Here is a 103,575-nt window from a genome sequence, read left to right on the forward strand (position 1 = left end):
TCTTTTAGGCTTAATATTTGGATAGTCAGCTTTATATTTGAGAACAGGATTCTTGTAAATAGTAATATTCTGTTTGCTTTGAAGAATGGAGAAAGCTGGCAAAATGGAGGAATAATGCAGTTTGTGTATTCGTGTACCCATGACTGGAAATAATTGTTATTGTTGGGCTGCTCAGCTGAGAAGCTTTGTTTTCTTTTGTTTTCCAGTTTTGTTTTAAAACGCTGATAAATTTCTTAGGAATAAGAATATTTAGCACATATGTAGGACTTTATATGTTCAAATATTTTATAAAGAATAACTAAATGGAACAGTAGGGGATTAAGAAAACAATAACAGTGGGCCAAGTTTCCTGTGACTTCAACTCAACCTATAGCTTTGTGGATGAATAGGGTTACCATCTTTGGTTATACAAATTCCTCGAGGTTTCATCACATGACATTATCTTTAATTAAAGATAGGTTTCAGAGTAGCAGCCATGTTAGTCTGTATCCGCAAAAAGAACAGGAGTGCCTGCCATCTTGATTATCACTACAAAAGTTTTTTTCTCCTGCAGATAATAGCTCATCTTAATTAATTAGCCTCTTACAGTTTGTATGGCAACTTCCACCTTCCTGTATGTATATATGTATATCTTCTCACTATATGTTCCATTCTATGCATCCAATGAAGTGGGCTGTAGCCCATGAAAGCTTATGCTCTAATAAATTTGTTAGTCTCTAAGGTGCCACAAGTACTTCTGTTCTTTTTTTAAATTAAAGATTAATTTTTAATTCCTGGAGACTCCAGGACAATCCTGGAGGGTTGGCAACCCTATGTATGCAGCATTGCATGCACCAAAGTTCCTGTGTGCAGAATATGGAGATGTAAAACTCCCATTACCCAGAGTGATGAATGCTCAGAAGAAATAAGTGGAAGCTTTGGTTGGGTAAGGTGAGTATTCCAGCAGAGGATAGGTCCATCAATGGCTATTAGCCAGGATGGGCACGGATGGTGTCCCTAATCTCTGTTTGCCAGAAGCTGGGAATGGGCGACAGGGGATGGATCACTTGATGATTCCATTCTGTTCATTCCCTCTGGGGAACCTGGCATTGGCCACTGTCAGAATGCGGGATACTGGGCTAGATTGACCTTTGGTCTGACCCAGTGTGATGTTGCACTCCATATGCTTTATGAAAATATGTTTATGAATGTCAATATAATGCAACTGGAATATGCTTTATGCAAAAGGTCTCTTGTAAGGTATCATTACAAAGCTTATGATCTACTGAGTGTGTTCATCCTATTTGTTTGCACGTATTATTTCTATGTCTGGAGTTAGGAGAATAAGATATAAACTTTTATTACTGATGTAAACGTATTAAGTGGAAGCCATTAAGGGTGCTTCAAAATCAATGAACAGTGAATGGCTCTTTTCAGAGTAACAGCCGTGTTAGTCTGTATTCGCAAAAAGAAAGGGAGTACTTGTGGCACCTTAGAGACTAACCAATTTATCTGGGCATAAACGTCCGTGAGCTACAGCTCACTTCATCAGATGCATACTGTGGAAAATACAGAAGATATTTTTATACACACAGACCATGAAAAAATGGGTGTTTTTTACTACAAAAGGTTTTCTCTCCCCCCACCCCACTCTCCTGCTGGTAATAGCTTATCTAAAGTGATCACTCTCCTTACAATGTGTATGATAATCAAGGTGGGCCATTTCCAGCACAAATCCAGGGTTAAACAAGAACGTCTGAGGAACGGGGGTGAGGGGGAGGAATAAACAAGGGGAAATAGGCTTGAATAGAGATTGGGAATGGTTGATTCATTATAAAAAGTAACCTAAGTTAATTGTATCCAATTTGCAAATTAATTCCAATTCAGCAATCTCTCTTTGGAGTCTGTTTCTGAAGTTTTTCTGTTGTAATATCACAAGTTTCATGTCTGTAATCGCGTGACCAGGGAGATTGAAGTGTTCGGTGCTGGAAATGGCCCACCTTGATTATCATACACATTGTAAGGAGAGTGATCACTTTAGATAAGCTATTACCAGCAGGAGAGTGGGGTGGGAGGAGAGAAAACCTTTTGTAGTGATAAACACCCATTTTTTCATGGTCTGTGTGTATAAAAATATCTTCTGTATTTTCTACAGTATGCATCTGATGAAGTGAGCTGTAGCTCACGGAAGCTTATGTTCAAATAAATTGGTTAGTCTCTAAGGTGCCACAAGTACTCCTTTTCTTTTTAGTGAATGGCTCTGTTTATGTGCAAACCTTCCTGTGTATGTGTGGGCCAACCCAGGAAGAATGGAGGCTGGGGTCCCACAGGACATGTGACCATGTCACATGATACTGGAATCCATCTTAAATCTGATACTTTTCCATTTTGGAGGGGTGGGGACCCAGGAAGACAAAAGATTCCTGCCTGGTGCTAAAGCTATAAAAGAGGGTGGAACAGGACAAAAGGAGGCCAGTCATGAGAAAGCCCCTGCTTACCATCTAAGATGTCTGCTGGAACTAACAAGGACTGTACCAGGGGAAACGATTGGGTTCAGACTAGGAAGGAGTCTAGTCTATGAAAGTAGCTTATTGGAACATCTCTGAGGGTGAGATATTACCTGTAATCAGTTTCTTAATGTGTTAGGCTTAGACTTGCATGTTTTTTTTTATTTTGTTTGATGACTTACTTTGTTCTGTCTGTTATTACTTGAAACCACTTAAATCCTAGGTTTTATACTTAATACAATCACTTTTGCTATTTAATAAACCCAGAGTAAGTGATTAATACCCAGGGGAGCAAACAGCTGTGCCTATCTCTCTGTCAGCGTTGTAGAGGGTGGACAATTTATGAATTTACCTGTATAAGCTTTATACAGAGTAAAATGGATTTATTTGGGGTTTGGATCCCATTGGGAGCTGGGTGTCTGGGGGCTGGAGGCAGGTAACCTGCTAAACTGTTTTCATTTAAAGCCTGCAGCTTTGGGGGCCCTGGTCCAGACCCTTGGTCTGTGTTTGTAGCAGGCTGGCTGTGTCTGGCTCCAGGAGAAAGGGCTCTGAAGTCCCAAGCTGGCAGGGAAAACAGGATCAGAGGTCATTTTCAGCAGGTCAGGTGACAGTCCCAAGGGGCTCTCTGTGAGGGAACCCTACACACCCAGTGTGGTCATAATTATGTTCCTAACAGGGCCACAAAGAAATTAGAGGCAGTGTAAATTTGTACTCCTTTGGCAGGGAAGGGATGCTGTCAAACTCCAGGTCATGACTGAAGACACAGCGTGACTTAGAGTCTTTAAGTTCTTGAAGGACTCGTGCTGTGACTCCTCAACTAGGAGCAGAAAGGCTCCGTGGTCAGAGCCCTGGGAGCCTGACTTGTCTGGTCGAATCGTTTGCTTTCCCAGCTTGAATGTAGGATGGATGGTTTGAAGTACGGGGCAGGCTTCTGTCCCCTCTACATTCTGCATTCTCCCCGCCAAGCGACACCCCCCGCCCCCGCCCCCCAACTCCGCGGCCCTCGCTCATCCCTCCCTGGTCGTCCCCCGCCCCCAGCTGAGCGACAGCTCCCGCGCCGCTGCCACCCAGTGGTGCTGCCCGCGGCTGCGAGACTCCGGCGCCGGCTGGGTGCCGCTCGCGGGCTGCGCTGCAGGTGGCGGCGGGAGAAGCAGGAAGCGGGCCGGGCCGGGGAGCAGGATGGCGGCCGGGGACTCCGAGAACATCCGCTACTGTGCGCGCTTCTCCTACCTCTGCCTCAAGTTCACCCTCATCACCTACTCCACGCTCTTCTGGGTGAGCGCGGGCTGCGCGGGGGGCGGCCGAGGAGAGACCCCGATCCCCGCTGTGAGCCGGCTGCGCGGGGGGGCTACGGTCACCGCCCTGCCCGGGGGCCGGGGAACAGCGCCCGCCTGGAGATGCTGCGCTGAGGCGAGCTGGCGCCGCGGTCGGTGCGGTCCTGGAGCCCAGCGCCCCCGGGCCGGGTGTGTGCGTGTGTGTGCTGGGGGGAGAGGCACCGCTTCTCCAGCCCTGGCAGTGCGCCCGTGTGTCACACCAGCAACGAACCAGCATATACCCCCCTCAAGGGCGAGAGCTGCCCGCGCGCTCCGCGGGGCAGAGTTGTTGGGTTGGGGTTTTTTGGGGCCGGGGGTGGGGGCGGACTCTCGAGTCCTCCTCAGCGTGGATGTGGGTTCCCGGCCGGGCGCACCCGGTGAAGTGCGTGAGAAGGCCAGGAACGTTCCCCCTTGGGCAGGGCTCAGTGGATGGGCACATGGAAGAATTCTGTCCCTGAATGAGATCTCTGGCGTCAATGCACCGCGTGCCCTAGAAGGAAGCCTCTGGGGTGCAGTTTTGTGGTTGTCACTGCGTGATAATCAACTGGTTTTGGCACTTAGCGACTTCCAGAGGTGGAAGGGTGTGGCAGGTAGCATGAAAATCAGTTGTGTACGCTAACAACAAAACATTGCTTTATCACACTCAGATGGGAGTGAGAAAGCTAAGAGGGGGAAAGGCTTCAGCCACTAGAGAACTAGTTGTTTTGTGTCTGATTAATGTAGGATGATTTCAATTTTAAGCTTGTGGGCTGTTCAGTGATATTTCACCTGCTCTGTTCTGTGCTTTTAAAAGAGGAACGTGCAATGTTGTTTGATGTCTTTTACTGATTTTCATAGGAAAGATAGTACAAACTCTCCGCTGTGTGGTATTTATACTATTGTGCAAAGCAGCAGACCAGCTCTCATAGTGCTGAAGAAAATTGTTCAGGCTTGTTAGGTGAAGAGAAAGTAGTCTAATAGAAAGAAAAGGAGGACTTGTGGCACCTTAGAGACTAACAAATTTATCTGAGCATAAGCTTTCATGAGCTACAGCTCACTTCATGGGATGCATGCAGTGGATCCGATGAAGTGAGCTGTAACTCAGGAAAGCTTATGCTCAAATAAATTTGTTAGTCTCGAAGGTGCCACAAGTACTCCTTTTCTTTTTGCGGATATAGACTAACACAGCTGCTACTCTGAAACTAGTCTAATAGAGTTTCTGTTGAAAGAGACATCATCCAGGGTGTTACAGCCCAAATCTGACTTACATGTCTGTCCTTCTCAAAAATGGCAACTTCACCTTTGGTATGCATCCTGAGTTTGAAAACAATGACCAGTGGTGACACTCATTTAGCAAAAAAAAAAAAAAAAAAAAAAAAAAAATTAGCAAATTTCCATTTTCAGGGTATGAAGTTCTGTATTTACAGTAGAATCTGACAGACCGTTTTCTGTGCTGGGAACTGTCACATATGTTGACATTTCAGATTCCTAGATGAGATTTGTTTCTGTCTTTGTCTTCAAAAAGCTCCAAATTCAAGACTACTGCATTTCTTGTTTTGAAGATCTGATAATTTTTCCCTAGTAGGGATAGATGTTTAAAGTAAGGCTTTTTGTTTTTAAAGCGTGAGTTGGGAGAACATGTTACCTTGGGTTTCTGAGTCTTAATAGTATAGTATCCTTTTAGGTTTTGTTTTGAAGAAAACCTACAATTTGACGAATGACTGAAAATCAGAACATAAAGCACATTGCCTTTAGTTCAGACTTTTTTGGGTATTAGGTATCTTTTTAGCCTTTTTCATTTTATTATTTTTTCTGTTTTTAATAGAAAATTAACCTTTTCTCCTCCTTGGGCTCCTAGTTTCACTCCAGCAACCATTCCATAAGTAGAACCTTCTGCAAAAAAAGGTCAGGGCAGCAATAATTATAGCCTTTCCACATTAGGATACTTGTCCTAATAATAACATTTTACTGATTTTGTTCTGTGTTAAAGGGTTTCTAATAAATTGATTTATACACAGGTATGCCTTCTATTCTTAAACACCACATTATCTTTTTTTCTGTAAGCAAGCACACTTGTACCTCATTTACTTGTCTGCTCTTTCATTTGGCATGGTAAGCTTGTTCTGGTGTGGCATAACACACCACTTAGTAACAGAAAAGTCAACTCTGATATCACTGAGTACCTGTCCAGACCATAGTAGCTTTCAAACACCTTAAGAAACTTAGTCTTTATTTGTAATTCTTCCCTCCCTCCCCCCTGGATTTTCAACTAGGAAAATATGCTAAACTTGTTCCTCCTATCATATATCAAAATACATAAGGTGCAGTCTAACACCATGGAATAGTTGTTAAAAGGAAATTAGATAGAATGTTTTGGTAATTAGAAATGTTAGTTCATAATAATGTTCGGGTAAACTAAGATTAGCTTATGTGAATGGAGTTTGCAAACATATAGTTTTCAAATCAATCCTGAAGAGATGGAATTTAAATTTGTATGTTAATGGAGAAAAGTTTATACACACTGTATCTTCCTTTAAATAACTCCTTGTCACCTCAGCACAGAGTCCAGGAAGGTTTTACCATGCCACCCCACCCTCAACAAAATGACTGTAAATGTTGCAAAAATGAAAAGAAGAAAAAACGATAAATAACAGACCTGCACATATAGAATTCCCAAGGCATCTATATTTTAGTGGTCCTTTCATTTTATTTATTTTAACCTTATTTATATCTAAATTCTTAACTCATTAATATATTAAGAAGGCAGTTTGCAACTTGAAAGTGGGACAGAGGCCACAATGAAAGAGCTGTTGGAGGAGGAAAGGATGGGGGCTGATGGCATTTATTCTTGCAGAGGGCTTCCTTTGTTAGTATAATTGTCTTCTTTCACAGCTTTAACATATGATGTATTGTTTGAAATATGTCGCAGGCTTGTTTTCCCTCTAAATTCTGCATTCTCCCAGTCAAGTGAAACAGATCTCCTTACTTGTCCAAATGTGTAATAAGTACCTAAGGCTGAATTCTTTTTTCTGTTATGCTGACACAATCCCACTGACTTCGGCGAGAGTAGAGTTTTGTTCTATATAGTGAACAACCGTTTTAACTTGTGAAGGAATTTCAGTATGTTATACTCACTTGCTTAAACCTTTATTCACTGTACTTAACTGCTCTATACTTTCCCTTTTGTTAGGGTTATATTTTGTTTTGTGCTTAGCACATTCACCTCCCATTTACTTCCATTAGTTTCTGTGGTACCCTCTTAAGTACACTTGCAAAGCAACCAGAAAGCTGGCCTACTGGGGCAACTGGAAATTCCTCTGGTGTCAGAGTTTTGCTAACCTGCAATAGGGGTCAAATCACCTGCTGGAAGTCTCAGCATAGAATTGAGGCAAAGGTTATATAAAGCTATCTTTACCCCTTCTTTCTCCTGGTAATTGCCAGAATTACTGTTCTCGTAATATTTTTTAACTCTTAACATTAATGATTTTTTGCAATAATGGGTCAGGGCTGGAGCATTTAATTAAAGAGTAAGTATAAAATTTGTAAAGTGTAAGACTTTTTTTTCTTAATTTGTGGGTTTGATCAAGCAAATGGGTCTCTCAAAATCTAATCGTGTTGCTTGCGACATGTGCATTTTACAGATATTCTGAGACACATCTGTTTGATTAAACTAATTTTTGCTCCTGTCAACATTATTGAAGATGCACAAAGAAGAATAAAAATAGTCTGAAAAAACTTGTTTAGACTGTCAAAATGAATAAATTTGTTGCAAGGTCCTGTCACTGCTATGGTTTCAACTGTGCATCTAGAACTCTCTTCAAAAACTGCTGACTTTTCTAGACAATTGATTTCCAACACTTCCAGCTAATCAGGTAGTAGCATAATTTATCTCTCCAATGTGAAGAGGTATTTATGTTATGCTAGCCATAATAACATTATCAATTCTCTTCTCCCCCAAGGCCTGATCCTAGGTTGGCCTGTAGTAAGGTTTGTAACAATAGTGGGTGTGATGAGAACATAAAGCATTTTACAACACTGTTAGACTGTAATTGAGTTTTGAAATTCGTGTCAAACACCAATACAACCTTAATGCAGACAAGATCTTAGTCACTGATACAGTTTCAAAAAGCTGTTTTTCCAGAGGTTCTAACCATAATTATGTTTTAAGATAAAACCCATTTCCCCCTCCAAGGTTTCAAGATGAAAATAACTAGTGCTGATAGTCACAGAATTACTTGACACACTTAAACTTTTATATGTGAATTAAATAGTAAATTTAGTGCTGGGAATAGTAGTTAAAAAACTACTTTTTCTTCCACTTGGGAAAGTGACTCCACTCTTTCCCATACACAGAAAAATACAGAGGATGTCCCTATCCTTTGGTGATACATATCCAGTTAATACAAACAAGGCCAAATCACTTCTGGTGTGAATAAAATATGATTTGCCAAATTTAAATTCAGTTGTGAAGGGACAGGATGCAAAATATACATAAGTCTATTTTATCTACAGCCTTGTCTACACCACCAAGTTTTGTTGCCAAAACTGCCCTTTGTCGACCAAAACAGTGAGTGCGTACACACTGCGAGGTGACTTTTGTCGGGAAAAATGCCCAGATTTGGTGACAAAATTCATCCATCCTCATGAGAGAGTTATGTCTTTTTCCTCTACATTTTTGTCGACAAAGTGCCAGTGTAGACACCAGGCTTGATTTCATCACTTTAATTGGCCGCCAGGAGGTGTCCCACAAAGCCCATCCTGACCGCTGTGGTCAGCAGTTTGAACTCCACTGCCCTGCAGCCAGGAAAACAACCATCCTCCCACCCCTCTTAGAAGCCCCGAGAATTTTTGAAATTCCATTTCCTGCTGGCTCGGTATGGAGAAGTCTCATCACATCTTCCCAGGTGACCTTCGCGAGTTATCGCACCAAACGCTCTCCTGCTTGGACCACTGTGGAGCTGTTGGATCTGCTCAGTATATGGGGAGAGGAGGTTGTGCAGTCCCAGCTGTGCTTGAGCCGTAGGAATTGGGATACCTATGGGAAGATTTCTTGAGGCTTGTGCAAAAAGAGCTATGATCGGGACATGCTGCAGTGCAGAGTGAAGATAAAGGAGTTGAGGTAGGTATAACATAAGGCGAGGGAGGTAAACCGTCGCTCAGATGTTTCACCTAAGACCTGCCTCTTCTATAAGGAGCTGGATGCTATCCTCAGTGGCAACCTCACCTCCATTGCTAAGAGCCCCATGGATACTTTGGCAGGCCTGTAGGCAGCGGAAAGAGGACCTAACCTGGAGGACGAAGTTATTGATGAAGAGGTGGAGTTAGACGAGGATGTGCAGGTCCTGGCAGGGTCGCCCGGTGGGGCAGGCAGCCAGGAACTGTTCTCCTCTCCAGTGGTGTCTAGCCAGTCTCAGCGGTCGCTCTCCAGGGAGCAAGAAGCAGAAGATGAGACACCTGGTAAGTGGCTGTGGCTTGTGTAATCCGGAAGTGGGTTCAGGATATAGTAATGTGGGAGGCTGGCTGTGTTTCTGTGAGCTGGACATTTCCTTGTGTAGCTAATCGGTATAGTGGAACCAGGTGTTGATGCACGCTGAGATCTCACGAGAATCCTCCAGAGAGATCTCCAGGAAAGTTTCCTGGAGGTAGTCGGTAATCCTCTGCTGAAGGTTCCTTGGCAGAGCTGCTTTGTTCCTTCCTCCATTGTAGGAAACTTTCCTGCGCCATTCGGCAACCACTTTTGCAGGGACCAAAGCGGCAGACAGGCGAGTAGCATAGGGAGCAGGGCAAAAGCCATGAGCATGGAGTAGATGTACCCTCATTTCCCTGCTTACCCTTGGTGACATGTCTGCTAGAATGATCCCCGCCTGTGAAAAGTGTGGGAGAATTTTAGAATTTGTCCCTAGAATGCTGCACCATGAACCTTGCAAAGAGTGTGTGCTCTTTTCCCCATGTGGAGCACTCCCGCCCACCCCAGCCAACACTCACCATACTTTGGCTGTTCGCAGAGATGTGTGCCTGGCTAGGGTCAGTAAAAAAGTGATGGCAATGTTGCAAAAGGTGTATTTAACCAAAATGTTTCAATGCTGTGTGTGAATTTAACAATCCCGCTTTTATGCATTGTCTCCTGTGCTTCGCCAGATGTGGCCTTTAGGAATACCCCATGCACCCCAGCCGAGCATCTCCACCAGGCAAGAAAGTGCCCAAGATGCAGCAAAGAAGACATGTTCTGGGAGGTCCGGCAGTGCTCCAATGCAGAAAAAAGGGAACACAAGGAGTACTGGGAAGCCGAACGGCAGGACAGAAAAGAGAATCACCCATTTGTTAAGGACAGAACTGAGCGGATGATTAAAGTAATGGAGGAGCAAATGCAGATGCTGAAGTCCTTAATAATGCTGCAGACTGAGCAGACCAGTGCTCCACCTCCACTGCAGAACATTCAGAACTATTTTCCATGCCTCCCCAAACTCCGCCCACACAATCTTTTCCACTCTCTGGGACTTCTCAATTTTCCCTTCACTCCACCCCCTTCGACAACTTTCACAATGATAGCTGGACCTACACATAGTTGTGAAAGTGTGTCCTTCTCTGGTTCCTCCTTTCCCACCAAGCATCTATGGGTTTGTGTGTGCTGATTCTTGTGCAATAAAAGCAAAGTTTTATAATGGTAAATCATCTTTATTTGTTTCCTACAAATTGAGATAGCAGGCTCTACCAATACATGAACTGGCAGTTTAATCACTTCCTTTCTTGAATATAAGGCACCAAATGTCACCGTTGCCCCCTAGAAAACTACATGTAATGTAACATTGAAGCACCTCTGACAGAGATGTGTTACTGGTGTGCATTGTCAAAGTGCTGCCTCAAAGCCTCCCTGATTCAAATAACCCCCCTCTGGGCTCCTCTGACAGCCCTGGTATCTGGCTGCTCAAAATCAAGCAGCCAAGCAGTCTGCCTCAACCCTCTACCCCTGAGCAAACCTTTCACCCTTAGCTTCACAGAGATTATGCAACATACAGCACATGGCTATGACCATGAGAATATTATCCTCAGTGAGGTCTAATCTGCCATAAAGGCATCACCAGTGTGCCTTTAATCTGCCACAGACACAATCAGCTGTCATCTGGCACCTACTAAGCCTGTTGAACCGATCCTTACTGCTGTCCAGGTGTCCCATGTAAGGTTTTATGAGCCATGGCTGTAAGGGATATGCAGGATCCCCCAGGATCTCTATGGGCATTTCAGCATCCCCCACTGTAATCTTCTGGTTTGGAAAGAAAGTGCCCGCTTGAAGCTTTCTGTACAGGCCAGTGTTCCTGAAGATGCAAGCGTCATGCACCGTTCCAGAGCACCCTGCATTAATGTCAATGAAACACCCACAAGTGCTTGCAACACCATGGAGAAGTACCCCTTCCTATTAACATATTCCGTCGCAAGGTGGTCTGGTGCCAAAATGGGAATATGTGTGCCATCTATCACCGCTCCACCCTTAGGGAAACCCATTTCTGCAAAGCCACCCGCTATTTCATGCACATTTCCAAGAGTCACAGTCCAGGACGCGATTTATTGCCCTGCACACTTGCATTAATGCAGCGCCAACCATCGACTTCCCCACTCCAAACTGATTCTCAACTGACCAGAAGCAGTATGAAGTCACCAGCTTCCACACAGTGATTGCCACATGCTTCTCTACCGAGAGGGCAGCTTTCATTCTGGTGTCCTTGTGCCGCAGATCTGGAGTGAGCTCTGCACACAGTTCCAGGAAGGTGGCTTTCTGCATCCGAAAGTTCTGTAGTCATTGCTCCTCATCCCGTATCTGCATGACAATATGATCCCACCATTCAGTGCTTGCTTCCCGAGCCCAGAAGCGACGATCTACCCTATGCACTTGCTCAATCTAAAGTTGCTCCTATCCATATCACGCAGAATGTCGGGTGCCTGCAAGTCTTCCTCAGTTAAGAACTTCACGATGAACTCCGCTGCCATCCGCGAAGTCTTCATGACAGTTAACAGAGCATAGGCGAGCAGGGCAAGATCCATCCCTTCTCACAAAGATGTCAGGATGCACAGCAAAGAAGGGCCGTTTCAAAAATGCTGCAAAAAAAAGCCAGAAGACCCTGGAGTGCTGGGACAGAAAGCAACGCATCATGGGACATTTAGCCCTGTCCCAAAATGCGCTGTGATCCGCTGTGATTTGCTGGTTATGATTTTGCCATTTGTATGCATGTATCATTTTTGTATTTGAAGTTATAAGTACTGGCTCTATACCTGGATTTCAAAGGTTTGCTCCTCGGGGAACATCCACAAGGTAGTTAGCCAGCACATCTTGGAGGTACTATTCAAAATGAGTGGCCCATCAAAAGAACATTTAACTGACAATGAACCATGGGAGATGCCTATTACACTTAGTGGAATTTCCTGCAATGACTAGGTGAAATGCATGGACATGTGACTTGTCCATGTGACTCCAACCACCATCTTCTTACTGTACTTTTCCACAGTAAGAACTATGGGATTCTCTCCACATGGCAGAAGATATCAAAGGCTCTGGAAACACCTCCGTTTTGCCTCTTTTCTGCTCCAGCCTCTGGACTCTGAACTTACATTAATGGAAGCATTCTAACCAAGGAATTGAGGACCTTCCAATGATCTGGAAGCAGCCAGAGACTTGACGTAAGCCAGCAGTTTATTCCATCACTGCTACGAGCCTGAACCAAGAACTTTGCAATTATTGTATGTATTTGATTCCTTTAATTACTTTTAACTCTCACCTTTCTTTCTTTCTTTTTATGAATTAACCTTTAGATTTTAGATACTAAAGGATTGGCAACAGCATGATTTTTGGGTAAGATCTGGGCTATATAGTGACCTGGGTGTGTGGCTGGTCCTTTGGGATCAGGAGAACCTTTTATTTGATGAGACTGGTTGTAAAGAACCACTCACCTTTAAATCCAGTGTTTTTAGTGGTGATATAAGAACTGGAATGTCTAAGGAAATGCTTTTATGACTTCTTGTTAGCCAGTTTGGTGAAACAGAAGTTTACTTTCGTTTCTAGTTTGGTATATCCTATGGGGGATTAGCCATCAGTCTTGGGGTGTGTCTACCCTATTTCTCATCAGTTTTTCCTGAATTTGGCATCCTCAGTTGTGGCCCAGTGCTCACACTGTCGATGATGGTGCCCCCACTGTGGACGCGATCTGCTGACAGAGGGAGCAAGTGTGAACATGAAATTGCGATTTTTATTATGTCGACTTTTGGGTGTCATTTTGTTGACACAAATTGGTAGTGTAGACATGGTCTATGTGTGGTTTGGATTTCTGCAGCATCTGGAAGGAGGAGAAGAATCAACACTGGCCGAAAAGGGTAAGTTGGGAGGGATTAAAGTTCTTTCCCAAACTGTTGCCTCTTGGTTGAGGCAAAGCAATGATGCTGGGTTTTTTAGCCATCTAGGCTGTGAGTTTTTGTTTTTTAATGGTTTGCCAATAGAAATAATGAGTACAGTAATAAAGCTGGTTTATTATGCACATTTTACAAAAAATTATTCCAACTGTGTGTAAGAGAAGTGCACACGAGGACAAGTTTATTCAAGTAATGGTATTGCTGGGCAGAGGGGTAACTATATTGTCAACTTCATACTTTTTAATCTAGGATTTAAAAAAATTTCATGTTTTAAAAATGTACAAGTAAATATAAACATAACCCACATGCACAAGGATTATAATAAAGTATCTATTCTTTCTTTAGGAATTCCCTCTGCTAAAAGAAAGCCTTTATACAGTATGGAATATGTGTGTATTGCATGATGGTATAGTATAAATGTTTTATTAGCATGATTGTGGGAAGGTTGCATTACTCCTGAATGGCAAAGCTACAAATGAGTGCCAATAAATGCTTTATACCTCCCACATTTCTATATGTATTGTTTTGTAGAATAACTATTTTAGAAATATTCTAGTGAATTTTTATAAATTTTATTGGCACCAAGTTTTGTAACTGTCTACCTGTCAAGTGCCACTATTTTGAAGTGCAAAATGTTGGAGCCTTCCAGAAGTAGAAGTTCTTGCTGCATGTCCTGTTGGGAAGCTCGGACTATCCCTATAGTTTGCATTTCAAGTCTTGATGAGTCATGAGATATCACATCTTAAACCTGTCATTTTTCCAACACTGAATAGTGTCCGTTCTGCTTCTCAGGCAGGCCAGTGTAATCTTTTGGGGAATGGGAAGAAAGGAGACATAGTTGTGGTATGTTGATTTAATAGAGGAAAATAACTGAAACTGCTCCTAAATTTGGAATATCTAAAGTAGTCTTGGAGGAGATGGATGGGCAGAGTGCAGGATTAAGTGGACAAAAGTGCATTTTGTCATATGGCCCTGCAGTTTATTAGTTAGGTATCATCACCAGATATGCAAAATTTGTGTGTGGAGCATATGTTCCTACTTCCAGACAAAAGTCTTTAAGAAGATGTGGTTAGGTTTGCAAATATGGATCAATAACTCAAGGGAAAAATCTTTCAACAGAATTTTTTAGTGTTAAAATAACAAACTTCTGAAAACCTGGGAATTCAAATGTAAGTTTCCACAAAGAAACTTAACTCTGACTTTATATCCCCACCACCATGCATGCCCTCTGTATAAGATATATACTTGCTGGACAAGTATTTCAGCTACTAGACAAATCAAATCCTCAAATCTTGATGGTTTGGCTACAAATGCTGACAGTTGAGGACATCTTAAACACCGTATATTGTACTTTAGTGTCTTGAGTACAGTTGCTTACCGTAGTGCGCAGTAAGTTCTACCAACTGTACCTTTCCTAGCAGAGTACACTTGGTGTAACTGCAAGTCTATAGTAGGTTTAAATTATCTGCAGTAGTAGGGAGCTTGAACAGTGTATAGTAAAGGGTTGTAACGTTTACAATTTCTAAGCTACCAGAGTGCAAACATACACCTGAAACTTGTTTTTCAGCTCTTACAATGTATACATTTCAAGAGATTATTGTGGACAGATTTCTTATTTTCTTTTTAAACAAATTAATTCCAAACAAGAAACATTGTATACCAGATTTCACTCTGGAGTAGATTTTATTGTTGAGATTTAAGTTCCTGAAAGTTGGAGTTTGTAATGGAAAAACTGACACAGTCCTAACTGTGGTGGCTGTAAGAGGCTTTGATATAGCAGAGTGTAAAGCAGGCATTTGAAATCATGGCAGATCTGAAGGTGCTGATTTAATCAAATTCAGATTTAGATCTGTACAAGAGCAGCAGCGTGTAACAGAAAAAGTGGTTCTGTTTCTGGGCAGTAACACTAGGAACTTTATTGGCTTAATAGTGAGTGTATCTATTCTTAAAAGGGCACGTTTTTAACTTTTTATTGCAAATCATTTCACTGCATATTTATTTTTACGGTCTTGGATAGGAAGATCTAACACACAAATTAATATAAAACTTTAAGCCAAGTAAGGAATATAGGGCTGTAAGGCTAGCCAAACCCAGATGTATATATTTTATCACAAAAAGGTATTCTCTAGACATTTATCAGTTATATTAATATACATGCTGTAATAGCCGAAAAGCCTGCAATTTATCCATTAAGTTGGTACTCAAGATTTTTGATAAAACAAACTGTTTAAGGAGTGAACTTGAAAAATCATATACAATAGTATTCCACTGATGAGAGACAGATTTTAAATAAGCACAGGACTAATCCATTTGTGTGTTCTGTTATTGGCTTTTAGCAAACTATTTTCCCCATCTCAGAGTTCTTTGTAAACTGCAAAGCATTATTCAGTATCAACATTTTTAGAATAAGATTAAAATGCTACATTACATAATAATTCTTTTAAAATTAGTGGACTTTACAAATCTACTATTACACAATTGCTATTATAAGGTTTATTGAAGATTCTTTGGGTTGTTTGCCAATGTTCCTAAGTTTCATACCAGCTAGAGAAATATGAATTGTTATGATAAATAATATAATTTATAACTGATAATTCAAAACATTTTGCTTTTTAAAAGCTAAACTAACATTAGAGATCAGCCTTTTAAAGATGTAAAACCAGTTAAAAATAGGTACAGTAGAAAAGGGCTTGTAATGTAAATAGTAAAGTTGAATAAGCGCTGTCTGTCTTTTCTCTTCTGTGATTCATAATCTCCCTTATACAAAAGGCACTCTGAATTGAGGGAAGGGTGTTAGCCTGAATTCAGTCTTATTTAGTTATTTAATGGTTGAATTCAACAAGACAGCGATTAGTGTTAATGCACAAAGAGAAAAAGACACTAATATCAAGTACACCATCTATAGAAGTGTTGTGTGGGTGAAATTTGCTATGGCAGCAAAAGGATCAAGAACTTGCAAAGCTTTTGGAAGTTGCATAGTATTACTGGCTATGTCTACACTACAGACTTTACCGCGAGCACAGAAGCTGCACCGCGGTAAGGTCTCCTGCATAGCCGCTCTTTGCCAGTTAGAGAGAGCTCTCCCGTTGGCATAATTAAACCACCCCCAATGTCTGGCAGTAGCTATGTTGGAGGAAGATCGCCTCCCTCCGACATAGCGCTGTCCACAAAAGGCACTTATGTCTGTCAGGGGAGTGGTTTTTCACACCCCTGGCTGACAAAAGTTTTACTGACAAAAGTGCTAGTGTAGACATAGCCTAACAAGAATAATAGAAGCTGTGACCACATACATGTGTCCATAGCTAATATGAGTCCAAATGCAATCATCTTGTGGACTGAATTGTAGAGAATTTGAATTGGCAGGTTGAAATAGCCATACAAGAGCAGAATAACAAGTCTAATATTTTTTTCCTGAAAGCTTTCATTTATGATGGAAAATTGCTCATCTTGGCAAAATTGAATTATTAGAGTAACAGTCATGCCTGTAGTTTAAAGATACTTAGGTTTGACTCTTTCCAACTATAATAAAACTTTCTCCTGTTTTTGACTATCTAATCCCAAATTTTATTTTGGGATAGCTAAGAAAATCCACTATATTAAATGTGCCAGGGAAAATGTTTGAAAGAAATGTGAAGTCCTCTAGAACTGTTGTTCATCCTCTGTTTAACATGAAGTAATATATAGACTTCTTTTGCAATACTGACATAGAAGCAGGAAGATCTGGTCTACCAGGAACATAAAATTCTCTCTTCAAATTCTGTTGGAGGAGGGAAGGAAAAAAGGCAGGTTGGTAAAACTTGAACATGGACTAAGCCCTTGTACATCTTATGCAGAGTTTTGCTAAGTGGAAAAGTGCCTATGTGACTGTTCTTGTCAAAATGTGGAGCTATGAGACTGGCTCCCAAAACAGTATTGTTTGTCAGAGGTGGCCAAGATTTATCCGATTAAGTGGAAAATGAGAAGTAGCCTTTGCACTGAAAGATAATTGAAACTGGATGATGCTTAACCAAATATTAGTCCTGTCTGTCCTAGAAAATCCTTCTTTGTATTGAGCCTAAGCATGCACTGTAGAAGTCAGTGGGAGTTTGGTTACTGATGTCAGTGGAGTATCTATAGGTCCAGTATCTATAGTAAACTTTTTTAATCAACTTTTCTTAAAAATTTTTTTGGCATGAAGTGGTGTGCAAATGATTAACTATGTACAGGGTCACTTTGAACTTATTTGCTTGCCGTGTACTTTAATGTTGGGGTCTGTACAAAGAGAACATTATACAAGTTAAATTTAGAAGCCAGTACTTTTAATTTTTTTCCTTAACCTAGTGCTTGGTAATTGTAGAAGTAAACGATTTGTAATTCATTCCAAAGCAATTAGTGACAATATTTGTATATGACAAGAAGTGACAAAAACAAATTTAATACAATTCATCAAATAACATCTCTGTATTTAAGGTAAATATTATTTGAAAAAACAATAACACCTGTTTTTCTTTTTTTCATTGCAGTTGATAGGAGCACTTGTTCTTGCTGTTGGAATTTATGCAGAAGTTGAAAGACAGAAGTATAAAACCCTTGAAAGTGCCTTTCTAGCCCCAGCAATTATTTTAATACTCTTGGGCATTGTAATGTTTCTTGTATCATTTGTGGGTGTATTGGCTTCTTTAAGGGACAATATATGCCTTCTTCAAGCAGTAAGTACTCTAATTTTTTACTGTCTTTTATAGTTTTTGTATTTTTTGATATTACTTGAGCTCAACCTCCCTAATCATTGCGTCATCTATCTTTAATGGAAAAACACAGTATTTTTTCCTCTCCTTCAATTAAATAATAGAAAGAAACTATGTAAAGCAAGGCTGGTACACACAACTTTAGAAGCAATACAATCAAATCACTTTTCTTACTTTTAATTAAATATTATAAAATCCTTTATGTTGATCTGATCTTACAAATATTTCATTGCACAGGTATCTTTGTAATGAATCATCTGGATTATTATTTAATATGTACAAGTGGGATTTTCACAAGTGCTCAGCATTGGCCCAGCTCTGCTCCCACTGAGATCATTATTGACTTCTGTGGGACCAGAGTTCAGCCAGTGCTGAGCACGTCTGAAAATCTCATCTGATGTGTGCATAGCGCCATAAGTGAACAAATGATGAATAAATAAAAATGTCAAATATTGAGAGGTTAGATTGTTTACTTATAAGTAGAATTAATATTATAAATACTTGTAATATTTTCTAATTAGTAGTAAGGTAATAAGATTCACATTATCATAGTATCTGATCTCACTTTATATGCCTTGAGATTAGAAATGTACCAAACTGCATCTTCTAAAAACAAAGAGCTTATTCTTTGCAGCCCTTTGTAGCAAAAAACCGAGCTTCTCTCAAGGGATCTATGTCAGTTGAAAGTTGTAAATAAACAGTTTTAAGAGATTCCAAGGCTTACAGCTAAAGAAAAGCTAAATAAAGGGATACCGTGTATCTCACTTTAAAAGCCAGTGAATGCCCAGTGATATCTAATTCTAGAGGGTTCACCACTATGAATGCCCTACCTCAAACTTGTGTGAACTTCACCCTTGAAAGATTTCAGAGTAACAGCCGTGTTAGTCTGTATTCGCAAAAAGAAAAGGAGTACTTGTGGCACCTTAGAGACTAACCAATTTATTTGAGCATGAGCTTTCGTGAGCTACAGCTCACTTCATCGGATGCATACCGTATGCATCCGATGAAGTGAGCTGTAGCTCACGAAAGCTCATGCTCAAATAAATTGGTTAGTCTCTAAGGTGCCACAAGTACTCCTTTTCTTTTTACCCTTGAAAGAGATAGCTGAAGCATTCTTTCTATGTGTTGTTGATATAACAGCACCTAGGAGGAGAGTCAGTCTTTGATGAGATAACTGGGACCTAGAGAAGTAAGGGCTTTATAGATAATAACCCCAATCATGAATAGGCAGTCAAAATGGATTGCACTGACTGAAGCATACAAATACCCTTCAAAGTTAGCCCCAGGTACACTGTGTGTGGCATTTGTGTAGCCTAACGATAACAAAGGCATGTATTGTGGTGAGGACTGCATTTGAGAGGAAATGGCACAATCTCTCGGCCATTTGAAAATGAAAGAAAAAATATCTGGCCACTGCTACTATTTGAGAACAGAGAAGAGTAGAACCTTGAAACTGTGAACCACTTTGATAGATGGAGTTTGCAGCAGTTCTCAAATTGTGGGTTGGGACCCCAAAGTGGGTTGCAACTCTGTTGTAATGGGGTCGCTAGGGCTGGCTTAGACTTGCTGGGGCCTGGGGCCAAAGCCCAAGGGCTTCAGCCCTGGGTGGCGGGGCTCAGGTTACAGGCCCCCTGCCTGGGGCTGAAGCCCTTGGGCTTCAGCTTTGGCCTCTCCGCACAGGGCGGTAGGACGCGGGCTTTAGTCCCCCACCTGGGGTGGCGGGGCTCAGGCGAGCTCAGGCTTCTATCCCCCCTCCTGGGGTCATGTAGTAATTTTTGTTATCAGAAGGGGGTCACGGTGCAATTAAGTTTGAGAGCTGCTGGGTTAAGGCATCAAACTGAGAGGGTTGTTGTCAAAAGAAGCATTTTGAGGAGATGGCAGACTCAGACTGAATCTAAACAAGTTGGTTCTCATCCAAATCTCTGTCTACCATTCACTGGGGAAAGCAGGGGGCATGGTTCTGTGGGGTACATTGAAAAGGAGATGTACAACTGCGTATTCAGAATATTGATGGCATTGTAGCACATAGCTCCTCAAAGCTGAGACCCCTGAGGAGGAAACAGCAGTAACCTAGCACTTCTCTGCTATTTCTGTGAAAGAATGAGTGTAGCTATTTGAGGGCAATTCCATTCATCCCTGCAGAGTTCTGTGGTCTCAAACTTAAGTTATAAACATAAATTACAATAAGGAAAACATATAAACATAATTTTTATTCACCTGCCAAATTTTATTTAAGGAATAGTTAAATGTGATACATAATGTAGACTAAAATCATGGGTGGTTACGATTTTAAAAAGTACACTGGAAATTGACAGATACCGTACAGATACAGATAAAACTGCTGAGAATCTGAGGTTGAATGATTATAGTCTCTAATTGCACACAGTATTGCTTACCGTTCTATGGCAGGAAAGTTTACCATTCTTGCTGCTGTTCATGGTGCTTCTTTCTTAGACTAATTCTGTCTCCAGCAGAGGAAAGGACTTTAATGTGCAGTAGTTCCAGGTCGTTCAGAACATTCTGAATAAGCTCAGTTTATTAATGTGGGCAGTCTGCAGTGTTTACTTCTGGGCCTTGTTTACCCTTGGTATGTGTTTGTGTTCACAAGTGACAAACTGTATCTTCCTGGTTGGGGGTTGGGAGAGGAAGGAGTAGGTCAGTAGCAGGAAGTACAAACATTTCCAGTGCTCTATCAACATAGTACAGCACTAGTGTTTGCCCCCATGTTTTTGAAAAAGGGAAGTGTGGTGGTAGTTAACATCTGACCCTCTTAAAGTGCTCTCACTTTGCTATCAAATGTACTAAGTCCCAGATTTGACTGACTTTGAATACTACTGATCTTTTCGGGAAGCACAAAACCATAATGTTCCGTGTTTTTTTAGCAATTCATTAATATGCTATTCCAAGAGCTATGATGCTGATATAAAGAGAGGGGAAGAGGTGTTTTGGCATGATAAATGCAATGCAAGTCTTAAAAAAGCTTTTAAATTTCAATTCAGTTGAAAAATTTTCAGTGTTGCCAAATGAAAAAAGGTACAATTAGCAATGTGGGGAAAAGGATCTCTCAAACCACAAACAGTTTATATATATATATATATATATATATATATATATATATATATATATATATATATATATATATTTTAACCTTGATTTTTCCTGTTGTCTTTCAAAAGTACATTGAGATTTAGAAAATTGTTCAGTATGTTGGAGGTTAAAGATTCCTGACTTAAAGCAGAATAATTGAAGGAATAACTGAGGAAATTTGAGCCTAAGCTTATTTAGGATATTTTTTTGCAATTACATTTTGCAGTTTATGTACATCCTTGGCATTTGTCTCTTCATTGAACTGGTCGGTGGAGTTGTGGCACTGATCTTCAGAAATCAGGTGAGCAAAAATTAGTTAACATTACTAAGGAGTAAAAATGTAATGTGCAATATGCAAATGTGTGGCTACACTGTTCAGAGGGTAAAAGTATTTAAATTGTCATCTGAACACTAAAAAGTGAGGGACTAAAGAAAGGTACTGGTTTAAAAGTTTTTTTCAAATTAGTAGAAAAAAAGGAATTGTCATAACTTGTGCAACTGATTTTGAGACTGAAGAATAAGGGAAAAGGTTATCTGTGTAACCCATTAGTAAGGATCTGCAATATGTGCAGAACTGGTTTGCAAAAGCTTTCTGTGTTGTGAAATGCTTTTCTTCATTTTACTTCCCATGTCCTACCCTTTGCTGCTCTCTGAAAATTTCAGCTGCCTAGGGAGACTTGGGCACTTTTGGGTGAACAATCTGTTTTGCATTTTCACCTTATTCATGTATATTAGTACAGTAGTGCTTACATTATCTCAGTTCTGTTACTAGGTTGGAGTATGTTTCCTTCAATAACCAAACTACTTTGCTCGGACAGACTAGATCAACCAAACACTTTGCATATTGATTAAATTAAAAAATGGACTGATTAATCTACATGTGTGTGGGTTTTTGGCAGATAGGTCATAGATGACTCTTTTCTGTTAAAGCTTTAGGACATAAATGTATATGCCATGTTAAGTAGCAGAAGCCTACACACATTTATTTTTATTTTTTCTATTTTTCTATTGGCAAAATCAGTAAGAACATTCAAAAGGAACAAAGGAGCAAAAAATAAATGGCCACCCCCCCAGTGTCCTACATCTGTCTCTTCTAAAGAAAGTGTTCTTATGGATAGCTTTAAAACACATAATTTTTAAATGATAAATCTTGCCATTTTACTTCTCACCGTTGTATTGAAACAAGCTTTCCCTTTCCCATCACTGCTCTTTCCACTTGATGCTACAGCGAAGTTCTGAAATTGAATGGTAACATCAAGAGATGGGTTATCTTCACTTTTAAATATTATATTTAACAGTGACCGTAACATATACTTAACATTGTGCAAATTATTCTTCTAAATTTCACTTAAAGTGAGAAACTAGACATCAGAATGGAACCCATCAAACGTGTTTACACTGTATTAGAATCAAAATGAATGGACATTATAGTAAATAGAAGATTTGGTTCATGGTAAATAAAATATCTGGAATTCAATTTTCTGTTTTTTGAGTGTGGGGGAAGGGTTACTATTGATTTTCATAAAGAAAAGGTTCCAAATGATCATTCCTCTAACTCTCCCCTCACAACTTTATTTCTATTGGATTAATTGGCTGTCTCAGCAAGGAGATTAATAACTGAAGGGATCTGGGGGCTGTACTACCCTCTTTTAGAGTTGGCGGAGAGCTTGGTGCTAATGGTTTATGGGTAAGGAAATGATCTGTATTCAGTGATGCACTGAATAAAAATGCTGGTGTTTTGCATAAGCCACTTCCCTCTGAAAGCTGAAAAGTTAAGTTGCTTTTCTTTGAGTCATACTTACTGTAAGAAATATCTTATTATGGCATTTGTTTACCATCTTTTATCTTTAATAACAGAGAAAGTATCAGTTATGTATTTATTTTTCATGCAGTTATTGTGTACAACCTGTCCCCATTATTCTAGTGTCTAGGTGATGTTTGAAATTGTTATAACAATTTCATTTTTATGGGGCCATTTGTGTATTCTCTAGGGGATTCTGGTTGTTCATTGAGATTTGGCATCTTTTTTTTTTCATGTTCATTTTACAGTTTAATTGTGGTTTGAAAAATATCATGTAACACTGAAATGTACATCCTTCTTTTTTAAAACAGAGGTTATGTATTGTCCTTGAGCTTCTGACATAAAGGATGATTCCATGGAGTACTGACTTGCTTCTTCAGCTCAGTGTTCTTTCTTGTTCTTGAACAAGTATATTTTATACTTCCTGAAAGTAACAAGTACATTTTATATTTATTGCTACTGATTCTCTAGATGGCAGCATCAAACTGCACCAGACTTCATTAGCTCTGAGTTTCCCATGGGATAGCCAAAATTGAGAATTTGACTAAGCACAAGTAGCATCCTTTCTGGTATCTAATTAGCCAGACTATTGCTTCAATTTGATCAAGAAAGAAAACCATCATGAATATGGAAATATGAAAGTTTGGTGGTGTGTAGATGTAAGATATACATCTCTTCTAGAAAAGCATCTTCTTCTCTTCTCTTCCTACTTCTATTTGCCTGTGGAAGGTTGTTTTATTATTTCCTTTTGTGCAGCAGAAATGAATTCATTAGGGCAGCAGCACAATGGCTCTTGCATGCAAGTCTCAGCCATTAAGATACACCAGTTGGATCTCAACCTTCTGAAACATTATCAAATATAACTAAGATGGAGAATCTTTATTCCCTCCCTCCCTTAGCAAATATCTGCAGACTTTTACAGATGTCAAATGAGCCCTCTCCTTTGCCTTTCTAGCCAAGGGTTGAGCAATTACATTTAACTAGAAGAGAAATAGATGAGGGCTTCAGAAGGGAAAATGAGATTCCCAGAATGACAGAGGTAAGATGACCACTGGATCATCCTTTGGGGAATAAGGCATGGTCTGTATTACAAAGGTAGATTGACATAAGATGTCTTGCGTTGATCTAATTGTGCATGTGTCTACACTTAAATTTGTCTTCCTCTGATCTATGCACCCTGTTATGGCTATGCAGTAACACCACCTCCCCAAGCAGTGCTGAGTCTTGTTCGATGTACTGGGGTCGACACAGCATGTGTGTAGATGCTGTGTTACTTATGTTGACCCTAACTGTCCTCCAGCAACTGTCCCACAATGCCCAGCGCTGACTGCTCTCGTCACATTTGTGAACTCCACTGCCCAAGGGACATGGAGACCAGAAGACCTCTCCACCCGTAAAACCCCACAAATTTTTGAAATGCCTTTTCCTGATTGTTCAGCTTGGCGAGCACACATGTTGGCTCTACATTGTTGGGTGCAAGTGCCCAGCTGTCCATGCCGGCTACATATTCCAGGCATACTCTGGCCTGGAGTAGACTGGAGATATTGGATCTCTTGGGACTGTGGGGAGAAGAGGCTGTGCAGGCACAGGTATGGACCAGCCACAGAAATGTCGATATCTGCAAGCAGATTGCATGGAAGATCAGCAACAGTACTGTGTGAAAGTGAAGTACCTGCGGCAGGCATACCAGAAGGCCAGGGAGGCCAACAGTCTATCTGATGCTGAGCCACAGACCTGCCCTTTATACAATGAGCTGCATGCCATACTTGGTGGAGACCTCACCACAGCTCTGCAGACCACTGTGGATACCTGTGAACAGCAAGGATGATGATGATAAGGATGGGGGAAATGCAACCAGGGGGTCCAGCTATGCCGTGAGCCAGGATCTTTTTGAGATTCCACTTGCAGTCCAGTCAGTCGTGGCAGCTGAGCCCAGGTCAACGGGAAGGAAACTGAAGTATGTTTATAAATGTATTTCTCCTTTCAATGATGTACTGATGACACCCCCAACTTAGCAGGACACAGCCAGTGATTTACTGATGCTGGAAGAAGCATTGGTACAACAAACAGTGATAGCGTTGTTATCTGCTTTTCATCCCCCTATAGAGTTATGTGGTGGGGGCCATACAGAGCACTTTGTGTGTGTACACAGGAATTTCCCTTGAATCCTCCTGAGAGAGATCGCTGAAACTTTCATTGAGGTACTCTGCAATCCTCTCCTGAAGGTTTCTGTGAATGGCAGCCTTATTTCTTCCTCTGCGGTACGATGCTTTCCCACGCCAGTCGGCGATAACTTTGGCATGCACCATTGCAGTAAATAGGCTAGTGGTTTATGGACCCATGCAGGACGCCGGCTGCAGCTGTGTTCTCTGTGCTTTTGTTACCCTCAGGGGGGAGATATCAGTTAAAATGACCACCGCCTGTGAAAATGGTGCCAGTTTTCAGTGCCATTGCTCTTTACTTATAGTCTCATGCAATCAAGCAATTTCCTTCTCATTTCCCTCACCCCGGTGGCCGATACTCACCATGGCTGGTGTTATGAGCAGTGCTGTGCACAAGCACTCTGAAGCAGAAGTGTCAGTAAGCATGTTTTGTTTAAAACTTTAGGGGAGTGTGATGGGGTATACAAACCCCACACTGGGCAACAAGGGGTTAAGGGACTGCTTTAGGTTCAGCCAGCCCTGCCCCTCCACACCTGTAGGAAATGCACCAATTGGTAGAGGAGTTAAAAGGCAGGGGATCAGCTCATTTGGTGGCAGAGCAGGGAAGAGACCAGACTACAACCAGCAGCCCCAGCAGAAGAGAGTGGAAGGAAAGGCAGAACCTTTCCCCATGACAACTGAAGGAAGGGAGGACCTGCTACAGAGACAGCCTGAGAAGGAAGCATTCCCCTCTTCCTCTCATACGGACTCCCAGTTCTATTAATTTCCCTTTGTTTTTTTTGGACTACCCCAGCAGGGGAAAGCCCTAGGATTGATCTGGCCCAGATGGGTGGGCTATACTGAAGAAGGAGGCAGTTGCCACACGAGAGAGAAAGAGAGCTACCACACTACATGCAGTTGCCAGAAGGTGGCACAAAAGGCACAAAAATCATGGGATATGGATGAAATGATGGGATGGAGAAAGTTGCATGCTGGGAAGTTGATCCGTTGCTCCCAGTCACCCCTGCACAATTCATTACTGCCCCAACATGCATTGCCAAAACTTCGCAAAAGAGTGTGCTGGATGGTGGTGAGTTGCACATTGGGTTACCTGCCCATCGTGCACCACACAGTGCATCGATTCAAGCAATCCTGGTGAGTATGTGCAGCTCTGACTCAAGGAGCCAAGTATTCATGTGAATGAGTGATATACTACTTGGGGCATGTTTATACTGATATGTTGCAGTCAAAGTTTGTAGTGTAGACATGTAGTATAGTGTAGCCTTTGTCATGATGAGGAACAAGCCATGCTGACAAGCTCATGGGGCCTTCCTTGTTGCTGTAATGAACATCCTCTGTTTCTGTTTCTTGAAGTCTGAAGAAAGGTGCTCTCATGAAGGCTTTCTCTGAGGAGCTGACAGCTGAAGAAAATGAGTCCATCTTCTTGCATAGATATGTGTTGGCTATAATGTTAAACTACAACTAATGTTAAGCTACCAGAGCTATGGGGAAAGAACTAGTGTGGCCTCAGTTAGCTTCTTCCTTGGCTGTCAGAACTGAACAAAAATGTCAAGAAAGAAGTTGAGGGCTTGGAGAGAGAGAAATTGGGAAGATAAGAGACCAAATATGTGATTAATGTGTGCAGAACTAGGTATACAGATGTATTATACAACTTTAGCTTGCTTTATGTGTGCTCCCTCGCTATTGCTTTCAACTAGGTATAAAGAAATACAGGTTTATAGACTCAAACTCTAAACTATTTATTTAACTTTCAGTTTTTCATAGTTTAATTTGGATATTGGAAGACAAATTTGGTTTTCTTATTGATATATTCTTGACTTTTACAGTGTTGTTCTCTTCTTTTGGGATGCTCTTATATAAGTGTACAAAAACTAGAAATTAAAAGACCCATCAGTTGAGTCCACCCACTTGCAGGATTTTGACTCTTGGATGAAGGATGTATTTGATATTGGCAAAAAGATGAAGATTAGATTTCTTACATAATCAATTGTTTTCTGTAGAAGTTTGTTTTATTGGGATTTAAGAAACCTAATGTTAACAGAATAGAAGAAGTGAGCACAATACTTTATTATTTCTACAGACTTTATTTATTGTGAGGCATTCTCTACATATGAAGGAAACTACTGTACCTATTTCTGACCAGAAGTCTAGTCTTGATAAATTTCTTAATTATGAAAATTTTATTTGTAAGGAAGATGGAGGTGTTCTGAAGACTGCCCATTTCAGGAAGGCTATGACTGTATTGGATACTTAAAAGAGAAAAGTTCCAGACATTTTTTCTTACCTCTTAGGCTCATTTATGTAATTCCCAGTACATTGAGCTCAGGAGACATCGCTTCTTATATCTACATCTTCTTTTCTTGATGACTTTTATATGTGCTCAATGCCATGATTGTAAAGTATGCAAATATTCATTTCTTCCCTCTCCTTTCTAGTCCATCGAAACTGAAGCTCTTTGTTTCACTAATGATCTTTAGCACAATTATTTATTTTCATGTTAGACCATAAACTATTTGTATGTTTGATGAGAGATTATTCAGCTTTGTATCATTGGGAATGACAGGGGAACAGTGAGGATAGAGACAGGAATTAAAATATTTTGGCTAAGTAACTAGGGTTGCCAACTTTCTAATCCCAAAAAACCAAACACCCTTGCTCTGCCCCGTCCCTTCCCTGAGGCCCCGCCCCTGCATTGTGCCTTCTCCGAAGCCTCACGCCCGCTCACTCCATCCCCCTCCCTCTGTTGCTCACTCTCCCCCACCCTCGCTCACTCGTTCATTTTCACTGGTCTGGGGCAGGGGTTTGGGGTGCGGGAGGGGCTGATGGCTCTGGCTAAGGGTGCAGGCTCTGGGGTGGTGCTGGGGATGAGGGATTTGGGATGCAGGAGGTGGCTCCGGGCTGCGGGGTGGGGCCAAGGGGTTTGGAGTGTGGGAGGGAGCTCTGGGCTGAGGCAGGAGGTTGAGGTGTGGGAGGGGGTATGGAGTCTGGGCTCCAGGGGGGAATTTGGGTGTGGGAGGGGTCTCAGGGCTGGGACAGAGGGTTGGGGCGCAGGAGGGGGTTCAGGGTGACAGCTCCGGGTGGCGCTGACTGGGAAGTGGCCGGCATGTACCTCCGGCTCCTAGGTGGAGGTGCAGCCAGGAGGCTCTGTGTGCTGCCCCTGCCTGGAGGCGCTGCCCCGCAGCTCCTGTTGGCCGGGCGGAGCCAGTGCTCGGGGCTGGGGCAGTGCGTGGAACCCCTGTGGCCACCCCTATGCCTAGGAGCTGGAGGGACATGCCAGCTGCTTCCCAAGAGCTGTGTGGAGCCTGGTAGGGAGCCCGTCAGCCCCGTACCAACCGGACTTTTAACGGTCCAGTCAGCGGCCACGGTCCCTTTTCGACCAGGTGGTCCAGTCTAAAACCAGACACCTGGCAACCTTACAAGTGACAGGAACTGTACTAAACCTTCAACTTAAACAAAGTGTTTTCTAAAGGCAGTTTTCCTGGCAGCAGTGAAAAGGAGGGAAGACCACTTTCCAGTGCTCAAAGACAGAGCATCCTAACATATTCTGGCCCAAAGGGAGCCCATGTTACTCTAAGATAGTGGTTCTCAACTCTGGTCCACCGCTTGTTCAGGGAAAGCCCCTGGCGCACTGGGCTGGTTTGTTTACTTGCCGCGTCTGCAGGCTCAGCCGATTGTGGCTCCCACTAGCCACGGTTCACTGCTCCAGGCCAATGGGGGCTGCGGGAAGGGCAGCCAGCACATCCCTCGGCCCGCCGCTTTCTGCAGCACCCGTTGGCCTGGAGCAGTGAACCGCGGCCAGTGGGAGCCGTGACTGGCCGAACCTGTGGACGTGGCAGGTAAACAAACTGCCCCGGCCCGCCAGGGGCTTTCCCTGAACAAGCAGTGGACGAGAGTTGAGAACCACTGCTCTAAGACCTACCAAGTCCTGCAGCTGTTCTAAGGTGATCAAGGCCTCAGTCTTGTGCAAGCTACTTCATGAGGCCTTACATAACAACCAGGCCTTACATAAGCAGTATTGCCAACTCAAGCATACAAAAATTGTGAGGCAGACCTCATAAAATGTGGCTTTTTAAAATAAAAACCAGATCCACTTATTGCCCATCTGGTTTTACAGCCTTTAGGATTCATGTTTTCAATCTTTTCTCCGCAACCTTGAGGGTTAGAAACTTTTTAAAACATGGAAGATGAGAGTCTTACATAATCACATGGTTCCATGAGCTTGGGATTTAAGAAGAATAACCAAATATTGCAAGGCTTGGGTAAAATTATGAGAGTGAACAACATTTTCTAAGTGCCTGCATGCATCTTCAGGCTCTTTCTTTAGGAGAATTGGACTGATACCCAATGTACTAGTAAGGGGCATTACTCTAACTCCTGACCACTGTGGGGTTGAGAGCACCAGTCACGTCTCTTTTTTAATTTTATCACCTGAAGGGGAATCTAACCCATTCTGCCAGGGCAAACCAGTCAAAGTTGTGATTTTGCAAATCAAAGACAAATTAATTCTACCATGTGTACCCATGAAATCTCTTCCAACCCAGGGGACCCCACAGCATGTTGTCCTAACCCACTGCGTCTAAATAACTCAGAACAGATAGAACAACAAGAAACAAATACCTCATGCAAGGAATAACCCTGAAGGAAGGAGGGCAACAGAGGATGGGATGTGCAGCAGCAAGGAAAGTAGAGCAGGAAGAAGCCTGGTTCCACTTTGTGCCTCCCTTTAGGGAGTGTGCCTGGGTCCATCCAGTTAATCCTGCCAGTTGTAGGCATAGATCTTGCTGGGCATGAGTAAACTTGCATATAGCTTGATTTGAGTGCAAGGTTACACTGTAAACAAGGGTGTGAGAGATTGTGTGCTGGAGACTGGTTGCGATAAGCGGGAACACCCTGAACTGATAAGCTTGTAATATTAAGGTGAGGACATAAGCAATATGGGTTTACATGATCTGCAAAGTGATTGGTCCTGACATGATCGATACAATGTAGATTCAAGAAGTATAGATATTGGTAGCTTGAAAAAAAGTCTATATACTGTGTAGTGTGTGACTTGCTATGTAATTATGGTTCCACTCTGTACTTAACCCCTCCGTGTCTGGGCCTGGCCAGGATGGGCATAGAGCTGTTACATGCCTAATAAAGTAACCCGAATGAGTAGCTGGAGTTGAACTGAGTTTTTGGATCCCAGAGAACTGGATGAAGTGTTTTCCCAGAACTGGACCAGGTGTTCTGGGTAAGCAGAGTGGAAAAGTTCTTGGCAAGCATTCCAGAAATGATATATTGTGAATTTACCATTTGTAGCTCCTCTAACCCAGGAGGGCTGCCTTTGGCAGGCCGTTGCCCTCGAACTGACAGGGATCTGGACCATTCCCCAATCCCACAATCTGAGCTGGCTTGTTAAGGGTCAGGTTGCCCTGGACTTAGTCTCAGATGACCTGTGCAGTTTCCTGTCTCTACCACTAGCCTGCTGGGTGACTCTGGGCAAATCACTTCATTTCTCCATCCCTCAGTTTCCTTATCTGTAAAATGGGGATAATGATACTTGCCTCCTTTGTAAAGTGCTTTGTGTTCTAGAGATGAAAAGTGCTATGTAAGAGCTAGGTAATGTTAATTATTTATACTATCATAAAAAGTGACATCTAAGACACTGATTATCCAAAAACGTATGTATGTGCTTAAACTTTAATCAGTGATGTCAATGGGACTACTTATGTGCTGAAAATTAAGCAAGTGAATAAGTCTTTACATGATCAGGGCTTAATTTAGTTACTACCCGCATCTATAATGACAGAATATCTGTTTGTGCTAGTTTTATGCCCATTAGTTACCCTATCAGTAAGTGCTGAGTCTTAAATATTGTTGTAGAATATGTAAGTGATGCATCTTATTTTGCTTTTGTCCCCTAGACAATTGACTTTTTAAATGATAATATCAGAAGAGGAATTAAGAATTATTATGATGATCTGGACTTCAAAAACATAATGGATTTTGTTCAAAAGCAGGTTTGTTTTTCTGGGAGTATTTAATTAAAACTAATTCTAGAAGGGAACGTGGTAAACCCCTGAATGTCACTCTTGATAATAAATATTACGGAGAATATTCTTCCTTGGTGTGTTAATCTAACTCCCATTAATGGGGGGAATAGACTCCCTTGTGTGAGCTGGAAAATCTCTTGTAGACTTTCTGCTGGCAGGGATTTTATGGAGTTCTAGTTGGCTTTTAAAGCCCCCTTTGCCTCCCAGGTGTGAGGAGTGCAAACTGCAACCCCTACACCTCTGAATGTGAATCTGGGACTAAGGGCACGATCCAAATCCTGCTGAAGACAATGCAAAGATTTCCTTTGAAATCCACTGTAATGGGCATTGGACTGGGTTTCACTTACAAAAGCTATGAATTACTGTATTTTGCTTAAACAAATTCTTCAGATTTCTTCTTGAAATGCTTACTGAAGGAAATATATCTGTTACTAAAATTCAGAAATGATGTTGAGCGCAGCTGAACAGTATTTAATAGCATACGTAGTTGACTCATCACCTTTATTAAAGCTGCTGTGTTAAAATATTTATTGGATTATTTAAGAATTCTGACATATACTTTTGAGACTATAGAAGAAACAGAAAGTGTTCAGATGTGTATATAGGGAGCCATACAATGTATAGATTTGTTAAAAACTTTTTCTTAAGTGGCTTAGATGCTGCACAAATTTTGTAACATCATTATGGAAACACCACGGTACTTTCAAAAACAAAGTAAACATGGAAAAAGTTTTCAAAAGCAAACCATCTAAGCTATCTTGTCATTTTAGTTCATACCCTTCTAAGAGTTTCCATGTTCTACAAATAGTTATATATATGGACAGTGATTATAAGTACCAGTGATAGATAAACTCACGCTTTTTCCTCATTTTGAAAAAAGAAATAGCGGGGGGCTTTTTTAATTAACTGGACTACTGTAAATTAACTAGATTTGTTTTGTTTGCAGGATCACAGTCCTATTCTGTTAATTAAATCACTTTGAAAACGTTCTGCTGTTTTTTATAATTTGCAAGAACATCCCTAGATAAAATATCTTTTTTGTGTTTAAAATCTTTTTCATTTTTTACAGGAACCTGGTCAAAATTGACCAGCTCAAAATTCAACTAAAAAAGAAATATGTTTTGTGTTATTCAGATCCAAACCAAAATCTATCATCTTTCAAAAATAGAGCTGGGACTGAGTATCAGTTACTTTTACTGTCAAATATAGAGTAATGGCTTAATGAATGATGGAGGGACACGACATGTATCCATAATGCTGCTAGTCATTTTGAATAGACAGCATATTGAAATTGGATCCTGCTCTTCAGGAGCCCGATTCTTTAGATGTCTTAATATTCTTTCTATTTTGAGGGGCAATGCAATGTATGTATGTACACGCATGCGCGCGCTCATGCACACACACACCTGCTAATCAAAGCAAAGTTGATAGTCCCATTATAACCCCAGCTTCAACACTACCCATTAATGGCATATGTACACTAACAGCAAACTGGATCTTTCAATTTAGCTTTTCCCTCCTTGTCAGTCAGATAGAAACTTTCCTGTGGATACAATTTTATATAAAATAAAGTATTTAACCATCGCTACAAACATGATGAGAGCTTTTCCTCTTTCATTTTGCCTCTAATCATGTGATTTTACTGGTTTCTTCTATAAATGATGCTTGGGCTTTTTACCTGAAACGTTGACTCTGATCCAATGCATTTTAAATCTGATTTTCCCTTATCCTGCATATTTTATTTGTGACTTTGACTACAATTTTGGGACATGCTGTGCTATAACTTTTGCTAATGAGTCAATGGTATGACAAGCAGATGTTTTGCTGCCTCTTTTCTCTCTGATACTTGAGCTTTCTTAAAATTACCAGTAATTCATTTTTATATTTGATTCATTCTTCAATTATTAGAAACATTTTTATTAAGACAGACTTTTTTTCTTTTTTTTAAGTTTAAGTGTTGTGGTGGGGAAGATTTTAAAGACTGGTCAAAGAATCCGTATCATGAGTGTTCTGCACCAGGGCCATTAGCCTGTGGAGTGCCCTATACTTGTTGTATTAGAAATAAGGTATGTATACTGTATTTGTTCTTATTATTTTAGCTGGTTTCTGTTAAATCTCAGTGATTAACAGAAAAATAACTATCCTAAATTACTTATTCTCTTAAAGAATAACTTTTCATCAATTAAGAATCTTGGGAAGTATGTCTGTTAGTTAAGCAGAAAGGAACAGATTTTCATAGTTGCTAGGTTTTTATGCTAAGCATAGTCTCCACAAGGTTGTTATGGGGCCAATATAGTATATAGTGGGGTGGAGCTTGAAGTGGGAGCTTGTGATCTGTGACTCTGAGGAACTTAAAAAGGGGAAAGTAATTCTGATTTGGCTGCATACTAAATGCTTCTCTTATCCTTGCTAATTTGCACGTCACCTCTAAGTTCTTATGACTGTTCATGCTTTCCCTTTAGCATTGTATGCATTCTCATAAGTTGCATTCACATGTGTACGTACACACATACTCTTAACTAGCAGTTCATCCCCAATGATCTGAGAAACGTGAATACATACAATGAGAAACTAACCTCTCCTTTTCTCAAATGGCATGACACACAGCAGGAAAATTGGTCTGAATAGCTTGAAAATACCCCTGCTCTATCTGCTGCGTGCTCAAAAGCAGTGAATGTCAGCTTGCTGTCAGAGAGAGAGGCAGAAGCTAACTTTTCTTTTTTTCATCTGAACCCTTCCAAAAGTCCTGGTTTGGTTAGAGATTTGGAACAGTTTTTAAATCTATCAGACCCATCACGAGCATTCTGTAACCAGTGCTCTTACTTTGAAGGCTAAATGTAACATTAAGTTTGATAAGGAAATGATCCACAATTAAAAAAAATACTGGAAATGCCTTTCCCACTTTGTTTCAGTCTTTGGAAGTGAGGTCTGTGTACAAGACAGAAAAATAAGGTACTTGTGTAGTTCCTCAACTTTGTTCATTGTGCAGTTCTATGTTTTCCTGATCCTGACCAAATTAGTTTTGAAATAAGGGCATTTGGCATTGACATCTGTACTTGCTGCATACATCTTTCTGCATGTGCCCAGGTACTTCTAGTTCTCCAACTTGGATAAAAGGCTACCCGATTGTCTTTTATACTGTATTTGTCATGCCAAATCTAAATGTTTGCCTTCTGCACAGATCCAGTCAAAGATCTACTGGTAGATAACTTATTTTCACCTGATATAAATAACCCTTTTTATGTACTTCTTTAAGTTAGTGCTCCTATAAAGAATTTTTTGTTAAAATGGTTTGCAATAATTGGCTCAGAAGTCTTGCTGTATGCTGTTTATACTGTGCATATATTATATAAAAGTGTGCATGTTTATTTTCCTTCTTTTATGCCTATGTTGTTTTTGAGAACTGAAAGGAAAATATTTAAATATGTATCACAGCTTGGATAGACTCATTCAGAATTCAAAACTAAGCAATTAATATTTTAAGTCTTATCTGTTTGAGAGTAATAAATTCAATTGTGTGAAAATCGTTTAGGTTCAGTAATTAGCTGCACTGAGGTAACATGGCCATTGCAAGGACCAGGAACTAACCCTTTAAATTGAGGATGCAGAGGGATGGTGGTGACCAATAAAGAACAATCTAGATTCTTGTTAATTCACAATAGTAATTTCATTTCTAGTATACAGGTCTAAAGTGCAACCCCACTTTTAAAATTGGTTACTTCAAATTTGTGCGAGAACAGTAGTAGAAACTACACAATACTGGCTACTTTCATTAAAAAGCTTCCATAATTATCCACTTAGATTTATTAATTCATTTTTGGTCAACTTATACTCCTTATGTTCAATTTTTGCTAATATTTGAGTGATGGACTTTTTTTCTGGCATGATTATTGCAGAACAGTACTTTGAGAGTTGCATGCCAGGGTATTTCCACAAAAAATATTTTCTTCTCATCTATTCAGGGAACTGAAACAATATCATGTGACTTTCCTGACCCATCACAAATAAAAAATACAGCATGGGTTCGAAATGTAAACAATCAGTCCATAGAGTATTAAAAAAGAAAAGAAAACTAAAACTTTGTTACATTAAAATACAGAATGTAGCCCATAGATATTTTATGAGCAGGAAGAGGCTGAATTCACAGAATAAATGTAGTCTTTGAATTATTTACTCAGCTCTGTTTATCAAAGAGCAAGGTCAAACACCAAAACAAAATACAATCTTTTGATTTAAGGATAGACTACTAGATTGGATATTGTAGTATGTTTTACATTTTTTTAAAACTTTTCTGTTATGAAATAGAAGAACCTTGAGTCATGAATGTGCCACTGTACGATCTGTGGAATCTTGCAGCACTGACTCTTTGATCTAATTTGTATAGAAGACCTTACCACCATGTCCATAAAGCAGAAGTCTTTTAAAAAAAAAAATCAAAACATTAATCAAACTTACATGTTTGACAAATGTTTCCAAATACAGCTTGGTTTCTGTATGGACGTCTACAGGTATGATTTATAAATACTCATTCACTCTGTGGTCATGGAAAACTTCTGTTAACGTGTGATGGCCAAATTCGGATCTGATGTAAATCTGAAGGAACTCAGTTGGAGTCAAAGTAGTCACCCAAACCATAGCATTTATCTGATGCATTTATCTTACACTGCTTTGTTTTAGCCAATGTTACATCTAAAATTAAATGGTGTAATGATGTTCTGTGTTTTGAAGCATTGTGTTAAAGTCTGTGTTTATGCATTTGGCTAAAATGTTTTGAAAAGTATTAAATCACTTGCAGCAGAAGTTTCATCACATTTATGGGCCTAGTCTTGAATACCTTTACTTATTGGGAGTATTGTCAGAACACTTGAGCTACTCCTGTTGACCTAGGTAGGATACTTCTCTGAGCAAGGATTTTCAGAATTGGCCTAAAGACAGTTCGGACAAAATAAATTTTAATGACTCTAATTTTGTGCCCACAATTGGTGCTGCCAGTTTACTTGCAAGCTCAAAATTGGAGGCCAGGTTTTTATGCCTTAAAAAAACGGCCTGACTCTTTGATTTCTGCAGTTTTATTGAGGATTGTCAGCATAAGATACTTACTGCATGAGACATCTTGAGGCTTCAAAATAGATCCAAGGTTGTTGAAAAATATAGAATAAGTATTTCAAACAAAAACCTAGAAATTGTGCATCCAAATGTAAGCTGTGTGAAAGAGGCTCTGCATCTCATTTATTAAAGTAATATATTATCGTAACAAAATCTCTGAATATATGACTTCATTAGGTCTCTGGACCCCTATTACAAAATCAATGTTGTCCACTTTGCCAGAGGTAAAGTATGTCTAGACAGATGTAAAACAAAGGAGCAAAAAGGACTGAGTTGTATTAACCTTAGTCTGAAGGGTGTCTACACTGAGACACTACTAGTATTTAGGAATCATAGAATCATGGAAATGCAGGTCTGGAAGGAACCTCGAAAGGCCCACAACCCACACTGAGGCAGGATCAAGTATACCTAGACTGGCTGGTGTTTACCTAACCTGTTCTTTAAAACCTCCAGTGATGGAGATTCCACAGCCTCCCTCAGTTAACCTGTTTCAGTTCTTAAATATCCTTATGTGAGAAAGTTTTCCCTACTATCTCATATAAATCTCCCTTGCTGGAGATTAAGCCCATTACTACTTTTCCTACCTTCAGGGGACATGGATAACAACTGATCACCTTCTTTTCTGTAACAGCCCTTAACATATTTGAAGACTGTTATCAGACTCCCACTCAGTCTTCTTTTCTCAAGACTAAACATGTCCATGTTTTTTAAAACCTTTCCTCATAGGTCAGGTTTTCTAAACCTTTTATCATTTTTGTTCCTCTCCTCTGGACTCTCTCCAGTTTATCCATTTCTTTCTTCAAGTGTGGCATCCAAACCTGGACACAGTATTCCAGCTGAGGCCTCACCAGTGCGGTATAGAGCAGAACAGTCACCTCCCATGTCTTGCATACGATATTCCTGACAATACATCCCCAAATGACATTAGTGTTTTGTGCAACTGCATCACGTTGTTGACTCGTATTCAATTTATGATCCACTATAACCCCCAGATCCTTTCCAGCGGTACTATTGCTTAGCCAGTTATTCTCTAGTGTGTTTTTGTGCATTTGATTTTTCCTACCTAAGGACAGCACTTCACAGATGTCTATGTTGAATTTTATCTTGTGAGTCCAGTTCTCCAATTTATCAAGGTCCTATTGAATTCTAATCCTGTCCTTCAAAGTGCTTGCAACCTTTCCCAGCTTGGTGTCATCTTCAGATGTTATAAGCCTACTCTCCCCTCCATTATGCAAATCATTAATGAATATATTGAATAGTACTGGACCCAGGGCAGACCCCTGCAATACCCCACTAGATAAATCCTCCCAGTTTGACAGCGAACAATTAATAACTACTCTGGGTATGATTTTTCAACAAGTTTTGCACCCACTTTATAGTAATTACATCTAGGCGACATTTCTATAGTTTGCTTATGAGACTGTCATGTGGGACTGTGTCAAAAGCCTTACTAAAATCAATATATATTTCGTCTACTGCTTCTCCCGTATCCACTAGGCCTGTAATCATGTCAAAGTTTGGTTTGGCATGATTTGTTATTGACAAATCCATGTTGGCTGTTTTTTACCACCCTATTATTCTCTAGGTGTTTACAAACTGATTGTTTTGTAATTTGTTCCAGTATTTTTTCAGGTATAAAAGTTAGTCTGACTGGTCTATAATTCCCCAGGTCCTCTTTGTTCCCCCCTCTAAAGATAGATTCTATGTTTGCTCTTCTCCAATCATCTGGGACCTCACCCATCTTCCAGGAGTTCTCAAATATGATAATCCCTAGTGGTGCTGAGATTGCTTCAGCTAGGTCCTTCTGTACCTTAGGTGAATATCATCAGGCCCTGCCAACTTGAATACATCTAACTTATCTAAATATTCTTTAACTTGTTCTTTCCCTATTCTGGCTTTTGTTCCTTCCCCCTCATTGTTAAAATTAGTTGTATTAAGCATCTGGTCACAATTTATCTTTTAAATGAAGACTGAAGCAAAACAGATACAAAACACCTCAGCCTTCTTGGTGTCTTCCATTATTAGCTCTCCTTCCCTGTTAAGTAGTGGACCCACACTTTCCTTCAATCTGGTCTACACTACAAAGTTAGGTCAACATAAGTCACTTTATGTCAACCTATTTGGGCATGTGTCTATGCTCAAATTTATATCCAGACGAAGTAACTGCCCCATTACAGTGATGCAGTAAAACCACCTCCTTGAGTGGCGTGAAGCCATGGTCAACCTACTGTGACTGACACAGTGTAAGTGTAGACACTTTGTGACTTGTGTCTACCCTAACTGTCCTCCAATAGCTGTCTCACAATAATCCAATCTTTGTGACAGGGACTGCTCTAGTCACCATAAATTCTACTGGCCAGGTGTTACAGACACCGGAAGCCACCCCCTCTTTAAATACCTTGTATTTTTGAATGCCTTTTCCTGACTGCCCACCTTGGCAAGCACACCTAGCAGCTCACCCTAGTGTGCAACTGCCTAACCAACCATGCCGGCTCCATGCACAAGACATGATCCTACCTGGACAAGGAGGGCCTGTGAGGAGAAGAGGCTGTGTAGGCACAGCTATGGCTTCACTGCAAGTTTTGAAGTTGCTTTTACATAAGTGAAAAGTAAAAATAAATTTGCTTTTGTGATTATTTTTTCCAATTTTTGACACTTATTTTTTCTTTTCAGACAGACATTATGAACACTATGTGTGGATATAAAATGATTGACAGAGAGGTAATTTAATTGTAAAGTCTCTTAATTGTAAAGTGTTTCATATTTCTTCTTTCTGGATTTTGTTAAGGTTAAGTAAATTATTAATATAATGCTTACATTATTTAACTTTTTTTTGCCAATTTTTGAAATATAAAGATATCAAAGATTAACCTGATTTATCTAGAGTAATCCGTGAGGAAACATATGGCTTGCCTGTGAAATGCTCTCTTTCTTCCACCTTTAGGTTTGCTGGTTTGACTCAGATGAGAAATACAGACCAACTTCTAATGCTGCATATTTAGTATACAACAGACCATTTCAGTAATGCTAATGCCATGACTAAAACCAGGAAATTATTTTTTAGGAAAGCCAAGGCTTCTCACTAAATAAAAACACATCTTTGTAAAGTTTACTTTTAGTTCTTACAGTATCTTATATACCATAATAGTTGGTATAAAATATAGAAAACTTCACAAAATAATGTAACAGTGGAGAGGAAGTAGGACGCTCTGTATTTTTGGTAGGCAGGCTTTTAATGCTTTTTAAGTATAGTTGTGACATATGGCCTAGTCCTGTAGATCTCACTCATGGGACTAGTCCATTGACTTCAGTGTTGTGGGCTTTGTTGGGACTAGCCACATGAGAAAGGGCTGCAGGCTCAGGCCCATAGTACAGTAGTGGAGTTCATACTGAACAGAAGCCAATAACTTGATCTGCCACAGGTCTGTACTTCATAGGCTTGTAGAACAAGAATTACTGTTGGATTAAATATCTCTCTCATAAGGCATTTAGCATAAAATGCCAATTTCAATTGTTAATTTTTGTAGATTGGCTGTCACCTTTAAATATGATCTTTCCCTTCATTTAGGCTCATTGACTGGGTGCTTTATCCTGCCAGCTGCTAAGCATTCCAGTCTGGCCCTGATCCAGCAAAGTGTTTAAACATGTGCTTAATTTTAACCATGTGAGCAGTTCCATTCATTTCAGTGGGACTACTCATGGGCTTAAATGTCTTGTCGGCTCAGGTCTAGAGTGCTCAAAATCTTGTAGGATTGAGCCTTATATTCTTTTGTCTCCAGCCTACTTGGAGCCTATTGCACTTTGGCTATGGTTTTGTATTTTTAGTATTCCAGCAGAAGCAGCTTGGAAAGTAGGAATGAAAGGGTGGATAGATACCTCTGTATTCCATATGGTCTAAAATTAGGATCAGGTATATTTTTTTCAGCAAATGGACTGTAAAAAGCACTTGTTTAGCCTTGAAAAACTTCAGAATGCATTATCTGAGAGTTGGTGATAAGCCCTCTGTGCCAAATTCAGAGGGTTTGCGTGGATGTGAATGAAACAGAATTTGACCCTTTATATTCCAAAAATATATCTCTGTTCTCTTCTAAGTAAACCGTTGTTTGAAGGTATATTTCATTATTTTACAGCGCCTGAGTGTTCAAGACATTATATATATCCGAGGATGCACAAATGCAGTACTCATTTGGTTCTTAGACAACTACAGCATCATGGCTGGTGTCATGCTTGGCATATTGTTACCCCAGGTAAGGCTAGGCCATTACATTGCCCGTTAAAGGGAATATTTGGTTCATTGCTTTGGTAAACAAAATGGGATTTGATTTTATAGTTAATAAAATACATTTTTTACTTAAAGTTTATGTATTCTGTAAACTTATGTGGCTGGACCTTTGTGCCTGTACAGAGCCCCACTGATTTAGTGACAGCAATGTCATATTTTGCATTTTTTCATGACCCTAATCACCTCACCTGAACTCTGCCCACTAATCTGTCTCCACTAAGACTTATTCTAACATTCCATACCCCAGAGTGGTTTCAAACAGCCACTGTTGTCTTTTTTTTAAATCAGCTGGTCATTAATACATGTCCTTCATTCCCCCAAATGTGGATTTTCCCTTCCCCAAGATTGCACTGGCTTGGTGCCCCAAATTTTATATATGAAAATGTAGAGTGAGAGGTGTTGGATAAGCAGTACTTTGTCTCCTATTTATATTTGCTGTTTTATTTTACAGTTCCTTGGAGTGTTGTTATCTTTACTTTACATAACTCGCGTAGAAGATATCATTGCTGAATACAAACATAATGAGGGTCTTTTACAAGAAACACAGCAGAAATCAGAAACTGAATTTGCAGGCACAGGTTGCTGTATGTGTTATCCTGAGTAACGTAGCTGCCATGCAAGACCTCAAGTGCTGTTTAAAAAAACAAATCTTGTGTTGTGGCTTGTATGTATTTCTGCAGCTCTTAAAGATCTTGAGCTAATTAATCTGTAAACCTTTCTGATTTTTTAAAAAAACGTGTACTTCAAAAACAGAACCTTAACTCTCTCACCATGTGTTCTTAACTGCTTTTCCTGTGTATTTCAATTTTGAGTATGCTTTGAATTTTCACAGGATTTCTCAAGCTGTGCACTCTGGGGCATTTCATACCCTGGAGAGTGCTAAATCTCATGCTAATTGAAACGTGGGCCAGGTAATCCAGTGTGTTCAAACATTTATTTTAGAGCTTTCCCCAACTCTGCTGCCCAGGTGGCTGTTTGCCTCTAACACAGGCCCTCTGTTTCCCATCCTGTCCTCATTTATATCTCTAAGGCAGCAAATGGCCTCCAAGGCTGACACAGGCTAGCTGTGGATGGTTAACTGCAGTGTAGACCTACCCTCAAAGCACAAGCCCAGGGGCCTACCCTGCTTGACAGTGGTTGTCTGAACTTTTTCTAATGATTACTGAAAGATCTGTGGTGAGGAATGCTTTATGTTGGGAAAACTCAGAGCTAAACTTTTTTGAAAGAGCTTTTGTATTCTAGTTTGACATATTTAAATGTTTGTATTTTCGTATTGATTCCTAATCAGAAGGGAGACTTGTGTGTCTTTCTATATTGAGCTAAATTGTAACATCAAATACATGTTTAATAACTTTTTCATGCTGGTCCTGACTAGGGCTGCCAATTTTGGTTGGACATATTCCTGGAGGTTTCATCGCATGACATAAACTTTAATAAAAGATTAATCTTTAAGTCCTGGAAACTCAGCAACCCTAGTGACTGATTTAATGATGTAATATAACTGCATGTAATGCAGCACACTTTCATAAATGAATCTTTTGTGCCTTTTAATAATGTAGGTATACGCTAGTGTTTGAGTCAGTCAGGTAACGCTTTGACAAACTTTTTAATGCAGTTTATTACTGTACAGATTTTGTATGAGAGTTATTGAATGTTTGGCTAATTTAAATTTTGTAAATTTTGTATTTTCCCCTCTAAGTAAATTAACTAGATTGCCTATTGATTTTTGGAGTTGTTCTGTTATGTGCAGATATTTCATTTTTAAATTGGATTGTTCTCATAAACAATAAATTTTATGATTTGTTTTAAAAAACAAACACTTTATTTCAGGGATGGGCAAACTTTTTGGCCTGAGGGCCACATCTGGGAATAGAAACTGTATGAAAGGCCATGAATGCTCACAAAATTGGGGTTGTGGTGCAGGAGGGGTTGAGGGCTCTGCTTAGGGGTACGGACTCCAGGGTGGGGCCAGAAATGAGGAGTTCAGGGTGCGGGAGGGAGCTCTGAGCTGGAGTGGGGGATGGGGACGGGGTGAGGGCTCTGGGGTGGGGCTGGGGATGAGGAGTTTGGGGTGTAGGAGGGTGCTCTGGGCTGGGATGGAGGGGTTCAGAGGGCAGGAGGGGGATCAGGGCTGGGGCAGGGGTTGGGGCATGGGGAGAGGCTCAGGGATGCAGGCTCCCAGTGGCGCTTACCTCAAGCGGCTCCCGGAAGCAGTGGCACGTCCCTTCTCTGGCTCCTACGTGGAGGCGTGGCCAGGCGCCTCTGCACGCTGCCCTGTCCGCAGGTACTGCCACTGCAGCCCCCATTGGAGCGCCGGAGGGGGCCACTGGAACAAGTAGGAGCTGGAGCGGGACGTGGAGTGGCCCCTGACTCTGCTCCCCGTCTGGAGCGACAGAGCAGGGCCATGCCGCTGCTTCCAGGAGCCATGTGGCGCGGCCCCTGATCCTGCGCCCTGCCTGGAGCTGGGCCATGCCGCTGCTTCTGGGAGCCATGTGGAGCGGCTGAAGACCCTGCTCCCTGGCTGGAGCGGGACAAGCCCCAGACCCCACTCCCCAGTGGGAGCTTGCGGGCCGGCTTAAAACAGCTTGCGGTCTGGATCCGGCCTGCGGGCCGTAGTTGGCCCACTCCTGACTTATTTAAATCTGATTTCGATTATAGTTTTAAAGGGGATCTGTTTGATCATTAACTTTACTAGATTTGAGATACTGACAAGAAAAATCTCTCTCTAGTCTATTTTTCATGAACTCTCAGGCAAGTGCAGAGAAGTTCAGTTGTTATGCAGCTGTAGGAGTAGGGGCTATATTGTGGTGTTATATTCAACTACCTGAAGTAATAAGATTTTTAAACAGCAACAGAACCCGTTTTTTCTTGAGAATTTTGAAGATTTGGATGTCAATAGTCTGCATAGTATCTTGGCCTTTTTTGACTGAGGAAAAATATCCAATTTTTGTCTGAGTGCCTTCTCTGTAGTATTTCCAACCCCTGTCATACTCACAGGCAAAAGGTGAAGATATAATTGGGTTCTGCAAATAAATAAAAGTCAAGTGTTAGGCCAAGAAATCTTTTTCTGGTGTTTTGTTTTTACCTTCATGAACCCTTCCCTTTTTTCTGTGAGTGTGGTGTTGTTGATACTCTAAGTGGCATGGCAAAAATCCAGCATCACCTTTTTTCTCCTTATTTCTTCTCCCATTCCTGTTTATTTCCTTTCCATTCACTTCTCTTGTTCTCTCTGCCCTCCTCCTGCATTTTCCCACTAATTTCTTCTTAGCTTTTCTCATTTACCAGGGGTATCTAATATAGAAAGCTCCATATTTCTTCAAGGGTCCAGAAATTTGTGCCAGAAATGTCCAACTTGATTTTAAGCTACTATCATAGGAATTAGAGAGGGGAAACTCCTACTGGATCGTCCAGTCTACTCTGTGTCAGTAGGATCATTCCTACAGTACATTTTCTAGAGTTCTGTTCAGACCAGTGTTAAATATTTCTGATTATTTCAGTTTTATAGATCTTAGTGCCATTAAGTTTTTCCTGATATTTATTGAGTTGCACACATCTGTCTCTGATGGGTCATCTTTGATAAGTTTAAGGGGAAAGGTGTGTTTTAAAGAAGGATTTGAATAAAGAGACAGAAGGAATTGTAAATGAAAGGGGCATCTTGAAAAGAGGAATCAAGATGAGTACTGGTGAAGGATAAAAAGGGACATTTTGGAGGGGTTTAAACAAAATCAGGAAGCAGAAAACAATGAAGGAAGGAAGGTAGGGGCATGGTATTGAACATCAGGACATACATCTTGAACTTATTATGGAAAGCGAGAGGAAGCCAATGTCAGATTGACCAGCAGAGTACCAACCTCAGGGCAGACTTAAGAGCTAGTCGACAAACCCCAATTTAGCTGTGACTTCCATACTTAGATTTCACCAACCAATTATCAAGTACAAACTCATCAGGCACTATAAGAGTCACAGACAGCTCTCTTGGGTACTCCAATCTACCTTGTCACTTAGGTAAGCTTGCCTTTGTGATAAATGGTCCCTTATACCACGAATCAGCAATATTTAGGTTACTTCCACTCCTAAAAGACCAGTCACTTACCCCAGGTCATTTGCACCTTACATCTCACACCAAAGAGAATGCTTGTAGCTAATCCAATAATAAAATCTACACAGATTTATTATATAGGAAAAGGAAATTAAAGAGTTATTTACAAGGTTAAAGCAGATAAACATATACAGACAAATGAGTTCCAATCTTAAATTTCAAAACATAATAGACACTTTTGTAATAAGCAAGCTCTTTGTCCTTTAGGGCTAACTCAGGCTTAGCAGCTGAGGATTCCTTGCTTATGCCTATAAACCTTGCCACTAGAGTCCAAGGAGCAATGAGATACAGTTCCTCCTTGTTAGGGCTTTTATTCCTGTTCCCCCTTCTGCTTTGAGCTGTAAATTTAGCTGATGGGAGGAATTCACTTGCAAGATTCATCTTCATGGGTGGAAGGAGAGTAAACAACAAAATTCTTTTGTCCTTTTTAATGTTCTACTCAATCTGTCTGGTGTTGATGGGCCTTCCTTGTTGGGCAGGACATAACACCTTCCGTTGGAGACTAGCATTTCACACTAGTTAATGTCTCTCTCCTATCTCATGATTTACGCAGTTATAGAGGCTTACAGTGCAAATGCTCAAATATTACCTTATAATATGGGATACAGATGTTTTAAGTGAGATTAATGCATGCAGCAACTCACAAGCATTCTATAAAGTCTAAACACATTCTTATAATTCTAATCTGTATTTTTCACAATATAAACACACAGGTGAGCCAGACTGATTTCAACTATGTATTTGTCAGTATTCAATTGAGGCATGGGGACCTTGGTGTTTGCTGACCCCTGGTCTGCCAGCATCACAAAGTTATAAAGAGGTAAAGTGATATAAGGATGATTGGGGTATTTTGCATAGTTAGTGATGAGCTGAGATGTGGGATGGCCAGAAAAGTTGGGGTAGTCATAGCAAATGATGACCAAAGCATAATCAAGAATTTGTGTAGTAAGGATGAAAATTCAAGAATAATTATTGGTAGCTAGAGACAATTCTCCTTTAGCTAAGGGGTTTGTGGCTTGTCCTATGTTTTAGCAGAAAACTATCTTGTGTTCTGTTAACCACACTTGTGTGAGGTTAGCTGATTATTATGGGCCATGGATTGTTATAAGTGTATCTGACCATTTTCTACATTAAAAGGTAAAATACATTTGTATTTAATGAATGTTTTTACACATATGTTGACACTTTCCAATCTGTCAGTCTTGGTCAAATTAACTTTGCATTTACAGCCTTCTGGTGACTGAAGGGAAGAACTGCACAAATCAGGAGGTATCTGAAATCAAGACTATACTGATAGCAGGGGCCAAGGTGAACTCTGCATGACTGCTGCCCTGGTGGAATGTAGCTGGAAATTGCCCATTTTACTTCCAGCGATTCACTCTTAACAGCTGGATGTAGGCAAAGAACAGGAACGCAAGTGACAAGCACAGGAGAGCAACCTCATTCTCCCACAAGCCCCAGGTGCTGTAGTTGATGCCTTGCTGCTGCAAGTACACCTCTCCAGGGACCCTGCAACAAACAGACACGGGTGTTCGGCACTGTTCAAACAAATAAAACACAATTGGTTTTATGTGAAATGTTATGAAGATAAGTTTTAGTGGTGATAAGTGCGAACGTATTAATTAGAACCAGGTGTAGCAAAGGAGGGCACTGTGCAAGTCTCTCCTTCTGTTCCTTTCCCACAGCTTTGCTAATGCAACTAGGTCCTGACCTGCAAGGTTGTCACTTCAAGTTATTCCAGTCTGAGCCGTGGCTCTGTCAATGCACTGTGATCCTGCCCTGAACCTCTCCTGGACAAAGGCTGCTCCCTGGAGGCTATCTGGAGAATACCAAACTCACTAGCTCTTTTAATTTGTGTAATTAGTCACAATAGCTACTAATTAGTGAAAAATGGAGTGCGTTAACTTTCTGCAACATCTAGCTCTATGATAACCTCTGTAGTGAAGTACTGCAGTGCTTCATTCAGAGAGTGCCATCTTCTCTTTACAGTTGCTTGGAAGCAACTGTGGGGAAGCCTTCTGCTTGTGGGCTGCAGTAGATAAGGCATGTTATGGAAGTGATGCATTTGCTCTTGTGGACAACTGCCAGCCTTGACCCACCCACCTGGATGCTCCCTGAATGAAGAGATGTAGTCCATGTTCAGATGCCTAGAAGACCCTTGACAAATGAACCTGGTTTTTCTAAATAAATGAGCTGTCCTTGTTAATGGGACATTGTACTGGTTTTTAATGGGCCTATTGTATGTCTCTGTGTATTCTGTAATTCTACAGTAGCTGTTGATGTTTTATCAAGGTATATAACTCCTGTAAGGGTGTATTATGTGTCCTGCCTAGTGAGTTCCTATAATGAGCCCTTCTAAGTACTGATGATCTGACTATGTGAGTTCCCAGGTGAGCCATTAAGTGTTTGTAAGTACTTTAACCATAATACATATGCTCCTGTAACATCCCGCTATGAACTTCCTGTGGGCCCACTCTGCGTGAACCTCTGTGGTGTCCCATATGTGGCCTGTCAATCCCTAAGTTCCATAAATGCTTAATATGATCTTGTTGTTCGCTTGCTATATGCCTCCTGTGTTGCCTAAAAATGCCATGTAAAATGCCGCCATGTATTTCTCTGGTCTGAAAATGCTTTGTACTTCCAGATAGGTGACTTCTGTGATATCCATGTTCTTTGTTTCCTGAAAGTGCCTATGTCTTGCATCTGTCCTGACAAATTTTGGTGTGGAGGTACAGGTTATCTGCATGAGGAACAGCCAGAACCAAATTCTAACCTAATAATTACAGTGACTCTTTTATTACCATGCCTGCTGATTTACAATAGAGAAATCTAGTGACATTTACAGATTCATCTTCCCTTGTGTGAGGGAAGAAAGAGATAACTGGAGACACTGCACTGACTATCACACTTCAGAAGGGGAAAAAATATTGTACACAAGGAATAAAAAAACCACTACTAGTTAGAGACATCTACCTATGCATTTTAAATAATTTTAGATTATACATATTGGGTGAGATTCAGAAAAGTACTCAAGTTTCTTGAGCACTTCTGAAAATCTTACCTGTGGTGCGGTTTATATTTAGTAAAGCATTTAAGGTTATATGTACTAGTATGTGAAGAAATGTTACTAAAGCATTTTGTACCCTTTATGCAAGACACATTGTGTTAAAAGAACATTTTAAAAATGGTGAAGTTAGAGATTTTGGAAGAATATTGTTATATATTGGAATGACTAACAGCTCCCTCTAATGTGTAGTATTTATTACAGGATATTCCTGTGTACCGTTCTTCCTGTTTATAAGTTAGTTAAACATTGGCTCACTGAATATGTATTGACACTGCAGCCTCTCCTTCAACAGATATGACATCATGGCCTCCTCTATTTATACTCCATTGGGTACCTGTGTGGTATGTCAGACTCCTGTATATCCAAAAATACTCTATAAATTGAATGCTTGTATGCACCCCTGTGGTGAAGTATGTCCGATATGACAGCCTCTACCTTCCCTTGGCTCTTTTGGGTTGTTTTTGGTGGTTGGTGAACAGAGTGAGTACTTACATGGAAGAGTTCAAATGGAAAACTGCTCCTGTGAGCTCATTGATGGTCAGGGCCTAAAACAGGAAACATATGTTTAAAAAAATCTCATCTGTTAGGAAATGGCAGATGAATAAACTATATAGCAAGAACAGAATTTCCTTCCCAGAGACATGGAATGTTCCATTTTGGTTGTGGTCCCTTTCCAACCTTTGAATAGAGGGTGGTCCCAGTATGGAAGAGATTTGGGAAATGCAGCATGACCGTGATGCCCTGACACAATTTTAGCAATTGGGGGATGAAGTTCACTTTACTTTTGAACCTGCTGTTTTGTACTTTGCCACATCTCCCCTGTGAGGGCTGTGACTCACATTCATTCCGTAATGGAAGATGCTGATCCATTTGATCCAGGACAGCCAACTCAGCATGGAGTTCAGGTTTACAAGGAACCCACCAAAGACCTGTAGGAGACAGTGCAAAAAAAAATGTAGAACATATTATTAACTATATGCTTGCCTTTTGTCCCCCAAAGTGCTTGGGAGTTGTTCCTCAGTACCAGACATCTTGAGCCAAATAGTAGCCCTCATTCATGAAAGGAAGAATAGGGAAATTATTTTTTATCAAATATATGGTGTTCCTATCCACTATCTTCTGAGTAGGAAAACAACAATGCTACGGATGTTTACCCAATTTCTGCGTTGTTTAAAAAAAAATCTAGTTTAAGATTACTAGTATATTTATTAGCTAAAAATTGTTTTGTAAAATATTTTTTCAGACTATTTGTCCCTAAAGTTTACTAGGACTTCCTAATACTAGTAGCTTTCATTTAAAATGATTAGCTTAGAACAGTAGCTAATGTGTGTGTGTTCAGAAACTACTTTTTCCATAAGAAATGTCTTTAGTTGTTTTAGAATATAGCGTTTTAGGCATCTCCAGTTGTTTGTATTGTGCAATGTATTACAATAAAAAATACAAAGGCCATTAAAGCATGGACTGAAGCCTCTTCTAATCGTACATCCTAGTGGGGAGAATAATATACCATTAGACTGTTACGAAGGACATGGAATACAAACATGCATATTTTTCGTACAATATGTGTGAGAAGTTAAAAAGTCTGTAATGTTTTCCATTTTTAAACTGCTTTACAGATATTTAACAAACATCTCAAATCACCCATTTGAAATAGGTAAGGATTACCTCATTTACAAGTGGAAAAACTGAGTCAGAGACTTTGCGACTTACTTAAGATCACAGGTATGGTAATGGAACCGTAAACTGTATTATACTGTTCAGTCACTAGGTGCTGCTGCATGAAAATACCTTATTTAAGCTAAACTCAGCCATACCTGGCAGAGCCTTAAAAGATCTTATGATTAACTTATCTGGGGTGTATAATAAGCAAGCTCTGAAGCCAGTCTATATCTGGTACAGGAATGTGACATGGTATATGGAGTAAACTAAGAACAGAAACAGAGGGAAAATAGCAACAAAGGTTGCAGGATCTCACCAACATGCCACTCTTTAATGCCCCAGAGAACTTCAGCTTTGACAGACTGGAAACAATATTCTGCAAGATTTCATATTGCTATCTAGCTGCACAAAGAAACTGGAAATATACAGGTATCAAATCACCTTTATGCTATGGGGAAACAGGTAGAACATATCTTTAAATCTTTTTACTTTACTGAAGACAGTCACAAAGATGACTCTGAAAGGGTTCTGGCTATGTTTGGTGCATGCTTTATACCTCAGAGAAATGTGGTTTATGAAAGAGCAAGTTTTCACCTGAGAATTCAAGAACCAGGGAAAATGTTAAGAGCTCTGCATACATTGGATTTGAGGAATGCAAAACAAAAAATACCAGAGACAGGATGGTTTGGTTATTGGGTTAACCGAAAAAAACCTTTCACAGCAGCTATAGTTGAAGAGAGATTTAACCCTAGCCACAGCTACTGAAATAGCAAAACAGTCTAAAATGGTGACACAGTAAAACAGAGAAATTTGTTTTCAGTTTCTAAGCTAGTTTCAGATTTTTCAAGTTTTTCAGACACTTGAGTGTTAAAAGTCCTTACCATAAAACCCCTGAAGCAAAGAGCAAGAACTCCCAGGCTATGAGGGACAAATTACCGAGAGATGATGCATGTCCAGACAGATGCACACAGTGTAATACATACAGGAAATATGCACATGTTGCAGGTGTTTCATCACACCAAAGCAGTCTGGAAATTGACTCATATTACAGACAAACAAGAGCCATTGTTTCTTGGATATATCACTTGTGATGACAGAGCCTGCATGCAGAGTGAATTTAATATTCAGGACAAGACTGTTGACTTTAAAACTATCTCAGGAGCCAATGACATCATCTCAGAAGGGACTTACAATCACCTTTAACCTCTTGTAGAGATGACGGGACACAATTCTGACTAGCCCTGGAGGTATTCTGAACTGCATGGTCCAATTCACCACAGAAACAACCTACACAGTGTGGCAAAGTACCTTGTTCTCCTCAGCAGACTCAGTCCTTGTTAGCCTTGGAGACACCTGCTTGGGCAAGGCAAATCCTTACAGATAGCACAGGATCCAGTTATTCCTTTCCCTGATCAGTCCCTTGTGTTTGTTTTCATTCCCTTCTGGGGAGGGAGTGCAGCCTCCCTTCCTGGAAGGGTTCGGTGTCTTGCTGCCCTTAGCCTACTGGCAGCATCCCTGCTTTTCTCACTCCTGCCCCCCTCCTTCCAGGATGCGGAAGGTTTAAAAAGGACTCCAGCAGTTGGAGCCAGTTGAACCTAATTAGCTCCCTAGCAACCCCTTTTCCAGCTGAACCTTATTTCCCCCTGGTTATCTCCTCAGGGGACAAGGAAAGGCCTTTTAATCCCCTGGGACTAATTACTACCCCTCCCTTTTTTGTAGCTGTTTGTCCTCGGTTTACCACACTGTTTGTCCTGGATTTACCACAATAGACAAAAGCTATGCATTCAGAGTGCACGTGACTAAAGGATCAAAGACTAACAAACTTTGCAGCTGCAGTGTGGCAGCCATGATGGGCCTAGTGAAAAATATGGAAGAACCTGATGGAGGATTTGATGATATTGTACTGTTGAAAGGACATCTAGTACAAATCAACTTGAGGTAATACTGAACCATACAGTGTACAAACACTACTAGCAGAGAAACCTTGAAAGAAACTAGCTGCAGGATTTATGCAAATTTAGAGGACATCATTACCTGGTTGTAGTGGGCTATTTTTCCAGATATATAAAAATAATGTACTTGAAAGATATAACATGTCGCAGTATTATCGAGAAATTCAAATGCACTTTTGCTCACTTCAGTATTCCAGTACAGCTAGTGACAGACAATGGACCACAGTTCACTGCAACAGAATTTAACTGAATCCAAATGAAATATGTTTTTGACCATATTACTAGCGGTCCATGTTACCCACAAGCGAATGGAACGGGTGAGAGAGCTATACGGATAGCCAAGAAAATCCTACAGCTGGAAGGTCCGTTTCTTGTTCTTCTGAGTTACAGATAAACACCAATAGTGGTTACTGGATATAGTCCAGTACAACTCCTGATGGTAAGATACCTCAGAATGATTCTAGATAGTCTTTTCCAAAACCGGAACAAAGTGCCCAGACATGAAGAGAGTAGCCAAGTCAGATAAAAAGGCTAAAAGAGTTTATGAACACTTTTACAACAGACATCGTTCAGTTAGAGGACTGCCAGGTCTACAACTTGGTGACTGTGTTCATGTCAAATTGGACGGAGAAAAAGGATGAACAGCTCCAGCTCTTGTAAAGAAAAAGAATCCAGCACACAGATTATATGTGATTGAGACTGACAACAGAGAGTTCAGCAGAGACCATCAACATCTACAGTTTCTTTCCTCAGAAAGAAAAATCAACAGAGCAAACTGTACACATGGCAGATGCAGAACAACAAGAGAATACTCAAGGATTCCAAACCAACTACAGCCTGTCATTGAAACTAACAGACAGCTAGATGACCAAATTGTTACACATTTGGGTCATATAATTAGAAAACCAGTATGATACAGACACACTTAGCAGACTGATATGTACTGAATTTCAAAGACAATGCGACAGTGTAAATATTGTAAATGGTAAGAATATAGAACTTAAAGGGGGCGATGTAATGGAATTCTAAACTGTACTATGCTGTTCAGCCACTAGATGGCGCTGTGTACAAAATACAGTAGAACCCTGTTTATCCGACCCTCCATTATCCGGCTCTCCATATTAACCCAACAACCAGCGCACACAGGTCCAGAAGCAGGCAATCTCTCCTGTGGCCCTAGATGGTGCTGCAGCCTCACAATTTCCCATTCTCCGAATTATCCAAATTTTTGATTAGCCAATCTGGCTCTGGTCCCAATTAGATCAGATAAACGGGGTTCTGCTGTACCTTATTTACACTAACCTCAGCCATACCTGGCAGAGTGGTAAAGGATCTTATGATGATCACATCTGTGTGCATGAGTAAGCTCTAGTAGCCAGTCCACGTCTGGTACAGGAACATGACAGGTGCAGAGGCAGAATTAGAACTCAGGCATTGCTGACTGCCTGTCTTGTGCTCAGACCAGACCTCTCCGCTTAGACTAGCTGTACTAATAACATATTGTTTATAGCTACAGTTGCTCTGTATCTTGCTTTCTTCAGATCTGAGCACCCCTGGAATATGGGATATTTGAAATCTGGATCTGAACTGAATGTTGAGATTTCGGCCCATCTCTGACTCCAGTAGGCGCTGTACATCCTGCAAGGCTGCCCTTGAGTGGATAAAAAGTTCTCACCATCATGAAGACGAAAGGCAGTGCGATTAAGACATTAGCGATGGCGAAGGTGCTGACGCTGGCGCTCACCAGGAAGGCCATGCTCACGGCTGCCAGATTTGTCAGACTGAGGGAAAGAACATACAGGAAGAAAGATCCTGCATCCTGTTTCAGACCTGTGTATGGGGACAGAGAGAAAGTGACTCAGTACTGTGGAAAGGTCTGGATCCATAACTGGCATTGCCATGGAATTGCTACGGGCTAAGGTGGTTCCCACTACAGGACTCCAACTTGGCATTTTCTGGAATTAAAGGCTTCATAACAAGCACTGCAGTGGGGATGCTTTCAGTGCTGGATCCATAGCATATCCCTCCAGGACAATGTTGTGAGAAATCTCCCATTACTAAATTTTGGTTTGTATTTTGGGCATGGTTATGACAAAGCTCAGTGGATCCATGAGGAGTTTGCAGGGTGGGGCTGTGAGTGCCAGATTTACCACTAAAGAGCAGCTAGAGAGTGCATCCCTCAACATGTTTCTATTTACTAGAAATCTGGGCCTGTTTTCATCCTAGTGTATATAATCATGCTAAAATTAGCAGTTTGGCTGCGTGGGTTTGTTTAACTCTTCACGTGTCTCAAATATTGAGATCATTTGACTGATTTTCCTGCACTGTTTGCTAAGCTCTGGGGGAAACTTAGAAGGCCACACTGCTGGAGGCCTGTCGGGATCTGATAGAGCACTGCTTTGTGAAAACGCAACCAACTGGAGTCAGAGCTAGTGGTATACTAGAAATAAGATGATTTTGTGTGTGGGTGTCTTATTATTGGAGTGGGGGGGGAAAGAAAAAATAATGAATACAGGAATCCTAGGAAGTTCTATACAAAGATTGTACATAAAAAGAGAATTTTTTACCTCTGATTATGAGCAATGTGACCTAACGGCAAAAATTAATAACAAAGCACAATCACCACAAAAATCTGTGCAATATGACATTTCAGACTTGCCAGAGTTTGATATTACCCCCAAAGTTTTTGTGGCATTTTCCCATGGTGATTTTTGTCCTGAATCACTTCCTCAAAGAGGTGCTGAGCTAAAGGAAATTCAGTACTTACCCATCATGAAGTACGATATGGCAGAGAACATCAACAAGGGGATGATACGATTGGGAATCAAATCAGCAAACACCTTGGCCAGAAAATATGCTGAGGTCCTGTAGTATCCCCTGGAGCTCTCATGTCTGGAAAAATGTATGCAATAAATAAAAACATTGAAAATCAAAGAGCTACTTCATACATTTAGGAGATATAACTCTATAACCACTTTAGTATTTCAGTCCTTTCCTTACTTCTCTCTCCCTCAATTTCATCAACTTCTGTCTCCATCAGAACTTTCTTCATCTCCAAACAGATATGCCATTAAATAATTAGTAAGCACAACATCCTGAAGAAAAACTATTGCCTTCATCTTCATCTTTGATACACCTCTCTCATTTACCCTTACTTTCATAAACATATGCATTCAGCTTTATCTTCTACTATTTCTGCCTCCTGTTTCTTCCTAGTCTATAAATCTTCCTATCACATCTAAAACATCACCACATATGATTCTATCCTGACTTCTCCTCTGATGAAACTCTCCTCCATGCTTCTATCTCCTTTTGTCTTACTGCTTGTAATTTCCTCCTTCCTTCAGTGGTCTTCCTCTGACCCAAATTTCAATTTGTCCAAAATGTGGTGGCCAGTCTCTTCATCCATATCTAGAAATGTGAAAACATCAGAAATCTTCTCCAGCTTCAAGCTTCTTGTCTGCTTCAGAATCCAGTAATACAATTTCTCCTATTCAAGGCAGGGCTCTATCTTACTTTCATTGATTGCAAATTATGTAGGATTATACCTTAAGTTCTTAGATGAACATGCCCCAAATACACACACACAAATACACACACTCTCTTTTTTTCTTCAAAGTAATCTTTCCCTTTTCTGTCACCCCGTCCTCGCTCTCCTCAAATATCCAATTCCTTTCTTTCCCGCCATCGTGGTTTCTCCAGAGTAGAATGTAGAAACTGCACCTTTCCTGTATTTAGTCTTTTCTTTCTGAAATGTGTCCATTCACTTCTCTCTGCTGTTATTCTGCCATGTCTGTAGATGCTACTTGCATGCTATACTGTGATTGACCGAACAGAGTGTCCTTATATTTGCATGTATAGATTTCAATTGGCTATGATTGTATTTGTTTTGAAATAATACTGAGCATTTTAAAGTTGGGAGCTGAGCCAGACTTTCTCAGCTTCATGATCTTCTGGCCATTTCTAAGGTCCAGCTGGACCTAAATTCTGTGACATCCTTATTTCTGAGGTGTTCTGGTGTTGAAATCTGGAAATTCTGTGGTGAGGTTTAGAAAAAGTGCACAATTTTTTTAAATGAGTGAAACCTGAAAATGAATAATACAATCTATTCATTATTCCTGTGTCTTTTTTATTTTGATGTCAAAATCAAGACATTTCACGCTGCCACAGATTTTTAGTTTTTAAGGTGCTGCTGATTTTGGTGTTGAAAATGCATAACTATTGTAAAAGCTGTTGGGGGATGGTGAAGATTTCGGTAACAGGACAAGGAACAGATGGGGCGTTTGGCATCTTGGGAAGGCATTAGAAATAGTTTGGGATCTGACATCTACAAGGCATCTGAGGCTTTTGGCATTAGGAGTGGTGATTCATTGTCTCTTTCCCTTCCTTTTTTAGACAGATGTGGACATGATTTGAAATTTTGGGAGGGCTTAATTATTGGAGCACAATTCTGTGGTGGTGGGTAGATCTGCAGCAAACTCTGCAGCCACAGCCTGTTTATGCCTGTTTCCAGCATTTTGATTTGAAGGAGTTTTAGAGTCACTCACATGAAGAGTTTTCTCTCATTGATGAAGAGCTCCACTGCAGACAGATTCCCAAAGACTTGATTGATGACCAGGAAGAAGAAAGCTCCTAACCTGCAGAGAAGGGAAGAAAAGGAAAAGAGATTTATTTGGAGTTCTCTGCTGGACTTGTACACAAAGGGCAGAGAGTTCTCTCATGCTTTTTACGGCTCTCACATTATACTGCCTTGGAAGTTAGGTTTGGGAATCAGGTCCTCACCAAGGTAAGTGTTCAATTACAGGTGGAAAATTTTTGAGTCTGTCACTGTCCTCCCTACTGGGAATATTCCCTGATGTCTTCAGCAGATTTTGGTTCCATATCAGGTTCCCTCTCCTAACTCCTTGGGTGCCCCAGGATATTATGCTCACTTGGGCTACTTGAAAGGAACTTGTCTGCATCTCTTCATTCATTCTGGAAGTGAGCCACTCCTTTCATCTATCCATCCATCCTCCCTCAGACTACCAGCTGGAGGAAGGGACTAAAGATTCTGTTCTTTCTCTCACCTGTTCTGAAAGGCTTCAGGCAGAGTGGCTGGTACTTGGTAGAAAATGAGCCCCACCAATATGGAGAAGAAAGTGCCCAAAAGGAGCTGACCAATGGATGTCTGAGGATTCCTCAGGATGTTCTTCACATTGCGATTGCTCACAACATACAGCTAAGGGAACATACATGAGTGCATAATTTATACATACATACATTAAATCTCCTCCTTGAAATATCCCAGGCCAGTCCATTGGACTTTATTTTTTATTGAGGATTCTTTACAACCCTGATGTTTGAATCCTGATGTTCTCTTTGTTTTCTCCCCTGCTTTCTCCATGCTCAAAACTGCATGTTGAAGCTACCATCCATCCTAGCAAAGGAAACTAGCTGCAAGTTCCTTTCAACTGCACTCTTCACAGGGATTTCTCTTGAGTGAAATGATGCTCAATCTCCCACCCCAGACACTGAGCAAGACTGAGCCCTCCCAAGATGTGCCTGCTCTAATTGATTGGAACTATGACCCATCCCCACACACCATGCATGGCAGGTGCATAGCAATATCCACAAGGCAACAGCCTCAGATTGGTGCGATATGAATTCTTTGAAACCAAGTACTTGGGATTTCCCAAGCTCCCATTGACTATTATGTGCAAGCTGTAGCTAGGGACCCTGCCTCTAGTGGAGAATATAATCTGGAAAGTTTCGCATCAATCTCACTTTCATAAAGATGGCTTCTAAACCAGACACAGGCAAATGTCAGAGAAACAGTCTCTCCATTGTCTGCAGCAATTGTCCATTCACCTTTACTCTGGAACAATGCCAAGCCACTCAACACCTGAGAGGAGTGTTTCCCAAACTTGGGAGGCCGCTTGTTCAGGGAAAGCCCCTGGTGGGATGGGCCAGTTTGTTTACCTGCCGCCGCAGGTTCGGCCAAATGCGGCTCCCACTGGCCGCGGTTCTCTGCTCCAGGCCAATGGAGGCTGTGGGAAGCGGTGGCTGGTAGGTCCCTCAGCCTGTGCTCCTTCCCGCAGCCCCCATTGGCTTGCAGTGGCGAACTGCAGCCAGTGGGAGCCACGATCGGCCGAACCTGTGGACACGGCAGGTAAACAAACCGGCGCGGCCCGCCAGGGGCTTTTTCTGCACAAGTGGCATCCCAAGTTTGGGAACCACTGCCCTAGAGCATACATGTTTTACTTATGTATCTCCACATAGCTATTCTTATTTAAAAATACTTCAGTCATCTTCAGTAGTAGTTCAGTGCACTATAGCAATGGTAAACTGCAGTATTCTGGATAATTACTGTAGAATGCGGTAAGGTGTTTTTTGTAAGGTATCTGACTTCTAATACATAATTTTCTGGTACTTAGTTAGGCTTTTAAACTGCCCTCCTTTCCCGTAGATATGTTATTTTGGTGTGATGATATGTGTAAAGGTTAGGAATTGGGTACATCTGTGCATGTCAGAGAACATTGCCTTATTTTCAAAGACTGTAATAGAAGTAGAATGAGCTCTGAAGCTCTTGTCATTTGTTCGCACATTTGCTCGCACAGAATTACATTTGCAATCAGAGAGAGACTGCGTATCTGATTTTTCTCATGATTTAAAAAAATTAACACCACACTCTCAGTGGTGCATTCTTTACAACTCCCGGCTGCCTGTGCCTGAGATGGAAGTCATTGTCATAGGTAAACATTCCCTTTCTGATTTTTGTTTTAATCTTCCCCACTTTCCCTGCCCACCCCCCCTACTCAGTGTACTCGGTTACTTTGTAAGATCAGTAACATTAAACATAAACTCCATCAATATACAGGCCAGATCCTTAGATGGTGTAAATCAGCATGGTGGCCTTCACTTTAATGAAGTGATGCCAATTTACACCAGCCGAGGGTCTGATTCATGTTGTATAATGTAATTTACGTATCTCTGAAAAAGTTTATTCTGTTCCATCCATTATATTATTTTTAAGGAAAGTTTTCAATTTACCTGCCTTAAATTGTTCCTTAATTTCACAGTTTATTTTGAATGATGGACTATAGAAATCCTTCCCCAGCATGACAGCAAAAGTACCTGCTTCTTCACTGTACATTGCAACCTCAAATTACTGAAGGGGCACCTTCTGAGGTGAGTACCTGGGGATGTGCTTTCCTAAAGGAAAAGCAGGGTTAGGCTCCTCATTAAGGGAGAAGTTCAACTCTGTGGCTGTGGAGGTTCCTTGGCAGTGGCACCTGTGCAAGTCTGCGGCACAATGGGGTTAAATATGGGGGGAGGCTGGTGTGGTGCACAGCCCAGCTCCATGGGGTCTCCCTGCACAGCACAGTGTAAGGAGGAGTAGATCCTGAGGATCCACGGCTGTGTTAATCCTCTGGTTTTCATTCCTTAGAGCAGGGAAAACTGGGGCCTTGCTTCAGCCCAATGCCTCTGCAGAGTGACTCAGTGGGTTTCTTCTCCCAGCGGCCTCATGGAGATACTCAGCACACAACTTGCTAATTGGCCAGGGCACAGGATCCCTGAATCTGGTCCTATGTGGTTACAAAAATGAAGAATATTTATGTTGCTGGAAGGATTTAGTCAGGGTTGGTCCCGCTTTGAGCAGGGGGTTGGACTAGATGACCTCCTGGGGTCTCTTCCAACCCTAATATCTATGAAGTCTTAGACTCCGAGGTCTCACTGGAATTGCTGCACATTGAATAAGTCTCACAAGGTCCTCTGCAAGAATCTACTGATTGCTGCTTTAAGACCACAAACCCTGAAACCTTCCTTTTCTTGTGTCTTTTATGTTGCATTTTCCTCCCTTTTCCCTCACCTGGCGGAAGAATGAGGTGGCATAGGTGGCTTTTGTTGGAACTGCATCGCTGAGGTGGCTCTTGAATGACTGTAGGTTTTCCAACTCTTCCTGCAGCTGCTCATAATAGTGGGACTTGTGGTAGTAGACGGGCAGTGGATTCTTGTCACTACAAGAGCTGCTATGAGAATCGGACTCTCTCACTAAGGCTGCAGACAAAATGGGACAGCCCCAGGTCAAAACTTTCCATTCCTGCTTCAACTTTGCTTTTGAAGGATTTTGAAAGTGTTAGCCAACTCCCAGAAAGGCGACAAAGATTGCTAATAATCACACCAGCATTTTTATCACTGCTAGTAACTTTCTAGTCACCATTTGCATACCCTTAAACACAACTGAAAAGCAAAAAGAACCACAGCAATCTGCATATGAATTTGATGATGCCTTGGCAGGTCTGCTTGCTAAAGGGAAAATATAGCATAAAAATGTTACTCTGAGACCGCATCTGTATGTGCGTAACACTGGCAAGTGATTGAGGTAGAAGGGAATTAGCACCATGCGTGAACAAGAATTATTTTGAGGAGAATCCAGTATGTTGTGTTCAGGCTCTGAGCTAAATGCTGGAATGGGCACTGCAGAAGTTTGGCTACCTCTGTTTTACAATCCCGATGTATTTTTTGTTGAAGTGGATTTGCAAGACATTGTCCTAGCTTCTGTCTCACCACCACCTCTCTCTTTCTCAGCCAATGTAATTTTACAGCACTCACCTAGCTCTGGACTAGGCTGGGACTGCATGATCTCTCCAACGATGACATCCAGGAAGAAGTCCAAAGGATTGTTAAATGCTTCACACTGGTAACCTGAAATACACCATATCACAAGAGAAAATAAAAGCTAACCTCACGCCCAACTAGCAATGTGAGAAAATGACAAAATCTCTGTGCTAAATATCATCCAGAATACTATGTTTAGTCTCAGGACATTTTGTGGCACAGAAGTTTTCCTTTTTGAGATTTTGGGAAAATGGACAGTTGCATATTAAAACCTGTGAAAATCTGAGTTCACACATTTTAATATGATAATTTGTCCTGATTCAATTAAAAATGTTGAGATTTTCAATTAACCTATTTCCACTCAAAAATGCTTCTAATGTTGAATGCAAAAAAAAAAAAAAGTGAAATTACATCAAGTAGGACTTTAAAAAAATTAAGAAGAAAATGCAAAAACCTTTCATTTCAAGGGTTTTGAATTACATCGCAAACATTTTGTAGTGCCCCATACCCCGCCTTCCCAGAGAGCCAAAGAACCGTTCAGATTAACCAACCAGCCTCATGTCAAACTAGTGCCTCCTCAGCGACAATAATTATCTTAGCCAAACCAGCCTTCTCTTAAAACACATCAACCAGCTGGGCCCTCTCACAGATCAGTCCTTCACAGCCAACTTCACTCCTAAACCAACTAACTTACTGGTCAACACAATATCTCACAAAGGAACCTGAAATAAACCTCTTGTTTCTTTTAAATGGACCTGTCTGTCTTCCCGATGTATCATGCGTCTGTATGTCTTCTAATCTCGTGTGAATTGAACCATCTACACTTCTCCTTGGACCAGTTAAAATATGTTGCTGTGCATTGATGCCTGTCATTCCTCTTCCTCAGGATGCACATGGCACCCCTGTAGGGCAGCACTTTCTTATGTTTTCCTCGTCTGCTTCCCCCACTTTACTATCTCCTAAATATACCCAGTCTCTGCTGTCTTTGTGAGTTAGAGTCCTGGACAGAGAGTTAAATCCAGCTCTTTTGCACGGGTCGGGCAAAGCACAACCATGAAGCAATGAAGTTGGCCTTTGCACACTGTGAGTTGGCTGATGCAGTTAAGATTTGAATCAAAACCGTTTTCCATGATGTCCTTGAATAGTGAACTGCTTGCCTGTCTGACCTAGGTTCTCCTGGTGCATCCTTTTATTTGCACTAGGTTTGTGCACCTAGAAACCTTGTCTGCTACTGTTAAGGGTTTCATTAACAAACACCCATGTGTAGCTGTCCTGTAGCAGTAGGAAATATAATTCTCATCCTGCCGCAGTCTCACCCCCTACCAATACTGTTGAAATAGCCAGTGGACTCTTCGGCTGGTCCTGCATAAATGATTTCTCCCTTGTTCATCAGCGTTAGATGATCAAGCAGACGGAAGATGGAATAACGTGGCTGGTGAATAGAGAAAATCACAGTTCTTCCTTTCCTGGAGAGTCTGCAAAACAGAAGAAGCACGTGGTAAATATCACAGTCCCAGGCCAGCTAGAATTTAGGCCTTAATTTGAACTGTATTTTGGAGGCAAAGCCACATTAAGGTATTTGCTGCCTATGTCTCTAAGGGCTGTCTAGATGGAAACTAAATGCCTCAGAGTACTATTTGAAAATAAACTGGTGTGAGCCTAGTTTTCAGACTATAGCTTTATCTCAAAACAGGTGTTAATATGCCTGGCTGCATGCATTATTGTTGACCTGCCTTTTCAATATTTATGCAGAGCCTATGCTGTATATAACCTGTTGATTTGCTAGATCATTGTGAGACAGCTTGAGCATGGAAAGGGGGATAATATCAAAATGAAATTCCAAAGATCTTAATGGAGTGGAGCATCAGAAACAGAGAATGGCTCACTGGTGCAGCAGCTGCATGATGGAATTAGCTGTGTTGGCATCCAGTCCCGTAGTTGGCTCATCCAGGAATATCAGTGAAGGTGCAGTGATTAGTTCCATGCCAATGCTGCACCGCTTCTTCTCACCCCCTGAGACACCACGCAAGAACTCAGTGCCAATCTGATACCACAGAGAAAAGAAAGCAAGCAAAGAACCTCAGAGAGGAGGCAGATGAGTTTAAATATAGGCCGTAGTGAGTGGGTTGATCTGAGATGGACACAAATGGTAAACATATAGCTAGGGGCGCTCCTGTCCTTTCAGTCATCTTCCCACATTTTAACAGGGGGAGCTGTATCCTCTCTTGCGTCCCATCACTCTGAGCTCCAGAAGCCATGCTGGTTTCTCCTTATCATATCATGTTCACTAGATGATTTATAATTCCATTTGTCTTTATTTCAAACAATTCACCTGGCATTGAAATAATCCTTACTGGTCTGTATTTCCCAGGATCAGAATCATCCTAGCCAGGGGGCAAACTGGAAACAAAGAAGTCGTGGTTCTCATACAAGATCTGCCCAAAGAGCCCACCTCTAAGCTCTGTGAGCCTAACAAGAGCACAGTATTGCTCTCTTACCGGACCTACCCCGCTCCCCATCCCATCTCCCTGTCTCCCTCCCATTAAGGGGAGGGAGTTAGAGAGAGAAATGGCAGAAGAGGCCTGCATCTCCAATGTGTAACCCACTCTAGGAGATTGTGGGACTTTGTCCCTCTCTAATGGCTGGCCCATATGAAACATTTGAACCTGCTTCCAGCTGACAGACTCAGTCCTTTAGCTCAGGCAGTAAAACCTCATGGTTTTCAAAACTGAAAGCCCCAGATTGAAACCCTGCTGTTGGCCTAAGCAGGGTTGGATGTACAGTACATGCAAAGTTGCAAAAGCAAATACCTGTGTGTGCTCTGTTCACCCTGTGCATGCAGAGGATAGAATCTACACGTGCAACTCAAATCACCCACCATATCATACACCTCTGTCACTGTTAGTGTGTGAAAAGGGTCCTATCAGGTGCTTGTGCACACACATAAGGAAGCTATTGCTTGAAATGAGAGGTGGTGCTGCTGTGTGAGTACATGTACAACCTCTGCCTTGTTTTAATAAAAAGATAGTACAGTAACCTTGGTGTCAGCACACTCCTGTAGCCCCAGCTCCTGTATTACTGCATTGACCTTCAGCTGCTTTTCTGCTTCACTGTTCCGGCTCTGTAGGAGGCGCAAGCTGGCAGAGAACTGAAGGTTCTCACGAACAGTGAGTGTTCCCATCAGAATATCCTCCTGTGGCAGCACAAAACAATGGAAAACACTTGATTTAAAGAGGAAAATCAGCCAGTGCTTTGAGAGAAAAGACCTCCTTAGTGGGTCCTAGTATCATCAACACTGTTCTAGTAATGTGAAGTCCTTACAGATAGACTGTACCCAAAGGGGATTCCTGGTGAGAGGAATACAGAGGTCTAATGGCTTCCATAGAGTTCTCAGGGCTGGCCTTGCCATGAGGCGAACTGAGGCGGCCACCTCAGGTGCCAGACTGTGGGGGTGGGCACCACTAAGACCCAGAGTGTAGAAAATTGTGTCTGCTGCCGGTGCATATGTATTCTCTCTGCTCTAGTTGCACAGAGATGGTGGAGTGCTGTCCTGGAGGAAGGAGGGCACAAGAGACATAGCAGACAGGCAGGAGAAAAAGTTAGAGGGAATAACAGAAAGCAGCAGGAGCTGCAGGGAGAGAGAGGAGGCGGAGCCTCTTATGTACCTCTCTAGCACCCCCAGGAGCCTGGACTGATTAACCCCAGCTTCTCAGGGAGTTTCCTGCAGCTTCCCTGAACCCATTTGAGGAGAACAGTCAGTCAACTGAAGTAGTAGGAGCCAGTTAGGCCCTTAAGACGCTGATATCTTCCCTCACTCAGGCCCTGCTACCAGCCTGCTTATTTGTCTCCTTCAATTGAGTGTTGAGAGCCACTATAGCTGGCACAGAACAGCAGTCATGAGTGAAAGAAGAAAACGCCCCTCTGGGGCAGCATTCAGAAAAAGAAAGAAAGCAAAGGAAGCTTTTCTATCTAAGCAGGAAGGAGCTCTCCTGAGATACATAGACACAAATGTTCACGATGAGCCTTCCGGCCTCCGTGAGGATGTGAGTGGTGAGGAGATGCCTGATCTTCCAGTTCGTCAGAGTGCAGCATTCATATCTTCATCTCATATGGATGTAACCATGCACATTCCTGAAGAAAAGTGTAGATCAGAGAAGAGTGTGGTGGAGGCGCAAGAAACAGCAGCTGCTGAGTTTAGTTCTTTAAGTCTAGATGATCCAGGACTGTGGACCCACTTGAGCAGTAGCCTGAGGGACTTCCTTGTACTGCATGGGCCACAGCAAGTGAAAAACTTCATGTTCCCCAAAGACAATGAAAATAGAAGTTTCCATCCAGCACATTACTGGCATGAAATCCCCAATGGTGACAAAGTGGAGAGGCCATGGCTTATGTACTCAAAAACCCAGAATGCTGCATACTGTTTTTGTTACAAACTCTTCCAGTCTAATGTTCCAGGCACATTGGGTTCTACAGAAACAAAGGGCTAGAAATCTGGCATGCCATGAGAAGGCAGCAAATCACCAGAGAGCATTCCATAGGTGGAAAGAGCTTGAGATGAGACTAAGGTTAAAGGCCACCATAGATGATCAGCATCGAGAGAAGGTTGCATCAGAGTCTCTTTATTGGCAAATGTTCTGAAAAGGCTCATTGCCGTTGTGAGAATGCTGGCTACCCAAAACCTGTGTGGCGCTTCAGATCAGCTGTATGTGCCAAACAATGGAAACTTCCTTAAAACTGTGGCGGTGATGGCTGAGTTTGATGCTGTACTCCAGGATCATCTAAGAAGAGTCACGACCCAAGAAATGTACACCCACCACTACCTTGGAAAAACAATTCAAAATAAGATGATACAGTTACTGGCAACAAAAGTCAAACAGAAGATTGTGGCAGCTTTGAAGTCAGCAAGATATTACTCTGTTATTCTGGATTGCACACCTGACATCAGTCATACGGAACAAATTACTTTAATGGTGTGTTTTGTAATAACAACAGAACCTAGTGAAAATGTCCCTTCAATGGTGACTGTCAGAGAGCATTCTCTAGAATTTATTGACATTGATGATACTACAGGAGCTGGTATGACAAATGTGCTTCTTAAAAAGCTGGAAGATACGGGAATTGCGATAGCTGACAGGAAAAGTCAGGGCTACAATAATGGTGCCAACACGAGAGAGGAAAGAACAGAGGAGGGGCAGACACGGATCCGAGAGTTAAACCCTCAAGCTTTTTTGGTCCTATGCAGTTCTCATTCATTGAACTTGGTGGTCAGTGATGCAGCATCAGCTTCTAGTGAGGCTGCTGAATTTTTTAATGTAATTCAAAGCATCTATGTATTTTTCTCTGCATCAACTCATCGATGGCAAATTTTGAAGCAACATCTGGGGAACATCCTCTCTGACACTGAAACCACTGAGTGCCACATGATGGGAAAGTTGAGTGGAGGCAATAAACCCTATCAAACACCAAATTGGGAAGACAGATGATGCCATAGTTGCCATTATGGAGGATAATGCTTAGACAGGACCTGTTCATGGGAGAACAGTGGCAGAGGGAAATGGAATCACCAGAAACATACATAACTTCAAATTTCTGTGTGGCTTAGCATTGTGGCATGACATGCTGTTTGAAATAAATGTTGTAAGCAAGAGACTCCAAAGTGTTGACCTTGATATATCTGAAGCAATGGAACAACGGGACAAAGCAAAGTCATACCTACGGTCTTACCGGTCAGATGAGGGATTTCAAAACGTTCTGAAGAGTGCACAAAAGTTGGCAGAGGAACTTCACACTGAAGCTATTGTCCCATCCATTCTAGAATACAAGAGTCACTGAAGAAGAAGACATTTTGATTACGAGGCACGGGATAATCCCATAAGAGACCCCAAACAACAATTCAAAGTTGAATTCTTTAACCAGGTTCTAGATTGTGCAATACAGTCTGTTGAAGAATGTTTCATGCAGCTCAAGGAACACAGCAATATATTTGGAATGTTGTATGATATTCCAAAACTCCTCACTATACCTGAAGAAGACCTACACCAGCAATGCAGGGCACTAGAGACAGTGTTGACACATGATGACATGTGCAATATTGATGCAGTGATTTAGGTGATGAACTGAAAGCCCTTTCAAGATATATTTCAGCAGGATCAACTCCAAAGGCTGTTCTGAAATATATTTGCACAAATAAGATGACCACCCTCTTTCCAAATGCTTTTGTTGCTCTGCGCATACTTCTAACGCTTCCTGTAACAGTTGCCAGTGGAGAACGCAGTTTCTCCAAGCTGAAGTTAATAAAAACTCATCTACGCTCCACAATGACACAGGAGAGACTGGTCGGCCTTGCAACCATCTCAATAGAGCATGAGCTGGCCCAGACTGTGGACCTTCAGGAAGCAGTTCAAATCTTTGCAACCAAGAAGGCAGGGAAAGCACCACTTTGATTATTCAAACAGATAAAGATGCCAGTGTTTACTATGCAGACAAGAAAAGTTACATTTGCTGCTCAGGCATTTGAAAGTTAAGTGTTAAAATTTTTGAACAAGGCATTTTAAGTTGTTAGTTCTCCTTTATTGGGGTAGGTAGCAGAGCAGTACCATGAGAGGAGTAGAACAGGAAGAAGGCAGAATTGAGACCTTTCAAAGTTTTGGCCCAAGCAAGGGGGTATGGGGGCGTCATTTGAGCTCCCCGCCTCAGATGCCAAAATGTTGAGGGCCGGCCCTGAGAGTTCTCAGTGGGAGAAAGAGACAGAGACTTGTAGTCTCTTAAGGAAAAGACAATGCTCCAAATGGAGAAAATGCCTATGATGACAGAGTCATGTGGTTATGGCTGAGTGAAGTGATATTTCAGGATCCTAAATTGATACTCTGCTGTAGCTATAAGGAATACACATCTGCAATTAACCAACATCATGAATCCTTGCCGCTGCATGTCCTGGGCATTTGAGGCTCAGCATACTATTCCAGTGGAAAATCAGATAGGCCTGTGCACAAACTGGGAGGCATCATGGATTCTGCCCTGACTCACCTGCACTATGTAAGCAGAGCATAGGTGAAACTGTGAGTTTGCTGACTTCCCATCCATGAAGATTTGTCCACTTCTAAGCCCCTTCGGGTCCTTCCACCCCGCAAGTACATCAAGGAGTCTGAGGAAAAAAAGGTGACTTTTAACAGTTTCTCAATACAGGGCTTCTCCCCATATCACTCCAACCTATGGACCCTTCCAGCCCAGTCCTGCATGCCCTCTCCAAGTTCATTCAGCTTTGGATTTCCCAACACTGCTCTACTAAAGTAGCTAAGCAGTTGTCTTCAGGAACCAATTTTGTCCTACAAGTATTGCTGTTTCCTGTGGTGAGAGGGAAATGAATCCCAGTATTCAGACTGTGCTCTGCCAATGTACCCAAACCCAGAGCTGCAGATACCAACCCACCCTGGGGTGGGTGGGTATTGAATCGCAGTCCTTTTTCCTTCTTTGCAATAGAAGAGATATCAAAAGTGATGCAAGAGGCATTAATTTATACAGCCACACTTACGAGGTTTTGCCACTTCCGGTTGGTCCTAAAATGGCATTCATTCCAGGCTTCATAATGCCACTGCGAAAAGAAATAGTATTATAAACTGTTTAGGGAATGATTTCACATGACAAGAAACCCAGAGTGGGCAAGCTGGTTAAGTGAAAGCAAGAGGCAGTTATTGGCTGAAAAGGGAATGAGACAGAAGACAGGCTTTCTGATAGAGTGTGTGCTATTTGTGAAAAGTAAACTCCAGGATCGGCCTGGGCACAAATGGCTGCCCATGCTGTGTGATGTGCACTGAGCTGTTTCAAAGCTGGTACAGACCCCCAAAGGAATGTTTGTGTCACAGCGTGACTTGTTGTGGAGGTACTGAGCTGGAGGCATGGGCACTGAGAGCTGGAGGTAATTGTACAAAGGTAATTTCCAAAGAAAAACACCCACTCAGGCCCAGTCGAAATGTTGCTGCTAAGATCAGCTTTCTGGCTTGCCCTTCGGACCACATCATTCCCAGCCCCCCGTTAAATCTCTTCACAGCCGCCCCCATCTCCACCACAACATATAGCTCCTAATTCTTATCTTTAAGGCTGTTCACAATTTAACCCCACTTTGCCCACTTACTTTGTCTTTATAGTATTGTCAGCTGCCCTCTTTCCTCCACTGATTATGCCAACTCTCACGGCCTATTTGTTCACTTCTCCCAAGCCATGACTCCCCTTTCTTCCATGACTCCCCTTATGTGTGAAACACCTTCCCGAATCTAATCCATAAAGTGACTACACCATCTCCTTCAGATCCATCCATGAGATCACTCCTACTGTGATCCTACCAAACACGGCCAGGTGATACTGAGCAGGCAGGCAGGGAACTGGGATTATTGCTACCAGTATCTTCATTTAGCTCAAAACTCACCCTTTAAACACACATCTGAACCTTCAAACTAAGCACACAGTTAGTGCCTGTAGATATGTGTGAACACTACTGTCACCCCAGCCCCACCATCCCTCCATTTGTTTGTTACACCCACTTCTGGCCTCTAATCTTAAACTTAAATTGTAAGCTCTTTAAGATACGGACTGTCTCATCTCTCTGGACAATACACAGCACAGTGGGGACCTGATCTTAGCTGGAACCCCTTTGTGCTACTAAAATATAAATAATAATAAATGATGGTCATACTAAACACGTAGGTGTTCTGTGTTAGCTGGAATCTTGGGCTCCAGTGATTGTTCATAGATCTCCCATATCCCAAGCAAAGGCAGAGCTCATCTGCTGACGCTGGCAATTAAATGATTCACAGTAGCGTTACTGCAGCAGATATGAGGGACCGATATGAGAGGTGTTTTCTGTGAGGCATTCCAGCTCTCATAAAGTATGCACACCAGCCTGGTCATGGTTTCAGAGGGCATCAATTAATCCACAGCAAAGCACACGCACTCGCTGCAGAATCTGCCCTTTGATACTTTGGGACTTCGGAATCCACGGCAGTGCCAGCCTCTTATGTGCTATTTCAGATTTAACATGCTTACCATTTACTCTTGCAAGCCTGGGATTTGGCATCTGCAGCTTTGTGCCTTGAAGCCCCAGGAATAACTTGGGGTCTCTAGCTCTCTGGTCCAACGAAGCTCTGGGTGGATAGCTGAAGAGATGTGATGGGTGATGACAGAGGGAAATGATAATTGCCATAGACATGAATATCCCGTAGCAATTGATAAGTGCAAGGGTACTGGAGTCACTCCCTGATTGACAGGGCATACAGAGGGTGCATAAGGGTGTTTCATCTTCAAATGGTTGGTGTTAGGAGGAAAGGGGATCTTCCTCTGTTGTGCCATGAAGGAAAACCTTTGTGAAATTCCCCATCTGCCTGCTGTCCCACAAACTGGCAGGGGCTGGCAGTGTAATGCAGCCCACGTTGTTTATTATTTAAGCCCCTTGTTTTAGACAGTGTACAAACATATAACAAAGAGATGGTCCCTGCCCCAAAGAGCTAGCATGCTCTGCCTCTTGAGGGAGGGGTGTCTTGTGTTCTTCATCAATGACCCCTTCAGTCAATTAAGGATCAGCCCTGATGGGTTGATAGAGGGCACCCCTTGCTCCTCAGCAGGAAGGATGAAGGGCCTGGAAGATGCGGATCGATAAAACAAGGGGAAAGAGAGATTGGGGATCTGGATATTTCTGCAGGATTGAGGAGCATGTATTCCTAGGACACTGCTAAATTTCTGAGCTAGCTTTGGTTGGACCAGACACAGAGAGTCCCACCTGCTTGCACTGGCCCCAGAAATATTAAAAATGTCATTTTGTTGTCAACAATAAGTTGCTCATGAAACCACTGACACACAAACAGTGCTATGAATGTCACTGCCCCTGTGGAAACCTGACTGGTGGTACCTGGGGCCTGCGTGGGAGGGCAGAGGGCTGGGTCTCCAGGTAAGACTGGGTTATAATAACTGGGCCTGCGCATGATCTCCCCCAAGAAGTTGAAGCTCACACAGCAGCATGCACACGATCCAACAGAGCCTGGTGTGAGCACTCTTCCTTTCCAAAATGAATTTAAATCACCAGTACTGATCTAGGAGGCACTTAATGGTCAGGGTCCAAGCTGTCTCACCGCTTACCTATCTTCCCCACTGACCACTATTTGCACTCTCAGAGATAGCAATGCTCCACAGAGGTGCTTCAACCAAACTGGCTCAGGATAAGGCTCTCCTGTGTATGGGACACTGCAGGAGCACCTTATTGCCGGCAGAATCCAACCCTCTTTGATGAGATCTTCCCTGGTGATGGCATTTCCCTTGGACTCTCAGAGAGATTGGAAAGGAGGAAGAAGAAAGAAAGAAAGAATAACTCAATAATCACCCAGAGAAGCAGACAGAAGCCAAGCAAGGCCATGAGAATATTGCCATTTAGAGCACACTCATTATGAGTATTAATTTTTGGGCAGTACTTAGACATTGCTGTGATAGGAACCACAGACAACCCTGAGACAGATAACTAATTTTATTATGCAATTCAATTGTGCTCTGTCAAATATGCGGTGTTCAATACTCTGATATTTAAGATTTCCTAGGTCTCTATGGCTCCAGAGCCCCATGATTCCTTATTTTGGCTATGCCTTTACAGGGAAGAACCATTCCTTACCTGACATCCCTGAGAATTTCCTTTTCTTCTACTTCTTTTGAGAAAAAGGACTTGGTAATGGGGACAAAGTAACTGATGTTTTGGAAAGCCAGAGCTGGCCCAGGAACATTCAGCTGGGTAACAGCTTCCTGAGAATCAGAGAGTTCCATCCCTGGGAGTCAGCAATCAGTTCAAATTGGAGGGGAGAGGGAATGTCCAGATGTTTCCCTTAGGATTAAGAACCTCTTCAGAAAAAAAAAAAAGACCCTCAGAAGATTTTGTCAGTCTCCTTGCCACCAAATCTCTGTCTTGCTCGTCTCTGCTTTCTCATGTCCTATTGTTGGGAAATCTTGCTTTTATCTGTAAAATGTGCTACAAAATCTTATTAGAGCCAAAGTCCTTCTCAGCCAAACTGCAATATAATTGTGCAGCCAATAGTATGTTCAGCAGGGTCACAAATGCTGATATCAGACTGTAAAATACAGAAGGCCAGATTCTTCCCTGATGAAACTCCACTGACTTCAATGGTCTTTACACAAATGAGCTTGGCCTAATATGTGGGACATCACAAATGAATGGAACTTTGACACTAGAAAATAACAATAGAACAAAATCATTTGTGAAAGGACCAAAAAGGGAATCCTCAGCAGGGGAAGGTGCACCCCGATCTTTACCTGCTGGACATCTCACCATCTCCCTGCCTTTGTCAGTCTTGGAACTCCACACAGCTCTGCCTCAGTGTATGAAAGAAAAAGTAAGAAAATGCCAAGGTCTATGAATTTTATAATGCACTAGAATTTCAGCCAGAGAGACATTGGTGAAAGAGGCCCAGATCATGCCTCCTTAAATTACATTTCCTTTAGTATGCAAAGGGTAGAGGGGGCATGGCATGGGAGTGTCATAATACCATTTGGACAGTAGGTGGCACTGATTACTTACAATTTTGAACTTTGCTTTTGGCATCCGCTCTGTTCCCAGCAGGCAAAGCGTGTATCCAAGTAAATCTACAGTGCTGTCTCCTTGGAGGCATTTTAGTCCTAGACAACTTCAGAGTGATGCAAAGTAAAGGCAGGGCTTACTGTGGTGTGGCATGTGTGTGTGCTGTGTGAGTGTAGGCCATGATGAAGGGGGTTCATATGTTTGAGATTTCTGAAGGCTGAGGGGGCACAAAGATAATCTTGTTCCAGGCACTTCCTTCCTGTCATTTTCACAACAAATGTAACATAAGATGTGACATGCAGGGGGAAAGGATACAATTCAGAAATGTCCAGGGGCAAGGACCCGGAGGAGTCTGGAGAGGTGCAGCGATCTGCATGCTGGATAAATATTAGACCCACCATCTTATCCAGCAGAACCTCACTAATTGTACAACAGGGAGACCCCTGCTAATAGGGTTGCCAACAGTTCCCTTATTTAAATAGAAAATTGCCTGTCCCATACTAAATCAGTACAGGACGGCTTTTAGCCTGTATTTCAACAGCAGGGGAGCTATTCTCACGGGTGCATCTTTCCACTCCCCTCCCGACTCTGGCCCTTCAGTGCTGCACAGGAAAGGCAAACATGGCCATGTTCAGGAACTAGGGTTGAGAGGGGTGTGGAAAGATGTACCCGGGAGTCCTGGCTCTCTGCTGGAAAGGGCCCCTTGCTGACTCAAGCGCTTGGCCCAGTCTGCTTTCCCTGTGCAGGCTCTGTCTGGCAAGGCAAGTGGATGGGGATGTGTGCTCTGGAACTGTGCTGAAAGGCCAGGGTCAGGAAGGGGCTCTATCTGGCAGGGGGTCAGTACTCTCCGGGTGTAGCCTCCCTGCTCACAGAGTCTCTGCCAACATCCCCAGCAGGATGCACAGCGCCGCAGTAGGCAAATACCAGCCACTGCAGCCTCCGAGTCAGCTGCTGGCACCGTGCAGAACCTGAACAGAAGTCGAAGTGGCTGCTCGCCCTGCACCGGAGGCCCTGGGTTCTCAGCGGCATCCAGAGCTGGAGAGAGAGAAACCCTAGAAAGTATGGTGGCGAGGGGAAAGGGACTTGCCACCAGAGGTTCAAGTCAAGTTTGGGGACATCTAAGGTCTAACCTGTATTTTTTAACAACCCTAATTATAAATGACTGATTTTTGCTAATTAGCAATTAAGGGGCCAGTCCTGCTCCCTCCCTCCAAAGTGAGGATGGTCTTCTAGCAACAAAACTCAACTTGGGCTGGGCTACCTGCAGCGAGCAGAGTCCAGCCCTGTGGGGTGGTGGAGGGGAGGTGGGGCAGGCTGGAAGATCCATTGCTTACTGGATTTTCTAGTCCTTTCCCAGTAGCAGACAGGGGTGGTGAGAAGGGAGCATGGGAGAAAGGATATCTGGAAGGCACTGAATGAGGCTTGGTGACGCAGTAGTCAGGGACATTCCACCCCTCCTGTAGACCCTCAGGGATTCATCGCTCCCTCTGTAATGATCACCAGGCCTCCTCTCCCGCCACTCCATGGCAAACCAATCACAGTAGGTTTTTCAGCACCCCAGAGTAGCCTCGGTAGGACTGCTGGGACACTAACCGGCCTATTCAGGCTTGTCTGGTAGTGGACGATATAGTTTAGCTTATCAAGGGCTAATAGGTTTCCTTGTGCTTGCAGGGAAAGGTGGGAGGTGTTGGTTGTGGCATTGAATGCTAGCAGGAGGGCTGGGCTACTCTACCAGCCTCCCAGGGCTCATAAGTGTGGGCCTTCATGAACCTTTTACCATCTGCAGGTGGGTGACTGGGGGCCTCAACGAGTATTCTAATACCTGTGGGAGGGTGTGGAGGGGATGCCTGACAAGCCTCCTAAGGCTCACTGGGGCACTGTTGCATGTACCCAGCTGGAGCTCTATTCCAGTGCACCCTCTAAAGTCCACAGGAGAGAATCTCCCCTCACCAAGCCCGCAGGAGATCCTGTGGAAGGGAGGAAGAAGGCTTCCTGAGGTTGTGCCCCCTCAATTCCCGTGCCCACCTCCTTTCCCTCCCTCCCACAGACATCCTCTTTCTGTGACCCCTCCTATGGCCTTTCCCAGCAGAAGAGATGTTCTGGGCCAAAATATATGCTCATAAATTCAAAAACTATCCTTCCCAAAATGCTATGGGGCCATCCATAAAGTCCAGGGGACCCACAGAAGGATCATCCTTAAAGATCAAAACCTTAGGGGAATTCCCTTTTCTCTCCCTGAACTTCATGAATCCATGATTGCATTTTAATGAACATTCACATAATGATTTGTCTTCCAAAGCTCGCAGGTTTAATGACTAGCTCCGAACGCCATCCAACAAAGACTAGTAACATCATTACTAATGGTTCCTCATGTATCAGGTGAGTAGGTCCATGTTTTTCTTGTGTTCTCTGCGTAGGCACATCCCCTTGTCAGAATGAAAGGAAATATCAGGAGCAGGTTTCCTTCCTGAATCCCTGGCTTTTGAACTGGAGGTGAATCACTGACAGGACTGCCATCCAATGGAATCTGTGGTCTACAATATGCTCAGTTATTAAAGCATAGTCCATTGTACTTATGAATAACTCCATGATTGTTTTCAGTAGAAGACAGCCTGGAACATGGTAACTTTGGGCTTATAGTAATATGCATTTCATACATTATGATCAGTCTTAGGTATGAGATCCTGGGCAGAAACACGTGGAAGCATCACACCTCTTTTCTCTACAAGGTGAGCCTTTTAAAAAATGACATATTTGGTACTGCTGTCCCAGTGTTTGCAGAATCCAGTCAAGCAGGTTTAGTGATGGGTCTCCCTGTTGATTCTCTGGGTGGCTCTGCTTCAAGAAAATGTGAGTAACCATAAAGTAACAGGCAGTCCCTGTGAGTTTGTACAGTCAGAGCTCATGTCCTTCTCAGGCCACACAACAAAACCCAGGCTGTGTGAAATTCTTCTTTCTGTTACAAACATAACACTCTCACTCACCGGACCGTGTGGACCAAATTCATCCTGGAGTAGCTTCATCCTTTTATTATTTGTCCCTGTGGATTACAGTGTATAACACCACCTATCTCCGAGTTGCACTGTACTTTCTTATCAGATTTAACCTTATCTTTTCTCCCACTCTCTCTGAATTTTCCGAGGCTAAGGTTAGCCCTCTGGCAGTCTGTGCTTTGAGCTCTTTACATGTTCTGAGTGCACCTTAGTCATATCCTTCAGGGTTTATGCCCAAAGTAAGAGCTTTGGTTCCTTTCCAGCCGAAAGTCTGGTAAGTAACTATTGGTGTCATTCTTTGTACAGGCTGGCATGCAGTTGAAGGCATGGACAGTTGTGCAGTGCAGGCCCCTTAGGCCTTTCTTTCTTTGTATAACAGTTATGGCAGTTTTCTTTGATGGTGGCTGCTGTTCACAAACTAGGAGCTATGATTTAGGCAGGAGCGTGAGAGGCCACAGTGGTTCACTTTGTCCTGGTAAAGCCAAATGATAGCACACCTCTATCCAAGGGTTTAGTACTGCTGCCCATCACTGGATGTAACTGAGCTCCTTCCAAGCGAAATAGAGTAATATTTCTCCCCAATCCTTGTGCTTCCTGTAAACCTCGCTCTTTATTAATCCTAGTTTGCCTCTTCCTCTTAGAGGTAATTTGATCTCTCAGGTTTCAGTGTTTTGTTCTTTTACAATAGCTGTGTTTGTGTCTGTCCACAAGTGAAATTACCCACTGTGCCTGCAAACAGTCTTTGTGAGTCTGGTTTAGAGAGTAGATTTCCAGTTTGTGCCTGACCTCTGCATGTCTAAGGATAGTCAGCATCCTCCACTCACTCAGGCTGAGCCCTGGTCTACACTATGAGTTTAGGTCTAATTTAGCAGTGTTAGATCAATTTAACCCGTCCACACAACAAAGCCATTTTTGTTGACTTAGCCCTGGTCTACACTAGGACTTTAGGTCGAATTTAGCAGCGTTAAATCGATATAAACCTGCACCCGTCCACACGATGAAGCCCTTTATTTTGACTTAAAGGGCTCTTAAAATCGATTTCCTTACTCCACCCCTGACAAGTGGATTAGCGCTTAAATCGGCCTTGCCGGCTCGAATTTGGGGTACTGTGGACACAATTCGACGGTATTGGCCTCCGGGAGCTATCCCAGAGTGCTCCATTGTGACCGCTCTGGACAGCACTCTCAACTCAGATGCACTGGCCAGGTAGACAGGAAAAGAACTGCGAACTTTTGAATCTTGTTTCCTGTTTGGCAAGCATGGCAAGCTGCAGGTGACCATGCAGAGCTCATCAGCAGAGGTGACCATGATGGAGTCCCAGAATCGCAAAAGAGCTCCAGCATGGACTGAATGGGAGGTACGGAATCTGATCGCTGTATGGGGAGAGGAATCCGTGCTATCAGAACTCCGTTCCAGTTTTCGAAATGCCAAAACCTTTGTCAAAATCCCCCAGGGCATGAAGGACAGAGGCCATAACAGGGACCCGAAGCAGTGTCGCGTGAAACTTAAGGAGCTGAGGCAAGCCTACCAGAAAACCAGAGAGGCGAACGGCCGCTCCGGGTCAGAGCCCCAAACATGCCGCTTCTATGATGAGCTGCATGCCATTTTAGGGGGTTCAGCCACCACTACCCCAGCCGTGTTGTTTGACTCCTTCAATGGAGATGGAGGCAACACGGAAGCAGGTTTTGGGGACGAAGAAGATGATGATGATGATGATGAGGTTGTAGATAGCTCACAGCAAGCAAGCGGAGAAACCGCTTTTCCCGACAGCCAGGAACTGTTTCTCACCCTGGACCTGGAGCCAGTACCCCCTGAACCCACCCAAGGCTGCCTTCCGGACCCGCCAGGCGGAGAAGGGACCTCCAGTGAGTGTACCTTTTAAAATACTATACATGGTTTAAAAGCAAGCATGTGAAAGGATTACTTTGCCCTGGCATTCGCGGCTCTCCTGGATGTACTCCCAAAGCCTTTACAAAAGGTTTTTGGGGAGGGCAGCCTTATTGCGTCCTTCATGGTAGGACACTTTACCACTCCAGGCCAGTAACACGTACTCGGGAATCATTGTACAACAAAGCATTGCAGTGTATGTTTGCTGGCGTTCAAACAACATCCGTTCTTTATCTCTCTGTGTTATGCTCAGGAGAGTGAGATATCATTCATGGTCACCTGGTTGAAATAGGGTGCTTTTCTCCAGAGGACACTCAGAGGAGCCCGTTCCTGCTGGGCTGTTTGCCTGTGGCTGAACAGAAATGTTCCCCGCTGTTAGCCACGGGGAGGGGGAGGGTTGAGGGGGTAGCCACGCGGTGGGGGGAGGCAAAATGCGACCTTGTAACGAAAGCACATGTGCTATGTATGTAATGTTAACAGCAAGGTTTACCCTGAAAGAGTGTAGCCACTGTTTTATAAAATGTGTCTTTTTAAATACCGCTGTCCCCTTTTTTTTTTCTCCACCAACTGCATGTGTTTCAATGATCACAGGATCTTCTCCTTCCCAGAGGCTAGTGAAGATTAGAAAGAAAAAAAAAACGCACTCGTGATGAAATGTTCTCTGAGCTCATGCTGTCCTCCCACACTGACAGAGCACAGACGAATGCATGGAGGCAAATAATGTCAGAGTGCAGGAAAGCACAAAATGACCGGGAGGAGAGGTGGTGGGCTGAAGAGAGTAAGTGGCGGGCTGAAGAGAGTAAGTGGCGAGCTGAAGACAGGGCTGAAGCTCAAATGTGGCGGCAGCATGATGAGAGGAGGCAGGATTCAATGCTGAGGCTGCTGGAGGATCAAACCAGTATGCTCCAGTGTATGGTTGAACTGCAGCAAAGGGCAGCTGGAGCACAGACTGCCACTACAGCCCCTGTGTAACCAACTGCCCTCCTCCCCAAGTTCCATAGTCTCCACACCCAGACGCCCAAGAACGCGGTGGGGGGGCCTCTGGCCAACCAGCCACTCCACCACAGAGGATTGCCCAAAAAAAAGAAGGCTGGCATTCAATAAATTTTAAAGTTGTAAACTTTTAAAGTGCTGTGTGGCATTTTCCTTCCCTCCTCCACCACCCCTCCTGGGCTACATTGGTAGTCATCCCCCTATTTGTGTGATGAATGAATAAAGAATGCATGAATGTGAAGCAACAATGACTTTATTGCCTCTGCAAGCGGTGATCAAAGGGAGGAGGGGAGGGTGGTTAACTTACAGGGAAGTAGAGTGAACCAAGGGGCGGGGGGTTTCATCAAGGAGAAACAAAGAGAACTTTCACACCGTAGCCTGGCCAGTCATGAAACTGGTTTTCAAAGCTTCTCTGATTCATACCGCGCCCTCCTGTGCTCTTCTAACTGCCCTGGTGTCTGGCTGCGCGTAACCAGCAGCCAGGCGATTTGCCTCAACCTCCCACCCTCCCATAAACGTCTCCCCCTTACTCTCACAGATATTGTGGAGCACACAGCAAGCAGTAATAACGGTGGGAATATTGGTTTCGCTGAAGTCTAAGCGAGTCAGTAAACTGCGCCAGCATACCTTTAAACGTCCAAATGCACATTCTACCACCATTCTGCACTTGCTCAGCGTGTAGTTGAACAGCTCCTGACTACTGTCCAGGCTGCCTGTGTACGGCTTCATGAGCCATGGCATTAAGGGGTAGGCTGGGTCCCCAAGGATAACTATAGGCATTTCAACATCCCCAAAGGTTATTTTCTGGTCTGGGAATAAAGTCCCTTCCTGCAGCTTTTGAAACAGACCAGAGTTCCTGAAGATGCGAGCATCATGTACCATCCCACGTTGATGTTGGTGAAACATCCCTTGTGATCCACCAGAGCTTGCAGCACTATTGAAAAGTACCCCTTGCGGTTTATGTACTCGCAGGCTTGGTGCTCCGGTGCCAAGATAGGGATATGGGTTCCGTCTATGGCCCCACTACAGTTAGGGAATCCCATTGCAGCAAAGCCATCCACTATGACCTGCACATTTCCCAGGGTCACTACCCTTGATATCAGCAGATCTTTGATTGCGTGGGCTACTTGCATCACAGCAGCCCCCACAATAGATTTGCCCACTCCAAATTGATTCCCAACTGACCGGTAGCTGTCTGGCGTTGCAAGCTTCCACAGGGCTATCGCCACTCGCTTCTTAACTGTGAGGGCTGCTCTTATCTTGGTATTCATGCGCTTCAGGGCAGGGGAAAGCAAGTCACAAAGTTCCATGAAAGTGCCATTATGCATGCAAAAGTTTCGCAGCCACTGGGAATCGTCCCAGACCTGCAACACTATGTGGTCCCACCAGTCTGTGCTTGTTTCCCGAGCCCAGAATCAGCGTTCCACAGCATGAACTTGCCCCATTAGCACCACAATGCATGCATTGGCAGGGCCCATGCTTTCAGAGAAATCTGTGTCCATGTCCTGATCACTCACGCAACCGCGCTGACGTCGCCTACTCGCCCGGTATCGCTCTGCCAGGTTCTGGTGCTGCATATACTGCTGGATAATGCGTGTGGTGTTTAATGTGCTCCTAATTGCCAAAGTGAGCTGAGCGTCCTCCATGCTTGCCTTGGTATGGCGTCCACACAGAAAAAAGGCGCGGAACGATTGTCTGCCGTTGCTCTGACGGAGGGAGGGGCGACTGACAACACGGCTTACAGGGTTGGCTTCAGGGAGCTAAAATCAACAAAGGGGGTGGCTTTACGTCAAGGAGTGTTTCAGGCAGGACTTCACGGAGGGTTCCAATAAGAAATGGTGCACCTAAGTTATTGTTCTTATTGGAACAAGGAGGTTAGTTTGGCCTCTGATTGATACATGGCTAGATTTACCTCGCTGCACCTTCTCTGTGAGTGACTGCAGTGTGACCTAGAGGAATGAGTCCCCTAGATGGGGGACGGGGGGGGAAGCGAATGAGTACAAAACAAATCTGGTCTATTTCTTGTTTTGATACACTCCATCTATCTTTTACATCTTTGGCTGGCAGCAGACGGTGCAGAAGGACTGCATGCCATCCACATCTCAGGGCTGCTCACCAGAAGATGGTACAATACGACTGCTAGCCATTCTCATCTCTTGCCTGCCTGGCAGAAGATGGTACAATACGACTGCTAGCAATCCATATTGCCTGCCTGCTCACCATAAGATGGTTCAATAGGACTGACTGCAGGACTAAAGAGAATGACTTGATCAAGTCACTCCAAATTTAGTCCCTGCGCCCATGTCTGCCCAGGCGCTCCTGGCCGACGTGGCCAGGAGCACCTCAGACATGACAATGATGGCTACCAGTCCTATTGCACCATCTGCTGCCACAAGGCAATGGGTTGCTGCTACTGTGTAGCAATGCAGTACCACGTCTGCCAGCACCCAGGAGACATACGGTGACAGTGAGCTGAGCGGGCTCCGTGCTTGCCATGGTATGGCGTCTGCACAGGTAACTCAGGAAAAAAGGCGCGAAACAATTGTCTGCCCTTGCTTTCACGGAGGGAGGGAGAGAATGGAGAGGGAGGGAGGGAGGGAGAGGAGGACAGGGAGGGAGGGAGAGACGATATGTATCCAGAACCACCGCAACAATGTTTTAGCCCCATCAGGCATTGGGATCTCAACCCAGAATTCCAATGGGCAGCGGAGATTGCAGGAACTGTGGGATAGCTACCTTCAGTGCAACGCTCTGGAAGTCGACTCTAGCCTTGGTGCTGTGGAAGCACTCCGCTGAGTTAATGCACTTAATGCACTTAGAGCATTTTCTGTGTGGACACACACATTCGGATATATAAAACCGATTTCTAAAAAACCGACTTCTATAAATTCGACCTAATTTCGTAGTGTAGACATACCCTTAATGGGCTCTTAAAATCGATTTCTGTACTCCTCCCGGACGAGGGGATTACTGCTGAAATCGACATCATTGGGTCCAATTTGGGGTAGTGTGGATGCAATTCGACAGTATTGGCCTCCGGGAGCTATCCCACAGTGCTCCATTGTGACCGCTCTGGACAGCACTCTCAACTCAGATGCACTGGCCAGGTAGAAAGGAAAAGCCCCGCGAACTTTTGAATTTCATTTCCTGTTTGGCCAGCGTGGCAAGCTGATCAGCACAGGTGACCGTACAGATCTCATCAGCAGAGGTGACCATGGAGTCCCAGAATTACAAAAGAGCTCTAGCATTGACCAAACGGGAGGAACTGGATCTGATCGCTGTATGGGAAGATGAATCCGTGCCATCAGAACTCCATTCCAAAAGATGAAATGCCAAAATATTTGAAAAAATCTCCAAGGGCATGAAAGACAGAGGCTATCACAGGGACCCACAGCAGTGCCGCGTGAAACTTAAGGAGCTCAGGCAAGCCTACCAAAAAACCCAAGAGGCAAATGCCCACTCGGGGTCAGAGCCGCAGACATGCTGTTTCTACGATGAGCTGCATGCAATTCTAGGGGGTGCCCCTACAACTACCCCACACCTGTACATGGATTCTTGCAAGGGAGTCTCATGCAACAGGGATGAGGATTTTGGGGATGAGGAAGATTATGAGGAGGGGAAGGTTGAAGATAACGCACACCAGGCAAGTGGAGAAACTGTTCTCCCTGACAGCCAGGAACTGTTTATCACCCTGGAGACAGCACCCTCCCAACCCGGGCTCCCGGACCTTGAAGGAGGAGAAGGCATCTCTGGTGAGTGTACCTTTGTAAATATAATACATGGTTTAAAAGCAAACGTGTTTAATGATTAATTTTCCCTGAAGACTTGGGATGCATTCGCGGCCAGTACAGCTACTGGAAAAGTCTGTTAACGTGTCTGGGGATGGAGCAGAAATCCTCCAGGGACATCTCAATGAAGCTGTTCTGGAGGTACTCCCAAAGCCTTTGCAAAAGGTTTCTGGGGAGGGCAGCCTTATTGTCATGTCAGCCGTGGTAGGACACTTTACCATGGCAGGCCAGTAGCATGTAGTCTGGAATCATTGCATAAGAAAGCATGGTAGCGTGTGATCCCAGTGTTTGCTAGCATTCAAGCAACATCTGTTCTTTATCTCTCTGTGTTATCCTCAGGAGAGTGATATCATTCATGGTCACCTGGCTGAAATAGGGGAATATTATTAAAGGGACATTCAGAGGTGGCTGTTCCTGCTGGGCTGTTTGCTTGTGGGTGAAAAGAAATCATCAGCGCAGTTAGTCACCCAGTAGGGGGAGGGGTGAAGCGATCATCCCAGAGAATTGGGTGTGTGGGGGGGTTTAGTTGGGTTTGTGCTGCATGTTAACCCGAAAACATCAGCCCCTCCTTTTAAATGGCCAATGGGGGGAGGGATAGCTCAGTGGTTTGAGCATTGGCCTGCTAAACCCAGGGTTGTGAGTTCAACTCTTGAGGGGGCCATTTAGGGATCTGGGGCAAAAATTGGGGATTGGCCCTGCTTTGAGCAGGGGGTTGGACTAGATGACCTCCTGAGGTCCCTTCCAACCCTGATATTCTATGATTCTTTTATCAGTTTTACTCTCCCTTTTTTTCCTCCCCCAGCTGCAAATGTTTCAACGCTGCTACTAGCATCTCCATCCCAGAGGCTAGTGCAGATAAGAAGGTGAAAAAAACGCACTCGCGATGAAATGTTCTCTGAGCTCATGCAGTCCACTCAAACTGAAAGAGCTCAGCATAATGCATGGAGGCAGACAATGGCAGAGTCCAGGAAAGCACAAAATGAATGCGAGGACAGGAGGCGGGAGTAACAAGAGAGGTAGCGGGATCAAGAGGAAAGGTGGTGGAAGCATGATGAGAGGAGGCAGGATGCAATGCTGAGGCTACTGGAGGATCAAACTGATATGCTCTGGCGTATGGTTGAGGTGCAGGAAAGGCACAGATGGCCACTGCAGCCCCAGTGTAACCAACTGCCCTCCTCCCCAAGTTCCATAGCCTCCTCACCAAGATGCCGAAGAATGCAGGGGGGGCAGCCTCTGGGCACCCAACCACTCCACCCCAGAGGACTGCCCAAGCAACAGAAGGCTGGCATTCAATAAGTTTTGAAGTGCAGTGTGGCCTTGTCCTTCCCTCCTCCCCTCCTCCCCTCATCCACCACCCCACCCAGTGCTTCCCTCCTCCAGCACTCCTCCCAGGCTACCTTGGCAGTTATCCCCCTATTTGTGTGACGAATGAATAAAGAATGTATGAATTTGAAACAACAATGACTTTATTGCCTCTGCAAGCAGTGATCGAAGGTGGGAGGGGAGGGCGGTTGGCTTACAGGGAAGTAGAGTGAACCAAGGGGGCGGGTTTTCATCAAGGAGAAACAAAGAGAACTGTTACACCGTAGCCTGGTCAGCCATGAAACTGGTTTTCAAAGCTTCTCTGATGCGCAGAGTGCCCTGCTGTGCTCTTCTAACTGCCCTGGTGTCTGGCTGCGCATAATCAGTGGCCAGGAGATTTGTCTCAACTTCCCACCCACCATAAATGTCTCCCCCTTACTCTCACAGATATTGTGGAGCACACAGCAAGCAGTAATAACAATGGGAATATTGGTTTCGCTGAGGTCTAACTGAGTCAGTAAACTGCGCCAGCGCGCCTTTAAATGTCCAAATACACATTCTACCACCATTCTGCACTTGTTCAGCCTATAGTTGAACAGCTCCTGACTACTGTCCAGGGTGCCTGTGTATAGCTTCATGAGCCATGGCATTAAGAGGTAGGCTGGGTCTCCAAGGATAACTATAGGCATTTCAACATCCCCAAAGGTTATTTTCTGGTCTGGGAATAAAGTCCCTTCCTGCAGCTTTTGAAACAGACCAGAGTTCCTGAAGATGCGAGCGTCATGAACTTTTCCCAGTCATCCCACATTGATGTTGTGAAATGCAGTGCTTGCAGCACCACTGAAAAGTACCCCTTGCGGTTTATGTACTGGCTGCCTCGGTGCTCCGGTCCCAAGATAGGGATATGCGTTCTGGCTATAGCCCCACCACAGTTAGGGAATCCCATTGCAGCAAAGCCATCCACTTTGACCTGCACATTTCCCAGAGTCACGACCCTTGATAGCAGCAGCTCAGTGATTGTGTTGGCTACTTGGATCACAGCAGCCCCCACAGTAGATTTGCCCACTCCAAATTGATTCCCGACTGACCGGTAGCTGTCTGGCATTGCAAGCTTCCAGAGGGCTATTGCCACTCGCTTGTGAACTGTGAGGGCTTCTCTCATCCTGGTATTTTTGTGCTTCAGGGCAGGGGAAAGCAAGTCACAAAGTTCCATGAAAGTGCCCTTACACATGCAAAAGTTTTGCAGCCACTGGGAATCATCCCAGACCTGCAACACTATGCGGTCCCACCAGTCTGTGCTTGTTACATGGGCCCAGAATCAGCGTTCCACGGCATGAACCTGCCCCATTGCCACCAGGATGGCCAAATTGCTGGGGCCCATGCTTTGAGAGAAGTCTGTGTCCATGTCCTCATTACTCTCGTCACCGTGCTGCCATCACCTCTTCGCCTGCTTTTGCAGGTTCTGGTTCTGCATATACTGCATGATAATGTGCGAGGTGTTTACAATGCTCATAACTGCCACGGTGATCTGAGCGGGCTCCATGCTTGCCGTAGTATGGCATCTGCAGGAAAGCAGCGTGCCAGCGGAAGCTGTCATTCAATGACAATGATGGTTTGCAGACCTATTGCACCACCTGCTGCCAGGACACAACAGCTGAGCGGGCTACATGCTTGCCGTGGTATGGTGAGACAAGAGCAGCTGAGCAGAGTTGCAGTGGAAGTGGCCCTGCGAGACCACCAGGAGAGCAGAATGCCAGCAGAAGCGGTGAATGACGATGGTCATATAGAGGACCTCTGAGGAGGATTCATAGCACCAGGAGAGCAGAGTTGCAGCAGAAGTGGTGGATGATGATGATGGTTTGCAGACCTACTGCACCGTCTGCTGAAAGCAGTATGGTGCCCACACGGAAAAAAGGCACAAAACGATTGTCTGCCATTGCTTTCATGGAGGGAGGGGCAACTGACGACATGTACCCAAAACCACCCGCGACAATATTTTTGCCCCATCAGGCATTGGGATCTTAACCCAGAATTCCACTGGGCGGCGGAGACTGCTGGAACTGTGAGATAGCTACCCACAGTGCACCGCTCCGTAAGTCGATGCTAGCCTCAGTACTGTGGACGCACTCCACCAACTTAATGTGCTTAGTGCATTAGTGTGGGGACACACACAATTGGCTGTATAAAATCGCTTTTTATAAATTCGACCTAATTTCGTAGTGTAGACATACCCTAATGTCTACATACCCTAATGTCTAACACTGCTAATGCCACTTAATAGCCACGCCACTTGCTTTAAACAACCAAAGTGGAAGAGAGTCAGTTACATAGGTAAAAAGAACAGGAGTACTTGTGGCACCTTAGAGACTAGTGAGCTTCAGGGAACAAAGAAGGTCATGGACACCTGCATCAGTTTGATGAGGTGGGATCTGATGGGAAAGAGGAGAAATGCTGCTGCTTTGCAGGATTTATGATTTGTAACTCTTTGTTTTTAAATGTATATCAAGGAATTCCAGACCTTTAGATAGGCACCCTTTAGTGTGGTGTTTCTTTTAGATCAAAATCCAAATAAAGAAAACCCCAGTTCAGGGATGGGGGAAGGTGGAGCTAGCAAAGGGGGAAATGTGGGTGGTTTAAAGACCTTCCTCTAGATTCAACACGAGATTTGCAGCAATTATAACCTGTTGCATTCAGACAGGTCTATATATACTGCAGCTCTACATAGATTTCCTTTCCCATTGCTATAGAAGCCTATGCATCAAATATATAAAGTGAAAGGACAATTCCAGAAAGATCTATCAGGAAATAGAAAAATCTTATAATTTCAAGTCCTGACAAAATCTGAGATCATTCTCTTCACAAGAAACCAGTGTCCTCGAAGATGACATCAAACACACCGATGAAGTGGGTTTTAGCCCACGAAAGCTTATGCTCAAATACATTTGTTAGTCTCTAAGGTGCCACAAGTACTCCTCGTTCTTTTTGCTGATTCAGACTAACACGGCTACCACTCTGATACAAGAAACACTGTGATCCTTGTACTGCTTTAATTACTCATGATTTTATCAATTATTATAGGGGAAGCACAGAATCACAAATTCAGGACTTGGGTGTAAGTGAAAAGGGAAGAGAAAATGCAACTCTATCTGTAGTTTTAAGTCTGCACATCCATTCTACTAATGGTTTGGGAGCTTAAACATTTTTTAAATTTTAGCTTATGTCACCATTAAATGTAGAGTTTTGTTGTTGTTGTTCTAAAATGATAGGACTTTCAACGTCTGGCTTAGTTTCATCAAATGAGTAAATGTAGAGTAGAATACTGTTAGTTTGAATTGGCCAACTCCTCTTTTGGTAAAGGTTTTGTAGATTGAAACTACATTTGTGTGTGGAAATGTACATGTGCACGCTTGAGTTCTGGATCACCCCAAAACAGTCACCCCAAGCTGGGTACTCGAATTAGCCTGGGGTGCACAATTATGCATACACTCATTTGGAGGCTGGGTTGAGGCTCCTTTGACAATTTGGCCCTCTATATAGAACCGTAGAACAGTGAGCTTCCAAAATCAGATGTGCATGAAAGCAAAACTTCCATCCTTCAGGACAGGGAAGGCTCCATTGTTTTAGTACCAAAACAGGTCAGCATGCCTGGATTTCATTATCCTCCCATTAAACTCTTAATTTATTCACCTGCAAGTGCCTTGTACTCTCAGATGTACAAAATTCATCCCTGCCTTTGAAAGCATCAGATAAAACTGCAGAAAGAATTTCCAGTCTGCTCCTTACAAGCGTATACCCTGCTGATTAGTAAAGGCCCAATCCCGTAAATAGGGAGGGCCTTCCATTCCCATTGATTCTGGTGGGGATTGTGGCTACTCAGCACCTTATCGGATCCAGTCCAATGAGCAAAGGGCGAACAAATCAGCAGAAATGAGAAATGGCTTTTGGAAAATGAGTATTGGCCAGTGTAGCAAAATCATCACTATGGGTAATGATCAGTAAAACCAAATGCCAGTGAAAAGAGAAAACTGTGCCCTCATGTTCTGGCCTGTGGGAATGAACAGTGAGATGAGCTGGAGAACCTCTGACTGACCACCTCTGTGCCGCATGTGGTATTCCTGGCCCTGTTTTCTCTCCCTGTCTGTTCTTTTCAATAAGGGGAAGTTTCTGAATGGGCCAGGCAGTGTCCCCGAAGCCCCTTGACCCAGCGACAGATGAGAACAGCAGGCCAGCATCAAGCCATGATTATTGTTGGGTGTCAAAAAATAAATGAAAAGCAAGAGGGAGAGCTGTGAAGAGGGTCACTCTAGTGGCTCTTTTATTTCTTGCTGAGGAGGAAGTTAGAAAAGCAGAGCCCTCAAAGCCTTATTGAAAGAGGGACAGAGATGGGACAATGTGTGGGGCTGAGGAAACGAATCTCCGAGTGCTCACCTCAGTGTCTTAATTATCTGACAACAATTACGCCTTTCAGGGTGGAACATATGGTAGATGGTTTGCTTTTTTTAAAAAAAGAAATTACTTTAGAAACTTAAATGATGTTAGAAAATGGTAGAAATTGCTGTAAAGAGATGGGGGCAGGGAGACATGCTCCGGACATGTGAGAGCCCAGCCTTGTCGGAGTCGGCTGGGCTTGGTTTTCCTTGACTCAACACACTGCCAAGATCTGCCATCTCGCTGATTCCCCAAAATGTATTTGGAGCCCAGAAAAATAATAAAGAAATGAATACATAACATCGTTGCCTGCTCAGTGCTCAGGCTCAGCTTGTCAAGGAGTGGGATGGTCTAGTGGGTAGGACACTAAGCTGGGAGTCCAGAGACTTGGGGTTTATTTCCAGTTCAGCTACTGACCTACTGTATGAGCTTGGGTGAGTCACTTAACTTCTCTGTTCCTCTGTATGACCTTTGTCAGTCTGGTCCCTCCCCCCAGAGCTTACAGTTTTTTACTATATGTACATATAGCATAATGGGCCGCTGGTGGGGTCTCGTAGGTCCCAGCTGTGATACAATAAATGTTCTGTATAAAGCTGGTCAGGAACATTTCCAATGAAATGTGTTTTCCTTGAAATATGCTGTTTCCCTGAAGCTGAAATGTGTTGTGGAGATGTATCCGTTTTGATTAACTTCTTGATGGAAAGGTTTTGCAGGGCCAGGTCAGTCTAGGGCCAGGGAGAGAGAGGAACCAAAAACCTGACCTCTTCGATCTCAAAAGGGATGTTTTGACACAAGTCTGCTTGTAAAAACATGGAAAGGTTTGTATTCCATTCCAGTGCAGAACGAAACCAAATGTCAGAACTTCAGAAGTTGTCACAAAATGGAATTATCATCTTCTGCCAGCTCTCGTGCTATACAAATCATCACTTGGTGGACAGAGGCTGTATAAACAAATATGGTCAAGGGGGGTTAATGGCAACAGGGTTTGTTCTTCTCATTCAGAAAGTTATTTGCAGTGAATGAGATGTTCTTGACAACCAGGGAATAGCTGCACCAGCTGGAGCCTAAGACAGTGCAAGCTGGAAGGGTGGAAGCTTCCCCCATACAGTTGGGAAGCAGTACCCGTGCACTTAATTCCTCCTGACCTGCAGAATCACTGCAGATTTTGCTCTCTCTTCTAACCCTAATCTTCTAGGATTCTATGATTCTAATGATCCTCAGTCCTGACCTACAAGATCCTTGATATTCCTGTCCTGGATCCTGCACATCTCTGCCAATGAACGTTATTACTGCCCTGTTGCAGTACCCTCTGCTATTCCAGTTTCAGGACACCACACAACTCGGCCAAGCACCTCAGTGTAGACTCGCAGGATCTTCAGTTTTTCTAGTCCTGCACCCCGTACGGTTCTGCCACTGCATGTCAGTCTGCTCCTGCAGACCCCGGATACTTCAGTTCTGAGAGCCAAATATTCTTGCCAGTTCACTATAACATAAATGTTAGAAGAATATGCACTGATTTAACTATTAAAAAGATGAGATTATATTTCAGAAAATCTCTCTCTCTCTCTTAAAGGTGGAGTAATAAATTAAGTTTTTTGAAAAAGTTATACTGAAAGAAATTTTATACCAAAAAACTATTCTGATAACAAAATAGGAAGTTTCACTGATCTAAATAGTATCTTCTTTATTATGTTACTATAATTGTTGCTGTAGCAATAACACAGAGACCCCACTCTATGATCAAAGCCCCATTGATCTAGGCACCCCCCCACATACACAGACACACACAGAGATGGCCTCTGCCCCAAAGAGTTTACAATACTATGTGTATGACAAGCGACAACAGGTAGATACAACAAAGTGATGGGGAGCACAGTGTAACAGAAACGAGTATGATCCATGTAATAAGCAGTGGTAACAGCACATGAGCTGACTATCTGTGCTTTCCTGTTAGTGCCATTCCCGTCTCTCTGCTTACTAATGGTGGACTTTTATTTCAGAGTGAGCAGAGAAACATGGTGAGTGTATATATTTCATGACCCATAATAGGTTTGTAATGAACTTAAGAAATGTGGCTATGGACAATAGTTCCTTTGATATGGAACTGGGCAAAGCTGAAAAGAGAGAACATTTATACAAAGCTGCTTACTTTGCCTGTATTTTTCTAAATAGATCATTCTTTTTTAAGTTACTTTCATTTAAAAGTGAGCTTTCTCTTGCTGAGCCCAGCTTCATCTGTTGCAACTTGCCCTTAACACAATATGATCAATTCAACATTATGATCAGTATCTAGTAAGAATAGGAATCGAAATAAGTTGGAGCAAATCCATATGTAGAACGAATATTATTACTACAGTAGCACCCATAGGCCCCCGTTGAGATCAGGGCCCCATTGTGCTCGGTTCTGTACAAAAACATAACACAAGACAGTCCCTGCCACCAAGAGCCTACACTCGAAACAAGCGAGACAAAGGGTAGGAGGGAAACAGTCACAGAGACTTGCCTGAGGTCACATAGGAGAGCTAAGAATAGAAGTCAGGTCTCCTACTTCTCAGTCCAGTTGCCTTTCCACTAGAGCACACTGCTCTTTGGTAAGATGCAACCATGACAAAACTATTAATAACCAAATATCAGGATTTACCTTTTCCTATTTCCTGAGTGAAGTATGCTGGATGGAGACCTCTAAGGACTGAAGTCCTCTAGCCACAGAATAGGCTCGAGAAAGGAAGCAGTAGTGCAAGCTTCCCTGCATCACCCTACTATGAAATTAATATATTTCATAGCCATCCCAGAGGAGGCACACCTCTAAGATTGTGTCTTCACAGCACAGTTAGCTTGAGTGATACTCCTAACTTGACTCCCATCCACACACACACATCTCGAGCTTGAGCTAAAAGGTGCTTTAAACTCGAGCTAGCTGGTCCGTCAGCAGGAGGGTGGGGAAGGGTGAGTGGGTGGCTTGAAGCTCCAGAGATACTGATGCTTAACCTAGTAATGCAGTGAGGACGCTACAGTTCAAATGACAGCAACTCCATCAGCGGTTACGTTGTGTAACTGCCGTGTTGTTTTGAAGAGTGGTCGTGCAAGGCTAGTTCAAGTGCAGTAACTTGAGTGTAGTAACTTGAACGAACTGTTGCAGTGAAGCCAAGCCCTGAGGGTATAAGGATAATTTGGACACTCATTGTAGCATAGAGAGGTTTTTTTAGGTCCTCATGCTGTGGCTGGGCTGAAGGCTCAAAGAGCTTTATTGTCCTTCACTGCTGCTTTTGTGCAGATCTGATAGCCAGAACTGCGGCGAGCAATTAAGTTAATCCAGGCTGCCTCCACTCAGAAAGAATCAACATTTGCTCTCTATGAGGAATTGTCCATCTGCTCCGTGGATCAGGTGGATCAGAGTCAGGCTGCAATATCTGGCTCTGTGGCAGCAGAGCTGTGGATGGAGGTGGCAACGAATGAATGAAGGAGTTTTTGTGAGTTTTGTTCATGGAGTTTCTGGAGTTGCTTGGAAACTGGAAAATAGAGTCAGGCCCTTCTTGTTTGGTAAAAACAAGAAGATTGGGAAGGGGAGTGTAAGGGACTATAATTGGTAGATATTAACCTCTCCTTATGAGAGCTTCAGTCAAATGAATGTCCAATTCTTCCTGAAAAAACCACATTTTGAGATTGACAAGCTTGCCACTTACTGCCTTGTTTTTACCTTCCCCATTTGAGGAAAGTTTATTGAGAAGATTGTGAGAATATAGCTCTGGCATCATCTGGCACCCATTGATTTCTTTCCCGCCTTTCAGTTCAGTGTTAGGTCTGGATATGGTAATCAGACTTTGTTAGTCTCATTGCTCTGTGCTCTCCTAGGCAAAGGTCAGATGTTCATGATTTTCTTTACTTCTGTCAGCACACAAAGTGGTGTTGACTCACATACAGACGTTGGCAGGACTAACACTTTAGTGGCTTCATTCTGGGAGATCTCAGAAGGTGATATTCTGTAGTTACTCATCTGCGCCAAGGACTCTTTCATGTAGACTACTGCAAAATTCCATTCTGTCAACCCTTTTCACCGTGTACGAGTGGCTCTCAAGGAGATAGTGAACCAATGTGGGCTGCACTGCCATCAATCTGTTGATTGTGTTCAGTTGTACATTTTGTTTTCTCAGGCTCTGTCATTTGTGCTCAGAAATCAGGCTGATGTGGGCATGTCAAAATAAATAGATAGACTAGATAGAAAGGATAGGAGCTGCTGGCAATCTCTTGAGTTTTCAGCCCATTTTCTGGATCTAGAATAAGCGTACAAATATTTGAATAATTCAAAGTTCTGAATCTACTGAGGTTCACCCACCATTACTTGTTGTCAAAATGCTTTCCCATTCACAGCATAGGGGGCTAGCTGGCTCAAGTTTACATCTCAGTTCTCAAAGCTATGTTGCTGAGAAAATGACGTTCAGATTAGTGCTGGTCAAAACATTCCAACAAGAACTGGTTTTTAGTGAAAAGTTGGGTTTTGACTGAGTTTTTCATGAAAAGTTTCTGCTTTCTGTGGAAAATTTTGATTTTTTTTTTTTGGTAAAAAAAACCAACCCCAAATACAACAAACATTTAGATTCTGATATCCTGCTGCAGTGTAGTGGTAGTTTGATATCCTCATGTCCCCATTCTCTGCTATGGATCAGGCTCCCCAGCCAGATTACAACTCCCATGAGGCACTGTGGAAATAATTCTACATTGAAATATTTTATTTTTTGGCTGAAATATTTTGATTTTTGCTGAAATATTCTACAGGGAAAAGCACATTTTCAAACCGGCTCTAATTCTGATTGAATTAGCAGTTACATCCTGAATTAACACATACTTTGGAACCATGTGCATTTCAGCTTTTCTTGTTACAACCAACATCACATGCTGTCTGTCCACAGGGTGCATTCTGCTCTAACTTCAGTCAGAGCTGGGCTTGCTGTCAACCGTCACTATTTCCTATGGCACACTGCACAACAATCACCACACGATGTTTGGGAACTGTTATGCTCTTTCACCCTGCACACCACACACAATATTATTACATGGTGCCATTGATGGTCAGGGTGCTTTAAAGGCAAGTGAGAAGACACAGTTTTTGCCCTGAGGAGCCTGCAATCTATGTTAGGTAAGTCAACCAAAAAAGGGCAATAGACCAGGGTCTGTAGGGGGATGGGACTGAATAATGGAAGGGGAATAAAGTCATTGGGATAATATCACTTTGTAATGGAATAACCTGGGGTCCGTGTGGGAGAGAGGGTGATTGTTGCTATTTTTATTTGCATTTCTTGTTTGTTTCTGTGGATTTTTTGTTTTATTTTACTTTTTTTACAATAAATATAAAGGTCTGGCACTGGAGCAGGAGAAGAAAGCTTCAGGTGGAGGTTAGTTCTGCAAAACTTCCAGAAATAAGTGAACTTCGAGGCGGGAAGGAGGATAGTCAGTGAGGTTGCATGGTGGCAGAGTAGAGAGAGAGGTTGTTGGCTGGCATGGGGGGCAATATGAAAAAAGAGCAGCAAGAAGTGAGGAGTGGGCACAGTGCATCACATAAATGGTGCCTAGGTCCAGAACTGTGTAAACCGTTGAAGGCGAGGACAAGGAATTTGAACTTGATATAGAAAGTTACAGGAAACCTGTAGGAAGGGAGGTGATGTGGTGGGAAGAGTAGGAGAGGAAGATGATTTTGGTTGCAATGGTTTGTCTAGACTGGAGAGCTGAGAAGCAAGGAATCAGAGGACAAGGCGGTATAGACTTGTCTTTGATAATATCCCCTCTCCCTTTCCTTCACAAACAATACTTATTATTGTGCTGTCGCTCCAACCTGTGTGTGAAATGTGCTACCTACATGAGGAGGTTCCTAAGGGTCTGAATAGAATTCATGACTTCGCCCTCTTGTGCATCCCACTGACCACCCCACGACTTGAAATGTCCCGGGAATCTGCTGCTGGGAAGCGTTGGTTTTGTTTGATCTGAGATAACAGAAATCACATCAAGACCTCAACTTTACTGTCTGAAGAGCTGATCCCTTTCCATGATTGTCTGGAACATCATATTCTGATATTTAACTCATTCTTGGTTGACACTATTATTAATTAGTAATTGCCCTTGTGCCAGGTTTTCCCTTACGTGGCTCAAACCTGGAAAGTGTTGAGCACACTCAATTGCCACTGAAGTTAATGGGAACGGAGTGCCCTCAACTTCTTGCAGGCACAGGACCCTTGAAGCCTATACCCCAACTGCTAAAGAACCCATCACTTCCAGCCAGATGCTGTCTTCAGTTCTCACCCATGACCTTTTCCTCTGGATCTTCATAAAACATTTGAAAGGTGATTACACTAGGGACTCCTTTACATTCAGATCTCTCTATTTGCTTAGGCCTTCTGTGAAATTCCAGTCTTCAATCAGACCTCAGCACATGCTTAAATGCGATGCTGAATCGAGGCCACAGAGCTAGCAGGGGACTGAAACTAAACCTTTTCTGTGTGAACTTTTCCCACCATCAGTCCTGATAATGTGTTTTCGTCAAGTGCTAAGCTCATTTCCTGTTCAAAGACTCTAGTCCTACTTTTTCTCAGTGCAGGCAACAACTGCTTTCTCCCAGTGGACTCTAATTAAATATCTTCCCAGAGACTGAAACAATTTTCTCTTCTCCATGGGTATAACTATGTGCCCTGTCCAAATGTGAAGTGACTTGATATGGTACCCATATATGCCTTTATTATAGACAAGGGTGGTGGCTCACCTATTATTAAGGTTGCCCAATACTTCCCATTGTAAGACCCTGTTTTCAGTTACTTATAATTTTGCCAAAACCATTTGGGCTGAAATTAACCATTAACCATTTGGGCTGAAATTAACCATTAACCATTTGGGCTGAAATTTGCGATGCCTGGTGTCTGTTTTTTGGAAAATTTCAGCCAAAGCGGTTCAGTCATTGCGAAGAACAAAGCTCAGGAAAATACATTGTTTTGCCAAGTTAGAAAATTTTGGTGGCCTTTTTATTGAACAACTTTAGTGCCCCCATGCTTTGGAGCAGGGACTTAAAATTTGGCCGGGGATGGCTTTTGCATCAGGGATGTGCCTTTTGCCATCATCCCCATGAAAATCTGTCTAAATTTGGGCATGTTATAAACACTTTTTAAAAAACAACCACATTGTGCACTTGTTCATAGTGACTTCTTAGATTTTAGTAGCAAAATTCCCCAAAGATTCTGGCTTCACTGGGCACGCTCAGCCTGGGGTTGAGGAGGACTTTCCCTGCAATTGCAGCTCTGGGCTGCTGTGGGCTGGTCTGAGCCAAACACCTGAACTGAGAGCAAAGAGACTGTTTTTTCTGTGCTTTCAATGATTTCCCTGCTGGGCCTAGGCTGTGTGGAGGAGGAAGCTGCCTGATTTGAATGCAGAGGTGACAAAAACCAGGCCTCTGTTGAGGGCAAGGGAAGTAGATTGGGTCAAGAAGCTTTGGAAGGGAGGACAGACAGACTGCAGGCTAGACAAGGGAAAGAGGGAAACTGGGACTGGGAGTTGAGGTGGGAGGAAATTGGAATTAGGAGCCAGGGTGCAGACTAGGACTGGGAATGTCCAGGCAAGGAAAGTGAGACTGATAATCGAGGAGGGAAATGGGGAGGCGACACTGCAATCCAGCTGGTGGGTGAGAAACTGAGACTGGATGGGGAGACTGGGACTGTAATCAGTGCGGAGTGGGAAGGCAAGTGAGAGGGGTGGGGAGACAGATCAGACAAGGAGTAGAGGTGTGGAGCCAAAACTAGGACTGGCTAGGAAAAGAGATGGAAAAGGTGGGGAGGATGACACTGAGGTTGTATGGGAGGCTGAGGAGGGAGATTGGGATCAGAAGCCAGTGAGGATGGTCAATGTGTGTGTGTTGGGAGGAAGGGGGAATGGAAGATTGGAAGGGAGAGACCGATCAGATGAGAAGGAGATGTGGGGACTTGGAATGGGGGAGACTGGGATGAGGCATCTGGAGGGGTGAGACTAGGATTTGCTAAGCAAGAAGACTGGGGCTGGGAATGGGGGAGACTGGGATGAGGCATCTGGAGGCATGAGACTAGCATTTGCTGAACAAGGAGACTCGGACTGGGATAAGAAGCCTGAGGAGTGGAGACTGGGACTAGCTAGGTGAGGAAAATGGAAATGTGACTAGGAGTCAAGTGGGGGAAGAGACAGAAGTGGGACAGGTTGGAGGTTCTGGGACAGGAGGGTTCATGCTTTCAGGGAAAGGACAGAATCATCTGTGCCCCCCAGAGCACAGTCCTTCCAGAGCCAGGAGTGGAACGTCAAGATTCCTGAGTCTCACCATTCCTCCGTGGAGAGCAAATATCTGCGAAACCACTGACAAAGTGCTCAGCCCCCTCTAATGCTGGTCCAGACAGAGAATGACAACCTACTACTGCTACTACAGTTCCTCCATTAGCTCAAGTGGCAGAGTTCTGTGTGATGGAGCTAAAATTCCAACCTTGCTGATGACCCAGGTGGGTATCAATATGATTTCTGTTTTTCTTAGTTTTTTTTTTTTTTAAATCTAGGAAAGTAGCCACAAAAATATGTTCAGAGAACATTATTAAGGTTTCAAAATCAAGCACTACAAAGTCAGGAAATGCCCAAATTAAGGTTGCTTGTGTAACCTTAATTTGGCCCTCTTTGCATATGCATTATGATACAGTCTTTAATTACATGATCAAATATGATGGTTTCCCCCCAGGACCTCTTCCTCATTCAGTGCACAGGATGGATCTGCTCAGAAGTGAATCAGGGTTGTGTAGTGAAGGAGGTTGTTGTCTGTAGGACCCCTGCCTCATTATTGCAGAAGTTGGAAGGTAAGTAGTGAAAGAGGCAGGGGTTTACAGAAAGAAAAAGGATGGTCTCATGGGTAAGGTAGTTGAATACTGCCCAGGAGAACTGGATTCTATCCCTGCCTGTGCCAGAGTTTCTGGTGTGAGGCCGAGCTAGTCACTTAAACCATACTTTTCACAGGTGGTCACTAATTGTGTGTTTCTCATTTGCTGAGTGCCTGACTTGAGACCCTGTGGTCTGATATGTAGAAGTTGAAAGACTGTGCAGAAAGAGTAGTTAACGATGATTCACTGTCAAACTGCGAGGATATATTTCGCGGGGCCCCAAAGAGGTCAGTCGTGGGTCCAATACTAGTCAAAATTTTCATTAAAAACTTGTATAATGGAGTGGAGAGTATGCTTATAAAATGTGAAGACGCCACTGTCAAGCTGTCTAGAGTGGCTCACAACCATGAGTGCCAACCTCAGGGCAGACTGTAAAGGAACGGGGTGCAAACTCCAAACTGGCTGTGAGTTCTAGGGTTAGATTTCACCAACCAAGTATCAAGTGTGATCTCATCAGGGACTACTCCTCAGGCCCTTATCGTGCAGTCACAGACAATACTCTTGGGTGCTCTGGTCTATCTTGCCATTTAGGCGAGCTTGCCTTTGTGATAGATGTCCCTTACACCAAAAATTACACCAATATTCAGGCCCCTCCAGGAGTAGCCAAAAGACAGGCACTTACCCCAGGTCAATTGCAGCTCAGATGTCTCACCAAAGACAACGCTTGTAGCAAATTTTGTAATAAACTAAAGATTTATTAACTAAGAAAAGAAATGAGAGTTATTTACAAGGTTAAAGCAGGTAAACATACACAAATGAGTTACAGTTTTAGGTTTCAAAAGGTGATAGAAGCTGTTATATATGCAAGCTCTTTATGTCCTTTAGGCCTAACCCAAAATAAGCGGCTTGGGGATCCCTTGCTTATGCTTAGGAATATTGCCCTCTCCAAATTCCAAGCAGCATAATGAGACAGTTCCTTTTTGTCAGGCATTTTTATTGCCTTTCCCGAGAGTTCAAGCTCATGGGATGAGTTCACACATAGATCCTCTCTTCCTGGGTGTGGGGAGAGCAATCAACAAAGTCTTTGTCCTTTGATGTTTCACAGTGGCTCATTTGGTTTCAATGGGCCTTTTTGTGTGCAGATCCAGCATTTGGCACTAATTAATGCTTCTTTCCTTTTTGGTGAGTTATACAATTACAGAGGTTTATAATGTAAACACTCAATATAACTTTATACCATGGGCTACAGATGTTATAAGTGAGATCAATACATACAGAATCCTACAAGCATTTCATCAAGACTAAACACATTCTTATCAACTTAACATCTGTTTTAACAATGCTAACTCACAGGTGAGCCAGATTGGTTTCTAACTGTGCATTTGTCAGTGTCCAAGGAGGCTTGGGGGCCTTCTGGGGGCCTTGGCAGAAGCTGGCAGCTGGTCTGCCAGCATCATAGACACCAAGTTGGGAGGGGGCCGCAAGCACTTTGGAGGACAGGGTTAGAATTCAAAACAACCGTGACTAACTGAGGAATGGGTCTGAAATCAACAAGATGAAATTCGATGAAGATAAGTGCAAAGTACTTCACTTAGGAAGGAAGAATCAAATGCACAACTAGAAGATGGAAAATAACGGGTGGGTGGTAGTATGCTTAAAAGGATCTGGGGTTTTAGCAGATCACATATTGAATGAGTCAACAATGTGATGCGATTGTGGAAAAGGGCTAATATCATTCTGGGGTGTTTTAACAGGCGTGTCATATATGAGACATGGAGGTAATTGTCCCACTCTATTTGTCACTGGTGTGGCCTCAGCTGCAGTACTGTGTACAATTCTGGGCACCACAGTTTAGGAAAGATGTGGACAAATTAGAGAGAGTCCAGAGAAGAGTAAAACAAATGTTACAAGGTTTAAGAAAACTTGACCTGTGAGGAAAGGTTAAAAAAAACCTGGGCATGTTTAGTCTTGAGAAAAGACGACTGAGGGGGACCTGATAAATCTTCAAATACGTTCAGGGGTTTTACAAAGAGGATGCGGATCAATTGTTCTCCATGTCCGCTGAAGGTAGGTCAAGAAATAACGGGCTTAATTTGCAGCAAGGGTGATTTAAGTTAGATATTAGGAAGAACACTTTCTAACGATAAGGATAGCTAAGCTCTGGACTAGGCTCCAAAGGAGGTTGTGGAATCCCCATCATTGGAGGATTTTAAGAACTGGTTGGACAAACACCAGTGAAGGATGGTCTAGGTTTACTTGGTCCTGCCTCAGAGCAGGGGGCTGAACCTGATGACTTCTTGAAGTCCCTTCCAGCTCTACTTTTCTATGATTCCGTGAAGTGCTGAGCATTCACAGTTGCAAATGAAATCAATGGAAACTGTGCTTTGGCCGTCTAAAATGTTATATAATGCTAAGTGTACTGAAAAAGCAGGCCTTACAGGTTTCAAATTGGCCCCCAGAATTAGTGGATACTTTTGCCAATCTTATCTGGGCCTCAGTTTCACATCTGTAAAATATCACTCCCCCAACTCACAGGGGTGTTGTGAAAATAAATTCATTGATAGCTGTGAAGCACTCAGATGCTACAGTGGTGAGTGCCATTGAAAAGACCTTGAGGAAATTAATAATTCTGTCTTCAGAGCAGGATTTGATTAGTTTGCAGGAAGTAAGGCGGAGGTCCACATACCGAGCAATGGGAATAAAACAAAATATTGAGTAGCTGCTCATTAAGTGAGCACCATCCAGATGCAGAATGACAACATAAGAACATAACAACAGCCATACTGGGTCAGACCAAAGGTCCTTCTAGCTCAGTATCCTGTCTTCCAACAGTGGCCAATGCCAGGTGCCCCAGAGGGAATGAACAGAACTGGTAATCATTAAGTGATCCATTCCCTGATGCCCATTCCAGTCAAGGCTTCTCTGGAAAAAGTGGCATGTGAACATTTAATTAAAGATTGCATGATACTGCATATGCACAAGGGGGGAAGGGTGAATTAAGGTTGTACAGGCAACTTTAATTCTGTCATTTCCTAACTTTTTGATGCTTGATTTTGTGACTGTAATAATGTTCTTTTAACAGAACTTTTTCTGTGTGTGGTTATGAAAATGTTATTCACTCTTCTGCATGTTTTATTTGTATCAGATTCTCAACCTTTTTGTTTTGCTAGCTGCACTTGTGTTTAGCATCTTCATTTTACATAAAGTGTGATGTGCAAAAACACAGCTAATTTTCACATCATGGCTCTTTCTCTTCCTCCTCTATGACTTATGAAATGGCACTTTCATACCTCAGGAGATTCCCTTGATACTATGTAATAATTCACAAAAGAAAGTTCCAACTTTGTCTATATATCTTCTGGCAGTGTTTTACTCTGGGATTTGGAGCGGATATTATCCCGGGACTGATCTAAATATTCACTATATAGAGGAAAATTCAGTTTTATAGACTACAGCTTTTAGTAATCATTCATTGCTATGCTTTGCCAATTCTCATGTGTTCTGGTGTGTTTAACTTTTGAGCAGTCGTGCTTTCATATTAGAGTGGAAGCCATTTCTTTTATTATTTTCAGAGGTCAGAAAGAATTGTGAATCTTTTTGAATGACACTTAGAGGCAGGTGAAGAGTTTAACTGCTTATAGGAGTACCAGTTGGAGCCAATTATAACTTGATTGACCTGTTAGGACCTCAAAATGCCTAGAAAAAATTGCTTTGTCCAGGATGGAGATTTTATTTAGGAAGCTGATAGTTTGATATATATAGTGATCATTTAGAAATAATGACAAAAGGGGGGCTTACCCACATTTATTCTTATATCAAAAATTAGTTTTCACACCAGGCTGCTAAAGGAAACTGGGGCAGCCAGAAAGTTCACCTGATGAAAGGCTCCTTTTGCCTGAATTGTATCTGTATATGCCATTTTAATTACAGTTGCTCTTTAAGGCCCCAATTCAGCAAGATACTTAAGCACATGACTAACTTTAAGCAGGTGACTCCAAGTAAATGGAACTACTGGCAGGCTTCAAGTTAGGCGCATGCTTATGTGGGTGGATGAACTGGAGCCTAAGGGCCTGTTCCTCCTCACTTACTGAAAACTGCCCTTCCTTTCAATGGGAGTTTGGCTTTAGTAAATTCTTCAAGATTAAGCTAGAAGTTTGTCTTACCATTTAAAAGCATGGCCCTTTGAAAACCCAGAAGGGAAGAGTATTTGATGTAAATATGAACCCCATCACTTTGCCAAGGCTTTCACACAGCAGTACCCCCATTCCCACAAATCTATTCACTAAATATGTACTCTGATTTGGCATTGGATACTGCTGCTATCTGATTCCCATTGACTCCTGTGGCAGAAGGATGGGACCCTTTAACCTGACAGCCGAGTATGTCACACATATTCCATATTCCTTCATGTATGGCTACAACTAATAGCTAATGCTACAACTGAGGTGTTAGACCTATTTTGAGGGGAGGGATAGCTCAGTGGTTTGAGCTTTGGCCTGCTTAAACCCAGGGTTGTGAGTTCAATCCTTGAGGGGGCCATTTAGGGATATGGGGCAAAAATTGGAGATTGGTCCTGCTTTGAGCAGGGGGTTGGACTAGATGACCTCCTGAGGTCCCTTCCAACCGTGATATTCTATGGCGACATTTTGCAGCCAGTTGAGAAAGTGCTGTTTGAAGCCATTGGGGCCTGATCCTGCATTTCACACCCAGTGTCTTCCTTTGAGTTTTTGCCTGGTGGTGACGGCAGGATCCAGCCCATTGTCAATAATTTTGCAACTGTTGAGCCCCATCCTGCAAACCCTTCCTAAGGCAGGCATCAGAGGGGTAGCTGTGTTAATCTGGATCTGTAAAAGTGGCAAAGAGTCTGGTGGCACCTTATAGACTACCAGACATATAGTCTGTTAGTCTATAAGGTGCCACAGGACCCTTTGCTGCTTTTCCTAAGGCGGGTTGTCCTTACTCATGTGGACATCCAGTGGGTTACTCCCCTGAGTAATGATTGCTCTGGGAGTAAGGCTGTGCAGGACTTGGTCCTTTGGTGGCAAGCTGAGACTTTTCAATAGCCCTGGCTCACGAGCTGGGGGTGGGCTGCCTGTTGCTAGCTAACCCACAAGCATGTGTGCAAGTTGCTCAGGAAGACCCCAGAGACCTCATTCTATGTAGACAGGGCTGTTTTCTCTTGAGCTGCCTTTTGGACTCGCCACACAAAAGACAGTTAAACAGCAGGAAGATTTACTGTGCTAAATGGGACTTGCTGGGGTTTTTAAAACATCCTTTGCTGCTTTTCCTATTCACTGACTTGGAGACTGATTGTTGCACAGCGTTTTAAAGTTAGCTGAGTAATTAATTATTTCCCAGGAAGACCCCAGGAGATGTCTTTAGGTCAGTGTGTGCGCGCCGGGAGGCTGGAGAAGCGCTGGGGAAAGGGCACAGTGGGACACTGTTGAGCTAGATTGCCCACTCTGCGTCGGTCTGATGAGAAAGGGAACGGTCCCCCTTCCCTCCTCATTCCTGATCAATTAAATGGGTAGCCCGGTTGTGGGGCGTTTGCCCCCCGATCTCTGCCCTCGTGTGTTTCATTCTGTCTGGAGGGGAGGGGGTGGCACGTTTCAAGGCCACGGATCCATCCCTGGAGGTGCCTTTTAGAGGCCTATGCTGAACTGGCCTTTAGAGCCAAAGACAAATAAAACTGCTCTGGCTGAACAGTCTCTGGGTTGATTAATTAGGAAACGAGGAAAGTGCATTTAAAGGACAAAAGAATCCATTCGCCAGCTACTGACAGTAAGGACCAGGATATCTGAGGTCCAGTAACCGGGGTCTTATGTTTGATCCCCTCTCCGATACGTAAACCACAACACATGGTCATTTGGAGTGTGTATTTATTTGATTGTACTGGTCTGTGTAGGAAAAGTCTTACTAACTTTTGTGTTCTTCACATTGGCAGGACCCACTTTGAAAAGGCAGGAAGATCAAGGAATGCGTCTGCCCTGAGCAAATAATCCGCACTAAGCGGCTTTCCCCAGGTTTCTTCCGGACGCTGCCCTTCCTTCTCGGCGAAACAAATCAGCGGCGGGCACCTCCAGGCATGGGGGTGCCTTGGGAAAGCCCGGTGTTTCGGAAGGTGAGGACTTTCTTTGCACGGTTCCCACGAACCGGTTCTGGTAACGAGGACTGTGGAGTCTACGTTGAAATGTCAATGTCTCCCTCAAAGGTGTCTTGGGAAACTGACCAGCACGCGAAGGGGGAGACAAACGGGTCCTCTTCCCTTGTTCAGAGTGTTTTACAGACGAGTCCAGTTTGATTCTCAGGCTCCCCGAGGCTCGCTCCAGCCCCTAGAGTTTAATTTCAGAGCCGGCTCGAAAACTTGTTTCTAGAAATTCATTGTCGTAAAGCCTTTCCAATTGGCGTCCGCTCTCACGCAAGGCCAGGTCTGGGGCCCCATGGTCTCCACCTCTTCCTTTCCCGCTAACTTCTCTATCCTACGTGTCAAGCCGGACCAGAGCACTGCCCAAGGGGCAAAGATGGCTCTGAGAGCAAAGATACAGGATATTTTTCCTACCGCCCTCCCAGTGATTTGGCTCAGCTTTCCCAGTGGATAGGTCGGAGAAGGGGGCGCATGGAGCGGCTGGGACAAACACGGATTTCCCCGGAGCCCAGACCAGAGAGGTCTTTGTGAGCGTTTTGTCCGAACCCTCTTTAAGCCCCTGTTTTAGCGCAGTCACACCTGCCATGCCCCGAGAGTGAATGCTAAGAGGCTTCCCAGCCTTCGAGCCAACTTGCCCTTGTTGGCTCAGGTCTGGGTGCGCACCCTCGATGCTCGCAGAAGGGAAGATACAGTTCATGGCACCTGCTGAGCTCACTTGGTGCAGTTTGGTTTGTTTTTTTTCCTCGGGAGAAATATTGTTTGAATTAGCTGCTTTTCACAAAGGGGGGCATATGTGCACCTCGCGCCTGGCATATGTGGCCTTGTGTCCTAACAACACATTTGTGTATGTGTGGGTGAGAGTTGGGGTGGGGGGAGAAACGTACATCTGTTGAACTTGACAATAAAGTCACAAAATAGAGCCGTTGTCAGCAAGATTAGTTGGTCTGTCATCTCAAAAGAGGGCGCAAGGATGCCGGCCACAGGTATTATATTATGGGTAGGTATGTTAGCCAGAGCAGCTGCTCTCTCTGTGTCTGTGAAGAGTATGCACATATTCGCTAAACATATGTCACCACAAATCACAGTATCTTTTTAATAGGCTTCCACATCCTGGCTCGGGGGGAGGGAGGGAAAGCAGAGAAGTGGGGCTCTGAGACGCCTTCGCTCCCACAACAGGTGGTACGGTGCGCACCGCACCTTTTCACGCATTCAGTGCTGCCCAGCTCCTTCGTTTCCGCTAAAGCGATCTCAAGAGTTTGTTTGTCATTTGCTGAATGGGGGACTCGGGGACGTGTAAATAAAGGCTCTGGCCACTTTTGAGAGCCCCATCGCTTGTGTCCCTTCTTGTGCGTTTCCCCTCCCAAGTGCTCCTCGTGCGCCTTGGGCTCGCCTGTAAAATGGCATATGGTGGCCCTCTCACCTACCCAAAAAGGCTCCCAGAGCGCATGGGGCTGTCCCTTGTGCAGACCGTTTATTTTATTTTATTAAATTGTATTTACATTCGAAGTTAGTGTGCGGGAGAGAGACAAAAACAGGCCAAGTGTTATCTCAACTCCCTTCCTTAAATTAAACAGCACCAGTTGGTCAGAGCAGCCTGCAGGCAAGCCCCAGATTGCAAAACATTCCCAACGCCTGGCAGATGAAAGATGGGATGGAGCTCAACTGGTTACCATATGTTTTCAATAAAATAAGACAAATAGGGCAGGGAGATAGGGATTGCAGTAAACCTGTTATAAAGTAGTATAAAATAGTCCAATGTAAACGACATAAGGGCCCCTCCTGGAAGGGCCATTTAATGCCAGCTCTGTACTGAAGCTGCCCAGACAGGTGTGAGTAGGAACCTAATGCAGTCCCCCCCTAGATTTT

At 43.0% G+C, this 103,575-nt stretch overlaps 2 protein-coding genes across 2 annotated transcripts; one reads left to right on the top strand and one right to left on the bottom strand.

Moving 5' to 3' along the window:
• Positions 1 to 3,665: 3,665 nt before the first annotated feature.
• Positions 3,666 to 40,975, top strand: TSPAN15 (tetraspanin 15). The gene is made up of 8 exons (XM_077822424.1): positions 3,666 to 3,761; positions 17,677 to 17,862; positions 21,212 to 21,286; positions 30,855 to 30,950; positions 32,933 to 33,049; positions 38,763 to 38,810; positions 40,220 to 40,336; positions 40,823 to 40,975. The coding sequence occupies exons 1-8, from the start codon at positions 3,666 to 3,668 to the stop codon at positions 40,973 to 40,975; spliced, it is 888 nt and encodes a 295-aa protein (XP_077678550.1).
• Positions 40,976 to 45,831: 4,856 nt separating this feature from the next.
• Positions 45,832 to 70,543, bottom strand: LOC144268193 (broad substrate specificity ATP-binding cassette transporter ABCG2-like). Its single transcript, XM_077822844.1, has 15 exons — positions 70,395 to 70,543; positions 67,278 to 67,337; positions 66,773 to 66,890; positions 62,784 to 62,939; positions 61,633 to 61,790; positions 61,070 to 61,221; positions 59,741 to 59,833; positions 58,998 to 59,185; positions 56,215 to 56,366; positions 55,696 to 55,785; positions 53,916 to 54,040; positions 52,824 to 52,978; positions 48,377 to 48,466; positions 48,030 to 48,082; positions 45,832 to 45,979 (listed from the first exon to the last, which is right to left on the bottom strand). The coding sequence occupies exons 1-15, from the start codon at positions 70,541 to 70,543 to the stop codon at positions 45,832 to 45,834; spliced, it is 1,887 nt and encodes a 628-aa protein (XP_077678970.1).
• Positions 70,544 to 103,575: the final 33,032 nt, after the last annotated feature.

This window comes from Eretmochelys imbricata, chromosome 7 (genome assembly GCF_965152235.1).
Source record: "Eretmochelys imbricata isolate rEreImb1 chromosome 7, rEreImb1.hap1, whole genome shotgun sequence".
Classification (NCBI taxonomy): Eukaryota; Metazoa; Chordata; order Testudines; family Cheloniidae; genus Eretmochelys; species Eretmochelys imbricata.

Excerpts from the sequence above, each read along its gene's own strand:
- TSPAN15 (XM_077822424.1), top strand. The coding sequence starts at position 3,666 with ATGGCGGCCGGGGACTCCGAGAACATCCGCTACTGTGCGCGCTTCTCC. Across the intron at positions 33,050-38,762 it reads CTTGTTGTATTAGAAATAAG|ACAGACATTATGAACACTAT; the intron begins GTATGTATACTG and ends TTTTCTTTTCAG. Across the intron at positions 40,337-40,822 it reads TTGGCATATTGTTACCCCAG|TTCCTTGGAGTGTTGTTATC; the intron begins GTAAGGCTAGGC and ends TTTATTTTACAG.
- LOC144268193 (XM_077822844.1), bottom strand. The coding sequence starts at position 70,543 with ATGGAACTCTCTGATTCTCAGGAAGCTGTTACCCAGCTGAATGTTCCT. Across the intron at positions 56,367-58,997 it reads CCACCTCATTCTTCCGCCAG|CTGTATGTTGTGAGCAATCG; the intron begins GTGAGGGAAAAG and ends ATGTTCCCTTAG. Across the intron at positions 54,041-55,695 it reads AATGAGAGAAAACTCTTCAT|ACATGAGAGCTCCAGGGGAT; the intron begins GTGAGTGACTCT and ends ACATTTTTCCAG.